Consider the following 142,822-nt stretch of genomic DNA (forward strand, 5'->3'; position numbering starts at 1 on the left):
GAAGGCAGACCTGTGTCCCCTCTCTTCCTGACCAGGAGCTGCGGGTCATCCCCTGTACTCACCGGTTTCACAGGAAGTGCGTGGACCCCTGGCTGCTGCAGCACCACACCTGCCCCCACTGTCGGCACAACATCATAGGTAACTGTCACCTGCCTCAGCCATTGCTGAAGAGTCAAGTTAGAGAATGCTGTCCCTACCAAGTGCCTAGCTAGAGTGTGACACACACTGCAGGCTTGGGAGCACGCAGAACCACCGCGGCACTGCCCTCTGGACTTGGAGGCCTGGCAGCCCTGGGTTTTGGAGGTTGTCTGCACGACCCTTAGGAGAGCTTGGCATTAAGAATCACCCTGAGTTCAAGTTTGGGCTTCACATTAAGCAGCTTCCTGACCTCGGGCAAGACATCTGGCCTCTCCCAGGCCTGAGGCCCCTAATCTCTTTAGTGGCAATGACAGTAATGGTGTTTGCCCACGCCTCGTACAATGGGGGTGTTCCTAGGACCACGAGAGACGATGAGTGTGCAGAGGCCAGCTTGGGCTGTTGCTCCTGCATCACTGTCATTAAACAGGGATGGCGGGACACTGGCATCTTTGAATCCGATTCTTTTCTGCAGACTCCTGTGGTGCCCTGTCAGGCAGAGCAGTGGGGAGTTGGGAGCGGGGCCCTTACAGGAGATGGGCCATTTCACACAGATAGGCAGGTCAGCCTCTGCCGCTGCAGCTGAGTTTGGGGGCAGGGTTGTGAGAATGGGCACCTTGGCAGGTGACCAAGTCTGCTGCTTCAGCCTTTGCCCGTTTTAAAAATCCCTTTAGCCTCTGACACCAGTATACTCAGCCCTGCCTACTCTGTTTCCTCCACTTGTCTCCAGAACAAAAGGGAAACCCAAGCGCGGTGTGTGTGGAGACCAGCAACCTCTCACGTGGTCGGCAGCAGAGGGTGACCCTGCCGGTGCATTACCCCGGCCGCGTGCACAGGACCAACGCCATCCCAGCCTACCCTACAAGGACAAGCATGGACTCCCACGGCAACCCCGTCACCTTGCTGACCGTGGACCGGCACGGGGAGCAGAGCCTCTATTCCCCGCAGACCCCCGCCTACATCCGCAGCTACCCACCCCTCCACCTGGACCACAGCCTGGCCGCTCACCGCTGCGGCCTGGAGCACCGGGCCTACTCCCCAGCCCACCCCTTCCGCAGGCCCAAGTTGAGCGGCCGCAGCTTCTCCAAGGCAGCTTGCTTCTCCCAGTATGAGACCATGTACCAGCACTACTACTTCCAGGGCCTCAGCTACCCGGAGCAGGAGGGGCAGTCCCCACCTAGCCTCGCGCCCCGGGGCCCGGCCCGTGCCTTTCCTCCGAGCGGCAGTGGCAGCCTGCTCTTCCCCACCGTGGTGCACGTGGCCCCGCCCTCCCACCTGGAGAGCGGCAGCACGTCCAGCTTCAGCTGCTATCACGGCCACCGCTCGGTGTGCAGTGGCTACCTGGCCGACTGCCCGGGCAGCGACAGCAGCAGCAGCAGCAGCTCCGGCCAGTGCCACTGTTCCTCCAGTGACTCTGTGGTAGACTGCACTGAGGTCAGCAACCAGGGCGTGTACGGGAGCTGCTCCACCTTCCGCAGCTCCCTCAGCAGCGACTATGACCCCTTCATCTACCGCAGCCGGAGCCCCTGTCGTGCCAGTGAGGCGGGGGGCTCGGGCCGGGGACCTGCCCTGTGCTTCGAAGGCTCCCCGCCTCCCGAGGAGCTCCCGGCGGTGCACAGTCATGGTGCTGGACGGAGCGAGCCTTGGCCGGGCCCTGCCTCTCCCTCGGGGGATCAGGTGTCCACCTGCAGCCTGGAGATGAACTACAGCAGCAACTCCTCCCTGGAGCACAGAGGGCCCAATAGCTCTACCTCAGAAGTGGGGCTCGAGGCTTCTCCTGGGGCCGCCCCTGACCTCAGGAGGACCTGGAAGGGGGGCCACGAGTTGCCGTCATGTGCCTGCTGCTGCGAGCCTCAGCCCTCCCCACCCGGGCCTAACGCTGGAGCAGCTGGCAGCAGCACCTTGTTCCTGGGGCCCCACCTCTACGAGGGCTCTGGCCCGGCAGGTGGGGAGCCCCAGTCAGGAAGCTCCCAGGGCCTGTACAGCCTTCACCTCGACCATTTGCCCAGGACAGATGGGGTGAAATACGAGGGCCTGCCCTGCTGCTTCTATGAAGAGAAGCAGGTGGCCCGCGGGGGCGGAGGGGGCAGCGGCTGCTACACTGAGGACTACTCGGTGAGTGTGCAGTACACGCTCACCGAGGAGCCCCCGCCCGGCTGCTACCCCGGGGCCCGGGACCTGAGCCAGCGCATCCCCATCATTCCAGAGGATGTGGACTGTGACCTGGGCCTGCCCTCGGACTGCCAAGGGACCCACAGCCTCGGCTCCTGGGGTGGGACGCGGGGCCCGGACACCCCACGGCCCCACAGGGGCCTGGGAGCAACCCGGGAAGAGGAGCGGGCTCTGTGCTGCCAGGCTAGGGCCCTGCTGCGGCCTGGCTTCCCTCCGGAGGAGGCGGGTACTGCCAGGGCCAGCTTCCCTAGTGCCCTCCAGGACACTCAGGAGTCCAATGCCACGGCCACTGAGGCTGCAGGTGAGAGCAGAAAATGGCAGTAGGTCAGAGCAGGAGTTTCCATCAGGGTCGTCTTGTCGTCTTCTGTCTTAGGCATTTTCTGAATGACTTCTTTTGTGCCCTTGGCTTTAAACACCATCTGAGGCTGAAGATTTCCAAGGGTTATTCCTCAGCCTGGCCCTCCCTTGTTCAGACCCATTGAGCCCTCTGCTTCCATGACCTCGGGATCTCTCCCCCAAGATGCCTGCAGCCTGTCATGTCCACAGCAGTGCTCTCATTTCCCCCTCTGCCCTGCTCCCCATCCACATGCTCACACCAAAAACCTAGCACCAGCTGGGGGTAGTGGCTCATGCCTGTAATCTTGGCTCACCCAACCACTTTGGGAGGCCGAGGCCGTGGATCACTTGAGGCCAGGAGTTGGAGACCAGCCTGGCCAACATGGCAAAACCATGGAGTCTGTTCATGACTCCGCATGGCTGGGATATTATGTAGGAGCCAATTCATAAACATTCTCGTTACTCAGTACAAAAATTAGCCAGGGGTGGTGGCGGGTGCCTGTAGTTCCAGCTACTCAGGATGCTGAGGCAGGAGAATCACTTGAACCTGGTTGGCAGAGGTTGCAGTGAGCCAAGATCAAGCTACTGCACTCCAGCCTGGGTGACAGAGCAAGACTCTGTCTTAAAAAAAAAAAAAAGGCGGGACCCAGTGGCTCATGCCTGTAATCCCTGCACTTTGGGAGGCCAAGGCGGGTGAATCACTTGAGTTCAGGAGTTCGAGACCAGCTTGGCCAATATGGTGAAACCCCATCTCTACTAAAATACAAAAAAATTAGCTGGGCGTAGCGGGCATCTGTAATCCCAGCTACTCGGGAGGCTGAGGCAGGAGAATCGCCTGAACCTGGGAGGTGGAGGTTGCAGTGAGCCGCGATTGCACCACTACACTCCAGCCTGAGCGACAGAGCGAGACTCCATCTCAAAAAAAAAAAAAAAAACAAAACAAAACCTAGGCCCCATCCTTGTGCTCACCCTGCCCCTTGCACTTCAGCCTCCTGGGCTTCTCAGCCTGTCTGTGAAGGACCCCAGTTGCTTGTTTTTGCCTCAATCCATGAAAATGAATTCCCAGAAAATGAAACTTAGCAAAAGACATGTGTAAGATACAAGTCCAGATATTTTATTATTAGATTCAACAGACATCAGATTGCTACAAGTTTTCCAAACATGCTGTCTCAGTAATAAACTGTGGAGTCTAGCAACTCTGAGTAGCACTGCAACAAGATCTACCGGCGAAGTACATCCCAAATGTATCTACTTCTCTGCACCCCCACTGCTATCCCCTCAGTCCAGTCTCATTTTCCTCTCTTCGGGACAGAGGCAATAACCTCTGACTGACCTGCGTCACTGGTCTTGCCTTCTATTCCACTTGGAACCAGAGTGGCCTTTTTTGAAACATAAGTTGATGTCTTTGTGCTAGAAAACCCTTCAATGACTTGCCATTACCTTTAAAATCTTAAAAATGTTGGCCGGGCGTAGTGACTCACGCCTGTAATCCAAGCATTTTGGGAGGCCGAGGCACGCAGATCACCAGGTAAAGAGATCGAGACCATCCTGGCCAACATGGCGAAACCCCGTCTCTAATAAAAATACGAAAATTAGCTGGGCATGGTGGGGCGTGCCTGTAGTTCCACCTACCCGGGAGGCTGAGGCAGGAGAATTGCTTGAACCCGGGATGCAGATGTTGCAGTGAGCTGAGATTGCCCCATTGTACTCCAGCCTGGCAACAGAGTGAGACTCCATCTCAAAAAAAAAAAAAAACATGTTAACTCCTGGCTGAGTGCTTTGGAAGGCCAAGGCAGGAGGAGCACTTGAGGCCAGGAGTTGGAGACCAGCCTGGGGAACATAGAATGAACCTATCTCTTAAAAAAAATTTTTTTTTAAATTTTTTTTTTAATTAGCTGGGCATGGTGACACATGCCATTAGTCCCAGATACTCAGGAGGCTGAGCCCAAGAGATTGGCTACTCACTTGAGCCCAAGAGATTGAGACTGTAGTCATGATCTCACCACTGCACTTCAGCCTAGGCAACACAGCAAGACGCTGTCTCAAAAATAATAATAATAAATGTTAGCATCTCACTCAGTTCTGTGTGATCCAGCTCCTGCCAACCCATCAGATGAGCTCCTGGTTCACTCCTTGCTTGCTACTTTCACCCCCTGTGGCCCCTGTCCCGTTCTTCCCATGTGCCAAGCTCATTCCAGCCCCCAGACCTCTCCGCTACTTTTCTCCTCCAGATCTTAGGTTAAGCGACTCTCCAGCCCCCTCTGAGATCACCTACACACCTTCTGTTCACTTCTGTCATCCTGTTGCTAAATTACTTTGTCTCAAGGTTTGTAAGCTCTGTGGGGGAGTCCTCTCTACTGCTTTTCCCAGGGCCTGACGCACACTGGGCACCCAGTTAACATCTCTAATATATTGGGTTTTCATGCTACCTGAGGGCTTCTAGAAAGCTCTGTACATCCAAATGAGAGGCTGGCTCTCCAGGAGGCACCTGTGCTTTCAGCACAAATGGAGCCCCTCTGGGAACAGGAACCTGCTTCAGCCCTTTAGCATACACAGGCCTGCCGCATGCTGGGGACAGGGCCGCCTGGTCCCATGTGTGGTGCCAGCTCCCTCCCCTGATGATTGTTCTCTCTCTTTCCCAGGACCGAGATCTCACTCAGCAGACAGCAGCAGCACAGGAGCCTGAGCTCAGGAGGAACTCTTACCTGGAAATTGGGAACTGTATGGAGACTCCAAACTGACTTCTTTCAAAAAACAAAAAAAAATTTTTTAGCTTTGACAAACACACAAAAGTGGTAATAAAGAGAGCCCTCCTTGTCAACCCAAAATGTGAGCCCACTGTGGCAAAACCACCCCCTAACCCATTAACAAATCAACAGACAAAATTCTCCGAGTCCTTTGCCTCTTTTGATAACATGTTGTTGTTCTGTTTTGTAAAGTGTGTGTGCTTGGGGTTCCGAGGTGTGGGATTGAGTTCTCTGCTTTGTTTTTTTTTAAGATATTGTATGTAAATGTAAAATGTTATTTAAATATATATTTTAAAGAACCCTAACCGCCAACTTTTGCTGAAAAAGAAAAAAAAAAAATCACTGCTGCATTAAATGAACCACATCATGTGTAGATACTGTTGTCTCCCTGAAGGGAGCTCAGGCCTTTGAAAAGCTCAGGGCTTCACCTGCCTTAGAAAATGAACCAGAAACTTGAAGTAAAGCTAGTTGATAGGGGTACAGGCTCTGAGGAGCAGTGCAAAGCTGCCTCTTTCTTTCTCGTGGCAAATCCCAATGTACACGATTTCAGGTCTCAGACGCCATGCCTCTCCAGCCCATGCCTTTAGGCAGGTGATGGCAGCAGCTAGGAATAGGGTGTACATGATCCGCAGCCCTGCGGAGCCAGGTCAAGCCGCTGCTATGAAAGCTCCAGGGTGACGGGGACGATTCTGCCCAGTGTCCTCAATCTGTCCCCTCAGGTCATGGTCCCAAGTGAAATGACAGAGTCCACAGCCCTGGTCTTGGCTGAGGTCCAGGTCATAGTAAGGGCATGTTCTTGGGGCCCTCGACCTGAACTCTGACCCTCGGGGCAGGGAAGAGGAGGTTGTCCCCTTTGGTTGTCCTGGCTTTGGAGTCCTTTGCAAAAATATTTTGGGCCCCCTGCCACTGGCTGCAGAAATGGCTCGACGGGGTGTGTGGGGACAGACACCCAGAAGGAATGTACTTTTGTGGCCTTGGTGTCCGATAGGGCTGGGGGAGAGTGCTCTCCACTGACCCAGCAGCACACCGATGTGCAGTGCGCATGCATCTGTGCATCTGTGTAGGGACAGCCACACCCCTTGGCTGCTGCTTCCTTGGGCTGCCTTTCTGGGGGCGTGTGCCTGGACCTACGAGGTCTGCACTGAGCTCCATTTGAATGATACCTTTCCTATCCCATTTCCCCACGGAAGCACCGCTTCAGGGTTATTCAGTCCTCTGCCTCATGGCTGAAATTGCTCATCTCGTCTGCAGATGTCTACTATCCTGTCTACCTAATGCACTATTATGTATTGATTCTCCATGAGACAGAGAGAGAGAGAGACTATCAGATAGTTTACACCCAAAGGGTAGGTTTTTGTATATTTTTCCAGCCTTTTTTATTAAGGGGAAGGGGAGAGTTTAAAAACCCAAACCGTTGTGGTTTTAAGGTGTTTCATTTTTAAAAGGGAGAGAGAATCTATTTAAAGCTATTTCAGATCAGGGATTGTCATCCTTTTTTGTCCAATGTATTCCTTGTTCTTTAAAAAAAATTTTTTTAGAGGAAACTAATATTAGTCCTTGTGTTCACTAACTCTTCTGGTCACTTGTATTTATTTATTCATTCATTCATCAGATATTTGTTAGCATCTGAAAGAACTGGCCCATTGGGTCTGAAAGCTCACTTGAGAATAGGAAACTTGAGACCTGGCCCCCTGTGGGTAGGAGAACAAGGACCACCTGGGTTGCCAGGTGATTCTCCAGTCTTGAACAAGTCTCCACCTGGGTTCTCCATTCTTGAACGCGAATCTCACTCTTATCAGAATGTTTTTCTTAACCTCAGCGTATGATGAGGAAATGTACTTATCTGTAGCTAGGATTTGACGAATTCCAACATCAAATGATCAAAACATTTGCCATTGAGGCTTCACTGGTGAGATCCATGCTCCATCCTCGGGTGCAGTCCCTTGGGGGCTGCTCCTCGGACTGCGCCCCGCACACCTGTTATCGAGGGTGTGAGAAGCGCCTAAGCTGTTGACATGTGATCTGGGACGCCTTCATTTCTCAGGCCAGGAGTAGCAGCTGCTAAGGACAGCAGCTTGCATTGCATGGTTTTAGGGAAGCGGGGTCTGGCTTTTAATATGAACTGCAAAAAGCAGCTTCTCACTGAGATTTTTTTGTTGTTTGTGGGGGGTTTTTTGTTTTGTTTTGTTTTTAATGCCTTTGAGTGCATATTTTCTTCCTCGTCTGAAACCGAACTCCCAAAGTGGCTTTCTTTAGCCCTGGCTGGAAAACCACCTCTCAATAGCCTTAAGCAATAAATAGATGAGTAGAGAATGTGGCTTCCACTGGGCTTATTAAAATAAGTGTGTCTAGTTTTCACTTGAACAAGTGATAGCCGCAGATGGCAAAAGAAACCCATTTAATTTTTGTAGCTTACAGGTGGCAGAAACAAAAATGCAATTTTAAAACCAAATCCCAACCATTGTCTTTTTTTTTTTTTTTTTTTTGAGATGGAGTTTCGCTCTTCACCCAGGCTGGAGTGCAATGGCGCGATCTCAGTTCACTGCAACCTCTGCCTCCTAGGTCCAAGTGATTATTCTGCCTCAGCCTCCCAAGTAGCTGGGATTACAGGCATGCGCCACCACACCCGGCTAATTTTGTATTTTTGGTAGAGATGGGGTTTCTCCACGTTGGTCAGGCTGGTCTTGAATTCCCGACCTCAGGTGATCTGCCCACCTCGGCCTCCCAAAGTGCTGGGATTACAGGCGTGAGCCACCGTGCCCGCCCAGCAATACCAACCATTGTCTTTTAAATTTGTGTTGGCTTCTCAGACAGGGAGATCACTGGAATAAAATAACCAATGGTCTTATTTTGTCACACGTAAATCAAAAGAAATGTCCTCTTTGAAGTTGTAAGACTCCACCAATGACAGACACCCTTTTCGGTGCACTCTGAGTGGTGTGTGGTGGTTTTATAGCCATGGAAACTAGGAGTATCTCACTTTCCACTGAGAACCCCTGCCCCCAATCCCTCTAAATTGGGGTGTGGCAGTTGGGCAGGGTCAAGTGACCCAGCCCTGGGTGTAGGACAGCCATATACAGTGAAGAGTTCTAGAACCAGCTAAAAATGGAAGTTTGGGTGTTTACCAACAAGGTACCTCTTTATGGATGCAGCCCCAGTAAGCTGGCTTTAACTCTCAGCTCCTTCCCCGTCTCCTCCTAATCCAAGCCCTTTTATAAAATAAAGCCCCATCTGTCCCACTGCTCACATACTTATGTGCTGCTAGTCTCTACTCGAAGTTCGTGCAGGACTAATGCTTTTAAAATGAGTTCTAAAAAATAATTACTAATCGAGAATATTATTCTTTAAACAGAACTGCCTTTTTCTACTCTTTGTGTAAACTCTTTCTATTGTGTTGGTCTAACGAGGCACTATTTTAAAATTTTTTAATTTTTCCCATAGCACTTAAAAGAGATTTTGTAAAGACTTTGCTGTAAAGATTTTGTAATAAAATGGTCTAAGGGCTCTTTTTCCAACATTACCATTTTTAAAAAATGTTTTAAAAGCTAGAAAACAACTTATGTATATTCTGTATATGTATAGCAGCACATTTCATTTATGGAAATATGTTCTCAGAATATTTATTTACTAATATATTTATCTTAAGCCATGTTTTATGTTGAGAGTGTGACATTGTTGGAATAATCATTGAAAATGACTAACACAAGACCCTGTAAATACATGATAATTGCACACAGATTTTACATATTTGCAGACCAAAAATGATTTAAAACAAGTTGTAGTCTTCTATGGTTTTGTAACAAATTGTACAAATGACTGTAAAAAAAATACAATTTTATCAAGTATGTGTTATATGTTGTCATTGGTCTGTTCAGTTAAAGTCTACAGATTCAACAAGGGGAGGTTTGCATGGGGCAGTACTTTTAACTTCTACTTGTCCATGGAAGCATTCATATAACTTTCTCTCCCGTTAATATAGAGTCCAGGTTATTGGGGGTTTAGGCAGTGTCACAGGAGAGCATCTGTTATAAGGTGTGTGGGTTTACATCCTTGTGAGAATGGTAGGCTTTCTGCTCAGCCCTATGTAGAAAGAGCTAGGGAAAGTGATAGTGATCGAGCCTAGGGGTCCACTTTTTATTTTTTATTTATTTATTTATTTATTTGTTTGTTTATTTATTTTTGAGACAGAGTCTCACTCTGTCGCCCAGGCTGGAGTGCAGCAGCGCAATCTTGGCTCACTGCAAACTCTGCCTCCCGGGTTCAAGCCATTCTCCTGCCTCAGCCTCCTGAGTAGCTGGGACTACAGGTGCCCCCCACCATGCCCGGCTAATTTTTTTTATTTTTTTATTTTTTTTATTTTTAGTAGAGACGGGGTTTCACCATGTTAGCCAGGATGGTCTCGATCTCCTGACCTCGTGATCCGCCCACTTTGGCCTCCCAAAGTGCTGGGATTACAGGCATGAGCCACCGTGCCCAGCCATCCACTGTATAAAAATAAGGAACAATATGGCCAGGCGTGGGAGCTCATACCTATAATCCCAACTATTCAGGAGGTTGAGGCAGGAGTTGGAGACCAGCCTCAGCAACATAGACCCCATCTCTCTACCGAGAAAAAAAAAGCTATACATGTTGGGGTCCACATGTAGTCTTAGCTACTCAGGAGGCTGAGGCAGGAGGATTGCTTCAGCCCAGGCAGTCGAGACTGCAGTGAGCTATGATCATGCCACTGCACTCCAGCCTGGGCGACAGAGCTGTCTCAAAAGAAAGAAAAGGAAGGGAAAGAAGGAAGGAAATAGGGAACCATAGCCTGAATATAAAACATCTGCTTTATCTGTCAGGACTTTTCCTACCTGGAAGACTAAGAGACCCTCAAGGCCTTGGAGGAAAAATACTCCAAGCATCTACCCTTCAAAATTACCTAATCATGAGTGGAGAGGGACCCTTGGTCTTGAGCAAATCTGGTACCTCTTTGTTTCCCCTGAGAGGGTGTCGCTAATTTGTAAAGCACTATGCGATGACATGGAATGTGCAAAGTTGTGTTTATTTTTCAGATCTCTAGCAGAGAATACTCTAATCCCAAGAGTTCCTGTTCCTATTTTTTGCTCTTTAACTTGGGCCATTTCTTGAGTACAGCCTCCTCGTGGACACCCAGCCGCTTCCTGCTGGGGAACCGGTCCCTCTGAGCACCTTCAGAGATGGCACCCTGACTGCACAGAGCCTCCCAGAGCTTCTGTTTAATGGCCTTGCCCAGCTCCAGGCTGTACCTCTTGGGGGTCCCTGAAGGATTCCACAGCATTGGCTCCACCACAGCGTGGTACAGAGCCTGGTAACCCTCTGTCGGGAGACCGTGGATGGTTAGTGTGTCCTCCGACAACTGCTGTCTCTTTTGGGTTTCAGGAAGCAACACTTGGCCCTTCCAGGCTGCTGTCCCACTGTCCTGGGGTAGCGCTTGGGTGGCAGCCACATGTTCAGCATATCTGTCCTCAAGATCTTGGCGGACTGTTAGTTTTTTCTCCTTTGAACTTTCTTTAGTCTAGCCAGGAAGAAAGCAGAGAAGTCAAAGCTAAAACTTGAGAGGGGAGCTCAGAATAATTATCTGGGATTCGTGTCCCAGAGTCTTGGTTACAGCAACAACCAACATTTGTCTAGCATGTTCTAGTTTACTGAATTCCTTTATGTACATACCACTGCATGTGTTCCCCATAACCCTGTGAGGTCAGCAGGAGACAGCTTTATAGGCAAAGAAATTGGAATTGGTTTGCCCAAGGCCACACAGCTAGAAGGTTAATAACAGCTGTCATCTATTGAATTCCACGCAAGATCCTAATTATTTACCCTCTGCCAGGCTCTGTTCAAAAGCCTTTTGCATGTATTATTTAACATTCATGAAGCCCTATGAGGGAAGGGCCGTTATCCCCCATTTAATATGATAATATCAAGGCACAAAGAAATTAAGCCCGAGGTCGTCCTCAATTATAGACAGAGTTGGGATTTGAACCCTGATGGCCTAGCTCCAGGTTACACTGAGCTCTGCTGGCCACCACGGGGTAACAGACCTGGATTCCAATCAGGCCTTCGTAGGCCAAGTTCTCCATGTGGACGCTCACAATCCAGATCCATAGCTGACCACTGGTGTGTGCGTGTGTGTGTGTGTGCACAAGCATGCACTACCCATATCCTAGCCTTCCTTCTCACCCTTATTTTTCCTTCATGTCAAGTCTGTGCTTATGAAAGCCACCTCATCTTTCTCTAGAACTAAGCATAGTGGAAATGATAAATAGCATGACCCCAAAATCTGGGGCATTCTTCCCCTCTGTCATGCTACACCTCCTCCCCACATTCTGTCTTCAACTTTAGGATTTCCTTCACTTGGTGTAGATCTTTTTTTCTTTTCTTTTCTTTTCTTTTTTTTTTCTCTTTTTTTTTTTTTTTTGAGACAGGGTCTTGCTCTGTTGCCCAATCAGGAATGCAGTAGTGCAGTCATGGCTCACTGCAGCCTCAACCTCCTGGGTTCAAGTAATCCTCCCTCCTTAGCCTCCCAAGTAGCTGGGATCACAGGCGTGTGCATCATGCCTGGCTTTTTTTTTTTTTTTTTTAGTAGAGATGAGGTCTCCCTATGTTGCCCAGGCTGGTGTTGAACTCTCTGAGCTCAAGTGATCCTCCCTGCTTGGCCTCCCAAAGTGCTGAGATTACAGGCGGTAGCCGCACGCCATATAATCTCAACCGTTAAGTGTTCTCTGGCTTTACCTTTTCCCTCCCCTCGCCCGTCACATTTTCCCCACCACTGGTCCTCGTCTACCTCTCTGATGCCTCCTGCAGGCCTCCTGTGCCCTGCTGGCCGCTTGCTCTTGGAACTGATGGAGTTTCTTTTCCTGGCCTGCTGGGTGGCTTTCATCACTGAATCGTCCTTGTGCTTTAATCTCTTCGAGAGTTTTCCTTCTCCAAACTTGCGTGGTGCTGGGCAGCACTTATTCTTCAGTTGCCGCCTGAGTACAAGCTTAACCAGAGAGAAGGAACTGGCAATTAATGGGTTCCTTACAACTTCCCAAGAGGAAGTGGTAGCTGGTGCTGGGGCGTTAATGTTCTGCTTTGCACACGTTCTGGCCATCCAGATGTTGGTGAGAGCCGGTGAGTCCACATAGCAGTCCTGAAGCCTGGTATTTAATAAGATGGACTGTCGGAGTCCATAGATAGGGATGCTGGGGTCTCGTCTCACATTGATTGGGTGCTAGAATTATAAGGAGGGAGAAATGAATTTTAAAAGGACCGTTTTCAGCGGAGAATAAAAGGTCTACTTTGAAGGCAAAATTTTAACATCTTTTTATAGGCCATTCCTTCCACCCAGTTCTTAGAAATTTACTATGTGTCCTCTCCTGTTCACCAAAGCCTTTTATACCAAGTAGGGAGGAGATAGTCACTCCACAAGGTTACAGTAATATTCAGGCTCTCAAAGAACATAGCATGCCGGGGCAGGAAGTCGGGGGTCAGGGAGGGTTCACAAGGAATTGAAGACAATTCCTGCCTGCTGGAAAGATATGGAAGGCAGGCTCACTCAAGACTTCCATATGAGCTGTAGACACTCAACCATGCTGCAACACAGACATGACAGCCGGTAAGTTCTGCCAAACCCTGAATACGCTTTACACTTTCTTTTTTTTGTGTGGGGGGGACGGATTTTAGCTCTTGTTGCCCAGGCTGGAGTGCAATGGCGTGATCTTGGCTCACCACAACCTCCGCCTCCCGGGTTCAAGGGGTTCTCCTGCCTCAGCCTCCGAAGTAGTTGAGATTACAGGCATGCACCACCGTGCCCAGCTGATTTTGTATTTTTAGTAGAGATGGGGTTTCTCCATGTTGGTCAGGCTGGTCTCGAACTCCCAACCTCAGATGATCCGCCCGCCTCAGCCTCCCAAAGTGCTGGGATTACAAGCGTGAACCACCATGTTCGGCTGAACACACTTTCTAACCAACTGCCATGCGCCAAGAAGAGCTCATTCACAGGGAAATCAATACACTCTGGGGACCATAAAAGCAACACGAAAATGTTAATGCTGCCGGCCTCCATTTCCTGGGACCAACTAAGAGCAGCAGAACAATTTGGATAGATTAGAATCACATATTTAAAGAGAGCTGGATTTCTAAGAAATGTCATCTATAGAAATAAAATCACCTTACCATATTTCAGTTGCCTTAAATTTTATTTTCGCTAGCTTAGTAGGGGGAAGAAATATGTATTTTCTCTTTCCTTTTTCTCTCTCTTTTTTTTTTGTTTTGTTTTGTTTTAATATTTCTAGTCACCTGTCTTTCTCTGCCTTAGTCACATATGGGCAAGTTGCTGTTTGTTTAGATTTGGGCTCAATGCAGGCAGCTTTGAGCCATTATCTCTAGTATTTGTGATGTCACTTTGGTTTGTGATGTGGGTGTGGGTGGGTGTTACATCATCAGATTTTATACTTAAATTATGTGGGAAGAAGTTCTATATGGTTTTGCTTCTAGCCTCAGAAACTTCTGAAGTCCTCATTTCCCCCAAAATGGCTTGGGTGAATTTTGAAGATCTTCATGTTCTTAAGAAGTATGTTTTGCAGGAAATGTAGTCAAATATGCAGACCAGATTTGGGGATACGGGTGGTGAGATGCATCCCTACATGTGCAAAAGTGCCCTCCTTCATGTTCATAAAGGAGGCACTGTTAAGTTCTCAGAATAGCTGCCAAGGTTAGGGACCAGGAATGAAAGAACACGTTCCTGCAGCCCTGGGCACCTTTCCCTGCGTGTCTCTCCCGGGAAGACAACATGGTTTCTGGAATGTGGTTTTATTTTACATCCCATGGCAAATGCAGTAATTAGAGCTGTTAGCAGTGTCAAGGGCTTGAAAGGAGAACAAAGCCGCCTCTTCCTGGGAACTCTTGGGCAATGCCTCACTCCTTATCAGGTGCTCCTCCTGTTGGTGGGTTTGATTCTTTTATTTGTAAAATGTCTCGGGAGCCTCCCTCCCGAGGGGGAGGCGAGTGAAATGATGGAAAAACAGAGTATGAATCTGGCAGGGGCTCCTGGAATCGCATGTGTTGCCTGCTTGAGTTTTTAAGTGTTGTCCCTGGAGTGAATCAAAGCCTGCAGGCGGACCGCACCACAGGCTGTGGTGGAACCACCTCCAGGCCTATGGCAGCTGGACCCACAGACACTTGGGAGGACAATTGCTCCCTTTCAGTGGTGAGCCCTGGCCTTACCTCCTAAGAGCTGGGTCGGTTTTAGAGCAGGGCTTTGGAAAGGGTTTTTCTTTGGGAAGAGTTTGCGAATGTCTGGAGACTGGGCAGGGAAGCGTCTTTTCAAAGCTGGTCAATCTTGGAAAAATGGCACCGGGCTCCTGGGCTACCTGGAAATTACCATCTGTCTTTACTCTGCAAAGCAGGGACAGGAGGGAAATGTCAAGCAAAAAAAAGGCATAATAGGAGTAGGTCATCTGTTTCTCTTTTCTCCTTCCCCATCTTGAGTTTGGCTTTCCTGCACCTCATCTTTCCACACACTCATCTGTTAGATTTACTTTGCTAGGTCTTTTACTCAGTGACTCTGCTTGGTCTTTTACTCACTCTGTCCCCCAGGCTGGAGTGCAGTGGCGCGATCTCGGCTCACTGCAACCTCCGCTTCCTGGGGTTCAAGCAATTCTCGTGCGTCAGCCACCCAAGATGCTGGGATTACAGGCGCGCACCACCAAGCCCAGCTAATTTTTGTATTTTTAGTAGAGATGAGTTTTCACCATGTTGGCCCAGCTCGTCTCAAACTCCTGGCCTCAAGTGATCCACCCACCTTGGCCTCCCAAAGTGCTGGGATTACAGGCGTGAGCCTGTGCTCAGCCTCAATCTCCTTCTTCCCGCACAGAGCTGTTCACATGGGCAGCACCTGATACATACTCTTCAAGTTCTATCAAATTCTGCCTTCTCTGCCTTCATTGTAACTCACTTCAATTGACTATGCCACAACCGGTAACCCTCAGCTTTCCTTAGAACTAACCCAGGGTACTTTGTTCTAAGCTATTTCTCCTATGTCAAGAAAACTAATATTTATTGAATGCTTCCTGAAGGCCAAGCACTGTTCTAGCCACTTTATTAGCATCATGTCATGAAATGCTACCAACCGTCCTATGAGTTTGAGTACTGTTCCCTGTTTTACAGATAAAGAAACTGAGGCACAAGTTGCTCAAGTATCATGCCTCAAGTAACCAACAAAGGCTGAACCCAACCAAAGTCTATACTGCCCTTGTTTTTGTTTTTGTTTTTGAGACGGAGTTTCACTCTTGTCACCCAGGCTGGAGTGCAGTGGCACGATCTCGGCTCACTGCAACCTCCACCTCCCGGGTTCAAGGGATTCTCCTGCCTCAGCCTCCCAAGTAGCTGGGATTATAGGCACGCACTACCATGCCGGGCTAATTTTTGTATTTTTAGTAGAGATGGGGTTTCACCATGTTGGCCAGGCTAGTCTCGAACTCTTGACCTCAGTCGATCCACCCGCCTCGGCCTCCTAAAGTGCTAGGAATACAGGTGTGAATCACCACACCCAGCCCTACTGCCCCTGTTCTTAAACACTCACAGTTATCACCGTGATGCCTGGCCTCTCTGTTGGTCAGCCCATCCATCTACCATACCCGGGCCCAGTTCTAGTCCTGTCCTGTCATGAGACTTTCTCTAGGCTCAGGAGGGAGTCTGCCTGCGTTGGCATCCCAGATCCATCTTTCATTAGGCAAATGAATTCATACCACTGAACCTGAATTTCCTCAGCTGTGAAATGGGCCTAGTCATAGTGCCTACCTAAGGATTATTGTGAGGATGAAGTGGGACAATGCATCTAAAATACTTGGCATGGCTCCTGGTGTATAGTAAGCACTCAATAAATATTTGCTTTTTTGTGTTTTTGTTTTTGTTTCAAGACAGGGTCTCAGTCTGTCACCCAGGCTGGAGTGCAGTGGTGTGATCATGGCTCATGGGAGCCTCGACCTCCTGGGCTCAAGCAATCCTCTCACTTTGGCCTCCCGAGTAGCTGGGATCACAGGCTTGTTTTTGCCCAGAGATTTTTTTTTTTTTTTTTTTTTTTTTTTGTAGAGATGAGGTCTCCCTATGTTGCTCAGCTTAGTCTGGAACTCCTGGTCTCGAGTGATGCTCCTTGGCTTCCCGAAGTGCTGGGACTACAGCTGTGAACCAACACACCTATCCCATGTGAAAGTTATTTTTTACTTATTTATTTTTTTGAGATGGAGTCTCAATCTGTCACCCAGGCTGGAGTGCAATGGCACATTCTCAGCTCACTGCAACCTCCGCCTCCTGAGTTCAAGCAATTCTCCTGCCTCAGCCTCCCAAGTAGCTGGGATTACAGGTGTCCACCACCACACCCAGCTAATTTTTGTATTTTTAGCAGAGATGGGGTTTCACCATGTTGGCCAGGCTGGTCTCGAACTCCTGACCTCGTGATCTACCAGCCTTCACCTCCCAAAGTGCTGGGATTTCAGGTGTGAGCCACTGCGCCTGACCATGTGAATGTTATTAATATTATGTTCCATTTACTCATCTGACCCTTTCTTGAGCTGCTGTTGCTCATGGTCTAAGTGATGTAATGCAACATTTGATATGATCTTTGTCTCAGGTCTTTCATGTACATCAGTCTGGCTTATGGCCGGTGCAGTGGCTTGCACCTATAATCCCAGCACTTTGGGAGGCTGAGGCAGAAGGATCACTTGAATCCAGGAGTTCAAGATGAGCCTGGGCAACAAAGCAAGACCCCATCTCTACAAAAAAGAAAAAGAACAAAGAAAAAAAATCTAGTGTATGAGGCCAAGCAATGAGCCTCTTGGAAGTAGGGAATGTTTCTGATCTGACTTGGGTATCAGACTTTCATGATCCATCTTCATTATATATTTGTCAGATCGATTGACCTCACAGAAGTGTTGAATGTAGAGGAGCTACATCCTCTGGTTATGGGAGTTGTTCAGAATATTCTATGCTTTGTTAAACGGAAAGGGAAGCAGGTAGCTGAAGATAAGATAAGGAAGTGGTTAGTCTTTAACAGAGATTGTCCCATCAAAGGTTGTTTAGAATTTTAAAGTCAGGATAGAATGACTATTTGGTCCAGGGTACTAAAACCATGGCAAGAGTTTCCATCATGGGTGCCAGCACTTGATCCAGGGAACTCGGGGTTGAAGCGGTAGGGCTTCCATGTTGCTGAAAGACCTCTTCCTTAGTTTGATTCTCCCATGAAGCTTTTTTATTCTGCTGAGCTCAGTCTCACTAACCTTTATTTTCCACCCATCATTTGGAGCTGTGCTTCCTGACATATCTAAACCACCGCTTCTATTTGCAAACACATCTGTCCTTCTCTGATGTTTAGCCAAACTTTCCTCACAGTATTTTTAGCTCCTATAATCTTCCTTCTTCCTTTTTTTTTTTTTTTTTTTTTTTTTGTCTTTCCTTTACTACTACCTTTCTTCTTTGTAGCTTCTCTTAGCTCTTATTCTCCTTCTGGTGGATCAGCTAATAAAGAAGAAATTGAGTCAATTTATGTTAATTCTTGTCTTCTGCCTTTATGGCCCCGCCCCATCCATGCAATTCTAGTGGAATTTAGTTGCTTTTAATTTCCTCAGATGTTTTTGTTTTAACACCCAAGCAGTTAACTTCCATACCCATGTGGGAACATATCTGAGGTTCATGATGCAGAAGAGAAACACTTTGGATGGGAAAGAATTGGAAAAGATTCCTGAACTGTGATGCAAACTCGGAGGACCAATGATTTGGACCACATGTGCTGAATATGCACCAATCGTGGGCCAAGTATGCGAAATAATGGCGTCCTGTGTGCCTTCCCACCAGTTCTCACCTGACTCCCGCAGATGTCCCACACTTCCTCCTTTCTTTCTTTCTTTTCTTTTTTTTTTTTTTTTTTGAGATGGAGTCTCGCTCTGCTGCCCAGGGTGGAGTGCAGTGGCACGATCTTGGCTCACTGCAACCTCCGCCTCCTGGGTTCAAGCAATTCTCCTGCCTCAGCCTACCGAGTAACTGGGATTACAGGCACTCACCACCATGCCTGGCTAATTTTTGTATTTTTAGTAGAGACAGGGTTTCACCATGACAGCCAGGCTGGTCTTGAACTCCTGACCTCAGGTGATCCACCTGCCTCGGCCTCCCAAAGTGCTGGGATTACAGGTGGGAGCCACCATGCCCAGTCAACGCCTCCTCAATGCTAACCCAAACCCTACTGTGAGTCTTCAGAGGTGCCCACATGGATGCCCCACAGACACCTCTAACTCATTATGTTCAAGACCAGAGTCTTTCTCTTCCTTCACCCCCATCAGAACAAGCAAATGACTGCCTCTGTTGAATTTCCCATCACTAGTTTTCTGAGCCAGAATCCTGGGAGACTCAGTAATGATACAGCGCAGCCTCAAGCCCGAGGCTGAAGCAAAATTGGGAATACAGATCCTATCTTCATTTAACGTTGGGACAGTCCATTCATAATGGATTTTTTTGCATTCATTTAGATGTTAAAAAATTATTTTAAAATATTGCATTAAATACTATTTATTACATATATTTATTAGATGTATAAAATATCTATTAAATAATATTTATCCTGATTACCAGATTTTTTATTGTGTTTTCTAAAAATCCTCTTAAACTCTGTGCCTGAGGCACATACTTCACTTGCCTCATTCCAATTCCAGCTCTGGACCACTCAGTATTTGGTGACAGAAACCTATTATTTTATTTTTTATTAATTATTATTATTAATTTTCTTTCTTCTTTTCTTTTTTTTTTTTTTTTTTGAGACAGACTCTTGCTTTCTCGCCCAGGCTAGAGTGCAGTGACACGATCTCGGCTCACTGCAACTTCCATCACCAGGGTTCAATTGATTCTCCTGCGTTAGCCTCCCAAGTAGCTGGGATTACAGGCATGAGCCACCACGCCCGGCTAATGTTTGTATTTTTAGCAGAAATGGGGTTTTGCCATATTGGCCAGGCTGGACTCGAACTTCTGACCTCAGGTGATCTGCCGGCATCGGACTCCCAAAGTACTGAGATTACAAGCATGAGCCACCGTGCCCAGCCTATTATTATTAATTTTAGAGACAGGGTCTGGCTTTCTTGTTGCCTAGGCTGGATTGCAGTGGCTCTGTCCTCGTTCACTGTAACCTCAAAATACTGAGTTCAAGAGATCCTCCCACCTCAGCTTCCCGAGGTGCTGGGATTACAAATGTGAGCCACCACACCTGGCCTAATGACAGAACAAGGAGGCATCAGGTACAGTAGCAAGCATCTGTAGCCCCAGCTACTGAGTCTGAGGTGAGAGGATTGCTGGAGCCCAGGAATTCGAGGCTGTAGTGTGCCATGATTGTGAATAGTCACTGTACTCCAATCTGGGCAACATATCATACCCTGTCTTTTTTTTTTTTTTTTTTGTGAGACAGAGTCTCACTCTTGCCTGGGTTGGAGGACAGTGGCACTATCTATGCTCACTACAACTTCTGCCTCCTGGGTTCAAGCAATTCTCCTGCCTCAGCCTCCCAAGTAGCTGACATTGTAGGCGCATGCCCCAACACCTGGCTAATTTTTGTTTTTTTTGTTTTTGTTTTTGTTTTACAGATGGGGGTTTCACCATGTTGGCCAGGCTGGTCTCAAACTCCTAACCTCAAGTGATCCACCCGCTTCAGCCTCCCAAAGTGCTGGGATTACAGGCATGAGCCACCCTGCCCGAGCTCAAGACCGTGTCTTTAAATTTCTTTTTTTTTTGAGACGGAGTCTCGCTCTGTTGCCCAAGCTAGAGTGCAGTAGCACGATCTTGGCTCACTGCAACCTCTGCCTCTTGGGTTCACACCGTTCTCCTGCCTCAGCCTCCTGAGTAGCTGGGACTACAGGCACCTGCCACCATGCCCGGCTAATGTTTTGTATTTTTAGTAGAGACGGGGTTTCACCGTGTTAGCCAGGATAGTCTCGATCTCCTGACCTTGTGATCTGCCCACCTTGGCCTCCCAAAGTGCTGGGATTACAGGCTTGAGCCACCGCGCCTGGCAAGACCCTGTCTTTAAAACAAAAATGACAAGGAGGTGGCTCAGCCTGGTACATTTTTTTTTTTTTGGAGACGGAGTCTCAGTCTGTCGCCCAGGCTGGAGTGCAGTGACGCGATCTCGGCTCACTGCAACCTCTGCCTCCTGGGTTCAAGCGATTCTCTTGCCTCAGTCTCCCAAGTACCTGAGACTACAGGCACCCGCCACTACGCCCAGCTAGTTTTTTTATTTTTGTAGACTTGGGGTTTCACTATGTTGGTCAGGCTGGTCTTGAACTCCTGACCTTGTGATCCACTTGCCTCGGCCCCAAAGTGCTGGGATTACAGGTGTGAGCCACTGCGCCTGGCCCAGCCTGGTACTTATGAGGGTAAGACTAGGGTTCCACTGCCTGGGTTCAAAGCCCAGCTCCAACACGATGTCACCTTTGGGCAAGTCATTTAACCTCTCTTTGTTCTGGGGTGGGTGTGGGGCTGGTAAGAATGCCTCCCTCATAAGGCTACTGGAAGGATTTTGTGAAATGCAACCGTGGACATCCTGCATAGCCTTAGTCAAGTCCGCAGTAAACGTTTTCTATTGCTGTCATTACAATCAGGCCCCCTCCTCCAGGGCTCTCTCCATAAAATGACTGCCCTTTGAGCGGAAATCATCCCAACTGGAGTTTCAAAGACAGTTGAATGACCCAAACTCCAACATTGTAGGTCTCCTGGCTTCTTGGCCAATCCTGCTGCCCTCAGAGGAAGAAGGGGGCCTTACTTGCACAGTGCAAACAGACAAATGGACACCAACATCTTTCTGGAGGCCCAGGAGCTGCATTCAGTGTCCTCACTCTTTCCATGAAATAAAGCTGCTAAACACCCCAGGCATGTAAAGCACTGAAATGAGTATCCCGGGTTGCTCTCTGCCAGAAGCCAGGACCACAAAAGACCTTGAGCTGTTAAGTGCCATGACCTAGACATGCTGGGCTGTATTTTTAGCCTCTTGTGCACTGTTTCCATCACCTGTGCTGGGCTTTCAGCTGGAAAAGAGAAGGTGGGGGTGGAGAAGGCTAGAAGGATGTTTTTCACTGCAGCCAGTGCCAGGAGGAGCTTGCACACAGTTTCCAAGTCCTGTTGTACAACAGGGCCACTTTCATGGGCGTGCAACCTGTATGTCAACATAGGCTCCCTTGCTTGGAAGGGCCCCACACATGCTTTATCTTTTTATCTTCTGCTGTCACTGTCACTGTCTTGAAATTCTTTTTTTTTTTTTGAGATGGAGTCTTGCTCTGTCGCTCAGGCTGGAGTGCAGTGGCACGATCTTGGCTCACTGCAACCTCTACCTCCCAGGTTCAAGCAATTCTCCTGTCTCAGCCTCCTGAGTAGCTGGGATTACAGGCGCCCACCGCCAAGCCCGGATAATTTTTTGTATTTTTAGTAGAGATGGGGTTTCACCATGTTGGCCAGGCTGGTCTCAAACTCCTGAACTCAGGTGATCCACTGGCCTTGGCCTCCCTAAATGCTGGGATTACAGGCGTGAGCCACGGCGCCTGGCCTGTCTTGAAATTCTTAATAAGTTTGGACAAAGGACATGCATTTTCATTTCTCACTGTGCCATGCCAATTATATGGCTGGTCCTAAGCAGTGCACATGACAGAGAGAGCCAATTGGAGGAGGGGCTGCTGCCAGCCCAGGAGGGATGCCTTCCTGCAGTGGGCAGGACAGACGAAAGCTACTATCACAAGGCATGGCTGCCCAGACTTGGCCAAATAAACTTTGTTTCCAACCTCCTGGGTGCCCTTCCTATTTTCTCCTCTGAAACCTGAATGAGATGCGGAAAAGAACCTTGTGAACTGGACAGAACTGTGTCCTGCTTTGCTAAAGTCTTTCTCTGGCACCCTGCTTAAAGTAGTCCAAAGGTTAGCCAGGTGTGGTGGCATGCCTCTGTAGTCCCAGGTATCCAGGAGGCTGAAGCGGGAGGATCACTGGAGCCCAGGAATTGGAGGCTGCAGTGAGCCATGATCTCACCACTGCACTCCAGTGTGGGCGACAGACGGAGGCCCTGTCTCCAGAAAAAGAAAAAGAAAAAAAAACTCCACAGAACATGTGGTCAACATAATTTTCTTGTCTTTGCAGTACTTTTTGTTCTCCGGAATTTGCGTGTTTTCAGGTTGACTAGAATGTAAGTTCCAAGAGGAAGGTTTGGTCTTGGTGGCTGTATCCTCAGCCCTTGGCATGTTCCTCGCTGAATATTTGCTGAACGAAGGAAAGTTCGACTTTATTGAGTGTTTGCTTTGGGCTGAGGGCTTCACCTGCATCTTCTCGTTTCATTCTCTTCAAAGGCGCTGCTGTCCGGGAGGGCACAGAAGTCCCGGAATAAGGGTTCTCAGGTCCGGTGGAGAAGGTGGGAAGGGCTCAAAATTGTGGAAAAGGGGAAAGCTGGACAAAAGTGGGGATCACCGGTGGCAGGAGGTAGGGGGGGTCCCCAGGACCGCGGCTGGCTGGGTGAGGGGATGGTGGGTGCCCCTAAGTTCCAATAAGAAGCCCAGAGGATCCTTGAACTCGGGAATGACACATGAAAACAATAACTGAACAAGATTCTTCTTGCTACAGCGCTGAGTCGTGTGGGTGGAGAGGGACAGAGATCGAGAGGCCTCGTGGGAGGTAGCTGCGCCCTTGGGGCCAGACCCTGCGAGCAGCCGTGGGTGGGGAAAGTAGTTTGGGGGGACGCGGGCTCTGGGAGTGGATGAGGGGGCGGCGCCCGGGGGTTGAGGGGGCCCAGGGGCGAGTGTACCCAAGGCGGGCAGGTCCCGCCCAGCCGCGCTCTGGATGCGGCGAGTCTGCACACTGGGGCAGATGTTCCCGCCGCCGCGCCGGGCGCAGGTCTGCACTTGCAAGCCCGGGACCAGGGACTTGAAAGCGCCCGGCGCGCCGCCTGGACCTGCCCGGCCGGGCGTCACCGCTGCGCTTTAGGCGGGAGCTGTAGGAAAATCCCCTCTGCCTGGGGGGAGGGCGGGGGAGGAGGACGGCCCACGACCGACCCCGGGTGCGGCAGGGGAAGACCTTGCCGGGGTCGGGGCGGGGGGAGGCGGGCAAAGGGCCTACCACGCGAGGGCCGAAAGTTTAAGCAAGCCGCGCGCTCTCTGTTCCCTAACATCCCAGGCTGTAGGATAAGCAGTACTGTCCCATCCATTTCTGGACGTTGCGTTGGGCGTTTTACTTGCTTCTATCTCATCGAATCCTCTGAAGGCCTTCTATTATTCCTATTCTGCAAACGGCTGAGCCTCAGACAGATCAGGAAAGTTGCCCTAGTTGAAACTGGCTATGTGATAAGATATGGAACCAGGGGTCAGTATGTGGCTGCAAACTTGGGGTGGAGAAAGAAATTCAACATTTGCTGAACTCCTACTGTGCGTGCGTAAAAGCTTCCATGCTTTCGGTTTTTGTTTTTTTTTTTTGTTTTTTTTTTTGAGACAGGGTCTTGCTCTGTCACCCAGGCTGGAGTGCAGTGGTGCGAACAAGGCTCACTGCAAGCCCGAACTCCCGGGCCCAAGCGATCCTCCTGCTTCAGTCTCCTGAGTAGCTGGGACCACTGATTTATTTATTTTTTTCTTGTAGAGGTGGGGTCTCGCTGTGTTGCCCAGGTTGGTCTCAAAATCCTGGGCTCAAGCGATTCTTCCGTCTCGGCCTCCCAAAGTGCTGGGATCACAGGAGTTGTTAGCCACCGCACCCGGCTGTAGGCATTCTTATTTAGTGCAACCGCTCTGAGGAGTAGTAGCTATTATCACCTCCATTTAACAGGTGAGGAAATTGAGGTAAGAGCTATTTTTTCTTTAAACCTGTCCAAGGTCTTACAGGTGACCAAGTGGGATGTGAACTCTCCAAAGCATTCTTTTGTTAACCATTAGGATGAGCTGAGCAAGGGAAGACAGTTTGCAAACTGCTGTTGTAATTATTACCGCTGTAGCTGAGCTCGCGCGTGGGTCACGACCTAAGTGAGGGTGGAGCAGGGGTCACTGGGAGCCCGGCCTGTTTCAGTCCCGCCAAACCGCTTGGTGACTTGGAGGCTGGGCCGAGGCCCCGCCCCTCACCTGCTGATCCTACCCTTGGATGGGACAAACAGAGGGCCCTGAGGGGCGGGCCCAGGTGAGGCGAGAGATGGGCGGGGCCTGATGCGTGAGTGGCAGGAGCGGCGCGCGGCCGGGGCGGGGCATGCGTGAGCAGTGGGCTCCGCCCCCCAGGCCTCTCCGCGGATCCGGGCGGGCCCCAGGCTGCAGGGGCGGTGGCGGCGCTGAGCTGGGCGGGCCGGGGCGGGGCGGCCGGGCGGCCGGGGCGGGGCTACACTCGGGCCCCGCGTCCTGCTCCCATGGCCGCCCCCGGCTCCCCGCGCTGCCCCCTTTCCCCCGGGCCGCGCCCCGGGGCCCCGCACTGACGGCCCATGGCGCCGCCCGCCGCCCGCCTCGCCCTGCTCTCCGCCGCAGCGCTCACGCTGGCGGCCCGGCCCGCGCCCAGCCCCGGCCTCGGCCCCGGACCCGGTGAGTGTGAGCGACCCCCCGCCGCCCGCCCTGAGCGGAGCCCACTCGAGGGGCGACAAGGGCCGGCCGGCCTGAGGGCCCCCTCCCTCCCGCTTCAGGACCTTCCGGGCCCCTTCCCCGGGCCCCTAGGCGACGCCCCTCAGGCCGGGATGGTCCCTCCCTGTGACCCGGGCAACCCCCAGGCCCGTCATCGACGCCCCCGGGCCCGGTACTGTCCCCCGGCTGCAGGACCCGGTGCTTCTCAGCGACGCCCCTCAGCCCAGGACGCCCCCTCCGCCTTGAATCTTCCAAGCCCCTCTGCGACGCCCCCCGGGCTGGGACATCTCCTCTGTCTCGGGATCTGGGACCCGCTGCCCGAGTCCCTCAGCGACCCCAACCAGGCCGGGACGCCCCCTCTCCCCGGTACCTCCTGGGATCCCGTCCCAAGTCCCCAGCGACTCCCCCCGGGCCGGGGCGTCCTCTGCTCCCCGGTACCTCCTAGGATCCCGTCCCAAAATCCCCAGCGACTCCCCACGGGCCAGGACGCCCCCTGCTCCCCGGTACCTCCTGGGATCCCATCCCCAAGTCCCCAGCGACCCCTCCCGGGCCGGGACGACCCCTGCTCCCCAGTACCTCCTGCGATCCCGCCCCTAGTCCTTCATCGACGCACCTTGCACCGGGACGACTCCCCCACTACAAGAGGATATACGCCCCTCTCCAAGACCCTCAGCGACATTCCTCCCCCGGGCCAAGGTCCCCTCCCTGAGCCTCACTACGACGCCCCCGCGTCCCCCAGTCCTCTCCTCCCGCCTACACCGGTGGAACCCGGCGCCTCCCCGCGCAGAGCAGAGCGGAGGCGGGAGGAGCCGGCACTCAGCCCCTTTTCCCGAGTCCTCGGCTGCACCCGCTTGGCGGACATTGTAACTTCTGCCTCGCGAGGAACGGGATGGACTTGTTCGCCCTGCTAGAGGCAGGTTAGGGTCCTGGGACGACCTTGTACCCAGACAGACGGGACGTGCCCTCTCTCTCCGCTGGGCCGCTTTGAACTTCCCTATGACTCAGGTGATGGCGCAGAACGGGGAGAGGAAAAAGGAAGCGGTGATGGGAAACTTCTCCCCTACTGAGTTTAGGGTGCTCTTCCTGAGGGTGCAACGCCGAGCTCCGTGTTTTGGGTCAGCCCACACCTTAGACAGGTCGCTCGCTCACTGCCAAGGCCAAGGCCAGGTCTTCCCGAGGTGAGGCCCTGGACCAGGATGAAGCTTGGACTTTGTTTAACTTCCACACGCAACCTTGTAGCCGAATCCTTTCTAAGTTGAAGAGAAGGCAAAAGAGGGCGTTGCATTTCTCTGCAGGCTGTTTGGGTGTTGAGCATAGGACATTTGTGAAAGGGATGGGAAGAGTTTATTACCAGTCTGCAGGAGTAGGAAAAGCCGCCTCTGGGTTCTCCACCCAAAGTCACAGACTGATGTTGGAAAGGATGGGATTTTGCTGGTGTAAGAACTCAGAGTTACTTTGTTTACTCATTGGCTTGGATTAGCGAAAAAGCTAGGACTTGGTGTTGTCACTTACTGCGTGACTTTGGGCCATGCCTTCAGCTCTCTGAGCCTCAGTTTCCTCATCTGTAAAGACAGGATAACTTCTTTGCAGAGTGTTGTGAAGATTAAATGATATACTGTAGGTAACATACCGGCATATAGGAGGGAGTCAATAAACATATTTTAATAATACTTTTATAGGTCCTCACAGTTCATCGAGTGCTAGACACCTCATTTACCCTGGGAATGCTAAGAGCTTTCGGTCTGATTGATTTCTGTAAAAGGCAAAGCTTGGCTTTAAATTAGTAGAACTGGGGTCTCCAAGTGTTGTAAACCTGAGGCTCAGTAAGTGGTTTCTGAGTGATCACCGTCTTTTATGGGACTTCTACAGTATGATCACTTCTACTGTTGTGAGGAGTGAGGGACATTCCGAGAGCCAGGATATGTCAACATAACTGTAACCTAGTAACCCCTTAGCTCCACTTTGCTATCTGTGTGGTCAGGGTTTAATGTCCCCTACAAAGAGAGAGGTATGGGTGGAAATAGACTGGTTCCCCTTCTGCAAAGGGCAGAGTAGCAGCTCTGAAAAGCATCAAGTGAGCCAACTCTCCTTAAGCTTGTTGGAAGCTATTCTCTTCCCAGATATCTTTGCTTTTTTAAGGTCAAAGGCAGCAGCCCTTATGAAGTTTGCACTCCAGATTTTGGTGTACTTTTATTTAGGAGTCTGGGTTAGGGGCAAATAATCATTGTGAAATAATTTGTGATAAGTGGCCCAAGTTCCCAACTCACTGAGCCTTGCCAGCTTGGTGCCTTACTGTCCTGATAACTCAGTGTTTTTGCTTTTTTGACTTTTCCTGTCTAGTTGCAGAAGCAGTTTTAGGGAGATACCACATGGTCTTCACCAACACATCCTGTCTAGATCCTACCCACTAGCTTTTAAAATCCTTTCCAATAAAACACACAAATACACACACACACACACATTGTACTCTGAGGATATGCCAAACTTGCCATTTTATATTTTTTGATACTGTAATTTTCTCTAAAATTTTGTGGATGGAAAAAATTATTTCAATATTTATATTCTGCACAATTTTGTAATATTTAAATTACTGGTGGTTTGCATTTTTGAATGCTGACTTTATAAAAACAGTTAGCTCATTCCCCATCAATCCTACTTCTAATTACAATGTGTAGGCAACCCCAAATGATCTCCCTTCTTTTCATTCTTCCTCTAAGATTCTCTTCCTTCCTTCACAACTCATAAGCAGGAAAGTAGAAGGTAATGGAATCTAGACTTTCCTTCAAGGAGGAGTGCAACTAGGGCCATGGGGTCGACAGGTTCTCTGTAGTAGGTCCCATCTGGAATTTATGGAATTTATGGTCTACTCACTTGAGTGTTTTACTACCTTTAGGGTCTATCAGGTGCACATCAACAGAGCTTCTCCACTCAGGTTATATTTGCTGTGAATACCTTTTATAAGTTTATAGACTGATGCTCATTCTTCTCTAACTCCTCATCTAGAATTTGTCCCACTAGCCAGTAGTGTGTTTGCCATAAAACCTATGAGTTCAGTTAACAGCTAGAGCTTCATACTGTCTACCAATTCTTGGCCCTCTTGGGGACTTCATTAATGCTAATAGAATTACCTGTAAACAACATGGGGGCTGAAGCAGTGAAGGAGTGAAGGGTACATATCAGTTACTTGTATACTCTGAGTATTTTAAGAAACACCACTTCGACGTGCTATCAGAGACCTCTGATGTTTTTGTGAAAATATATTTTAGCCCCTAGACAAAACATTTAAATCTTTGAGGCTGGGCGTGGTGGCTCACACCTGTAATCCTAGCATTTTGGGAGGTCAAGGCAGGCGGATCACCTGAGGTCAGGAGTTCGAGACCAGCCTGGCCAACATGGCGAAACCCCATCTCTACTAAAAATACAAAAAATTAGCCGGGCATGGTGACGCGTGCCTGTAATCCCAGGTACTTGGGAGGCTAAGGCAGGAGAATCGCTAGAACCCAGGAGGCAGAGGTTGCGGTGAGTTGAGATCGCGCCATTGCACTCCAGCCTGGGCAATAAGAGCAAAACTCTGTTTCAAAATAAATAAATAAATAAAAAATATTTGAGATAGGCAATGAGCCCCTTTATAAATCTTAAAGCAAGAAAGCATTCCTTTTAGGCTCACTACTCATAAACAGAAAGTTGATGCACTCAATACAGATATTATTGATAAACTCATGGTTTAGCATAGTTAGACCAAAAGCAATAAATGAGTAAGATAAAATATATTGCTTTAAATAGCTTCACAATATACAGATTAGGGATTTTTGGTGATGGGGAATATACCATCCTTAGTTTAGAATTTTTGAGTCTGGAAGTGTCAACTGATAATCTAGGTCAGGTATGGGTAAACATTTTTTGTAAAGGAAGACAGTAAATAATACGAGATTCATGGGCCTTGTACTATCTGTGTTGCAATTATTCAGTTCTGTAGGGCAAAAGCAGCATAGACAAAAGACAAATGAATGGGCGTGACTGTGTTTCAGTAAGGCTTTATGGACACTGAAATTTGAATTTCCTATTTTTTTTTTTTTTTTTTTTTAAAGAGACGGAGTCTCGCTCTGTCACCCAAGCTGAAGTGCAGTGGCGCGATCTCGGCTCACTGCAACCTCCGCCTCCCGGGTTCTAGTAGTTCTCCTGCCTCAGCCTCTCAAGTAGCTGGGATAACAGGCATGCATCACCATGCCTGGCTAGTATTTTATTTTTAGTAGAGACGGGGTTTCACCATGTTGCCCAGGCTGGGAATTTCCTATAATTTTTATGTTAACAAAATATTGTTCATTTGATTTTTCAAAACTAAAATATTTTTTAAATTATAGTTTTTTTAAGTCTTAGCTTGTGGGCCATACAGAAACAGGCAGTGAGCCAGATTTGGGCCACAGGCTGTGCTTTGCTGAGTTCTGTTCAAGGTCCATGTCTTTTGATTTTTTTCAGTGTTCACTGGTCTAGAAAAGGTGAGAAGGAGGCTTGATTTTGGTGAACGAATGAAACTTTTACCATTTACTGTTAATTAACTTTAAGATACATATGGGAGAAATGGTTAAAATGGTAAATTTTATGTTAATATTTTACCACAATTTTTTTTAAAAAGATACGTATAGGGAAAAGTTCATGCACATACATTTGGGTCTTTAATAGGACTTTTAGACCAGGTGCAGTGTCTCAAGCCTGTAATCCCAGCAGTTTGGAAGGCTCAGGTGAATGGATCCCTTGAGCCCAGGAGTTTGAGACCAGCCTAGGCAACATAGTGAGACTCCGTCTCTGTGAAACCCCATCTGTACAAAAAATAAACCAAAATTAGCCAGATGTCGTGTAGTCCTAGCTACTCAAGAGGCTGAGGTGGGAGGATCACTTGAGCTGGGAGGTCAGGGTTGCAGTGAGCTGAGATTGTGCCACTGCACTCCAGTCTGGGCAACAGAGCAAGACCCTGTCTCAAAAAAAAAAACAAAAACAAAAACAAAAAAAAACACCTTGAAAATGTCCTAAAGAGAAATTCAGCGTGGTTCAGTGTACACTACATAAATAGTGCCCGCCTTGGAACTGGGCTATGGTTTGTTCAACTATGCCTGCAGATGCTGCTTAGAACAAACCGTTGAGAGATCTATTTCTCAGAGGAAAGCCCAGGCAGCAGGTGGCACCAGCCCTGACACAGAAAAACAGCCAGGAAAAAAAAAAAAAAGAAGAAAACAAACTTCTATGACTTTCCTAAGCAGTCAATTTTTATGTCCATGGTTCTGTTGTCATATTTAAAGTCGTTTTAAAAAACAGCAGTGTGCTTGGCATGGCTGATTATTTTGTTTTAATTAAAACATTTCTGAAAAAACAAAATGAAACATTCAAACATACTAAGTTGATTGTGCTTGTACTGTGGAACAGTTAATGCAAAACACTTGAGAGAGGCCGGAAGTTTGGATCTGTAGCTTTTGCCTGAGTGTCTGCCGCCTGAATAAGGACAACATAGGAGGAAGTGAATGTGTCCCTTAGAAAACTACCTGTATAGGTTTGAAGTGAGATCCAGCACCCCCAACGCCACTTGGCAGGTTACCTTCTGGCCGGCTCACTGTGCAGCCTCGTCATTGGTGAGAATGATGACTGACATTCCTTCTATATTGTTTGACCTTGAGAATCCAGCTGGAACCCGTAAGTATTAGTCTAGGAGGAGCAGTCTGAGGTCACTCTATTTTTCCTCCCTCTCTTATCTTCATAGTCTTCCTGCCAAGATGGTGGTGCTTCCCTCAACCCTCACCTCACCTTCTGAGACTATGTCTGGATTCAGACTGATGAGGGAAAGGAAAGAGGCCATCGCAGAAAAGTGTCAGATTGGCGTCCATACACCTCACAAATAACTACTCCACAGAAACGTGACTTCTCTTCTAAGGGAATCCCTTCCCCCCCTTTTAAATTCTCTTTCTAGGTTAACACTTCCCTAGCCTGGACTTGTACCAGTTTAAAGAGGAATGAATGAATTGGGGTGCTAAGGGAGCACCTTGGCAGACAAAATGTTTTAGGCCACCTCACACGCAAAGTTGCCTCTCTCCCTGCATTTATACAACAGGGCCCTCTCAGAGCTACCCCTCTGCTGGGCCCAGCTTCTAGCTTCCCTTGCCACGGATTTAATCTCTGGCAAGTAGCCAAAGCATTAAACTTTTATTGTTCAATTTGCCACAAGGGCGGGGCCCTGCTTCTAGTGGACTGAGGAGGCTGCAGCCGCTTCCAAACCCAAGTGTCACACCACATTAGCAACTGCAGACTTTGAGGGCTGGATTTCTTTCAGTTTGGTTAGATTCTTGGTTAGAACCAGAACGGTATACTCACACACAAAATTTTAAAGCTAGGAAATAGTAAAAACAGTGTAGGCAACTTTTAAAGGTGATTCAGAGTGGCTGTAGCTATCAGCGTGTATGATTGACTCTGCATGGTTTCTTCATACCTTCCAAACAGACATATTAGATGGCTGTGCATGTGCCTTAGTGTCCTGAAGTTGGAGGAAAACATGGCAACCGAGTAGTTCTCTTCTAGACTAGTAGGGATTGCTAACCAATCCCATCACAGTATGTAAATTACTTGCTGTTGTTCAATCTATAAAAATTCATCTTCAAAGAAAATTATTGGGCTGGTAAAAATATTTTTAATAATGACCACAGAAGCCATATTTGTTTTTCTTTGATGTTCTTCCGAAGACCCTTCTGGTTCTAATCAGATTGTTCCCACATAAAATACAGTGGAAATCTACAATAATAAAATCCCTATTCGTATGTCTATGGGGAAATAAACAGGATGGGGACTGTCCTTTTAAGGGGCTTTCCCCTTCCCTTTCCCCAGACTCAAAGCCTCTATTACTGGTGGGTGTTTTGGCATCAGTTAAGGGCCTTCAATCCTTCCCTCCCTCCATGTTTTGCTCTTTCATTAAAGTGTTTCTGTTGTCTAATTATATCCTTTCAATCAAATTAGAGACTGTAGCATCTGGTGAGGGCTGTAACTGCTGCCATCTGCACCTCGTCTATACAGGCCTTTTCAGCTGAGAATCACTCAACTTCCAAATGGCAGGAAGAGATTTGGAAAAAGTTTAGTTGGAGGGGAGATTAACTTAAAAGGAGTGTCTTCAAAGGCTGGGTGCGATGCCCTGCTTGCTGTGATGTGTGCATGGCCACGCAGAGCTTCATTGGCCTGGCTCACCAAAGATTCTTCCCTAGCGCTTCTGGCAGATGAAGGGTTTCTGATTGTCTTAGCTGAAATAACTAGGCCTTCTTTGTTAGGGGCTTGGAGGGGGCCAGGGGCTGAGCTGAGAAAGTCTCCCTTGGGAACAATCTTTAGTTATATGACCACTGGTTAATGGGTGTGACACTTTCTGTTTATTTGACCATTTCTTCTAACTCAGTGATTTCAACTGGAGGAGATTTTGCCCCCAGGGGACATTTTGCAATACTTGGAAGCATTTTTGGCTGTCACAACTAAAGAGGTACTACTGGCATCTAGCAGGCAGAGGCCAGGGATGCTGCTGCTGCTAAACATCCTAGGATGCACAAGAGAGCCCCCACGCCAAAGAGTTATACAGCCCAAAATGTCAGTAGCGCTGAGGTTGAGAAACCCCGTCCTGATTGTATTATTCTTTTGTCCTTCTTTGTTTTTGTTTTTTTTTTTTAGTGTCAAGCTTTCCTGTTACCAGCAATGAATTTTTTTTTTAATACTTTAAGTTTTAGGGTACATGTGCACAACGTGCAGGTTAGTTACATATGTATACATGTGCCATGTTGGTGTGCTGCACCCATTAACTTGTCATTTAACATTAGGTATATCTCCTAATGCTATCCCTCCCCCCTCCCCCCGTCCTTCTTTTTACTGTTAGTTGCCTGCCTAGGAACAGTTGATTCTGATCAGCATCTTTTTTCACTCTTAAGCAGATTCTTCATTATCCACATCTAACCTCTTTAAGCATTTCTGTGGACAGTGTTTCAGAAACCTTAATGCAGTAAGAGGGTCTGTGATTCACTGTGTCTTTTTATTCTCTCTAGAGTACAATTGTCAGATACATTACAGGATGCCCAATTAAGTTTGAAATTCAGACAAACACCAAAGAATTTTTAATTAAAGTCTGTTTCATGCAATGTTTAGGAATACTTGTCTTAAAAAATTCTATGATGTTTATCTGAAATTCAAATTTAACTGAGAATTCTGTTTTTATTTGTCAAATCTGGCAACCCTAATCAAGCTTCATGGAACACTCCATGAAACTTTAAAGCTTTGACAATCAGAATTAATCTGTTGGCCACTATCTGCTCTTATTCTTATTGCTCCAAGTGACCAGAGATGATGGTTCCATCTACTTATAAATCAGTGTTACACTGAGCCTTTCCTTCTGCCCTAAACTGTCTCCCTGGCCAGAACTTATGAAACCCATCTCTTGAGTCATATTTTTATGTTGGGGCCAATTAACAAGTACTTATCAAATTCCTCCTGTGTGCCCAGCATCCCTGATTAGGTCTTATCCCTGTGCCAATTGACAGAAGGCTACAACTTTGTTGCTTCGAGTTTTACTTTGAAATGTGCTCTAGAGATATATGGTCTACCTGGTATCAGCTCCCCACTCAGGAGCTCTTATATTATTTGTCTATCCCATATCAGCCAAGGGAAGCTGAAAAGCCCAGAGTCTGTCTTCCATGGAGTATTGGCTGCCCTCCAGGACTCTATTATTGGGGAATTTTCTTGCCATCTGACATTAAAAATAGGTCACAGGCATTACTAACAAAACTTGTCTAGAAGCTGGATTATATCAGTTTATCTCCTTTTCATCTAACTGAGAACTTCAGACAACATGGAAAAAGGTTGCTCAAGTGATAGTGAGGCAAGGCGTAGATTTGAGCTGGGTGCCTCCTGCTTAAAGCAAACTAAGAATATAAAATTCGTATTTTTATTTTATTTTATTTTATTTTTTAGATGGAGTCTCGCTCTGTTGCCCAGGCTGGAGTGCAGTGGCACAATCTTGGCTCACTGTAGCCTCTGCCTACTGGGTTTAAGCAATTCTCACGCCTCAGCCTCCCAAGTAGCTGGGACTACAGGTGTGCGCCAACATACCCAGCTAATTTTTGTGTTTTCAGTAGAGACGGAGTTTCATTATGTTGGCCAGGCTGGTCTTGAACTCCTGGACTCAAGTGATCCACCCATCTTGGCCTCCCAAAGTACTGGGATTACAAGGGTGAGCCACTGCACCCAGCCACCATCCATTTCCTTTAAATAGCAGAGTCCCTGGTTTAAATAGCAAATATTTGATTTCCTTGATTTACATAAACTCGTACTTGATTTACATAAACTTTCCTAGAACTTCTCATAGGTATTGCTAGGTAAGTCTTGAGGCTGGCCTAGGAGGAATACATTGGTGAGGAAACTAATGCACCCTGAATGTATCTGTAATAGAGCTTTCCCCTAGCCACTCATTCACCAGCTTCCCTCTTTCAACAGACACTTAGCCAGGCACCTTCTATGTGGTCTGTAGTTGCTGAGGATACAAAGGTGAGTAAGATGCTCCAGGCTATTGGAAACAGGGCTATTTGCATCCTGAGCAATTACACTTCAAGGTAATCAAGTCCTTTAAGAGCTGTGGCAGCAGGCACTGTGTGACTTGTTTCAAAACCCCTGGTTTCAATAGAAGTTAGTGCTACCTATTCTAGACCCTGAGCCTTCAAATAGTTCGCCTTTTGTCTTTTTGTTTTCTTTAGAGCTGGCTTATAATGAGCTGAGGTATTGTCCATCAGCAAGCTGGACTTTCAGCTTTAAAATAGCTCACATTTCCTCTATCCTTATATGAAAACTTCTTTTTTTGAGACAAGGTCTCGCTCTGTCACCCAGGTGTGATTACAGCTCACTGCAGACTCAAGAGAGACCCTTGCCCCAGCCTCCCAAGTAGCTGGGAGGTACCCGCCGCCACGCCTGGCTAATTTTTAAAAAATATTTTTTGTGGAGACAGTGTTTCACTATGTTGCCAAGTGTATGAAAACTTTCTAGTATGAAATTTTATTTCAAGATTCAGGAAGATATTTATGAATAAATATCTAAGGTAGATTTATTTGTGCTCACATATTACATTGAGAGATAGATGCTTTACATCACCAAAGTATAATAGAATATATTCTATTGGTATTGGAAGTAAAACCCATCAAGGTGCTTTGGTTAATAAATGAAATATTTTTCTTAGAGTTCTGCTGAGTCAGTGACTTTTGACTATTTGAATGAGTCCGTTCTTTAACTGAAGTTTAATCTCTACATATTATAGACCTGAATGCTGATAGGTTAATGGACTTTTTTTTCTCAAAAAGTGTCTTTTGGACTTCAATTTGATGGTTGTGATACGAGAAGGGGGTCCTGATCTAGACCCCAAAAGGGGGTTCTTGGATCTTGCATAAGAAAGAATTCAGGGGTCTGGCACAGTGGCTCACGCCTATAATCCCAGCACTTTGGGAGGCTGAGGCCGTCGGATCACTTGAGGTCAGGAGTTTGAGACCAGCCTGGCGAACATGGTGAAACCCTGTCTCTACTAAAAATACAAAAATTAGCCAGGCATGGTGGTGGGTGCCTGTAATCCCAGCTACTAGGGAGGCTAAGGCAGGAGAACCGCTTGAATCCAGGAGGCGGATGTTGCAGTGAGCTGAGATTGCGTCACTGCACTCCAGCTTGGGCGACAGAGTGTGACTCATCTCAAAAAAAAAAGAAAGAATTCAGGACAAGTCCACAGAGTAAAGTGAAAAGGAGTTTATTAGAGAAGTAAATAAACAAAAGAATGGCTACTCCATAGGCAGAGCAGCCCCGAGGGCAGCTGGTTGCTATTTTTATGGTTATTTCTTGACCATATGCTAAACAAGGGGTAGATTACTCATGATATTTCCGGGAAGGGGGTGAGGAGTTCCCGGAACTGAGGGATCCTTTTTTTTTTAGGTCATATAGGGTAACTTCTGGATGTTGCAGTGGCATTTGTAAACTGTCATGGTGCTTGTAGGAGTGTCTTTTGGCATGCTAATATGTTATAATTTGTGTGTAATGAGCAGTGAGGATGACCAGAGGTCATTTTCATCACTATCTTGGATTTTGGCTGGCTTCTTTATCACATCCTGTTTTATCAGCGAAGTCTTCGTGACCTGTGTCTTGTGCTGACCTCCTATCTCATCCTGTGACTAAGAATGCCTAAACTGGGGATGTATCCCAGCAGGTCCCAGCCTCATTTTACCCATCTGCTGTTCAAGATGGAGAGGCTCTGACTCAAATGCCTCTATTATATGGGTTTATAATATGGTAAATGATAAATAAAAATTCCTCAACACTAATGCATATTCATGATGACTATTCCTGGCAGAAACACACATGCTTCACAGTGACAAGCATGGCATGTTTTCCAGGGGGCCCTGCCTGGGTAGGAGTGGAGCATATGCAAGATGAGAGCCAGATGGAAAAGAGTGGTACCCAAGCCACTGCATTCTGGACCTTCTCTGCCTTGATAATTATTTGTTTTTTGAATTTTTATTTAACAAATAAGGCCCCCTCTCCGAAGCGTTTTCATGGTTCTTCTGAATTCAAACATCTGGTCTTATGCTTACTCTCTAAGTTCAGTTTTTCTTGGAATGGTCTTTTAAGTAATTAAATATTTTATCTCTTAGTAGTGATAGATAAACTGGAGATTCAAATAGAAGACCTCACGTCCCCTTCCAAAAGTATAAATTCTTTAGTTAAAGTATCTTTGAGAGGCAAGGCCTTTCCTTCCGTACTGTTTTTGAGGGCACCGTCTCCTTAAATGGAAAAGAAGATCTAAAAGGTATTTTAATGAAAAAGCTACTAATACATAAAACATTACAGTGATTTTTGTTGTGGTAATTCCACTTTGGGCAAAAGGGCAGCTCGTTCTATGGTCATTTGGCACTGTTAACACATAATCCAAGAACGTGATATATGAGTATCAGTTTTGATTTTAGATGGCTAACTTTATGGCCGAATTTGTTTATAGTTCTTGAAAAAAGGCTAAGGTAGATTAATTTCAAAATAACATGTTGGTAACTATTTTCAAGATGTTCTTTGAAAAATTTTTTATTATGCGAAATTTAGGACACAAATAGAGAAGAGAGTGTAAGGAAGTCCCATGTATCTATCTCCCGACTCCCACAATTATTAACCATGGCTGATGTTATTTCATCTATACCCTCTTCATTCCCCTTACTACATTATTTTGTAACCAATTTCAGATATGTCACCTCATCTGTAAACATTTTAGTATGTATCTCTAAATGCTAAGGATTCCTTTCAAAAACATAGTAATAGTACCATTATTACACCTAGAAAAAAACCAATAATTCCTTAATGCCATCAAATATCCAGTCAATGTTCAAATTTTCCTGGTTGTCTTATTAGTATTTTTTACACTTCAGTCAGGATCTAAACAAGGTGTATTTAGGTAATGTGAGTCCTAAATCTCTATTAACCCTTAGATTTCCCCTTTTTTTCTTTTCTTGCAATTTACTTGTTGAAGATGTAGTTTCTTTTAAGCAAGAAGAATGCCTAAGTAGGCCGGGCACAATAGCTCTTTCCTGTAATCCTAGCACTTTGGGAGGCAGAGGCAGGTGGATAGCTTGAGCCCAGGAGTTTGAATTTGGCTTAGACAATGTAGACCCCATATCTACAAAAAATTAAAAAATTAGCCAGGTGTGGTGACACACGCCTATAGTCCCAGCTATGTGGGAGGCTGAGATGGGAGGATCACTTGAGCCCGGGAGGTAGAGGCCGCAGTGAGCCATGATTGCTCCACTGAACTCCAGCCTGTGTGACAGAGCAACACCCTGTCTCAAAAAAAAAAAAAGTGCCTAAGTGCCTCTCAGAGGGAAGGCCCACATGGGAGGTGAGGTTTTTTTTTTTGCTTTTTTTTTTTTAACCATACAATTCTTACTTCCATTAGAGAAACATAGAATTAGAGAATTTTAAGCCTGGAAGAGATTTTTAGCCATGAGTCCTTTCCAGTCATATCACCCCAGACTTTTGGACCTGAGTTTCATTTTGTTAGATCTTGAACTTGAAATTGCAGACATTTACAGTGAAGGGACGTTGAGATAATCTGGTTTGACTCTCCTAATTTCACAGATGAGGAAACCAAGGAAGAAACTGAGGCCCAATGATGTCTGGATGGTTTGTTCAAACCACAGTGTTAGCTGCTTCTCTGATATCATTTCCCCTTTATTGCGCTGATTCTCCATATGTACTATGTGTGTACAGGGTTGTTGTTTTTTCCCTAAACTGTCCTCTCTCTATTCTAGATCTGATGACATTCCTCTATGTAATTGTAGAAATCACTGCTCTTGGAGAGCCATTTTTGAAGATGGGAGTGTGTCCTATCACAGCCTCAGTGGTGTTGTGTTGGAAAAGGCAGGGAACCCCTGCCTTCCCAGGGCCACATGCCCCTTTACTACAGGGTTTCACATAACTGAAATCAGCTTTCCCATAGTGCTTTTGAGTGTCTGAGGGCAAAGGGTAGTCTGCCCAGGGGCTTTGAAGTGGTGCAAGTTCCCACCGGGCACCAGTCTGTATTTGAAACCCAATAGGACGATAGGTGTGCTATGTGAATATTTGACAGCACTGTCGCATTGCCCTCTCTCTATATATATCTTTTCTGAGATAGGGTCTCACTCCATCGCCCAGGCTGGAGTGCAGTGGCATGACCATGGCTCACTGCAGCTTTGACTTCCTGGGCTCCACCTCAGCCTCCCAAATAACTAGGATTACAAGCACACACCACCACACCCAGCAAATTTTAAATTTAAATTTTAATTTTGTAAAGGTGGGATCTCCCTATGTTGCCAGGCTGGTCTTGAACTCCTGGGCTCAAGTGATCCTCTTGCCTTAGCCTCCCAAAGTTCTGCGATTACAGGCATGAGCCATACCCTCTAAATATTAAAAAAAAGCATTTACACCTAAACCTTAGATTTCTATAATCTATCTACCTACCAAGTTTCATAGACTTTTTTAAAGAACAAGGGTTATTCTCATTGGAATATGTTCTCTGCTGTCTTGCTTTAAGATGCTGTAATTGAATTTAATGTGAATTGATTCATGTTGATTTCAAGCCAGGCTAAAACCAGACAGATTCTTCCAACATAAGATCAGTAGAATTGCTAAGCGGTCCCACAGAGAACAGAGACTTAACTTTGGTGGATTAAAAAAAAACAATGACTCTCATAAGCATCATATATAGAGATCTAACTAGTAATTCTACCAGAAAAGCACGAATATAGAGAAAAATGTTGTATTTCTCAATAGTGTGTTTTTGGACAAATTAAGAATTACCTAGTTATAGAGTTTTATAGAGAGCATATTCTTCAGCTTTATTAAATCTTACCAAAGATTAGGATGTCTTTTAGATTAACTACTGTTTTCCTACCACTATCTTATACATGTCAAGTTTTTTTTTGACGGAGTTTTGCTCTTGTTGCCCAGGCTGGAGTGCAATGGTGCGATCTTGGCTCACTGCAACCTCCGCCTCCCGGGTTTAAGTGATTCTCCTGCCTCAACCTCCCGAGTAGCTGGGATTACAGGCATGCACCAACATGCTCAGCTAATTTTGTATTTTTAGTAGAGATGGGGTTTCTCCATATTGATCAGGCTGGTCTCAAACTCCCGACCTCAGGTGATCTGCACACCTTGGCCTCCCAAAGTGCTGGGATTACAGGCATGAGCCACCACACCCAGCCAAGTTTTAATTATTTTAAAAGAATACCTTGTTATAGTTTAAACATGAACTTTAAAACTGCAGAGCAGTTATTATACAACCTGGCAGAATTTTTCCTGGGACTCTATTAACTTGTGTTTTCCTCACTTATGATTAGTATAAATATTGAACTATGTGATTTTAGTAGCATAAATAAATGAAGATGTGTTTCATCATATTTATAGCTGAAATTTTGATTAAGAGAAACCTATTTGCTCCTCTGTATCTTTTTCCCTTACCGCTTATCCATTGAACGCTAGGATTCAACACAGGATTCAAACCATACATATGTTCCATCTTGATGGTAGCCTGACTTTAAACAGAATTGTAGTAGGATGATGTGCCCACATACTTATGTTATCTTGCCTTTTATAGCTAATTATTTTATGGACCAGAATAACGTGCGCACGCGTGCACGCATGCATACACACACACACAGACACGCACATATTTTGAGATGGGGTTCCCACTCTGTCACCCAGGGTATAGTGCTTTGGTGCGATCTTGGCTCACTGCAACCTCTGCCTCCCAGGTTCAAGCGATCCTCCTACCTCAGTCTCCTGAGTAGCTGTGACCACAAGCACACACCCCCATGCTTGGCTAATTTTTTGTATTTTTGGTAGAGATGGGGTTTCGCCATGTTGCCCAGGCTGGTCTCGAACTCTTGATATCAAGTGATCTGCCCATCTCAGCCTCCCAAAGTGCTGGGATTACCGGCATGAGCCACCGCGCCTGGCCTCAGAATAACCTAAGTTATCATGATGCTTATAATATTTCTAAGCTTATATAAAGTTTGATTATTTTTATGCCTTTATGATTATACAATAATAATTTTTGGATACCTGCTATGTACCGAGTACTTTACTTGCACACCTTCCAATTCTTCCAACTGCCCTGAGCTGTAGATAATCAGATCTCTCATTTTGCAAGTCAAGAAACTGAGGCTCAAAGAGGTTAGGCAAGTGCTTGTAGCTTGTAAACTGAAAAGCTGAGGTCTGGCTCTAGAGCCCCTAACATAGCTTTCCATACTGTACCACATTGTTGCTAGAAGTTGTGTGATAAAGAAAAAAATATTACTGAAAAAGTTTTCCTAGCTTTTCTCCTACCCCACAGGCTGTACTTTCTCAGTCATCATTGCAAAGTGTGATATGTTGGAGGGCCCCAGGGCTCAGCCCCAGATGTTGGGGCTGATACACACAGTATCCTATTCTCTCTACATGTAAGTCCTGGGGACCATAATTCTAGCTTTAGCCTCAGCCTTTTTCCTCAACTCCAGACTCATGTAGCCATTTGCTTACTCTACATCTCTACTCAGTTTTCTGAAGATGTCAAGCTTAACCTATCCAAAACCAAACTCTTGATTCTACCCCAAAACACTCTGACCTTCCTGAGCCCTCCCTATTACAGTGAATGGTATCACTACTCAGCTGGTTGCTCAGGCCCCTTTGGTGTGCTGTGTGACCCCTCTGTCTCTCAGACCCTGTATCCAAACCCCCAGCAAATACTTTTGACACTACCTTCAAAATATATCTGGAATCGGTCCACTTCTCACCACCCCACAGCTGCCAGCCTAGTCCAGGCCATCCTTCTTTCTCACCCATCCTTCTACAGTAACTACTTACTTTTCTCCCTGCCTAGTTCCTGTCTGTCAGTGGTTTTTCCTCCACCCAACAGCTAGACAATTCTATTAAAAGATAAGTCACAAAAATGAATAAATAAAAATAAAGATAAGTCATATTATGTCATTCCCCTGCTCTAAACCCTCCAGTGGCTTCCCCTTACACTTAGAACAAAAGCCAAAATCTCATTTATCTAACCCTCAAGACCTTACATGTCCTGACCTTGCCTGCCCTTCCCTGCTCATTCTCCTGCTCCAGTCAGATTAGAGGAGCAGCTTTGTAGCTCCCCAAACCTGCCAAACATATTGCCATTTGCAGGGGCTTTGCATTTGCTGGACCCTCTGCCAGTTAAACACCTCCCGCCTCATTCACTGGGTTTGCTTCCTCCCTTCATCCACGTCTCTGCTCACTAGGCTTTCCCTGACCCACCCTAGGAGAGAACCCTCACCATTCCATCTTACTCCCTTTACTCTGCTTCATTCCTCCTAATAGCACTTATCACTATCTGATGTTCATTTTGATCAGTTTATTATAAACATGTAAGCTCCATAAATACAGGATATTTGTTCATCTCTGTAGCCCCAGTGCTGTGAGCAGTGCCAGGCACATAGTATTGAATAAATATTTGCTGAACTAATTAATGAATAATTTCCTAGACATTAGATCTCTTGCTTTCACTCATTCTCTTTTCACTGAATACATAAATAAACAGTTGGCTCTGTGTGTGTGTGTTTCTTATTGGTTTAAGCCACTCTTGCTTATTTAGCCAAAGCTTACATCAGTTTCATAGCAGTAGAAAATAAGGGAGGCTGGGAGCTACATGATAGAACTTATGAATACAAAGAAGGAAACAACAGACACTGGGGTCTACTTGAGGGTGGAGCGTGGGAGGAGGGAAATCAGCAGAAAGATAAGTGTTGGGTACCTGGGTGATGAAATAATCTGTACAACAAACCCCTGTGACATGAGTTTACCTGTGTAACAAACCTTCACATGTACCCCTGAGTGCAAAATAAAAAAAAAAATTAACATAATCACGATAGAAAACAGTGTGGAGGTTCCTCAAATGATTCAAAATAGAGTGACCATATTCCAGCAATCTCCGTTCTAGGTATATATTCAAAGGAAGTAAAATCACTGTTTTGAAGAAAAAAAATAAGGGAGGTAGGGTCCTATTTACCTAATATACACCCTAGTACTCTGATGAAATCAAGATGCACTAGATGACTTTAAATGCAGAGCATTCAAGTTTGTTTTCCGTGCTTTTCTCCGTAATTGATATGTACTGGGCAAGTCTGGTCAAAAAATAATCACAGAATCTGATACACTGCCTCAGTTTCACCAGTGTAACTGAGAACAAGATTGGGTCTGAGAGGAACAGACCCAAGCAAAGAAGCCTGCACTTTCCCATTTCCACTCTCAGATGCCATCTCATCTCCATGAGGACTGTCATGTGTGTGGATTTTATTTATTTATTTATTGAGACAGAGTTTCACTCTTGTTGCCCCAGCTGGAGTGCAATGGCGTGATCTCGGCTCACCACAACCTCTGCCTCCTGGGTTCAAGTGATTCTCCTGCCTCAGCCTCCCAAGTAGCTGGGGTTACAGGCATGCACTACCACCCCCAGCTAATTTTGTATTTTTAGTAGAGATGGCGTTTCTCCATGTTGGCCAGGCTGGTCTCGAACTCCCGACCTCAGGTGATCCGCTCGCCTCGGCCTCCCAAAGTGCTGGGATTACAGGCTTGAGCCACTGTGCCCGGCCATGGATTCTTTTTATTACACATTCTGCTACATTCTTTTGTATTACAAACCAAGTCATCCGAGTCTCAGGAACCCCACCTGTCCTGCAGGTTGCTATGTATAGCTAAGACCTTCCATTGATCTATTGAGCTGCATCTCTGATTTCTGGCCCCTGGATCACCCTTCACACTTTTTAAAAAAATTTATTTTTATCCTATATATTTAAGGGGTACAGTATGATGTTTCAATATACAAATTCTGATAGGAGAAAAACATGTATTAACACACAACAATTAAAATTCTAGCAATTGGCAAAGGTTGGCTGATGTTCTTAGAATCATCTAGTCTAGTGGTTCTCAAACCTCATTACTTAACAGAACCACCTGGGCTGCCTTTCAGAAATACAGGGTTCAGGTCCTGCTCCAGCTCTGGGATTGGGATAGAGCTCTGGTGTGTCTGGTGTGGTACATACCACACACATTGTCTCTCTCTCTCTCTTTCTCTCAGATCACATATATTTCTTGTGATAGTAAGTGTTGTGAAGCAAACAAAGGGCAGAAAAATAGGAGTAAAGATGATGAGAAGGGCTTTCTGAGAAGGTAGTATTCAGTCTGTGATGGAAGTATTAGGGGAAGAACATTTTGGGCAGGAAATAGCATAGTGTGTTCACAGAATTAAAAGCAGACCAGTGTGGCCGGAGCACAGCGAGTGAGTAAGGGAAGAGCTCTGCTTCATGGGAGGAAGGGGCTGAGGCTGCATCACAGAGGCCTTGCAGACACCGAGGAAGAGTCTGAGTTTTGTTTTGAGTGTCATCATTCTTTTAAGAACTATGGAGAATGGACTGTAAGAGAACAAAAGTGGAAGCTATGAGACCCAAACTGTTCTCTGATGATAAAGGGGACTATACTGGTGGCATCAAAGACAGAGAGAAGGCAGTTTCAGGGTGTATGTTTTACGGAAGTCAACAGGACTTGCTGACGAATCGGAAGTGGAGTGAGCGAGAGAATGGGAGAAGCAAGAATGATGCCGAAGAGGTTCCATTAGAGGCAGTATAGGGTGTGGTCGAGTGCCCAGCTCCCTTATCTGTAAAATGGGGTACTAAGGTACCTCTCTGGGTTGGTGGCAAGTTGACATTTGTAAAGCACTTAGACAGAGTTTGGCACATGGTGAAACACTGTGTAAGTATTAGAAGTGATTTGGATGATGTTTATTCATCCAAGGTCCCACAGCTGGTCAGCAGCAGGTCCAGGACAAGAAGCCAAGGCTTAGTCTCTTGGTTTAGTGCATTTTATGCGACACTGAACTGCCTCCTTCAATTTATGCCTCCTTTAAACTTATTTATGCAGACTCTTGGTAGAGGGGTTTGGTCCTTATGGTACACAAAGAGTTGCACTGATCATAACACATGAGTGTTGCACCAGACATGATAAATTGCTAGGGTTGGCGGGGTGTGGTGGCTCACACCTATAATCCCAGCACTCTGGGAGGCCCAGGTGGGTGGATCACTTGAGGTTGGGAGTTTGAGACCAGCCTGGCCAACATGGTGAAACCCTGTATCTACTAAAAATACAAAAATTAGCTGAGCATGGTGGCGGGTGCCTGTAATCCCAGTTACTAGGGAGGCCGAGGCAGGAGAATCGCTTGAACCTGGGAGGCGGAGGTTGTGATGAGCCAAGATTGCACCACTGCACTCCAGCCTGGGCAACAGAGCGAGACTCCATTCAAAAAATAAAAATAATAAAAAATAAATTCCTAGGGTTTCCTGCATAGGTTGACATTCAGATTATTTTGGCTATCCATAAAATGGTGCCATTCCAGACAAAACACAGGGCCTGGATGGTCGGAGGAAGGGGATGCTGGAAGAGAGATGTTCTGTGGATAGTTTGAAGTATTAAAAGAAATATCTTCCAGAGTGTGTTCATGTTGTTCACACGCTTAGACTGGAGTAGGCACATGGACGACAACAGGAGATGGCATTAAGAGTCCTTAATACTGGAAGTTATAGGTCAGTGCATGCCAGGAGAAGGAAAGAAATGCAGCTAAGAATGTAGTGTAACTCCCCCAGGTTGTCAATTTTCTAGTGATATATCTTAAAGAAGTGTTTGAAGTGCTTCTATCTGTCAGTTTCAACTAAGCTAATTTTAAAAAATTGTTCTTTGTACTGTGCCTGTCTCATGAACCTCTTCGAGTTTAATGCATGCAATATGTGGGTGAAAATCCTATCAGCCTCAGTCCCCATCCCCCAAAGTCTGAGAAGTAGATTTTAGAAACACATTGTTGCACCTGTGAGGATTTGTCATTTTATTAAATTGGACCTGAGACCATTTTCAATGTGCCTCATCAAAAGAATCTCAGAAAGAGGTGAGAGAAAATGCCAGCCCAGCCCTTCCTCCCTCATGTTGACTGTCTGTTTTGTTGCACCTCTATCTCAAACAGCATGGGGAGGACTGTTCTTCATTACCAGGGAATGTGAGTCATTCCCAGATTTGTGTGATTGGGATTCCAAAGCATTGCTGTATCCGATGGTCTTATTAAATCCAAGTGTCAGTGCAGCCTTTCAGACTGTAGGGGAGAGCTCAGTTACAGCTGGTGACCTGGTTCTAGTTACCACACAGAGCCACTGGCGAGAGCAGTGACCCCCTCCGAGTACCCAGAATTCCACATGGATGGCTGTTACCAACTGTTCCCAGATTTGGGGGTTTCCTGGTTCACTTCATGGGCTTCAGTACACTTCAGCTCCCTGTTTATATCCTAGTTGGGATCTGTATACTTCAGGGGAAAATGTTCTAGTGTCTGTAGACAAGCGAGTGCCAAGATTAGCCTAGCTTTTTGAGGGTACCTTGTTTCAGATTTATTCAGCCCCAGAAGTGTTAACTGCACTGTGTCCAGGATCTAGCAAGACACTATCCATTTCCAACTTGGTCCAAACAAAACAAAACATCAACCAAAGAGGGAGGAAACCATAAATGTTGCCAGAAAATTAGTTTGCTCTGTCTTTTCTTTCTTCTAGAATGTTTCACAGCCAATGGTGCGGATTATAGGGGAACCCAGAACTGGACAGCACTACAAGGCGGGAAGCCATGTCTGTTTTGGAACGAGACTTTCCAGCATCCATACAACACTCTGAAATACCCCAACGGGGAGGGGGGCCTGGGTGAGCACAACTATTGCAGGTAAGATGGGGCCACTCAGTACTTTAAAAAAATAGATATATATCTGGTCTCTTCTTCCAACCCCTTTCATCCCAGCTCACAACTAGGGAAAATCTTTTGACCAACTCAAGAGACTTATCTTGTCAGTTTTTAAAATATTTCTTCCACACCTTACACACACACACACACACACACACAAAATTTACCACTCTTTTCTTTTCTTTTTTTTTTTTTTTTTTGAGACGGGGTCTCACTCTGTCGCCCAGGCTGGAGTGCAGTGGCACGATCTCGGCTCACTGCAAGCTCCGCCTCCCAGGTTCACGCCATTCTCCTGCCTCAGCCTCCCGAGTAGCTGGGACTACAGGCGCCCGCCACCACGCCCGGCTAATTTTTCGTGTTTTTAGTAGAGACAGGGTTTCAACCGTGTTAGCCAGGATGGTCTCGATCTCCTGACCTTGTGATCCACCTGCCTCAGCCTCCCAAAGTGCTGGGATTACAGGCGTGAGCCACCGCGCCCGGCCAATTTACCGCTCTTTTCAACATGGGTTGCTTTAATGCTGGCTTTCAAAGCTCTGCTTTTCTGTCTGACCGCTTCCTTGTCTCTTTGGGAGGGTTTTGTTAGTTGGCCCTACCACCAGTGGACAATACACAGTTAGCAGAGCAGCCTACGCTACCGAGAATGTTGTGGTCAAACAGCACCATCTGTGACCCAAAACTCCCTCTGCTTCTGAGCAAAGGAAGCTGCCTACATTATTCTACCTCCGACCAGCCCAGGATAACCTTGCTCTGGGAACAGCTGTATCCATCAGATGTGTGCCATTTACTTCCTTTTAGTCGACTAAGGTGTTTCTCTGCTTTTCACCTCCTGTCTGACTGTAGCAGGGGATCTTAACCTGACATCCATGGTGCTTCAAATGTGATTCACAATTTCCTGGGGATGGTCCATAGCTTTGATCAGCTTCTCAAAGTTATCTGTGATTGAAAACAAGTTCAGGATCACTGGTATGTAGGGTCCAGAACAAAGATTGTAAGCACTTTTGGTTATACGTTTGTGCTGCTTATGCCCAAGATCCTGGTAATGAGATTTACGGTTCAGCAATGCATTGAATTTAACTATTATTAGGACAGGTGCAAAGGCAGCCTCTTGAGCTATTGGGACAGGGAAAAATGATTGTTGAACTATATACTGTGTCCCTGGTTCTACATACATTGGAATCTCAACCATGGCACTGTTGACGCAGCTGAGCCAACATATATTTTCCTGTATTGTGTGGGCCACACTGTTTACCTTCTGCCCTCTACATACCTTTGCTAACACTCTAGGGCCCTTGTAGTTGTCTCAAAGTCACCAGGCCTTTAGTCTATGTTTTCTTTATCCCTATACCTTTGCCTATCTTGTATCAACTGACCATTCCCTCCTAGTTGCTATTGACTTATTTTGTTTGTTATAAAAGTGTTAAAAGCTTATTCTTAAAAAAAAACTTCTCAAACACTACAAATATATGTGGTTTAAATAGTTAAAGTTCCCCATTTTACCTATTTTCCCTGAAACCCTCCCCACCATGTCCCAAGTCCCAGAGACAACCAATTTGGGTATTTGCCACTTCACATTTTGCTGTCTGTTGTATTTTATTGTTCAAGTCACACATGCTCATTCAATAGTTCTTTTATATTTTATTTTCCAAGTCATACATGTTAATTTATTTTTTGCATAAATTTAAAAATTTGTCCCACCCCATTTTTTATTACCTTCCCCTAGGTTTTCTATTCATAAGAATAGTTGGTTGGGTTGGAAAGAGTGTTTAGGAAGAGAGACAAGTATTTGGTTTTTGTTTTTCCACAGTTGCTTATCTTCTTGTTCCAAAGTATATCTTGGTAGTAGGCTGTTGGTTTATTCTATTGCTCTGTTGCTTCCTATCAAGCAAGTCTTCTCAGAAGAGCTCATGTTTTTAAGTCTGACTTTAAGGTAAATTTTAAGTTTCCAGTGAGGCCTAATTTATGTGAAAAATTTTTCTTTCTTGTGGATTAGCACCCACTTCTACTCACATGCTCCTAGAAATGTACCTGTAAACATCCATTAAGAGAGCAGTGAGAGCCAGGACGGACCATCTTTCTCCTTAGCCCTGGTCAGCCATCAAATCAAACCCTCTCGTTTGATTTGATGGAATGCAGGAGACCTGAACTATTTAATACCAGTTTATGCTTTGGAAAAGGGAGGCTGAAATTGTTGATTATCACATCAAAGAGTCCAGGCCTTTTGTTTTAGCACTGCAGCAAAGTCAAGGATGAATTTGCTTGTTCTTTATTAAGCTGTTCTGATGCTTTTCAATATGGTTTTGACATTGATAATAAACAGTTTTCTAAGGGCTTTACCAAATAAATACATCAAAGCTGAACACTGAATAGAGGGAGGAAAATGACAGTGAAATACTGTTTAAAGAAGGGCTTTGTACAAGTTCTCCTACTTTGGTTTCTCAGCTGACACCCGACACCATGTTTGTCTTGTGTGACTTTTTCAGACCCATCACATTAGAGATGTCTGAGAGTTGGCGAGTGATGGGAATGCACTTTTCTGGGCTCAAAGTAACTGGCTTAGAAGGGAAGGCAGAGACTGGGGAAGAGCAGAGTTGGTGCTGGCACCTGCCTTTGGGCACAAGAAACAAAAGGACGCTTTGTACTTTGGGAAAGCTTATCTTCTACACCACATGATAGGCTTAGCCCACTCTGGCCTGATAGGGGTTGCTCCCAGCTCCTGCTGCAGGATCTTTATGTCCATTTCCGGCCTAACCGGAGTGTCAGCTTTCCAGTGTTCTGAGTCTAAATAAAAGGGGCTTGGAAAGCGGTGAAGAGAGGCGAGCCTTTTCTGTGTGTCCAGTAGCCCCTGCCGTTTTATTTATCTGTTTCAGTAGTGTTGCTTGTCATTGTTATGCCATCTATGAGTTGAAAAGACCTTAAAGCATATTTATTCCAGGCCATTCTCGTTTAGAAATGTGAAATAGAGCTTTAAAAAATATTATCTGCATATCAGAAGTTAGTACCTCATGACAGGATCACAAGTTGTAGCTGAGACTCTGACGCAGTTTTCTTCAGTATTCTCTGAGGAGTCAGCATTTTGAGGAAGGAATAGCACCCATTTCTAGCAAATGTGAGCCTCATCCTGGTGAAAGCTTGTCAGTGGAGTCTTTATTTTATTTTCTTTAAATTTTTTTATTTTTGAGACAGAGTTTCACTCTTGTTGTGCCCAGCCCAGTGGAGTCTTTATTAAGTGAATTTTATTTTACTGTTTAAAAATTACACCATTGGAGTATTCACTATACAGGAAATAAAATAAAACCAGAAAAGAAAAAAAGCCGAAATCACCAATAGTTCCAGTGTCTAGAGATACTGTCTAGAATTTGGTGTACATTCTTTCCTAAATAAGTCTTTTCAAAACATGGAATTATGTCATCTATTGGATTTTATAACTGCCTCTTTAAAAAAAAAATCTAATAAGACTGGGCATGGTGGCTCACACCTGTAATCTCAGCACTTTGGGAGGCCGAGATGGGCAGATCACTTGAGGTCAGGAGTTGGAGACCAGACTGGCCAACATGGTGAAACCCCACCTCTACTAAAAACAAAAATTAGCAAGGCATGGCGGCGGGCACTTGTAGTCCCAGCTACTCGGGAGGCTTGAGGGAGGAGAATCGCTTGAGCCTGGGAGTCGGTAGTTGCAGTGAGCCGAGATCATGCCACTGCAGTCCAGTCCAGCCCAGCCCAGGTGACAGAGTGAGAGTCTGTCTCAAAAAAAAAAAAAAAAAAAAGCCTCATAAGGCATTGTGAATATATTTGCAAATTAATAAGACCGGTCTCTATACCACATATTCTCTTCTATGGATATACAATTTATTTAACCAAACCTTTATTGTTGGATATTTGCTGTTTCCACCTGTTTTTTATATTATAAAAATGTTTTGTTGAACATCTTTATAGGTAAGATTTCCTTACAGTAAATTCCTAAAGAGGAAATTGCCAAGTGGAGGGTTTGCATATTTCTAGGGCCTTTGGCTCTAATTCCCAAATTGCTGCTCTGACCATTTGTGTCAGTTCATGTATTCATCAGCGGCATTGAGAGCCCCTATGCTTACTCAGCCTTGGAATCTCCATGCTCACATTCAAGGTGCCAGTGCTATTTGGCACGATATGTGCAGTGGCCATTTGTCCTAGTTATACTATAGTGAATTTGCCTAAACATATATTACCTTTGCTCACTTCTCCCCAAACTCTGAAGTATATGTCAGAATAGATACGTTTGTTCTTGTAATATTACCATTTTTTCCCTTTTGATGAGAGATGGCACTGAGATACAGACCAACTATTAGAAATAATACAGAAGCTAAAGCATTTCCTTTTCTGTAAAACTGAACAGCAATGAACCAGTTGAATTAAAACATCAGAAGTCATCAATTTTGTCCTTTTCCCCAACAGAAACCCAGATGGAGACGTGAGCCCCTGGTGCTATGTGGCAGAGCACGAGGATGGTGTCTACTGGAAGTACTGTGAGATACCTGCTTGCCAGAGTAAGACTGTAATACCCAGTGTGATGGTTTCCAGGACTGGGAACACTAAGAGTGCGGAGAGGGAGGCCCCTGCCAGAGGTCAGGTAGTTAGGCTGGTGGATTTCATGGAGCATGTGAAAGGAGAAGCCATCCTGGGCTGAGGATTTTCACTTCTCTTGTTGAGGCTTTTCAGGAATAGGAATGCTGATTTCCTTAGCACCTCATTCTAAAGGTATTCCCTTGATGGGTAAGCCCCATGAGAATTCCTACTTTTGGTTAATTTCTGATTCTTTCAGGGATAGAGAGGGCAACCGCTCAAAAGCAGCCTAGGGGAAAAAAATCTTGTATTTTTTGGAATGAACATCTTTATATATAGTGAAACTCAGTTATGGCACTACTTATTACTTGGATTTGAATGGGTCCCCAGAAGTGATATTTGATAAATATCTTGTTAAATACCATACAAAGCGGATGTGGTAGTTCTTTTACTCACATTAGCCTAACATGTTCTACTGTTTATAATAATAACTCACAACCCAATTTCTTCAGCCTTTTACTAAAATGCCTGTTTTCTAACTGCTTCATTCATTTATTCCTGTATTCATTTTCTTTTCCTTTTTTTTTTTTTTTTTTGAGACATAGTCTCGCTCTATCACCAGGCTGGAGTGCAGTGGCGTGATCTCAGCTCACTGCAACCTCCACCTCCCGGGTTCAAGTGATTCTCCTGCCTCAGCTTCCTCAGTAGCTGGGACTACAGGCGTGCGCCACCACGCCCAGCTAATTTTTGTATTTTAGTAGAAATGGGGTTTCACCATGTTGGCCAGGATGGTCTCGATCTCTTGACCTCGTGATCCGCCCGCCTAGGCCTCCCAATGTGTTGGGATTACAAGCATGAGCCACCACACCCGGCACCTGTATTCACTGTTTATTATATGCAAACTACAAAGACAATAGCATACCCTGACCTTCAGGAGTGTATGGTATAGGATGAATCTTAAGATACAGTCATGCACCACACAAAACAGACCACATATACAATGGTGGTCCCATACGGAGTATCTCAACTGATTGTTCAGTCAGTTACAGATCACACTTCTTTTTCTACTCTTCTTTCTTCCTTCTTTCTTCCCTTCTCACTACTACACTTGATTAGTCTTTTTTTTTTTGGAGACAGAGTCTCACTCTGTCGCCCAGGCTGGAGTGCAGTGGTACCATCTCAACTCACTGCAATGGCGCCATCTCGGCTCACTCCAACCTCCGCCTCCTGGGTTCAAGTGATTCTCCTGCCTCAGCCTCCTGAGTAGCTGGGATTACAGGCATGCACCACCACGCCCGGCTAATTTTGTGTTTTTAGTAGAGACGGGGTTTCTCCATGTGGTCAGGCTGGTCTTGAACTCCTGACCTCAGGTGATCCGCCTGCCTTGGCCTCCCAAAGTGCTGGGATTACAGGCATGGACTAGTCTTTATATATGTATGTAAAGATTATAATGGAGCTGAAAAATTTCTGTTGCCTACTGATGTTGTAGCTGTCATGATGCCGTAGTGCAACACATTACTCATGTGTTTGTAGTGATGCTGGTATAAATAAACACACTGTACTTCCAGTCACACAGAAGTATAACATATACAGTTACGTACAATACATAATACTTGATAATGACAGTAAACAACTATGTTACTGGTTTATGTATTTACTATACTATACTTTTTACTGTTATTTTAGAGTATATTCCGTCTACTTATTAAAAGAGCAGTTAACAGTGAAACAGCCTCAGGCAGCTCCTTCACGAGGTATTCTAGAAGAAGGCATTGTTTTCACAGGAGATGACAGCTCCATGTGTGTTATTGTCCCCTTCCAGTGGGACAAAATGTGGAGGTGGAAGACAGTGATATTGATGATCCTGACCTTGTGTGGCCTAGGTTATTGTGTGTGTTTGTGTCTTAGTTTTTTAAAAAAAGTTAAAAAAGTAAATGAAAGTAAAACATTTAAAAAATATAATAGAAAAAAGCTTATAGAAGAAGGATGTAAAGGTTGGGCACGTTGGCTCACGCCTGTAATCCCAGCACTTTGGGAGGCTGAAGCGGGCAGATCACTTGAGGCCAGGAGTTCCAGACCAGCTTGGCCAACATGGCAAAACCCCATCTCTACTAAAAATACAAAAATTAGCCAGGTTTGGTGGCATGCACCTGTAATCCCAGGTACTTGGGAGGCTGAGCAACAAGAATCACTTGAACCTGGGAGGCAGAGATTGCACTGAGCCGAGATCATGCCACTGCACTCCAGTCTGGGAAACACAACAAGAGTCTGTCTCCAAAAAAAAAAAACAAAAAACAAAAAAAAAGAAGGATATAAAGGAAGAAAATATTTTTGTACAGCTATACAATGTGTTTGTGTTGTAAGCTAAGTGTTATTATGAAATAGTCAAAAAGCTAAAGTAATTAAAAAGTTTATAAAATAAAAAAGTTATAGTAAGCTAAGGTTAATTTATTATTCAAGAAAAATAATTTTGAATGAATTTAGTGTAGCCTAAATGTTCAGTGTTTATAAAGTCTACAGTAATGTACAGTAATGTCCTAGGCCTTCACATTCACTCACCACTCACTCACTGACTCACCCAGAGCAACTTGCAGTCCTGCAAGCTCCATTCCTGGCAAGTGCCATGATATAGGTAAACCAATTTTTATCTTGTATACAGTATTTTTACTGTACCTTTTCTATGTTTAGATATGTTTAGATACATAAGTACTTACCATTATGTTACAATTGCCTACAGTATTCAGTACAGTAACATGCTGCTCAGGTTTGTAGCCTAGGAGTGACAGGCTATCCCATTATAGACTAGGTGTGTAGTAGGCTATCACATCTCAGTTTGTGCAAGTGCACTCTATGATGGTCACACAACAACAAAATTATATGACAATGCAGTTCTCAGAGCGAATCCTTGCCTAAGAGATACATGACTATACTTTTAAACAAGGTAAAGAAAATACTGTGTGTAGAAAGGTCTTGCAGAAGGTTTGAACCACCGAAACTAAAGCAAGATCTGCTTCTATAAGGAGTCTATTAATGTAGTATATATAATGTATTTTAAAATATGCCAAAAGAGCTCAGTGCCTAGAGCTGAAGAAAAAGACAGTGAATTCATAACATTCTATCTGGGTTATTTTTTTCTTATTATTTAAACCTACTCTTTGCCTTGCCATCTTTCTCACCTCTCAGGTCAGGAGTCTTGTGTATGGGACCTGGCAACCCTTTCACTGATACCTGGAATAGCAACTGAATTCTGAGGCCTCCAGGGGGAAAGGCAGCCCCTGACCAGTGCTGCAGACCTAGTACTCACCTTTTGTAATTTAAACACCCAGATGTCAACACTGCCTGACAGTTCAGCCTTAGCTTCACTATCCTTCCAACCTGAGTGTGCCTTCATCCAGTCCCCAAACTGAGAAAACAGTAAAGACCAGAAGAATGGGCTTTTGCTCAGTCTGCTTAATCAAATTTTTAAAATGAAAAACATCTCATTTGCCTCTAGTTATGTAAAGAAGAAAGAAGCAGAGGGAGAGGACAGCAGATTTTCCTCGGTCCATTTGTTCAGCACAAAGATAGTCTTTTAGTACCAGCCTGTGTCTTTCTCTTGGGAGTGGTAAAGAGGGGGTTTCAATCTGGGCACTTTTATTTGGAAAGATATCTTCGACTTGCATTTCTAAAATACAATCTGGGCCAATAGGAGCTGATTCATGTGGTCATTGAAACCAGGTTCCAGAAGAAAGAATTATAACAAAATGCTATAAACTATTTAGTATGCCTCTAATTTGTAATATTTACCGGATATGCTTTCCTGTTCCAAAAAAGGAAAACTAAATATTATTTCAGTTTTTCTGTGGCCCCTTGATAACCCTCTAAAATCTCTGAAGCTAGCCTTGAGATGGTCTGGGCAGAGAGATTTGTAGAAGTTGGGAATGAGAGCTCTATAGTACCTGGTTTCTGCGGATAGAGGGTGGGTGGTGTCTGGCTTTGGTTCTTTGGAAAACCCTTCAGTTTACCCTGTGGGGACCAGGGCTCCCCATCAAGCCGGATCTCAGACATTGAGTCTGGCAGCATATTGTACTTCTAGTGTGTCTGATTAACATAGTTGAGCAAAACCTCTTTTACAGTTTGTAGCGAGAGATGTTTGTAATTGCCTGGTGGATTTAACAGAGATACAGCCATCCTATTTTAGGCCACTTTTGCCCTATTTCTGGATGTGGAGTCACAATTTTCATGAATAATACTAAACCTCTGCATGAAGCCTGCTATTCATGATTAGCATTGAACTTGTCATACAGAAAAAGGCCTGTGACATGATCAGATTCCTGGAAAGTTCATATCTGAATATAACAGACCCAGCAGGAGCCAGGGGGAATGAATGTTTAGGGACAAAGCAGAATCTGGCTGAATGGTGGGCCATTGTGTGGAAACCAGATCTCTGCCCCTTGGTGTGTTATGTGTAGAGCTACAACAAGCAGGAGGCAGACCTGAAGTATGACTCAAATGGGAGCAGAGAGAAATCTGAACTGCTCTTGACCTGCAGAGCATGGATCAGAAGTTACCGTTAAAAGAACAGCTCGGAGGTAATTGGATTTGCCCCTGAAACTGCTTCTGCCAGTATGTTTCTCAGAAACCCCAAGTTCTTATTGCAGCCAGGAGAAATGCAGACTTCAAAAGCAAATTCCAGCGTCATCGGGTTTAACATGTCTCTAGATCCCACACTTTAGACCTCTAAGGCCTGTTGGTTTGACTATTGAGAGCTATTTTGTGTTTGCTGAAAAATATTCCCCCAATTTCTACAAACCCAGCTATAAAAATTCATCTTTGAAATAGGGACATTTGAATACAGACTTAGTATTAGATTATATTAAGGAATTACTGTCAATTTTATTAGCTACAATAATGGCATGGTGGTTACGTCCTTTAAAAATTACAGATACTGAAATATTTGTGGTTGAAATGACATAATATTTGGGATTTGTTTTAAAATAATCCAGCCCCCCAAACAGTGACTAGGTAGGGGTGAGGGAAATAGATGAAACAAGAATGGTTTAAAAAAAAGTGGATTATTTGTTGATGCTGGGTGATGGGTTCATTTTTCTTTCCCACTTTTGTGTATGTTTGAAACTTTGCATAATAAAAAAAAAATTTTAATTATTTTTATAATATTTTAAATATAAAGAGTACATAAACACAGCATTCTGAGTACCTAGATTCAAATATGTAACACGACTATCCTAAATTGTAATTTTTTTTTTTTTTTTTTGAGACAGAATCTTGCCCTGTCACACATGTTGGAGTGCAGTGGCAAAATTTTGGCTCATTGCAGCCTCTACCTCTAGGCTCAAACAGACTTCCCACCTCAGCCTCCTGAGTAGCTGGGCCTACAGGCACATGCCATCACACCTGGATAATTTTTGTATTTTTTGTAGAGACAGGGTCCCCTAGCTGGTCTCATACTCTTGGGCTCAGCAATCCTCCTGCCTTGGCCTCCCAAATTGCTGGGATTGCAGGCATAAGCCACCACACCCAGCCAATTGTAATAATTTTACACATAGCCCACAGGTATCTGATGTCATTGTTAAAGTTAGTTATTAAAGTTTTAGTTATTAAACTTGCTAAAGCTATTAGTTATTTAAAGTTATTAAAACTACTAGTTATTGAGGTTAAAGTTAGTAAATAAAGTTTAAAATCACAAGAACTTGGCTGGGCGCAGTGGCTCACGCCTGTAATCCCAGCACTTTGGGAGGCCAAGGTGGGCGGATCACCTGAGGTCAGGAGTTCAAGACCAGCCTGGCCAACATCTCTACTAAAAATACAAAAATAAACTGGGCGTGGTGGTGCACATCTGTAGTCCCAGCTACTTGGGAGGCTGAGGCAGGAGAATCACTTGAACCTGGGAGGCAGCAGTTGCAGTGAGCTGAGATGGCGCCATTGCACTATAGCCTGGGCGACAGAGCAAGACTCCATCTCAAAAAAATAAATAAAATAAAATCACAAGAACTTTAGACATATTTAGAAGTTATTAGTTGTGTCAAATGACATTTCTTAAGCTCTGACCATCTGTCAGACCTTGTACAAAATGGGGGACACAAGGATAGTATGTTCTGCAGCCTGTGGGGAATCCTCAGTCTGGGACAGAAGACAGACACATGAACAGATAAGCATATGCGAAATACTCTATAATAAGTGAGGTGAGCAAAAGGTTCGGAGCACCTAGGAGGGCCATCTGTCTGGCATGGTAGGGAGGCAGGGGCTATTGTCTGTTGAAGAGGGCTTCTGGAAAGAGCGGGGTCTTGTTTAGGGCTTCTCTACTTTAAAGTACATCCAGTCACCTGGGATCTTATTAAAATACAGATTCTTATCAGTAGGTCTAGAACAGGCCTGTTACATTTTTAACAAGGTTCTGGGATGCCAGAGCTGCAGGACTACACTTTAAGTAGCAAGGTTCTAGATGTTAGGGCTGGGTGGGGTGGGGTTGTAAGGGCATTGGAGGCAAAGGGAACAGTTTGTGCCCCTGCATGTGCGTGAGCATGCGTGCGCGCGCACACACACACACACACACACACACACACACACACACACACTGATGAATTCCAAGCAAGTTGGTGTTGCTGAAACATAAATTTTTAGAAGAAAGGGGCAGGAGATGAGGTCTGAGAAGTAGACAGGGCTAGATGATGTCAGGTCTTATGGTCTGGGTATGAAGCCTGGACCTGATCCAGGAAGATGGTGATGAAGCTGAGGTGAGGGCTGAGTGTCTGAAGGAGACATTTCTGCATAGTTCGTTAAACCTCTGTATTAGGGATTTGGGTCAAGATTTCCCACTTTTAACCTATGAGAAGTTCTCTAGTGATTCTATCATTCACACACATCAGCCCTAAGAGGAAGCCAGCAGTTCCACCTCTGCAATACGCGTGGAACCTTAGGTCCATCTCAGCTGGTGACCTCACCAGCTCAGGTTTCTTTTAACTAAATAATACCTGGACTTGTTAAAAATATATTTAAAATAGATTTCAGATGTTAGTATTTGCCTTACAAAAGTCAGCCCAAAAAATAGGATGTGAAAGCTTCCCATTATCCCTGATAAGAGTTTTTAAAACTGTGTTTAGAGTATGTGTAAAAAGCCAAGGGTGCTGTGGCAGTGGTGGTCAAGGCAGTTTCTCAATTATAGAAAATGTTTTGTTTCTGTCAGCACTTTCTGTGTTTTCATGTCAGCACTGCTTTCTAGTATGTTTCAGCTATTGCTGAGTAGCTACTATGTACAAAAAGCACTTATATTCACATTATCTTTTTTTTTTTTTCTTTTTGAGACAGAGTCTCGCTCTGTCACCCAGGCTGGAGTGCAGTGGTGTGATCTTGGCTCACTGCAAGCTCCGCCTCCCGGGTTCACGCCATTCTCCTGCCTCAGCCTTCTGAGTAGCTGGGACTCCAGGCGCCCGCCATCAGGCCCTGCTAATTTTTTTTGTATTTTTAATAGAGACGGGGTTTCACCTTGTTAGCCAGGATGGTCTCAATCTCCTGACCTCGTGATCCGCCCGCCTCGGCCTCCCAACACATTATCTTATTTAACCTTTTCAACAATCCTATGAAGCAGGTGGCATGTCTATTCTCCCGTCTCCATTTCTCAGATAAGAAAATTGAGCCTAGATTGTTAAGTGATTTGATGAGGATTACAGTCTGAGTCAAACAGGATTTTTCACTAGGACTCCTGATAGCAAGACCAGTGCCTTTTCCTTCTAGCACTTGAGAACAGTCCCATTTCCTTTATTTCCTTGAAAACAGGGGCTCTGGGATGGATTCCGGCTACTGTTGAGGTCATTCTTCAGAATTTTCTTTGTGAATTATTTGGGAATTAAAGTTTGAAATTCTGATAGTATGGTGAATTATTAAGATTGCTTTTGTGACATTGTGGAAACCAAAGGATTAACTCAGTGGCGACAGAGGGTCTGCAGTTCATGCTGTTAGCTCTAAGTCATTTTCTTTTCTTCTTTGGCTTTGGGAAATCCTAAGCCCCAGGAGTAAAGCAGGCTGAGATGGGATCTGGGAAGCATTTGCTGCCCAACAGAGCCACTCTGCAGTATGCTGGGCTATCTCTGTGGGTGTTCCCAGACCAGCTGTTCTCAGCTAGGAAAGGGCTCCCCTGGGGTTGGACCCACTGCACAAAACAGTTCGTCAGCAGCTTTGTCTGGGCCTTAGCTTCTCCCCCAATACCATGTCTTCACTGCTGTGGGCTGAAATTCACCTTCTCTAAAATGACACATCCCTGTGTACCATTTATACTTTTTTTTTTTTTTTTTTTTTTTTTGAGACAGAGTTTTGCTCTTGTTGCCCAGGCTGGAGTGCAGTGGCATGATCTCAGCTCACTGCAACCTCTGCCTTCTGGTTTCAAGAGATTCTCCTGCCTCAGCCTCCCGAGTAGCTGGATTACAGGTGCCCACCACCATGCCCAGCTAATTTTTGTATTTTTAGTAGAGACGGGGTTCACCATGTTGGCCAGGCTGGTCTCAAACTCCTGACCTTGTGATTCACCCGCTTCGGCTTTACAAAGTGCTGGGATTACAGGCATGAGCCACCACACTTGGCTGTGTACCATTTATACTTTACAGCTAAAGTGAAAATTCCAACTTTTGTTGATAGCCAAAGCAATATTGAAATGAATATTAATAGGCCAGGTGAGGTGGCTCATGCTTATAATCCCAGCACTTTGGGAGACCAAGGTGGGAGGACTGCTAGAGCCAAGGAGTTCAAGACTAGCCTGGGCAACATAGGGAGACCCTGTCTTTACAGAAAACTTAAAAATTCACCAGGTATGGTAGCATGTGCCTATGGTCCCAGCTACTCAGGAGGATCGCTTGAGCTCAGGAGGTTGAGGCTGAGCTCACATCACAGGCACCCTTGTTTTACTTGATTGTACTTTTATTTGTGGAAGAGTGCTGATGGAATTTATGGAGGCTTTACCTCTTCAAGCCTCTTCTTGGTAGCCACCGAAAAGAGCCATATATTTCAACAGTCTTCCCCACACCTAGCACAGTGGAGAGTGTAAAAGTGCTTGCTAAGTATTCTTTCTTGGCTGGGCGTGGTGGCTCATGCCTGTAATCCCAACACTTTGGGAGGCCAAGATGGGCAGATCGCTTGAGCCCACGAGTTCGACACCAGCCTGGGCAATGTGGTGAAAAGCTGTCTCTACCAAAAATACAAAAATTAGCCAGGTGTGATGGGCATATGCCTGTAGTCCAGCTACTTGGGAGGCTAAGGCAGGAGAATCACTTGAGCCCAGGAGGCGGAGGTTGTGGGAAGCCTAGATTGCGCCGTTGCACTTTGGTCTGGGCGATGAGAGTGAAACCCTGTCTCAAAAGACAAAATTCTTTCTTCATGCCATGAGGTCTTATCTCTTCCTCTCTTCCCATAAGAGACAACACAAGCTGGTGGAAAGATGGAAAGAATGTGGACATCTGAGTCACACCCAGTTAGGTTTGAATCATTATCTGCTTAATAGCTTTAGGCACAATGACTCTCAGTTGTGCCTGGGTTTCCTCATTGGTTCCTTCCAGGGTTTTTTTGAAGATTAAATGAATAAAATGCACGCTGCCCTAAGTCCTAGCACATATCAGGTAGACATGAAAGTACCAGCAGGTATTGTGATGGTATGCTCTCCCCAGGGAATGGACTACCGTTAGTATGTCCCTGTCATCTAATTCCTAGAATATGTTATTCATAACCTGCGTTTTATTTCTGCCCATCTCTTTTTTATCTAACTGACCATGGGTCTTAGTACCAGGCATCAGCTGCTGCAGTGGCTGTTCCCTGTGGCCTGCTGCAGCACTGAACTCAGTGAACACAAGAGGCCCCACGTTTGTTTGTTTGTTGTTTGTTTGTGACAGGGTCTTGCTCTGTTGCCCAGGCTGGAGTGCAGTGGCATGGTCATGGATCACTGCAGCCTTGACCTCCCAGACTCAAGCGATCCTCCCACCTCAGTGTCCCAAGTAGCTGGGCCAACAGGCGCACACTACTGTGCCTGGCAAATATTTTTACTTTTTGTAGAGATGGAGTCTTGCTATGTTGCCCAGGGTGGTCTCAAACTCCTGCGCTCAAGCAATCCTCCCACCTTGGCCTCCCAAAGAACTAGGATTACAGGTGTGAGCCACTCTGCCTGGCTCCCACGTTTGTTCCTACAATGAGGTTTTATGTACTCAATTATTTTTTGTACTCAATTATTTTTTGGTTTTTGCCAGTGGGTATTATTTAATTTTCCGTTAAAAAAATACAGACTTTCTGAACCAAATGGATATCGGTTCAGTGACAGATACAAATGTTCTAAAGCACAGTTGTGTAAAGCATACTAGGGACTTAAAAAGGAAAACTCATTCAAATTGATAGGGATGACTTTACTGAAAATCTTTATACCAGCACTTGCCTATAAGGAAGAAATAGCCCCTCAATCTTATGATGTAATTGGGAATCTGAGTTATAAACCTAAGAGAAAATTGCAGACCAGCACACCAATTATATAAATAAGTGTTGAATTATGAGGTAGAGTGTTGTGAGTTTTTGAAGACAAGAGGACTCATTAAAGATTGTGGAAATTGGAAGAAAGGTGGCTGGTGGCTGAACGGGTCAGGGAACAGCAGGACAGAGGCTTGGAGGAAGCACAGAATCGATGTGTGTGTGGGTTGGGATCCAGGCTTCCTGAGTAGAGGAATGGACAAAAAGGAACCAGGTCAGACCTGGAAAGCAAGAGTTAATTAGATGGGACTGATATGCTGAAAGCCCTAGTTTAGGAAGAGAAGCAAGTCCAGTGTCATTTATAGGACGGATCAAAGGAAGAAAGTTTGGGGAAGAGAGGATGGGTGTAGATTTCCAAACTCAAGGGATAAGGGCCTGGGCTATCATGCCAGCAGTGAGACAAGACAGGAAGGATTAAGTCCAAGATGCACTTAGGAAGAAGACAGAACTTGTTGACAAGTGGAATATGTAAGGGATAAAACAGCAGGAAGAGGTTCCTTGCCTGGGATATTTGTGGTGTCCCTGAAAAAAAAGTCCAAGTCAACAAACGAGCTTTTCTTCCAGGGACACAGCAGTTATCATTCCTCTTGAACTTGGACTGACCTTTTACCAAGTAATGTGTACTGGTTGTTTATTGCTGTGTAATGAGCCATCCCCAGCCGCAGTGACTTAAGCACCAACAGTTTATCATTTCTCCCAGTTCTCTGGGTCGACTGAGTTTGAGCTGAGTGGTTCTTCTGCTGCTGTCACCTGGGTTTAGTGAGGTGCCTGCATTCAACTGGGAGCTCTGCTGGCATTCAAGGTGGCTTCAGACCTCTATCCAGTGACTTCTCTCAACAGCAGGGTATTCAGACTTCTTATACGGTGGCTGGCTTCCAAGAGAGAAGCAGCAGAAGCTGCCATTCCTCTTAAGGCATGAACTCAGAAGAAGTCCACCACATTCTATGGATCAAAGCAAGTTGCAAGGCCCGATTTAAGAAGTGGGGAAATCTATTAAAGTGGGAGCAACACACATGTACAGGGAGGGGAGAAATTACTAGAGCCTCTTTTGACTCTTTATCACATTAACTCACCAGAAACTAAGTTTCAGAGAAGGAACTCCCACCGGGAGGGAACTACTGCTGTGATAGATCCTGGCCTTATGGGATCAGGATCTTTAGGAACTCTTACTACCTCCCCCTAAGGGCAGAATTTCACAGAGGAAGAAAAAGCTGTGCTTATTTATTTATTTGGGGGTGTTGCTGTAAGACTCGGGGGCACAATTAAGACTGTTGGAAGAATCAGAGTGACTGAAAAGGAAGTTTATGTTTAGAAATAAAGTTACAGAGGTAGTGTGGGGCCATATCATGAGAAGGGGTTGGAATGGAAGTTGCAGATGAACAGCACAGGGTGCAGTGAGCTTACGGTCGTGGGTCTGAGGGTGTGGATGAATCCACACTTAACCTGTTGATGCTCTGAAAGAAGTAGGATACTAGCTGCAGCGTCTCAGATGCACATAGTTTTTCTTTCCATGGAGGGGAGAAATCAGCTACTGAGGCACCAGTGTGGGGTCCTTGAGGCAGAAGATGGTATTGACACAGGGTTAAATGACATTTAAAATCAGCAGAGAAGCACTTTGGGAGGCTGAGGCAGGAGTATCACTGGAGGCCACAAGTTTGAGATAAGCCTGGGCAACATAGTGAGACCCCATCTCTACAAGATACACAAATAATTAGCCAGCCATGGTAGTACACACTGGTAGTCCCAGCTACTCGGGAGGCTGAGATGGGAAGATCACTTGAGCTCAGGAGTTCAAGGCTGCAGTGAGTATGATTGTATCACTGCACTCCAGCCTAGGTAACAGAGTGAGACCCTGTCTCTATTAAAAAAAAAAAAAAATCAGCAAAGGAGTTACATCATTTCTGAAGAAGCAGATTTTACTTAGGAAAAAAAAAAGGGAGCTCTGCAGAGCCTTGGAAAGAGTTTTTTAAGACATAGGACAAGATCTTAGCATCTGGTTTCTTAAAGCAAATATCCCAGATCTGGTCAGAGCAGTGGAATAGAAAACATAATAATAGTTAAGGCTGCTTCTTCTTAGTGAATTACCAGCTGAAGATTTAGATTCAAACTGAGCCTTTGCTATGATGGCCGTGCCTTCTGTCTTCCATAATGATTTGGTTACCAGGACTAGAGCTCATTCAAGCTAACTTGAGCAAAAGAAATCTATTTGAAGACCATTGGGATGTATCACAGAACCCAGCCCCTGTGTCCTAAGAAACTAGAAGGCAGGGACTTTCACTATCTCTCTCTGTGGCCACTTCATCTCCCTTCTCTGCCGCTCTCTCAGCTTGTTATCCATCCTTCTTCCTCTTCGTGGACCAGCAGGATTGGCTCATTCATCCGCTTACATGGCTGAAACTTGAGTTTGGTTGCCTCAACTCCTACTTGACAAATCCTACAATTTCAGTGCCTGCATTCCCTGAGCGGATCCCAATTCCAGCTTCCTAAGAAAGAGAATCTGGTGGCCCCAGTGTGAGGCAGCTGTGGCCAGAGGATGGAGCCCTTTGTCTTGTCCCCAACCAGCAGTAGTTATGGGGGCAGATACTCTGAGAAGGTGCTGTGGGTAATAGGTGGTTCTCAAAGAACGGCTGTCAGCCATGGAGGCCCCCATGGAGGTGTGCGCAGTACCTTCACAATGAAGCCACAGTTATATTCAAATGTAACAATGTTTAGTGGGCCTGCCTGATTGCTTCCCAGTTGTTTCTTATGATAGTAAAGGAGCAATAGTTCCTGGGTTAATGTGAACGGAGGACCATCTCTCTTTAACTCCTCTAAAATTTTTATCTTCAACATCTGAATGTTTGTAATTAATTTTCACAAGTTTTGAAGCCTCAGCTAAGATAAACAAGGGGTCCATTTGTATGGTAAGATAATTTTTTAAAAATTGAAAGTGATGAAGCCTCTTTGGTAAGAGGAAAAATGCATGACCAAGCCACAAGGACTTCAAAGTAAGCTTGAAATGAAAAAGGAATTTGAAGACAAATATCCTTTTTCAAATTGGCTTTTCCTCCCTGCTTCTGGGAAGCGCTAAGGGTGGGACACGATCTAGAAATCCACTCAGTTGAGTAGTAATGCTTTTGAAGCAACATGACGTGTCTTCTCTGACTAGACTTCGAGCCACACTTTCCAGGACAAGTCAGAGGGCAGTGGCCCCCTCAGAGGCTGACTGGGACCGCAGAGGCTTCCCTCGTGGTGAACAGAGTTTTGAGGGACTAATATGTTTGAGAATTCAGTCTTGAATCTCAGGTCTCAGGGAGTCACTTTCATTTAGTTGCCCAGACTGGTCCTATAAGAAAAGGGGTCAGAGACATGAAAAACAAAAACAAAAACCCATGGAATGGGAGTCTGCAACCCTGGAGCTTACCCCGACTCTCCAGTTCTGCCTTGTGTGTCCCCATACAAGGCCTTTAACTTTGTTAGACTGGTTTCTTCTTTGTCCAATAGGAATAATATCATCTGTCCTGCCTCCCTGAAAGGGCTAGAGCTTCCTGTGAGCTGACTTATGTGAAAATGGGCTGTATGCTATACAGATGTAAGAGATTAATATTTTAATATCTGGAATCAAACCGTTTTCTGAGATGGCTGCCTTTGATTTTTGTCTTTTAAATCAGCCTATTTTATTTTTCTATTATTCAGCCAGTTCTTGTTTGTGTGGTGAATGATGAGAGCCTTATTGTATGTAATGATGATAAACACTATTTATTCAGCACATTCTATTCTGCTAGGCCTTGTGGTATTTACTTTATTTACATTATCTCATTTTATTTCTCACAAGAACCCTTTGAGGTCCATATTGATTCTCATTCCACTGTTGATGAAACTGAGCTGAGAAGGGCTGTGATGGAGAGGCCAGAATTTACCCTAGGGTTTGTCTCACTGTAAAAGGCCACCTGCTCCTGGACACATGGTGGTGGCACCAGTGCCCTTCAGAACATTATCAAGTCCTAGGAAGGGAGCAAGCAAAACCCACTCCTGAGCCACAATGTGGATGGCAGAAAATGAGGAGCATGATGGCCCTCCCTCTTTTAGAAGCTGCATGTTCTATTTTTCATATGGTTCTTATAAGCTCCACAGTTTTGTTCTAAGCCTAGGAAGCAGCAAATTAAGAAGGGGTTAAGCAAAGACTGCAGGCATTGACAGTAATAAGAAGTAGATGCCCACAAAGACCCCTTTCAGTTCTAATGTTCTGAGGTTGCAGCAGCCTTGACAGCAACTGTTTTAGACTGAATGTTTGTCCCACCCCCACCCCCACCATTCTTATGTTGAAGCCCTAACCCTGCAATGTGATGGTATTTGGAGATGAGGCCCTTGGGGAGGTAATTAGGTTTAGATGAGGTCATGAGAGTGGGACTCCCATGATGGGATTAGTGCCCCCATAAGGAGAGGAAGAGGGCCGGGTGCAGTGGTTCACGCCTGTAATCCCAGTACTCTGGGAGGCTGAGGCAGGTGGATCACCTGAGGTCAGGAGTTCAAGACCAGCCTGGCCAACATGGTGAAACCCCATCTCTACTAAAAATACAAAAAAATTAGCTGGGCGTGGTGGTGTGCGCCAGTAATCCCAGCTACTCGGGAGGCTGAGGGAGGAGAATCACTTGAACCCAGGGGGTGGAGGTTGCAGTGAGCCAAGTTCACGCCATTGTACTCCAGCCTGGGCAACAAGAGCGAAACTCCATGTCAAAAAAAAAAAAAAAAAAATGGAGAGGAAGAGAAACCAGAGCTCCATCTCCCTCTGCCATGTGAGGACACAGCAAGAAGGTTTTGGTCTGAAAGCCAGGAAGAGGGCCCTCATCATGAACTGAAACTGCCAGTACCTTGACCTTAGACTTCTCAGCCTCCAGAACCATGTCCATTGTTTAAGCCACCAGCCTGTGGTATTTTGTTATAGCAGCCTGCATGGACTGAGACAGCAACCAAAAGACAAATTAACTATTAAAGTCAGACACTAGAACATAAAAAAGCACACCAGTCTGGGGCCATTTTGAAGTATATTTGATGACCTCAAGTTACCAAGAAAAATTTAAAGTAGGCTAAACTTGTTAAATTTGTTTAAGAAAGATCTAATGCATGTTAGAAAGGTTTCATCCAAAATGATTAAGATAAAATGTTAAGTTTTAAAGTTAAGCTTTATGGAAAACTCAGTTATCCAGAATGATGTTCCTACATAGCCAAAGAAGACAGTGAGAAGAAAGGAGTCAAAACCAACTGTTCCTAGCTTTAAGTGGATGTCGTTATGCAGGTTGAGTCTGCTTTCCACTTTCACTCTACCTTATTCATTCACTCTGCCCAAGAAGTACCTTTATCCACTCTAATGGCATTCTCAGCAACCTGGATGGGATTGGTGACTATTATTCCAAACGTGAAGGAAATCAGGAATGGAAAACCAAACATTGTATGTTCTCACTCATAAGTGGGAGCTAAGCTATGAAGATGCAAAGGTGTAAGAATGACACAGTGGACTTTGAGGACTCAGGGGAAAAAGGTGGGAACGGGGTGAGGGATAAAAGACCACAAATTGAGTGCAGTGTATACTGCTCAGGTGATGGGTGCACCAAAATCTCACAAATCACAACTAAAGAACTTACTCATGTAACCAAACACCACCTGTTCCCCAATAACCTATGGAAATAATTAAAAAAAAAAAACAGAAGTACCGTTATCCACTCGTTCCGTGATTTCAGTGGGTGACACAGGAAGTGCTTGTTTATTCAGCATATAGTCCTAGAGCACCTGCTTTGTGACTGGGACCACTCCAGGCCCTGGGAATACAGGGGTGTGTGGAAGATACAGTCCTGCCCTTAAGTTGCTCATAGTTAATCAGGTAGAGAGACAAGTAAACAGGTGTTCAGAATCACACTCAGCATAGACTGCTGTAGGACTACACAGCAGGGACACATAACCCTCTTTCTTGTGGGGGATAGGGTGGGGAGGATGGGAGGGCCATGGGGCTGCCCAGGAGAAATGATGTTCAGGCTGAAATCTTGAGAAGGGAATAATATTCTAAGCACAGGGAATAGCATGTGCAAAAACCCAGAGGCCAGAGGGAAAAGTCCAGTTGGGAAACTTGCAAATACACTACAATTTGGCCTCTGTATAGAATGTGAGCTGAAGGGTAGACAGGTCACGGTGGTGGGAGAGGGGAATGGGGAGCAGCACAGAGGGGAAGGGGGAGCAGCACAGGAGCAGCAGCAGTGTACCATGTGAGAAAGTTTGGACTTTATCCTGGGGGGCAACCAGAGAGCTTTGAGGGTTTGGGGAAGGGCTCCGTTTACCTCACCAGCTGCTGCTGCTTTTCCCTTTTTCTGCTACCAGTCACACTCACTTCTTGTAGTTCCTGCCAAGGCCACAATCTTTCTTGCTTCAGGCCTTTGCACTTCTGTCTGGAATGTACTGCAAAGATTATTCTGGTTGCAGTTTGCTAACTAGATTAGAGTAGGGTAAGCCTAGAAATGGAGATAGAATAGGAGGAGTCTGATGCAGTGGTCTAAGTGAAAGGAGATGGTGACCCAAACTGGGGAAGTGGCAGCGTGAACAGAGAGGCAAGGGCAGATGTATGTGATATTGTAGAAGGTAGAATTGACAGTGTCACAACTGGCAAGTGATTGCCTTTGGGGGCAAGTTTGATACCTTAGGCCACTGACGTTCAAATGGGTTAGAAGGGCAGCAGGCTGTGGTCTGATTCCCAGTGATCTACCTCATGGTGTGTTTCAAGACCTCACTGTCCTATTGAAACATGAACCACCTGGATTTGCTCAACAAATTAATAAAGCTTAGAGGTTCCAGCTGTGTTAATGTAAGCCATGGCGATGTTTATGTCTAACCTTAACATTTATGATTATATGCCTTAGGCTCTCTGTAAACTAATACATAATAACATGCTTACTTGTAAGCATAATGGAATAAATGAGAGAAAAATCAGAGTAAATGACCAAGATGATCATCATCAAGTAGCTCTTATTAAGAACCATTAAATGCCTGGCTCAGGTTTCCACGCGCAAGGTCTCTTTAACAAACTCAGTTTATATCATATGCTCTTGACTAGAGAAGCTTGACTCACTGCAGTTGTTTAAACCCTAAAACGCAGACATTTCCAAGCCAGGCCCCTCCACCCCCAACACTGGACTCCTACTGCATAGAGCTTTTCTGTTTACATTTGCTACTATAGAGATTTAGTTTGTTTCCGAAGGATGCATTTTAACTTTTGTGTGGTGAGCCACATTTGTTATATTTGAACCATGTGTGACGCAAGGGAGAAAGGTAACCACTTGGCTTAGAGGGGGAAGGGTGAGTCTTTGGGTTAACAGAGGTACTTCCTGCCAATTTAAAATGAGCTGGTTAGATGGTGGAATACATTAAAATGTGTGTGTACATGTGCACATACACATGAATATATTTTTATATGCCCCAAAGACTAATGTGGATATAAAGCTTATTAAACTGGACCATACTGTTTTCCAGTCTGAAACATAAAGGAAAAAAATGCTATTGGACCGGGCGCAGTGGCTCACGCCTGTAATCCCAGCACTTTGGGAGGCCAAGGCGGGCGGATCACAAGGTCAGGAGATCGAGACCATCCTGGCTAACATGGTGAAACCCTGTCTGTACTAAAAATACAAAAAATTAGCCGGGTGTGGTGGCGGGCGCCTATAGTCCCAGCTACTCGGGAGGCTGAGGCAGAAGAATGGCGTGAACCCGGGAGGTGCAGCTTGCAGTGAGCCGAGATGGCGCCACTGCACTCCAGCCTGGGCGACAGAGCAAGACTCCGGCTCAAAAAAAAAAAAAAAAAGCTATCTAAGAGTCTATATGCCCGTCACTTTGGAATTGTATAATACATAACTCTCAGCTGACCTAGAAGTGCTTCTGAGACCAGGCCTCATTTGTGTTTTGTTAGATCTTCAGTTATATAAACCATGAGGAACAAATGGAGAAAGGGAAAGGACTTCAACTGATAGTGGAGTGATTCATAAATCAATAACATAGATGGAAAACTAAGTTCCACAGAGATTCATTGTCCATGACCCATGATGAATTAATTTCTTTATTCAATAAAGCTGTATTTAGTATTATAAGGTATATTATCTATTACTGCATAACAGATTACCTCAAAACTTGGTGGCTTAAAACAACAGACATTCATGATCTCATGCATTCTGTGGGTCAGGAAATCTGGGGTATGACAGCACTATCCTGCTTCAAGGTGTCTCACAAAGCTGCAATCCAGGTGTCTACCAGAGCTGGAGTCTCATCTGAAGGCTCAACTGAGGAAAGATCTACTTTCAGCCTCACGTAGTTGTTGGTAGGATTTAGTTAATTGTGGACCATTGGGTGAAATTCTTTTTCTTGTGGGATGTTGGCTGAAGTCCACCCTCAGTTCCTTACCACACAGCCTCTGACATGGCATGTTGCTTCATTATTGCTTCATAGAAATATACAAAGCGAGAAAACAATAGAGAGTCTGTAAGCAAGATGAAGTCATAATCTTTTGTAACCTAATCCCAGAAGTGACATCCCATCAACTTTGCCACATTCTACTTGTCAAAAGCATGTCAGCAGTCCAGCTCACACTCAGGGGGAGGAGATTATACAAGGGCATGAATACCAGGAAGGGGGGATCTGTCTTAGGCAGTTTGGGCTGCTGTAACAAAATACCATAGAGTGGGTGGCTTAAACAACAGACATTTATTTCTCATAGTTCAAGGGGCTAGGAAGTCCAGGGTCAAGGTACTGGCGACTCAGGGCCTGGTGAGGCCTCTCTTCCTAGTTTGCTGAGGGCTACCTTCTTGCTGCAAAGAGAGAGGGGTTCTGGTCTCTTTCTCATATAAGGGCAGTGATTCCATCATAACCTCAGCCATCATAACCTCATCTAAACCTAATTACCTCCCAAAGGCCTCACCTCCAAATACCTTCATATTGGGAATTCAGGCTTCAATATATTAATTTTAGGGAGTAATAGGGGGAAAAAAACTTTTCCCATACATTCATACACTTCTCTTCTAACACCAGATGTATGGATTTGTCTCAAACCAGCCAATTCTCCAAGTTTCCAGACACCACCTGGGGGTCCTACAATTAAGTTATGGCACTGCCTAACTCAGTCTCACAAGTCTGCCCCCCACTTCAGATGCCAATTACAAGGAGTGGGTCCCAACTTGGCTACAAATTGGGGGTTCCCACAACCCTCTCCTCTGGTTTGATAATTTGCTATAACAGCTCACAGAACTCAGGGAAACCCTTACACTTACCAGTTTATTATAAAGGATATAGGTGTGGCTAAGCATGGTGGCTCACACCTGTAATCCCAGCACTTTGGGAGGCTGAGGCAGGAGGATTGCTTGAGCCTAGGAGTTCAAGACCAGCCTGAACAACACAGTGAGACCCCATCTCAATTCAATAATTAAAAAAATAAAATTAAAAGGCTATAGGTGAACTGCAGATGAAGAGATATATAGGATGAGGTCAGGAAGGATCCTGTACACAGGAGCTTCTGTTCTTGTGGAGTTTGCCATACCTGGCACAGATATGTATTCACCAACCCAGAAGCTCTCCAAATGGCATCTTTTAGGAATTTTAACGATGGCTTCATTACATAGGCATGATTGATTATTAACTCAATTTCTAGACTCTCTCCCCTCCCTGGAGGATGTGGGGGTGTGGGACTGAAAGTTCCAAGCTTTTAATCATGGCTTGGTCTTTCTTGTGACCAACCCCCATCCTGAAGCTATCCAGGAGCCTACCAAGAGTTGCCTCATTAGAACAAATGATGCTCAGGTCACCCAGAAAATTCCCAGAGAGTTGCTCTGTGCCAGGGCAGAGACCAAGTGTCACAGGGGTATGCAAACATCGAGCGCATAGCAGAATCACTGAGGTCCATCTTCGAAAGCTGTCTATCAGAGTTGGTACATATATTTAGCTTTCTTTGTTCTCAGCTACAGCTTTTTCTACTAGACCAAACCATCTGATGTGTGGCTGTGAAACACTAATATGCTCAGTGTGGTGGGCTGAAGAATGGCCCTCCAAAGATGTTCATGATATAATCCCTAGAATCTGTGAATACGTTACCTTAGACGGCATAGGAGATTTTGCAGATACGATGAAAGATTTTGTGATAGATTATCTAGGTGGGACCAATGTAATCACAGGGTCCTTAGAGAGGCAGGAGGATCTGAGTCAGAGAAGACAATGTGACAATGGAAACAGAGGGAGGAGGGAGAGGTGATGAAGGAAACAGAGGGAGGAAGGAGAGGTGATGAAGGAAACAGAGGGAGGAAGGAGAGGTGCTGATGGAAACAGGGAGGAAGGAGAGGTGATGAAGGAAACAGGGAGGAAGGAGAGGTGATGAAGGAAACAGAGGGAGGAGGGAGAGGTGATGAAGAAAACAGGGAGGAGGGAGAGGTGATAAAGGAAACAGGGAGGAGGGAGAGGTGATGAAGGAAACCGGGAGGAAGGAGAGGTGATGATGGAAACCGGGAGGAGGGACAGGTGATGACAGAAACAGAGGGAGGAGGGAGAGTTGATGATGGAAACAGGGAGGAAGGAGAGGTGATGAAGGAAATAGAGGGAGGAGGGAGAGGTGATGATGGAAGCAGGGAGGTGGGAGAGGTGATGAAGCAAATGGAGGAGGGAGAGGTGATGATGGAAACAGAGGGAGGAAGGAGAGATGATGATGGAAACGGAGGAAGGAGAGGTGATGATGGAAACAGGGAGGAAGTAGAGGTGATGATGGAAACAGGGAGGAAGTAGAGGTGATGAAGGAAATAGAGGGAGGAGGGAGAAGTGATGATGGAAGCAGGGAGGAGGGAGAGGTGATGAAGCAAATGGAGGAGGGAGAGGTGATGATGGGAACAGAGGGAGGAAGGAGAGATGATGATGGAAACGGAGGAAGGAGAGGTGATGATGGAAACAGGGAGAAAGAGGTGATGAAGGAAAGGGAGGAGGGAGAGGTGATGATGGAAACAAGGAGAAAGGAGAGGTGATGAAGGAAACAGGGAGGAAAGAGAGGTGATGAAGGAAACGGAGGAAGGAGAGGTGATGAAGGAAACAGGGAGGAAGGAGAGGTGATGAAGGAAACAGAGGGAGGAGGGAGAGGTGCTGACGGAAACAGAGGGTGGAATGGTGCGGCTGCAAGCCAAGGCATATGGGTGGCTGCTAGGAGGTTGAAAAGGCAAGGAATGGATTCTCCCCTTGAGCCTCTAGGAGGAACTTGGCTCCACTAACACCTTGAGTTAGTGGAGCCCCACTTAGTACTCCTGACCTCCAGAACTGAAAGATAATAAATTTATGTTATTTAAAGCCACTAGGTTTGTGGTAATTTGTCCCAGCAGCAATAAGAAACTAATATATTCACCAAAAGTCCTTGAGGAAACCCACTTGTGGAATCTTTGAAGAAATTAGGAGCTTACATAGAAGGTATAGGATAATGGGCTTCTGAGAGGGCTTTTCTTGCCCTCTGGTAACTCTGAAACATAATTTACATTATTGGAGTCTTTCTGTTTTTAGGAAATTGTTCCTAGTTTTCTTCAATACTAAATCCTATCAATATTAAAGTTTTTTTTTTTAAAAAAAAGTATTTGGTTAGTTAAAGGTAGACCTAGTCTCACATACTCTTCAAAATAAAACAAAAACATGGTTTTTAGCAGAGGACACTAAAGCTTCCATTTTCAAAGCTGGTTGCTTGTTGTTTATTTGTACCTCAGGAGTGGAAATACTGGCTGAGATGAAAGTACCTGGCACAAATTGCTTTTCCTTCTTGGTGTTTCACAGCCAGATGTTGCAAAATTCTGTTGTTTTTCTTTTTTCTTTAGTGCCTGGAAACCTTGGCTGCTACAAGGATCATGGAAACCCACCTCCTCTAACTGGCACCAGTAAAACGTCCAACAAACTCACCATACAAACTTGCATCAGTTTTTGTCGGAGTCAGAGGTTCAAGGTGATGACTCTGTGGCTATGTAACTATAGAAAAATATAAAGATGTAAATGCATTTTGTTCAGATAACTTAAAAATAAGTGCTAAGTAAAATAAGCCAGACACAAAAGGCCACATATTGTATGATTCCATTTACATGAATTGTCTAGAATAGGCAAATCCATAGGGATAGAAAGTAGGTTAGTGGTTGCCAGAGGGTGGGAGGCGGGAGGAATTGGTACTAACTGCTACTCAACACAGAGTTTCTTTTCTGGGTTATGAATGTTCTGGAATTAGATGGCGGTGACTGCACAACACAGTCACTATACCAATAACTACTGAAATATACACTGAAACAGTGAATGTTACATGATGTGAATTACATTTCAGTTTTTAAAAAACCTAAAATCACTAAACTTCTAGAAAAATAAACAGAAAATCCTAAAATATTGGGTTAGACAAAGATTTCTAAACTGGACACAAAAACAAATCATTTTTAAAAGTTGGTAAATTGAACTTATCAATATTAAAATATTATCTTCAAAAAATAGAGTTAAGAATATGAAAGGCAGACCACAGACTAGGAGAAAGTAGTTGTTAAATATATATCTGATAAAGGACTTGTACACAGAATATATAAAGAACACTTACAGCTCAACAATATGACAACTTGACTTTAAAAATGAGCAAAAAATTTGAAGAGACATTTTATCCCCCAAAAATACATAGATGGCCAATAAACACACGAAAAGATGCTCAGCATCACCAGTTGTCAGGGAAATACAAATTAAAACCACAATGAGATACCACTGCACACCACTTCAGGATGTCTGAAGTTAATACTGAAAATAGTAAGAATTGATAAGGATGTGGAGCAACTGAACTCTCACAGACTGCTAGTAGGAATGTAAAATGCTACAGCTTCTTTGAAGAAAGATCTTAAAGTTTCTTTCAAAGTTAAATATGCACATACCTTAAAAGTCAGCAATATCACGCCTGGATAGTTACCCAAGATAAATGAAAACCTGTGTTCACACCAAGACTTATACATGAATGTTCATAGCAGCATTATTCATAATAGCTCCAAACTGTAAATAATCTAAACGTCCATTAACTGATGAATGGAGAAACAAAGTACAGTATATCCACACTGTGGAATACCACTCAGCAATATTAAGACCTACTGGCTGGGCATGGTGGCTCATGCCTGTAATCCCAGCACTTTGGGAGGCCAAGGTGGGTGGATCACGAGGTCAGGAGTTGGAGACCAGCCTGACCAACATGGTGAAACCCCGTCTCTACTAAAAATACAAAAATTAGCCGGGCATGGTGGTGCTTGCCTGTAATCCCAGCTACTTAGGAGGCTGAGGCGGGAGAATTGCTTGAACACAGGAGGCGGAAGTTGCTGTAGTGAGCTGAGATCGCGCTACTGCACTCCAGCCTAGGCAACAGAGCAAGACTCTGTCTCAAAAAAAAAAACATACTGTTATACACAATATGGATGAATCTCCAAAACAGTAGGCTACTTGAAAGAACTTAAACACAAGACTACATACTGAACTCAAAATGTATCCCAAATCTAACTGTAAAATGTAAAATTATAAAACTTCTAGAAGAAGATATAAGAGAAAATCTTCATGACTTGAGTTTAGGCAAAAAGTTCTTACATGAGACACCAAAAGCATGACCCATGATGAGAAAAAATTGGTACATTTTAATTTGGACTTCATAAAAATGTAAAGATCTTGCTCTGTGAAAGATATTTTTAACAGGATGAAAAGACAAGCTATAGCCTGGGAGAAAATATTTGCAAATCACATATGTGACAAAGGACTTGTATCCATAATGTGTAAAATTAAAAAAAAAAAAAGCCAAACAAGTCAATAGTCAAACAAGTCAACAGTTAAAAAAACTGAACAAAGCAATTTAAAAATGGGCAAAAGACCTGAACAGAAGATATACAGATGGCAAATAGGCGCATGAAAAGAAGCCAAAGAAGATATACAGATGACAAATAAGCACATAAAAGATAGTCATCTGGGCGTGGTGGCTGAAGCCTGTAATCCCAGCCCTCTGGGAGGCCAAGGCAGGAGGATCATTTAAGGTCAGGAGTTCGAGACCAGCCTGGCCAACATGGCAAAACCCTGTCTCTACTAAAAATACAAAAATTAGCTGGGCGTGGTAGCACACCTGTAGTCCCAGTTACTTGGGAAGCTGAGACAGGACAATTGCTTGCACCTGGAAGGTGGAGGTTGCAGTGAGCCAACATCATACCACTGTACTCCAACCTGGATGACAGAGTGAGACTCTATCTGAAAAACAAAAGAAAACAAAGAAAGAAAAAGAAGAAGATATAGTCGATATCATTAGCCATTAAGGTAATGCCAATTAAAACTATAATGAGGTACCACTACATACCTATTAAAATGGCTAAAATAAAATATACTGAAAATAACAACTGCTGACAAGGATACAGAACAACTGGGACTTTCATATATTGTTGGTGCAGATCTAAAATGGTACAGTCATTCTGGAAAAAGTTTGGCACTTTTTTATAAAGTTAAATATACATCTACCATATGACCTAGTAATTCCATTCCTAGTTATTACCCTAGAGACATGAAAACTTATATTCACATAAAAATCAGTACACAAATGCTTACAGCAATTCTATTCATAATTATGAATAACTAGAAACAGCCCAACAGATAAACAAGCTGTGATACATCCATACAATGAACTCTGCTCAGCAATAAGAAGGAGTAAACTATTGATACAAACACCAATTTGGATGAATCTCAAAGACATTATGCTGACTGAAAGAAGCCAGTCTCAAAAAGATTACATACTGTATGATTCTATTTATGTGACATTTTCAAAAAGACAAAACTACAGTAATGGAAAATGGGTCAGTGGTTGCCAGGGATTCTGGGGGAGGGGGCCTATAAAGCAATAGTGCAAAGAAAATTATTGGGGTAATGGAGCTGTTCTGAATCCTGATTGTACTGGTGGTTGCACAAATCTTTTTTCTTTTTTTTTTTTTTTCTTTGAGACAGAGTCTCACTGTGTTGCCCAGGCTGCAGTGCAGTGATGCAGTCTTGGCTCACTGCAACATCCACCTCCCGGGTTCAAGCAAATCTCCTGCCTCAGCCTCCCAAGCAGTTGGGATTACAGGTGCCCACCACCACACCTGGCTAATATTTGTATTTTTAGTAGAGACGGGGTTTCACTTTGTTGGCCAGACTGGTCTCTAACTCCTGACCTCAAGTGATCCACCTGCCTCGGCCTCCCAAAGTGCTGGGATTACAGACGTAAGCCACCATGCCCGGCTGTGGTTACACAAATCTATACAAGTGTTAAAATTTACAGAACTATATGCCAAAATGCTATATAGTAATGTAAAAACAAAATTGTAAAATGGGGCCTATAATGTGTTTGCTTTGAGGGTTAGCTATAAAGCACTCACTACCTGGCACATAGTAAACAGTCAATAAAATATTTAGCTGTTACTCACATTTGAAGTTTATGAGATTTTCTCCCCCTTAAAACTTACTTAAGTGCAGTAGAAACACAAACATTAAAAAGTGATGCTCGCCAACAGGGAAACACATTGGTGGTAGCGTACTTATTGGTCAGCTTGAAATTAAGTGTTGCAAGAGTGGAAGAAGGGGGAGGTCCCAGGGGAAGGGACCCTGGGAAGTTGAGGCTGATTGCTTGCTGGAAGCCCACCCTGCCAGCCTCCTTCAGGCCATCTGACATCCCTGATGATGCTTACCGTGTGCTGCTTCTCTGTTGTGGCAGTTTGCTGGGATGGAGTCAGGCTATGCTTGCTTCTGTGGAAACAATCCTGATTACTGGAAGTACGGGGAGGCAGCCAGTACCGAATGCAACAGTGTCTGCTTCGGGGATCACACCCAACCCTGTGGTGGCGATGGCAGGATCATCCTCTTTGATAGTGAGTATGCCCTGTGCCCATCACTGCCCAAGGCACAGGAACCCTTGGACCAGAGCAACAAGCCTGCCCACCCTCCCTCCCTTCTATGTATTCATTCATTCACTTGGCAATAGATAATACTTGTGACTAGACCCTGGGAATACAGCACAGTGCATGAAGACTCAGCCCCTGCCTTCTGGAAGAGAGAACAGACACTTAAAAAGGGATTAGCTACAGTCATGCCAAACAGTTTGAAGCAACATGGCCTATTGTGTGATGCTTAGACAACCCAGAAATGATAACCTTTCCAATTTTACATAGACACTAATATAACAATCCAGTATCAGCTTTATTATCCTCTTGCTTTAATATAATTTCCAAACCCTTTTGACTTTTTTTTTTTTTTTTTAGGCATTTGGGATTTATATATTATTGTGATACACCTGAGGAGACAGCATAGCTCTAAGTTGTTTTTTCAGGGCTGGCATTGGGTTTGCCCCGACCCACCTCCTCTCTAAACTGCTGCATTTGTGAGATACTGGCAAAGTGTGTTCAGGGGCAGAGTGTGTTCAGAATGGGAGTGGATCCAGGGCCTTGACCTCACCAACATCATGTTCTAACCACTGAGCCAACTGATTCCTCATCATAATCCACCAGCATCCTCTCAGTGGCAGTGAGACTTTATGATAATTACAGCACCGTGCAGCACCAGACTTAAAGATAGTGGAGGCAGACAAAAAAAAAAGGCTCGAGATTACCAAGAAATATTGTAGTGTCTGTGGTGTCTTTGGCCTTTAGGCTAGAGGAGGTGCGCTACTGGCATCTCAACCAAGCAGCATGGCTAGTTTTGAGCAAAAATGACATATGGTTTATTAGTTTCCTAGGACTGCCATAACAGATTATCACCAACTGGGTGGCTTAAAACAACAAACATTCATTCTCTGACAGTTCTGGAGGCTAGAAATCCAAAATCGAGGTGTCAGCAGGGCTGTGCTCTCTCCAAAGTCTCCAGGGAAGCCCTCCTCACTTCTGGTGGTTGTGGGCAATCCTTGGCATTTGTTGGCTGCACCACTCCAGTCTCTGCCTTCTCTTTCACATGGCCATCTCCCCTCTGCATGTGTCTGTGTGTCCATGTCTCTGTGTGTCTCCTTAAAATGAACCAATCATTGGATTTAGGGCCCACCTTAATTTAGTATAGCCTCATCTTAACTCGGTTACATAACATTCACAGGTACCAGGTGTTAGGACTTGAACATACCTTTCTAGGGGACACAATTCAGCCACTATATATATGGTGACTATAAAACCCAGCCAAGGTTTATAACTGAGCCTTTTACATGTTATAGCTTAGATACTGTCTAAAGTGTGTTTGTATTTGGGGTGGGAAGACAGGATTAGTGAACAGAAATTGAAGTCAATTGGTTTTTTTAGCTAAGTGTGCCCATTGGAGACTGCCAGTTGATTCCTATACATCCTGTTATGTCCAGACCAATGCTTAGTTTGATACCTTTGTTTTGGCTAAAGACTGAACTTTGGCTAATGATTAAGGAATCTTGCTAATGCTTAGTTGGCAAATAACTATGCACTGCACATCTATTTAACCTTTTATTCTAGAGTTCATTATTATAAGATTCTCTGCCTTAACACTGTAACTCAGGAGAGTAAGTTTTCTGAACTTGCAAAATGCCTGGTATACTCTTAAGTGAAAAAACAAAGGAAATAAATGTTTCTTGAGTACCTAGTATGCATGAAGGCCTTATCTAAATTATCACATTAGGTTCTCTTGGCACTCTTCTGAAGTAGGGGTTATTGTGATTACTCTCATTTCACAGAACAGAGCCACATGACATGGACAGGATAAATAACTTGCTGGGATTCATACTGCCAAGAAGCCACTAGAGAGGTGCTAGAGAGGAAAGAGGAGTAGTGTGAGGGTTTACTACCTGTTTTTTGACTTTAAATAGAATGCAGTGTCAATTAAAAAATGGAAAATGAGTGTTTGCAGATATATGGAGAAATTGGAACCCTCATACATTGCTGGTGGGAATGTAAAATGGTGCAGCTGCTTTGGAAAACAGTCTGGCCAGCCTGGCCAACATGGTGAAACCCCATCTCTACTAAAAATACAAAAATTAGCTGGTTGTGGTGGCACACATGCCTGTAATCCCAGCTACTCGGTAGGCCAAGGCACGAGAATCGCTTGAACCCAGGAGGTGGAGGTTGCAGTGAGCTGAGATCGCGCTCTGCCTGGCGATAGAGCGAGACTCTATCTCAAAAAAAAAAAAGTAAACAGTCTGGGATTTCCTCAAAACGTGAACAGAGAGTAACTGTATGACCCAGCAATTCCATTTTTAGGTATATACCTGAGAGAACTGAAAACATGTTTCCACAAAAAACATACATACCAATGTTCCTAGCAACATTATTCATAATAGCCAAAAAGAGGCAGCAAACCAAATGTCCATCAGCTGATGAATGGATAAACAAAGTGAATATCCATATGATGGAATATTATTCAACCATAAAAATAAATAAAGTACTGAGGCATACTACAACATGGATGAACCTCGAAACTATTATTCTAAATGAAAGAACCAGATGCAAAGAGCTACATATTTTATGATCCCATTTATAAGAAATGTCCAGAATAGGCAAATCCACACAAATGGAAGCCAGATTCCGGGTTGCCAAGGGCTAGGGGAAGGGGAAGAATATGGAGTGACTGCTTAATAGGTACGGATTTTCTTTTTAGGGTGATAAAAATGTTCTGGAATTAGATAGGGATGATGATTGTATAACATTGTGGATATACTAAATAGCACTGATTCATATATAGATAGTCCCCAACTTAGGAGAGTCAACTGATGATTTTTCTACTTTACAGTAGGTTTATCAGGGTATTAAATGCATTTTTGACTTTGATATTTTCAATTTACAATGGGTTTATCAGGACGCAGCCCCATTATAAGTCAAGGAACATCTGTACTTTAAAATGGCTAAAATGGTGGATTTTAGATCAAGAAGAAATAGAATGTAGTTTTGTAGTTTTTTTTTTTTTTTGAGATGGAGTCTCGCTCTGTCGCCCAGGCTGGAGTTGCAGTGGTGTGATCTCGGCTCACTGCAAGCTCCGCCTCCCAGGTTTGCGCCTTTCTCCTGCCTCAGCCTCCAGAGTAGCTGGGACTACAGGCGCCCGCCACCATGCCCGGCTAATTTTTTTGTATTTTTAGTAGAGACGGGGTTTCACCATGTTAGCCAGGATGGTCTTGATCTCCTGACCTCGTGATCCGCCCACCTCGGCCTCCCTAAGTGCTGGGATTACAGGCGTGAGCCACCGCGCCCGGCCTAGAAGGTGGTTTTTATAAGACAATCTTTGAATTAGCACATTTTTATTGGGCATCTGCTGTGGTAAATAAAAGTATGTTTTCTTTAGTATAGTGCCTTTACTGGAGGTGTCAAGTAGAAATAATCTGGATTAAATTTTAAATGCAGCACTGTGGAAATAGTCTCTAAAGTGCACACCAAGTAGCATCTTTGGTACTACTAGGAAAGAGTACTGGCCCTCACATAAAGGTGCACTGAAGTGAATTAATTATAAAACAATTATTGCTATTTACTGAGTGCTTGTCATGTGCTAGACTTGATGCCAAGTGCTTTTGTGTATTTTATGTTATTTAATCCTTATAGCAATCCTGTTGATAAGAAAACTGTGGATCAAAAGATGAAGTAATTTGTCTATGCTAATAAGTGTCAGAGCCAGGATTCAAACCTTGGTTTGCCACATTTGAAATTTTTCTATTATCAGCAGCTAGAATCCCTTTTATTAACAATAGTAAAATATATCATAATAACGGATCCAGTTTTATGCTTTAAAGTTACATGAACAAAGTATGCCCAGTTCTGATTATTACCACATTGGCCCCTTGTGCAGCTCTCCAGAAGCTGCCCTTTCTGGCTTGCATTTGCTCAAGGACTAAGAAGGCTGGCATTCTGAGAGGCTACTCACGCCATCCTCCAGAGGCCCAGATGCCTGTGGTCTACAGGACCCCTGACAGCAGCCAGTTCTGTAACTCACACCCCATTGCTCTGCTGAGAAAGGTACAAAATGCAGCACTGTATAAATAATCTCTAAAAGTACATCTAGAGGCCGGCACAGGGGCGCACGCCTGTAATTCTAGGCTGGAGGCTGAGGCAGGAGAATCACTTCAACCCGGGAGGTGGAGGTTGCAGTGAGCCGAGATCACACCACTGTACTCCAGCCTGGGCGACAGAGTGAGACTCCATCTAAAAAAAAAAGGTCCATCTAGTAGAGAGTAAAATAGTTTGAACAGCTCAAGTACCGCCTCATGGAAATCCTTATGACTCATTGAACAAGGCTGAGCACTTTGGAAATGGTGACCACAGACTGTCCCATGATTTGGGAGGGTGAAGATGTCTCCCTAAAGATATTGGAGAAGTTAGATGGAGAAACGACCAGGTTACAGTCTGTCTCCCAGAACATGAGGCCCTGCTACCAGTGTGGCTCGCATGTGGGTCTCAGTCAGAGTGTCAGCGACGTCTTCCTGTCCTCTGCTGATTAGAGGAGCACCCAGGCTCCTCTGCAGTAGAAGCACTCAGGCTGTGTTTGCTCTTTGGAAGAGAGACGACGGGGTAGTGGGGGTGGAGGGTGAGGGGCAGCTGGCAGAAACTGTCTGCTCAGTCATCACTGCCATATCAAGTAGTTTGTCACAGACTCTCTGGCTGATTTTTCAGCAAGCTGTCGTGGACTTGGAGAGGTCACAGAGGTGAGCTGTGTACTGTGTGCAAACACAACACTGACGAGGGCTTCATAGCCTCTGCTACCCCTAGGGATTATAATTTATTGAATTAACAGAACCAAACAGAAGAACATGTAGGCCAGAGTCAACAGTGGGTTACAGGAACTACCCAGGCTAGCCTGTTGGGACTCCCTTGGCTTCTAGGCCCTGAAGGGAGGGGTCAGTCATCTGGATTGGACCTTATTTTGTAGCATTAGTTGAACATTTATCATTGACAGGACCCTGTGCTATTCACTTTACATGCGTTGTCTCCCTTAATTCTCACAGTACTGTGAAGCAGGTACTGTTATGCTTATTTTACAGATGAGAAAACCAAGGCTCATAAAAGTTCAATAATTTGCCCAAGGTCCCACAGATAAAGATTCTGCCTTCATGGAACCTTTATTTTAGTGGGAAGGGAAGAGATTAATTGTGAAAGTGATTGGTCTAAGGATGGGTAGGATCTGGCTCCTGGGACTGTGTTAGCAATTGCATTTCATAGACTCTAAGATGCCTCAATTCTGAGGTGCAACATTATTTTATACACCATTAAGGGAAAAAAATATTTTCAGTTTAACAATGACATGCATTGACTAAAAGATATATCCCAGTTTAAAAGATTAAAGTGTATCCCTTAGAGTTGATGAAATATGGTACCAGCCTTCTTTCTTGGGTGCCAAGAAAGAGTAGAACCTTTCCATCCTGAGTGGAATCTGATTCATGGCTGGGACCCATTTGGCTGAGTTTTGTTTCCTGAGACACGCCCATTATCATTCCTGTCTGGAAGTGGAGCACTCATCTGGGGTTCAGGGAAGCTGCCTGTCCTGACTAGTGCCTGAGGCTTCTTCCCAAAGTAATGGACTCAGCTAGTATCGAGGAGGAGCAGGAAGGTTGAAGAGAATCACAGAAGGCAGGACACCGGCCCCCTGCCATGGAGGGCTTGCCCAGGTCTATCCTGGGCCCTCCACTCACCCAGATTGTATATGTTGGGCTAATCTCTCCTTCAAAAAAATAAGGTCTTGACTACTATATTTCAAGTTTCCTGTTGGATTATCACTGAATTTTAATAATCCATCATAAAGATCATCTGTTTGTTCTCAAAATTGCTGAATTAAATATGCTGTCAGCATGGAATCCAAAGTTTTAGGTTTAAGGTCTGCCCTTGCTATTGAAAAATACCAGTTTCAGTTGGATACTTTATTCTTTTCAAATAATGGTAAAAATAGAATACCCAACACTTACTGAGTTTATACTGTGTGTCACATCTTACACCGAACACTTCATAAGCATTACTCCTGCTAATTCTCATGACCCCATGAGAGAGAAACTATTATCATTTTCATTTTATAGATTAATAAACTGAGATATACAGAGGTTTAGTAACCTGCTCAAATTCATAGTTAGTACACGGTGAAGTCAGGATTAGAACCCAGAAGTCTTTCTTCAAAGCTTGATTTTTTCTTAAATTAGGTTTTAATTTTAGGTATAATGTACATAAAGTAAAAATCACCCTTTCAGTTGTATACTTCAGTAGGATTTGACAAATATATAAGCAATCGAGATTAGGACTTTTTTTTTTTTTTTTAATCACCTCACAAGTTCCCTTCTGCTCCTTTGTGGTCAGTTCCCTTCCCCAACCCAACTCCTCAGCAACAACTGATCTGTATATAGTTTTGTGTTTTGCAGACTATTATATAAATGGAATCACAGTATTTAACCATTTGTGTCTGGCTTCTTTCACTCAGAATAATGCTTTTTTTTTGTTTTTGTTTTTGTTTTTGAGACGGAGTTTCGCTCTTGTTGCCCAGTCTAGAGTGCAATGGCACTATCTTGGCTCACAGCAACCTCCGCCTCCCTGGTTTAAGCCATTCTCCTGCCTCAGCCTCCGGAGTAGCTGGGATTACAGGCATGCACCACCACACCCAGCTAATTTTGTATTTCTAGTAGAGACGGGGTTTCTCCATGTTGGTCAGGCTGGTCTTGAACTCCGGACCTCAAATGATCCACCCGCCTTGTCCTCCCAAAGTGCTGGGATTACAAGAGTGAGCCACCATGCCCGGCCAGAATAATGCTTTATGATTCACCTATGTTGTTGCCTGTATCAGTAGTTTTTTTCCTTTTTATTGCTAAGAAGCGTTCCTTTGTACAGATGTATCGTAATCTGTTCATCTATTCACCAGTTGACAAACATTGGTCTGTCTATGATAAAGCTGTTGTAAACATCCAAGTACAGGTGCTTATGTGGACATATGTTGTCATTTCTCTTGGGTACCTACCTAGGAGTGGGATTGCAGGGTCATGTGCTAAGTGCATATTTAGCATTATAAGTCACTGCCAACTATTTTCCAAAGTGGATGTGCCATTTTGTATTCTGATCAACAATATGTAAGATTTTCATTTGCTCCCCTTTCTCTCCAGCTACAGATAACTTTTGTATGATGTTTTTAAAATGTGATCCATTCTAGTAGGTATGTAGTAGTATCTCATTGTGGTTTTAATTTGCATTTCTCTAATTACCAATGATATTGAACATCTTTTCATATTCTTATTTGCCATCTGGTATGTTCCTTTCCCCTAAAGAAATTCCTTTAGCATTTTCTCTAGTACAGGTTGACTGTCAATGGCTTCTTTCAGCTTTTGTTTGAAAAAGCTTTATTTCACCTTCATTTTTTAGAGTAATTTTTTCTGGGTATTGATTTCTGTGCTGATAGCTTTTTTCTTTCAGTACTTCAAAGATGTTGCTCCATATTCTTGTGACTTGTATGGTTTTTAGAGATATCTGCTCTATCTTTATTCCCCTGTATGTAATCTTTTCCTCTTCCTTCCCTGCCTTCAAGATTTTATCTTTGATTTTGGTTTTCAACTTTTTTTTTTTTTTTTTTGGAGACAGGGTCTTACTCTGTCACCCGGGCTAGAGTGCAGTAGTGCAGTCATGGCCCACTGCAGCCTCGACCCCCTGGGCTCAAGCAATCCTCCTGCCTTAGCCTCCTGAGTAGCTGGGACTATGGGCATGCGCCACCGTACCTAGCTAAGTTTTTAATTTTGTGTAGAGACAGGGTCTCACTATGTTACCCAGACTGATCTTGAACTCCTGGGCTCAAGCAATCCTCCTGCCTTGACCTCCCAAAGTGCTGGGATTACAGGCATGAGCCACCACGCCCAGACTGGTTTTCAACATTTAACTATGATGTGTCTAGGTGTGTCTTGTGTGGTTTTTTTTGCTTTTGTTTTTGTTTTTAATTTTTTTGTTTGTTTGCTTGGGTTTGCTGAGATTCTTGGATCTGTAGTTTGTCACCTTTTATTGATTTTGGAACATTTTTCACCATTATCTCTTCAAACATTTCTTCTGCTCCATTCTTTTTTTCTTCTTTTGGCACTCCAATTACACGTATGTTAGACTGAGCATATGCTATTGTCCTGCAGCTGTTGGGTACTCTGTTCTCTTTGTTTCACTTTGTTTTCCCCTTTGTTTCATTTGGGGGTAATTTCTATTGACCTGTCTTCAAGTTTATTGATTCTTTCCTCAGCTGTGTCTAGTATCCTGATAAGCCCATCAAAGGAATTCTTCAGTGCTTGCTTCAGCAGCACATTTACTAAAATTGGAACAAAACAGAGTAGATTAGCATAGCCTCTGTGCAAGGATGACGTGCAAATTCATGAAGCATTCTATAATTAAAAAAAATTCATCTCCGATATTGTTTGATTTCCAGTAGATTTTTTTTTTTAAGAGACAAGGTCTCACTCTGCCACCTAGGCTGGAGTGCAGTGGTGCAATCATAGCTCTCTGCAGCCTTGACCTCCTGGGCTCAAGTGATCCTCCTGCTTCAGAATTCCGAGTAGCTGGGACTACAGGCACACACCACCATGCCTGGCTAATTTTAAAATTTTTGTAGAGATGGAGTCTCACTGTGTTCCTCAGGCTGGTTTTGAACTCCTAGCCTCGAGAGATCCTCCTCCCGTGGCCTCTCAAGTATTGGGACTACAGGCATGAGCCACCATGCCTCGCCTCCAGTAGATTATTTACTGTATTCATCGTGTAGTCTCTGTCTGATAGTTCTAGCATCTGGGTCATCATTGAGTCTAGTTCTGTAGATTGTTTTACCTCTTAACAATGTCTTTCCCCCCTCCCACCCTTGCTTTTATATGTGTGTTGTAATTTTTTATTGAATGCCGTACACTATGTATAGAAGAACACTAGGGGCTGAGATAGTGTTTACACCTGGGCAGATCTGCATAGTGTAGGGACTGAGCCAGTCTATCAGAAGTTGAGCTGGGTTGTTTCTATCACTACCCTCAATGCATATCAGGCTTTAAATTCCTCCAGTGACGGGCTGCTATCAGCTTGTGCTTAGTGTGGAGCCTAGGGTACCCATGAGTTTTCCTCAGTAGTCCTGTTCCATCCTCAGCTTTGAGGAGTTCCCACATGCCTGTGCCACAGAGGGGCTCTTTCTCCACCCTCTTTCCCTCCCTCAGTGGTAGGCTATGGCTGCTTGTTACCTGGCTCTACTCACGGTGAGGTCATGGGGGTAGTTCTTGGTTCTCCTGCCCTGTCCTCAGTCTTAGACAGGATGTGAAAAGGCCACCAGCCTGAGGTCTTTTCAGCATTCCCACACCTTCTTCTCTCCCTGGCAGCCAAACACTGCCTTGCGTCTGTGGTGGATCTTGGGGAAAAGAATTTCTTGCCCTCCCTCCAGGAGTAGTAGAGCTCTGCTTTGCATTGGCTGCAGGATCCTGGGCTCAAGAGGGCTTGAGGCAATCAGGGACCAATGGCTTTTGCTTCTGCTCTTCCCCCAGAAGCAGTGAATCTTCACCTGGTTACTTTGACAGGAAGGAGAATTTCAAGGAGGCTGAAATTTGGGTTTGTGAAATGGTGTTTGGTGTAGACTTTTCTAGTCAAATCAGGTCTACTCCCTCCCCTAGAGGCAAACAGATTTTACTTCTGTCCGTTTTCAGTGGCCCTGGGAGTAACAGGATTTGCTTCCCCTCTCCCAGCTGCCGAAGGCTTTTACTTTCTTAGAGAGGAGAGTCCCCTCCTGCAAGTGCAAAGAGAAGGAAGTGGGCAGTATTCCATGCCTGTCCCCCAGTGGCAGCCTGTCACCTCCTGCACACTCGTGCCATTCAGGGGGACTGTGGTCTGCTGGCCAACCCGAGTCACTTGTGAAAGCACTGAGTGGAGGTCTGTGCAGAAAAGCTCGCAAGTGAGTGCAAAATGCCCATTGTGTCTGGGACTCCCAGTTGCCCTAAGCTGAGACACTAGCCCACTCTCAGCCTTTAAGAGTTTGTTAAAATTTTAGTGCTTTCTTGTTACTTCTCGGGTGGTCACTTCTTCCTCCTGTGTTCTCTCAAAGATGAAACTGTTTGTGTGGCCTGACTCTCCTTGATGGGGCTTTGATTTTGTAGAATTAAGTTCCCCTGGTTGTCACGAGACCTCAGCTGAGTTTTAAGCTTTTTCTCATTGTTAGGATAGAAGCAGCATTCACTTGTTGTTGTTGTGAGACAGTCTCACTCTGTTGCCCAGGCTGGAGTGCAGTAGCGTGATCTCGGCTCACTGCAACCTCCGCCTCCTGGGTTCAAGCAATTCTCCTGTCTCAGCCTCCCTAGTAACTGGGACTATAGTCACACACCACCACGCCCAGCTAATTTTTGTATTTTTAGTAGAGACGGGGTTTCACCATATTGGTCAGGCTGGTCTTTATCTCCTGACCTCAGGTGATCCACCTGCCTCAGCCTCCCAAAGTGCTGGGATTACAGGCGTGAGCCACCGCGCCCGGACTGCTTGTTGTTTTCTACATCCTAAAGGGAACCAGAACTCCCCAAAAGCCTGCTTTTTAAATCCTAGCCCTGGCCAGGCGCGGTGGCGCATGCCTATAATCCCAGCACTTTGGGAGGCCGAGACGGGCGGATCACGAGGTCAGGAGATCGAGACCATCCTGGCTAACACGGTGAAACCCCGTCTCTACTAAAAATACAAAACAAAGTTAGCCAGCCTGGTGGTGGGCACCTGTAGTCCCAGCTACTCGGATGGCTGAGGCAGGAGAATGGCGTGAACCCAGGAGAAGGAGGGTGCAGTGAGCCGAGATCACGCCACTGCACTCCAGCCTGGGGAACAGAGGGAGACTCCGTCTCAAAAAAAAAAAAAAAAAAAAAAAAAAAAATCCTAGCCCTACATTCCCTCCCAAGGAGTTTCAGTTCTAAGATCTTGTTTACATTTCACCATGTAAGACAGGAAATCACTGCATCCCCTTTCTAGAACATGCCTATCAAAAACAGGAGTCCAGAGAAATCAAATGTGCTCAGTACAGGGTGCTCAGAATCTAGCATGTTTCCTCACTGCAGAAAGTCATTTCTTGTGCTGCAGTTTCCCTGCTTGAAAACATGGTCCCTCATGGGAGCGTTGCAAGGGTACTGGGGACACACGAGCAGCTGTAAAGCCCTTCTCTTTTGACGACTTTACCTCATCGGGTGGCTTCCCTGCAGAGCGGCCTGAGTGGTTCATGTGCTTTGTCTCATGTGCCGTCACACATTCCCGTGATACAGGAGCAGGTGGTGCTCTCTCCAGCCTTGAAACTGAGAGAAGCAAGAGGCCCGCGAGTAAAGTGCAGCCCCTGCCATCACTTGGCCCTGCCAGTCCCAAGTCCAGACTCTCTGACTCCAGCCCGGCCCCAACCTAGGCCACACCACTGTGCTGTGTGCTAATTCTAAGCTCTCTGGGGGGACAACATCTCCACAGTCATTTGTCGAGAGTCTCAGCGATTCATTTTGTGACTTGATCCTGAAACATAAGACTGTCAGGTTTTACAGACAGAAACAATGTCCTAAATGGGATCCTGCTCGTTAGGAAGGCTTTAGTGCCTTGGTGTTGGAAGCGCACCTGTGGCAGAGGCCCAGACTGAGGGCGTGGTGTCTTTTTCTCTCCTACAGCTCTCGTCGGCGCCTGCGGTGGGAACTACTCAGCCATGTCTTCTGTGGTCTATTCCCCTGACTTCCCTGACACCTATGCCACGGGGAGGGTCTGCTACTGGACCATCCGGGTTCCGGGGGCCTCCCACATCCACTTCAGCTTCCCCCTATTTGACATCAGGGACTCGGCGGACATGGTGGAGCTTCTGGATGGCTACACCCACCGTGTCCTAGCCCGCTTCCACGGGAGGAGCCGCCCACCTCTGTCCTTCAATGTCTCTCTGGACTTCGTCATCTTGTATTTCTTCTCTGATCGCATCAATCAGGCCCAGGGATTTGCTGTTTTATACCAAGGTAAGACATCTTTGCCTCCTTGGGGGTTCTTCAGGGCCCACGCGCCTTGGGCTTCTCTTCTTCACCCTTGTGACTTGGGCAGTTCTTGCGGGGCAGATTGGGCCTCAGGAACTACTGACTCAACTTGCAGTTCACCCCGAGCCTGTGGCTCCTTCCCTACCCCCATTTCATAACTCATTTGTGTTTCATGAGACAGAAAAGAGGTGAAAACCTGTCAATTTGGCTATTTTAGTAGGTCTAATGACAGTTTTCATGGGAGGGTTAAAAGAATTTAAAAAAACAGAATAACTAGAAGGAACAGCTGAGATTGGGACAATTGGAAGGTTCTCAAAAGGTCATCTGGTCTGTCCTCCTTCCTCTAAACATCCTAGCTAATTCCAAAAGACTGGCATGCCATCTTCAAACCCTGCTAAGATGGAGCCACACTCTCTGCCTCTGTAATGTGAGCATATGTGTGCTGAGCGCATCTCTTTGCCAGGACACAAGAAACACAGGTGTTTGAGACTTTGTGTTTGTCCTGGATAGCAAACCTCAAGAAGAGTTAAGGTAGTGTGTGCTCCAGGAGACCCATGGGAAGAGGTCCCCTCTGCAGGTGGGACAGTCTTGAGGAACAGGTAGCATTTGGATCAATAGGAAAAAAGAGAACCTTCCAGGGATAGGGAGCCATAGCTGCCAAGTGCAGGGGCAGAGAAGCTGTAAACCATGCCCAGGTGTCTGAGATGAGACTAGCCACATTCTGTGAAGTTGACAGGTTCATCCTTCTGCCTCCTAAAGGGTGACAGCCTGACAGGTTCTGTTTTGGGGCTGGTGGGACCCACCTATGGAAGGAATTGCACCCAGAATTGAATCAGAGAAGAAGGCCTTTTTTTCATAACTCGTGCTGTCCTCCCGCACAGCTCTTTGTTGTCTCCATAGCCCTGTACCCAGTTAATTGCTTTTTCTCTTCCAGCCGTCAAGGAAGAACTGCCACAGGAGAGGCCTGCTGTCAACCAGACGGTGGTCGAGGTGATCACAGAGCAGGCCAACCTCAGTGTCAGCGCTGCCCGGTCCTCCAAAGTCCTCTATGTCATCACCACCAGCCCCAGCCACCCACCTCAGACTGTCCCAGGTAGCAATTCCTGGGTGCCACCCATGGGGGCTGGAAGCCACAGAGTTGAAGGTAGCGCTCTTGACAGTTATAAAAACAAAAGCACTTGGGTGTTTCTTATTCAGAGGCAGGTTGGGATACTGGCTCTGTGACCTATAGTCTGAGCTGGCTTTTGAGGGAAATTTTCTTATTAGCTTGGTTCCTTAGTCCTGAGGGAAAAGTGCGCACCTCCAAAAATTAGGCAAGTGTGCCTTTTGTACATTGTGACTAATCAGCTAATCCCATATTTTCCCACATTGAGATTATCTTTCTAGAGCCCCACATTGAAACTCCCTAAATCCATTGGCATTTGCAAGAACTCCATTCATTCACTCACTGACTCATTCATTCAAAAGATATATAAGTGCTTCAGTGGTGCCAGGCACTGTTCTAGGTACTGGATTATAGAGTGAACCAAACACAACCCCTGCCCTTCTGTGGTGTATAAATGAGAGGAGAAAGATAGAAAGCAAAATAAAAATCAGATAATGATAAGCGCTATGAAGAAAAGTCATGCAGGGCCAGGTGCAGTGGCTCATGCCTGTAACCCCAGGACTTTGGGAGGCCGAGGCAGGAAGATTGCTTGAGGCCAGGAGTTCGAGACTAGCCTGAGCAACATAGGGAGACCCTTTCTCTACAAAAAATAAAAAAATTATCTGGGTGTGGTGGTGCACACGTGTGGTCCCAGCTACTTAGGAGGCTGAGGTGGGAGGATTGCTTGAGCCCAGGAGTTCAAGAATGCAGTGAGCTATGATTGCACCATTACACTCCAACCTGGCTGACAGAATAAGACCTTGTCTCAAAAAGAAAAGAAAAGAATAGAAAAATTAGCTGGGCATAGTGACACCTGCCTATAGTCTCAGCTACTTGGGAGGCTGAGGCAGGAGGATTGCTTCAGCCCAGGAGCTTGAGGATGCAGTGAGCCAAGGAAGTGATGCCCTTATGAGCTGGTAGAACTAGAAAGTATCCTCAGTGGTGACCTAGCCTGGAGGCTTTCAAATTGCCCTGGGCCCCTGCAGGACCCACCATAGAAGGTCAGGGAGAAGGGCCTGTCCAGCACTTCCTGTGCATCATTAGGCTGTGGTTCTCATAGGTAGCATCTCATAGGTCACACATCTCATTCCTCGGATGACGAAACTGAGGCCCAAAGAGTTTACATAACTCCATCTGTGGTTACACAGTGGTCCCAGTGGCAGAGACAAAATGCATGTCATCCCTTTAGATTCTGAGTCCAATAGACTTTGGATCATCCTGCCTGCCTCACCCTGAGAGTGACTTGTAGAACAAAGGGAAATATTCAGAACACCTTGGGCCCCATGCTTAGCCTGGGTCAGCTGCTCCCGAGGCTGGGTTTGCTGGCTGCCCTCCCACACCGGCCTGCAGGGAGCCCCTCAGCCAGACTTACTCACTTGGGTATTCCAGCCGATCTCCTTTCAAAAACCAACCATAAACAAGTCTGGTAAGCTCTGTCTTTTGCACTTGCAGGATGGACAGTCTACGGTCTGGCAACTCTCCTCATCCTCACAGTCACAGCCATTGTAGCAAAGATACTTCTGCACATCACATTCAAGTGAGTACAAGAGGGAGCTGCCCGATTCCAGGAAAGGGAAGGCTCAGAGTTCATTTTCTATGATGCTTCATTTGTCTGGTTACAACTGTAGAAAGCACGATTCCAAAGCCCTCAGTCCTAGGGAACAGAAGGCAGCAGACATTCCCCCTTCTTTGTAGAGTGAAATGTACAACTGGACAAGTCTCATTAAGGTTTCAGGGATTTTGTTTGCTCTGTGTCCAAGGCATACAATTTCAAGGAGGATTGCAACATTCCTGGCTTAAAAAGCAAATGTGCTAGTCCCTTACGGAGATCTTTATGCAAGACTGAAGACAGCTAGGACGATGCCATGCATACTTCCTGATGCCTTCTAGAAATTGAGAAACATCCTTAGGAAGAGAATTCTCACATTTTATTAACTATTGCTTAGTAGTTATTTTAAAACAGTTATTGAAGACACTTATGGAAGCTTTATCATTCAATTCTGACCAATTTGGGTTAAAATATATTTCCTTCCCTTATTTTGCTACTCAAGTCTAACAGTTCCACCTTCCAGGAAAGGGGCGATTGTTCATGCTACTAATGTTTGTGTAGTTAGAGGGGAGCTCGTTCTAATTTTTCCTAGACCCCTACTCTGTCTTTCCGGTGGTTTCTACTACAGGCTCTTCTCATTTCACAGCCTCCTTGAAAATTTATGTATGTCCACTAAAAGCTGTCTTTTTCCTGACCATCTCACTGCCCTCTGCTACAGACTTCTTATACATTAAATGCGAGCTCTTCCATTGCCTCGTGAAGGCTGCCTTTGGCCACATTGGAACCCCTTTACATAGACACCTCCACCCTACACTTGAAATTTTTAGTGGAAATAATGTCCTCGTGTGTGTGTGTGTGTGTGTGTGTCTGTGTGTCTGTGTCTGCATGTGTGTATGTGTGTGTGTGTGTGTGTATGTGTCTGTGTCTGTGTGTGTGTGTATGTGTGTTTTAAAGTCACAATTCACATGTTCTGGGGAAGCCTCTCAGGCTCAGTCCTGACCACATCCCCTGTGGCAGCAAGAGAGCCCGATGCTTCCTATAGAGTCCAGCATCTGACAGCATGGCTGAGGCCCTAAAGTGCATGCCTAACTCTCCTCTGACATCAGCTGCAGCTTCCCTGCCAGGCAGCCGTGGGGGCTGAACAGAGTCCAGGCCAGCACCGGAGGCTAGACGGGTCTCTGCTTGAAGCAGAGAAGTTTTGTGTTTATCTTGTTTTAGCTAGGTGGGCTTCCAGGTAAATGGCATTTGAAGACAGTTCTTTTATTTAAAATAAAAGAATTTGAAAATCCATAATCTCTCAGGCTGGGCTTTTCCCGATTTGAAGAATTCTGCTAGTTAGAAAGTTCTTTGTTATTCTGATGCAGATGCTGCCCTGCTGCACTTGGCCTCAGCCCCTGACGCCCACAGGCCACATTTCAGCTGCACGCTAGTCCTTCAGATCTTTAGAGGTGGCTGTGAGGTCCTTCCCAAGACCTTGCCCCACCCCATTTCATAGATACAGTATCTCGTGAGATGGTAGGCTGTTTGGAGTGCGTTGTTCTAATCTATTGGAAAAAATATTTATCTGCTTGACAGATCCCATCGTGTTCCTGCTTCAGGGGACCTTAGGGATTGTCATCAACCAGGGACTTCCGGGGAAATCTGGAGCATTTTTTACAAGCCTTCCACTTCAATTTCCATCTTTAAGAAGAAACTCAAGGGTCAGAGTCAACAAGATGACCGCAATCCCCTTGTGAGTGACTAAAAACCCCACTGTGCCTAGGACTCGAGGTCCCTCTTTGCGCTCAAGGCTGCCGTGGTCAGCCTCTCCTGTGGTTCTTCTCAGACTCTTCCCCTCCTCTCCCTCTGCCTCGGCCTCTTCGGGGACACCCTCCTCCTACAGACTAGGAAGACGCGCCCTGCTGCCAGGGCAGGCAGAGCCTGGATTCCTCCTGCTTCATCAGTTGCACTTAGGAGAGAGACTCAAAGCCCTGGGGCCCGGGTCTCTCTGCATCTCTCTCTGATCTAGCTAGCAGTGGGGGTGTCAGGACAGTGAGGCTGAGATGACAGAGGTGGTCATGGCTGGCACAGGGCTCAGGTACATTCTAGATGGCTGTCAGGTGGTGGGTAGGTTTAGTTACATTGAATTTTTTTTGCTTCTTCTCTATTTTTGTTCACACACAAATCAGTTTCTCCTGGTCTTTATGGCTTGGAACAGGGCCAGACAGGGAGAACTCTTAGGTACTCTTGGGAGTTGGTCTGGTCCCATACAAGTGCGGACTCCTGGACATTAGCGAAGTGTAAAGACGGCGGTGTCTGTGCTGCCCCGGCAGCTTTGCTCTCCAGATGCTGGACTAGGGTGGGCCTCCTTCAGCCTGGAAGGGTCTGAGAATAAGATCTAGTGACCCCCATTTATATCAAACCTGATATCTTACACATGGGCTTCTTTCTAGATTCTTCTTTCCATAGCTCATGGAGCTACAGGGAAAGCTTTAAGAGCTTTGGTCATATAAAACATCCATTCAGCCAGGCGTGATGGCTTATGCCTGTAATCCCAGCACTTTGGGAGGCTGAGGTGGGCAGATCACCTGAGGTCAGGAGTTCGAGACCAGCCTGGCCAACATGGTGAAACCCCGTCTCTACTAAAAGTATAAAAATTAGTCAGGTGTGGTGGCAGGCGCCTGTAATCCCAGCTACTCAGAAGGCTGAGACAGAAGAACAGCTTGAACCCAGGAGGCTGAGGTTGCAGTGAGCCGAGATTGCACCACTGCACTCCAGCCTGGGTGACAAGAGTGAGACTCTGTCTCAAAAAAACAAAACACAAATAAACAAAAAAAAATCCATTCATTTACTCATGCAATAAATTCTCCTGCAAGCTTTTATGGGCACTCAGTAAGTACTCAGGATTGGATTTATCAGCCTTGCCACTGAGCAGCTCATGGTCCTATGGAACCTGAGCCAGGCCTCAGTCTGTCCATGATTGGCTCAGCTAACTCTCAGTTCAGAGTGGAGAGTATCAATCTTGTGTTTTTGCCCTTAGGCAGCAGTATATGAGACATGGGGCCTGTGGTCCTTCCTTCTGGTATCCCCCGTGTTAAAAGATAAAAAACACCCCAAGGGCTGGGCGCGGTGGCTCACGCCTGTAATCCCAGCACTTTGGGAGGCTGAGGCAGGCGGATCACGAGGTCAGGTGATCGAAACCATCCTGGCTAAGACGGTGAAACCCCGTCTCTACTAAAAATACAAAAAATTAGCCGGGCATGGTGGCGGGCGCCTGTAGTCCCAGCTACTCAGGAGGCTGAGGCAGGAGAATGGCGTGAACCCGGGAGGCGGAGCTTGCAGTGAGCAGAGATCACGCCACTGCACTCCAGCCTGGGTGACAGTGCGAGACTCCGTCTCAAAAAAAAAAAAAAAAACACCCCAAGGGCCATCCGTGCTCTCTGCCCCTCCTGTGGGGACCAAGTGGGGTTAGGAATGGCTCAGTGGGGAAGGAGAGCACTCTTGTCCCCAGTCCCATGCCACCCTGTCCCTTAGATAGGGAGGTGGGCTGCAGAGATTGGTGCCAGGAGAGGGTGGGTTTGGGAATTGGAGCTCCTCCAAGGAGCTCCTCCTAAGATTGAGTGCTGCAGCTGTAGTGGCTGCTGGTTGGGAGAGTAAGTGCCATCACTAATTTAAAAGTCCTTGCCATCTGGAAGCAGGCTTTGTCAACAGCAGCTGAGAAAAGCAGCCTGTGCCTCTGCTGGCCATGCCTAGGCCCTCGTCAGAGCGTGCCTCTCCACAAGGCACTCGGGCCTGGGTGATTGTTGCGCCTCTGGCTTTGGTGCTTCCTCTTTGCAGCACTTTGCCTACCTCCCCCAAGCCCTGAGCCACTGCCTGCTGGGGCTCCTACTGAGGTTCTGGAAACACTCTGCACCTGCCGCCCCTGGGAGGAAAGAGGGCCACACAGGAAGTGTCTGCAGGGAGAGGTGACACTCGGCAGCCTGAGTTCAGGAGAGGTGCTTGGAGCTTCAGGCAGAGGGGCCTTCAGAGGAGGGAAATGGAGCAATGTGTCACAGGCAGGCAGGGGCAGGACTGCCACCCCAGGCCCCGTGGGAGGCCTGCTGAGGGCACAGAGCTGCTCGGAGCAGCCTTCATGCTTTGATCTGGAAAGAGCAGCTGTCCGCAGGCCTCTGTCTCCAAGAGGCCTGTCACACAGGAGGACCGCTGGAAACATACCAACACGTGCAGTCTCCCCTCCAAGCTATTCATGCTGTTTGTGGAATCTCTCTCAAACACAAGTGTCAGGTGTGTGTCGTCCCAACGGGTCCTGTGCTGTGAATAGATCCATGTGCAGCACAAAGGGAATGTGGCACGTGGCCCCAGGAAGAGTTCACCCGGCCAGGGGGCAGTTGTTCAGTTGCCTGGGGCTGACACTGACCACTGGCCTCTGGGGTGTCCTGCAGCCCAAATGCCCACCTTGCCCTCCTCACATCTCAGTCAGGGGAGGCCATGCCCAAGCCAATGTGCTGTCGGAGCCTGCAGTGGGGGCAGCGCTTCCTCGGAGGGCCTGGGAGGTGCTGGGGATGCCCCAGAGCTTCCCTTCCTGCCTGGCCCTGGCATGGCCCAGCGCCTCTAGGATCAACTTACGATCCGTGGAGCAGCCCCGGGAAACCCAAACCTGGCTCAGGACAGCGTATGGGCAGGAGGGCTGTAAATCATCCCAGGCTAAGCCTCCATGGGCACTGGCTCCTGCCGCAGCCTGGCTATGGGCTCAGTTAGAACCAGGTAGAAAGTCAGCGACACCCCACAGAAGGCCACTGCGGCTAAGTAAACACCTGAGAAAGAAACTGCTCCAGAAGAGATGACGTGGGCTTCCAGGAGCATGGAGGAGGTGGCACTTGAACTTTTAGGAAACTCCTTAGATGAGATAAAGTGGGGGTTGGAGGTGGCGAGAAGAGGGTAACCCTGGGAAAGTCAGCGTCAGAACCCATGGCAGAAGACTGTGGGAGAGGCAGGGGAGGGGTTTTGGGGACCACTGTGGACGAAGCTCTGAAAGCACCCTGGCCAAAGCCTCTCCTGAGGTGACAGAGCGTGGGAGGAGGCTGCACTGGGCCTGCGTGCCATCCTTACCCCTGTTCCCCGCTGGCGCCAGGCCCTGCCTTCTTGGTACATGTGCCAACAGGAGAGCCCTCACCAGCCGATCTTGTCACTCTCCGTGGTGACAGCGCCTTGGCCAGCTGTGGCCCCTAGTTTCTAGCAGCGTTTCTCAGTGTCCTTGGCACTTCTGAGAAGGCAGGCGGGAGGCACACGGTGCCCTGTTCCTCCCCGTTTGTCCAGTTGCTTGCAAAGCAGAGAATGAGTAGGAATGAACCCGAGTGCCTTCACCCGCCCTGTCCCCCATGTCAGGACAGGCTTGAGGCCCCTCTGGGCGTGAGCGAGGAAACCAGGCTGCTCTAACTTCTGAAGAGTGGGCTCTGGCTCAAGACTCCAATCAGCCAGAAGCCCACGGAGATCAAAGCACTAGCAAGTTCAGCTGTCCTGGCCCTCGGGCAGAACCCACGGGCGTGCCTGGGTGCGGCTCCACCCACATGCCCCACTGTCAGCCCAGGCAGGAGCCTTCCTGGCCGGGCTCAGGATCTGCCTGCAGCCCAGCCAGGCCATCACCCAGCCCCGATGCATCCTGGCACTGCACGCTTACTCTTCACAAGCACTTATACGCAGATGGCCTCCGAGACCCTGCCTCCCTGGTCTGCTGAGGCCAGGCCAGGTCTCCCACGGAGCCGGGCAGCTCCCCACCCCACCACCTGGCACCGTTAGGTTTCAGATCTCCTGCGTGGTGTTTGATGTCGGCTTTTGTTCCTACCTTGGGAGTTTGGATTGTTTCCTCTGGTGTCTTTGTTTACCTTCCTCACTGTTCTACCTCCTGGCCAGGTCTCAGCTTAGCTTCCCTGGTGTGGGGTGTTTTTCAAGCCTTCCAGCCACAGCTGTCTCCCCTCAGGCTGGATGGCTCAGGGGTGACAGGGCTTCACCCTCTGCCTGCAGACCCCTGGTGGGCACATCTCACAGTCTTCCGTCTTGCTGAGTTGGGTATGGAGGCAGAAGGGGGGTGTGGAGGAAAGTCAGAGGGAAATCTGCTTCAGAAAGAAAGGGTCTTTAGACACGAAGACTGGAGGCCCTTCCCCACCCGCACCGGAGCTGCCATTGTGGGGCTCATGCACGTCAAGACCTTCCCACATCCAAACTCAGCTTCCAGCAGGGATTTTGATTTTGGATGACAAGGCTTTATTTGTAAATATGCTCTTAATATGCAACTTTGAGAATAAAATAGAAACATCATGTATTTTAAAATATAAGATGAAGTGTGACGCACTGTATACAATTTAATATATATTTTTAGGACTTTGTTATTTAAGAAAATGGAATGTAATGGTACTTTTACAAAGAGAAAAAATGTTATTTTTACTTTGTGGAAAAAATAAATATTCTCATTGTTGTAGAAAGAGTGATGGGCCCTACGCTGTCATTTCGATGGGAGTTCCCCAGAGACCGTGGGATGAGCAGAGGGTGTCTGTGGTGGGATTCTTACCTTCCCTCGGGCGCCAGTCCTCGCCTTTTGCTTGCTTTTTCCTAGTAGCGCCTCCAAATTTCTTCCAGTCTTGTCATGGCTTTGACCCACAGCTGACCTTCAGCTGGTAAGATCTGAAAGATTAGGTACTCCAAAACCATTGCATTGCAGCCCACATCCAAGGAGGGTGAGGGCAGAGCACAGGGCTCTGCATCAGAGAGATCTGGGCTCGAGCCGGCCTAGATCCAGGCCCTCGACTCCTCAGCCTCAGCTTCCCCATCTGAAAAGGGTAATGGAATCTATTCCTCAGGAGGCTGTGGAGGCTCTGTTTTGACAAAATGCATCTAAAGTGCTTATGTAATTATTATCCCAGGTGGAACTGACCTTGCCTCTCAGAGCAACCAGTTCTTCCTCTCCACCCCCTTCTTGCCCCACCCTTTCCTTCTTAGGAAGGAAAGAAGCTAACAGAAGCTCCATGTATGAGCTGCCCACTCTGCGCCAGGCACACTGTGCACATCCTACAACTCTTCGCCATGGGTACCACTTTCCCTCTTTGGCAGATGAGACAGCTGAGGCATGGAGAGGCTGTGGGGGACAGTAGCTGGGAGCACAGCCCTGGAGTCAGCCCTCCAGGATTCAGTTTCCTCCATTCATTCTCTGTGAGGCCAGTGAGGGTAAAACAGGGAGCCTTTGAAGGGTTTCGGCGGAGGAGTGACATCAGATTCCCAGTTTAGAAAGCTTTCCTCCTTGCATCTGGGAAAACAGATCCGAGCGGGGTAAGACCGAGGGCAAGGAAACCAGTCGGGAGACTCTACAGGCCCAGCCAGGAGATGCTGAGGGCATGCCTGGGCCCCCAAGCCAGTGCTGTGGAGAGAGATGCTGACTGCACTCCCAGGGCAGGGGCACGTGCATGGGGCTGGGTAGCTCAGGCTCACATCCCAGTTCCACCGTTCACCATGTGACCTGGGGTGAGTAACACGGCCCTGTGTGCCTGTTTTCTCACCTGTCAAATGGAGACAGTTATAGTACCTGCCTTTGTGAGGCATTGGGCTGTATGAATTATTATTACCTGCAGTATGTTTTCCATCAAAGGTAGATGTTCCTTTCATTCTAGAATAGAGGTGGGGGTTAAGAATGAGGAGGTGTCTGGGATGGTGCTCCGGTACCTGACATGGGTGCCTGAGTGGAGAGAGGGGCCATTCTTCAACATAAGGAATGTAAAAGGCGCCAGGTGTGAGAGGAAACCTGATGAGTTCCTTTTGGGCTAAGTTCACTGCAGTCCCTGTGGGACACTGAGGCAGAGCTGTCCGGCAGGCATTGGACAGACAGCCTGAGCACCCCACAAGGAGCACAGGGCTCTGCACAGCACAGCTGGCATCCTCAGGGTGAGTGTTGGGGCCACCCCTCAGAAGGCTATGGGAGACAGTGTCCTGGGATCCACTGAGACAGTGAGGGAGTGCCTGGCAGGACCAGGGTGGGCAGGGGTAGGACAGGAGACAAGGACTCCCTTGGAAGCCAAAGAACCTATTGGCAAAGCTTTTTTTTTTTTGGAGACGGAGTTTTGCTCGTCGCCCAGGATGGAGTACGGCAGTGCAATCTCTGCTCACTGCAACCTCCACCTCCTGGGTTCAAGTGATTCTCCTGCCTCAGCCTCCCAGAGTAGCTGGAATTACAGGTGCCCGCCACCATGCCCAGCTAATTTTTGTATTTTTAGTAGAGATGGGGTTTCACCATGTTGGCCAGGCTGGTCTCAAACTCCTGACCTCAGGTGATCCGCCCACCTCGGCCTCCCAAAGTGCTGGGATTACAGGTGTGAGCCAACGCGCCTGGCAAGCAAAGCTTCTAACCTGACCAGCACACACAGACTGCTCATGCTTTGAGTCCCAGTTCCAGATTCTCAGGAGACAGCTTGGCCAGGTGAAGTCTCCCTCATCCAGCCAGTTTTTGCTAGGATAGTGTTCTCTGAGAAAAGAGGGCACAGGCCAGTCCAGCTAAAGAATATTACCACCGGAGATGTGGCTCTCGGTGGGATGCATTTGACCACTTGCCTGGGAATCCCTATGTGCTCTGTTAAATTGCAGGTTCCCGGGCCCCACCCCAGACCTACCACATCAGAATCCCTGGAAGCATTGCCTCGACATGGAGTCCACGCCCTTCACTTCACCACTGTCCCCTCCCTGGCTAACTTCTGCCTCCACCCTGCAGCCAGCCCCCATGCTGCCGCGGCTGGTGCAACATAATGGCATCTTTTTTTTTTTTTTTTTTTTTTTTTGAGACGGAGTCTCGCTCTGTCTTCAGGCTGGAGTACAGTGGTGCTGTCTTGGCTCACTGCAACCTCCGCCTCCTGGGTTCAAACGATTCTCCTGCCTCAGCCTTCCGAGTAGCTGGGACTACAGGTGCTTGCCACCACGCCCAGCTAATTTTTGTATTTTTAGTAGAGACGGGGTTTCACCATGTTGGCCAGGATGGTCTCGATCTCTTGACCTGGTGATCCGCCCACCTCACCCTCCCAAAGTGCTGGGATTACAGGCGTGAGCCACCACTCCCGGCCCGTGATGGCCCCTTTAAAGATCAGCTTCACTTGACTGTTTATCTTCACTGGGCTTTCCTTCTCTCTCCTAGAAGCTCTTTCCTTCCATGAAGGAAAATATTTTTAATGGCAGGAAATGGCTGGTGGAAAACAAACGAGGTGGCCTTGCTGGTGAATTTCTTAGGGACAAATTACACTGCAACAGAAAAATAAAATAAATGCAGCCAGAATGTGCAACTGTCCCACCTGAAGAACCCCTTTGGGATTATGGGACAATGAGGCCAGGATGAGACCCTCAAACCCATTTGAGTAGATTCTTGGGACCACTGACCTTGCCCTGTGTTCTCCTGAACCTGAGAGATGCAGATATTGGAGAATCCACCACCCGGGAGCCAGCACCAGGGCAGCACCAGCCCCATCCTTTGTCAGGCAGTCAAAGGCTCTTCTTCCTGTGAAGGGGAACGGAGCTGGACAAGGGTGACCTTGTCTCCAGGCTTGGAAGTCACATGACCATCTTCTTTCCCCTCTGGGCCATGTGTGCCTGAAACTGCAGACAGTCTCTGGGACTCAGAGAACTGGGAAGCTTTTGTTCCTCTGTGGTGAGGTCGGGTCCTGATGGGGGATTGTTTTTGCTCAGCTGAAAGGGACACTTTAGGGATAGAATATTTCAACCTTAAGAAGCAGCAACATTTGCTTGTAGCTGGAAGTCTTCATTTCTGGTCTCCAGCTGTTGTCTGGAGCCACCAGGCCTCCGCTGAATGGGCCTATGCCCAGCAACTGGGGGCGGGCAGTGCCTGCCGGACTGAACATGAACCAGTCTGTGCAGGACTCCCATCTCCAGGACAGCCTGGCTGCAAGGATACCCTGTCCACTCCTGGTGGTGGTTGCTGGGCTTTGGAATAAACCCGTTAGCTCTGGGTGACTGAGCTGGGAAAAGGGGCTCCACAAGAAGCGTTTTAGGGGGAAAGTAGACCCAAGCTTGAGCTCCAGAGTAACCCCTCTGGGAGAAACACCAAACACTCGGAAACAGCCAGGGCTTTTGCAATAGCAAAGCTGCAGATCCCATCTATTTCCGTCTTAATAGCATTGTCTCTGTTCAAATGAGGTCAATGAACTTTTAAAAACTTCGCTGAGGGTCGTGCTTCTTTGCACATTGATCATGTGAATGTTTAGTGGACTTGCCTTAGTTGCTGGTACCAAAGATAAAGATTAAGGGTCCTCAAGGGGTATTCAGACCTCAAATTCAGCCAAACACAGGGGCAGCTTTTCCTGGGTCTGAGTGAGCTGAGGAAAGCACTTTTGAATGTGCAAGGACAATAAGATTAATAACCACTACCATCTCTGCAGTACCTACTGTGTACCAGACGCTGTGCCAAGTGACCAACAGACATTACCGAATTCATCTTTGCCGCAACCCAACAAGGAAACTGAGGGTCAGAGAAGGGGTCCAGCCAGGGGCCGCCAAGGTTCGGACTCAGCCTGGGACCACTGGCTCCAAAGCTAGGGGTCCTCACTCCTGTTGAGCTGCAGGTCCCTCCAACACAGGCAGTGGGTGGGCCCCCAAATAGCTCATCTTCAAGGATATGGCCTCCAGAAAGGCCAGGGAAAGTGTTGATCGATTTTCCTGGGTCAAGGAAGGATCAAACCTACACTTCTTTACCAATTTGATGACATAAACCCCTTTGAGAACCAGGGGTTGGATGGAGCCTCTCCCTGCAAAAAAGACCCCATCTGCCAAACTGCAGGGGTCCAGAGACCCCCTGCCCCCTGAAACCCTTCCATGGACCTCAGGTTTAGAATCTCTCCATTAAGCCATGAGCATGATTATTTGAAAGTTAAAATGAGGCCAGAAGGGATAATAGTAACAGTCATAATAATACGAATAACAGGATACATTTTACTGACCACCTGTTGTCAGGCATTTATGCCAGGTGTCGGCAAACATTTTCTGTAAAAGGCTAAATACTAAACATTTTAGACTTTGCAAGCCATACAGTCTCAGATCCATTGACCAGAACCACAGGCCAGCCACTGGGACCCTCGATGACTCCAACAAGCCCTGGAGCCATCCAGGCAACTCTATGAGGAGAGGGGGGATGAGGGGCCACCAAGCTCCCCTTGTTATTAGCCACAGACAATATGTAAACAAATGGTTCACGCTTGTGTTCCCATAAAACTTCACGGACACCAAAACCTGAAGTTTATATAATGTTCATGTGTCAGGAAATGCTACAAAATGCTATTCTTTTGATTTTTTCCCCCCAAAATTAAAAAGTGTAAAAACCAGCCAGGCATGATGTCTCATGCCTGTAATCCCAGCACTTTGGGAGGCTGAGGTGGGTGGATCACTTGAGGTCAGGAGTTTGAGACTAGCCTGGCCAACATGGTGAAACCCTGTCTCTACTAAAAATATAAAAATTACCCAGGTATGGTAGCACGTGCCTGTAATCCCAGCTACTCGGGAGTCTGAGGCAGGAGAATCGCTTGAACCGGGGAGGTGGAGGTTGCCGTGAGCCGAGATTGTGCCATTGCACTCCAGCCTGGGAGACAGAGCAAGACTCTGTCTTACAAAAAAAAAAAAAAAAAAAAAAAAAAAAAAAAGCACAGGAGTCAGGATTTGAGCCCACTCCCAAGCCTGTTTGCTTTCCTAAGAGACAAGATGGGTGCATTTAAATCGTGGAGGAAGAAAAGGTGACAGTGAAGCAGGAAGGAAGACCCAGGAGCAAGGGCAGTCCCCTGGGCCCTGGGAATATCAGGCAGAGAGGCTCCATCCTCCTGCAGTCTTTGCTGAATGGTCTGCACTGCAGGGGAGGGCGGCTGGTTTCCTGAGCCATCCCTCCAACCCCCTGCAAGTGGCTCCAAGGACAGAGGCTCCAGATCCAGGACAGCTGGTGGCCTTCACATTGTTTTGCATCTCCCAGGTTCTCTTAATTATAACCAATTTGCCATCCTCAGCAATTCCTTGTTCCCCTCTGCTAATACCCATGAGTTGGAACCATCAGCCGAACTCCCAGCCAAACGGGCTAAAATCACTTCCCTTTCCCATGTAGGGAGTCCTCCAGTCTCTTAGAAACTCGCCTTTCTTCTCAGTCCTGTGAGACAGGCGAGCCCTGCCCTTCTGTGAGCTGACTTACTGGGCTGGGATCTGCCCTAGCGGGAGACAGAATCTGCTCAACTTTCTCCAGCTCCTCCCCGCCCCTTGCACCCCCCTCTCTCCCCCCAACCCCTCCTGCTGACTCTTGGGGCTCTGGCACACTGCCTGCCAAGCACAACCTTTCCTTTTTTTCTCTCTCTAAAGACAGGGTCTCACTCTGTCGCCCAGGCTGGAGAGCAGTGGCACTGTCACAGGGTAAACTCCAAAACTGGGATTCAGCCTGGGAGGCCTCATGGGTTCCTGGCTTGAAGCAGGAAGGAACTCAAGAGTGAGCTGACAGTGAAGTGAAAGCAAGTCTATTAAGAAAGTAAAGGAATAAAGGAAGGCTACTCCATAGGCAGAGCAGTGGCATGGGCTGCTTGACTGAGTAGACTTACAGTTATTTCTTGATTATATACTAAACAAGAGATGGATTATTCATGAGTTTTGTGGGAAAGGAGTGGGGAGTTCCTGGAACTGAGGGTTCCTTCCCTTTTTAGACCATATAGGGTAAACTCCACATATTGCTATGGCATTCATAAACTGTCATGGCCCTGGTGGGAGTGCCTTTTCACATGCTAATGAATTATAATTAGCATATAATGACCAGTGACGACAACCAGAGGTCACTTTCATTGCCATGTTGGTTTTGGCGGGTTTTGTCCGGCTTCTTCACTGCATCTCATTTTATCAGTGGGGTCTTTGTGACCCGTATCTTGTGAAACCAGTCCTGCTGACCTCCTGTCTCATCCTGTGACTAAGAATGCCCGACCTCCTTAGAATGCAGCCCAGCTGGTCTCAGCCTCATTTTATCCAGCCCCTATTCAAGATGGAGTCGCTCTGGTTCCATTGCCTCTGACAGCACAATCATAGCTCATTGCAGCCTCACTCTCCTGGGTTTGAATAATCCTTCCATCTCAGCTTCCTGAGTAGCTGGGACCACAGGCGTGGGCTGCTACGTCCAGCTGATTTTTTTTTTTTTTAATTATTGTAGAGACAGGGTCTCACTATGTTGCCCAGGTTAGTCTTGAACTCCTGGGCTCAAGTGATCCTCTTGTCTTGGCCTCCCAAAGTGCTGAGATTACAGGCACCAGCCACCATGCCTGGCTCCTTTATAACCTCCATTTATTCATCTAGAAAATAGGTACAGGCTGGGCGCGGTGGCTCACGCCTATAATCCTAGCACTTTCGGAGGCCAAGGCGGGCGGATCACCTGAGGTCAGGAATTTGAGACCAGCCTGGACAACATGTTGAAACCCCCTCTCTACTAAAGATACAAAAAATTAGCCTGGCGTGGTGACGGGCACCTGTAATCCCAGCTACTCCAGGAGGCTGAGGCAGGAGAATCGCTTGAACCTGGGAGGCGGAGGTTGCAGTGGGCTGAGATCGCGCCATTGCACTCCAGCCTGGGTAACAGGGTGAGACTTCATCTCAAAAAAAAAAAAAAAAAAAAAAAAGAAAGAAAGAAAGAAAAGAGATACAGCAGTAGTTTCTCATAGGGTTGTTGTGAAGATTAAATGAAATAAGAAAGGTACAATATTTAGCTCAGTGACTGGCCTGTGAGTCCTCAACAAATTTTAACGATTTTTATCAGTAAACTAAGAGGACCACCAGGAGCAGGGGGGACCTCAGATGTGCCCTGCCTTTCAGTTCAGATTGAGAACCGTATTTATCAAACTCCAAGTTTACAATGCACAAAGTAGGGGCAGTTCCCTCCTTAGAGAATAATTCCTGACTTGGATCCTTCAAGTAGCTGGTTTTCCCCAAGACCTTCAGTATGTGACCTCATTTAATAAAAGTATCTACTGACCTTCACTTTCTTAGGGACCTAGCTGTTGGGTGAAAATACCGTTTTCTGCCGACTCCCTGCCTGCAGTGGATTTCCTTATCTGTTGCTTCAGGTAAGGGAACAAATGCAGAATTTGAATGTCCTCATAGTTCCCCCAATGCTGCAGGTGGACAAATAGGCTAAGGCCCCTGGGCCCAGATGGCAAAGGTAAGAAGCTGCCCGCCCGCCCAGCTCCCGCTGCGGCAGAACCCCCAGCCGCCGCCTCCTGCCGACCTCGCCTTTCCTGCAGGAGCCGTCCCGGCGCAGGCTTGCTCACCAGCGCCGCCCCGTGGTAAGACCGCAGATCTGCGGAAGAAGGCCAGCCCTGAGCAGCAACTGCACTCAAGCCCTCCCATTACAGTTACACGGATTTTTTGCCCAGCGCAGTGATGCGTGCCTGTAATCCCAGCTACTCTGGAGGCTGAGGGGAAGGATGCCTTGAGCCCAGCAGTTCAGAATCAGCTTGGGCAAAATTGCGAGAGAAAAGGAAAAAGAAAAAAATAATGTCACAGGTTTCCTGACTCTAAACCTGGACATTAGCCCAGGTCTCACTCTCACCAAGCCCTCTAAAGAACTCATTCCGTCAGATAAGTGATCAGATGAATTATTCTACCTCCATACTATGAAATCGTATGTCACCATTGAAATTAATGTGGTGTAAATCTCCAAAGGCAATGAAAAAAAAAAAGAACAAATTAATGTAGTGCCTCTACATACACTGTATCAGAATATCTTACATGAAAAAAGTCAAAGAACAAAGCATAAGTGTAATTTTTTTTTTTGGCCAAATTTTAAAAAGAGGGAGGGAAATATATGTATGTGTATACAAAGGCACCAGCAAAACCCTGCAAGGTCTGTGCCTAACTCTTATCGTGGTCACCTTTGGAAAAGGAAGGGAGGAAGACGGGGAGGCCAGGGGCAGTTGCTCATGCCTGTAATCCCAGCACTTTGGGAGGCCAAGGTAAGTGGATCTCTTGAGCCCAGAAGTTCGAGACCAGCCTGGGCAACATGGCAAAACCCAGTGTCTACAAAAAATATAAAAATTAGCCAAGCATGGTGGTGTGTGCCTGTAGTCCTAGGTACTCAGGAGGCTGAAGTGGGAGAATCACTTGAGCCTGGGAGGTCTAGGCTGCAGTGAGCCATGATCACACCATTGCACTCCAGCCTGGGCAACAGAGTGAAACCCTGTCTCCAAAAAAAAAGGAAAAGAGAAGATGAGGACACTTAGATTTTCACATTTTATTTGATATATTTATACGTGGCTTGAATCTCTTACATTCATGCATTACATGTGCAAGTTTGAAAATAAAGTGCAGGTGGATTATTTTAAAATTTGGAGGCTGGGCACAGTGGCTCACACCTGTAATCCCAGCACTTTGAGAGGCCAAGGCAGGCGGATCACCTGAGGTCAGGGGTTTGAGATCAGCCTGGTCAACATGGTGAAACCCTGTCTCTACTAAAAATATAAAAATTAGCTGGGTGTGGTGGCGAGTGCCTGTAATCCCAGCTACTCAAGAGGCTGAGGCAGGAGAATCACTTGAACCCGGGAAGCGGAGGTTGCAGTGAGCTGAGAGGTTGCCACTGCATTCCAGCCTGGGCAACAAGAGCGAAACTCCATCTCAAAAAAAAAAAAATTTGGAAAGCACATAAAAAGAACAACATAAGTCTCTCTCACTGTCACACTGCTCAGTAGAAGCACTGTTAAACGGCTGGTGCGTGTGTTTCCAGCACACACTAGGAGCACTGAGGAACACTGCTTCCCCTGCTTGCCCCCAAGAGGGGGCCTGGCCAATGCCCTGGACTAGACATCTATTCTGCTGCCCAGCATCACCCACGCCACTGCCCTGCCCCACCCTGAGCCACTCCTGGAGACACCTCCCAGTGCAGGGAGTCTCCCAGAAGCTTTGGGCCCGCAGAATGCTCAGCTCCCAAGCCAAAATGTCCTTCTCTTTGTTAACTACAAAATAAACATCTCCAGGCCCCCTGGGCCACTTGCAGTACAAATGTTTATGCCTTTGGAAAGAGACAAAAAGAGAAAGACTCTTGCAATTTCTCCCTGAGCCAATGGGTGCCAAGATGGTAATTAACCCTCAGCAACCAGGGCATCTGATCTTCCGCCAGCCGGTCTGCAGCAGGTTGTGGGAGTGATTGATTGGGCCTGTGCTAGAACTTGGTGATTGGTGGGCCTTCCAGGCCTTGGAATGCTCTCCGCACAGGACACTGGCTGCCTCTTCAAAACTCTAAATGAGGTACTAGGAACCCACCCCTAAGAAGGCCCCCACACTGCTGCACCCCATTCCAGATGAAGGGCTGTGAGCAGCCCTAGCATTCATCAAACCACTCAGGGGAGCCCCAGGGCCTGCACGCAGAGCTGGGAGGAGCGAGGCTGCTGAGGGGAGGGCGCTCGGTCATCTTGACATTGACATTTGCTAAACACCCTCGGACCAGGCTCCCCGCTCAACTCTACATATGGTGCCTTATTTCCTTTGACTCTCCCAGCAACCCCATGAGGTAGGTACAGTTCTATTCCCATTTTTATAGATGAGGACATTGAGTCTTGGAGAAATAAAGTCTGTGCTGCCATCACTTAATCCTGGGTGGATAAAATCTCTTCTTCAGACAGGTGTTCCTAGCCCAAGGTCATCCTGCTTGTAAGTGGGGGCAAAGATGGACTGAACCCTTTTTACAGCTTTGAAGCCACACCTGCCCATCTCCACATATTCATATTGGAAAACTCTTTCCAGAGGGTTATCATCTTCAGGCTTCTACAAACTATGCCAAGCTCAGAGGAGCCGACCTGTGGGGGCTCCACACAAAGATTACAGTCAGATCTTCCCTTGGATATAGCCAGAGAGAGCGAGGGGACAGCTCTCAGCTGCCCCGGGACCAGAATTCCATCATGACAGGCTGGGGGATTGCCTTCTTTCCAAGGCCCCACCATGACTTTGTTTTTTCATTGTTGTTTGAGACGGAGTCTTGCTCTTGTCACCCAGGCTGGAGTGCAGCGGCGTGATCTCAGCTCACTGCAACCTCCACCTCCTGGGTTCAAGTGATTCTCCTGCCTCAGCCTCCCGAGTAGCTGGGATTACAGGCATGCACCACCACGCCCAGCTAATTTTTGTATTTTTAGTAGAGACGGTGTTTCACCATGTTGACCAGGCTGGTCTCGAACTCCTGGCCTCAAGTGATCCATCTGCCTTGGCCTCCCAAAGTGCTAGGATTACAGGTGTGTGCCACCGCATCCAGCCCCCACCATGACTTTGCCTCTGTGGGCAATGTCATGTCCATGGCTGCATGGAGCTTCCTGAAAACATGGAGGCTGGTGGCAAGGACCCGCCTTGGAAAATGGGGAGAAAGCCAATCCCCCTAGATACGTTCATTGAGCCCTTGGGCTGGGAGAAGGGCATTGTGTAGCCTCTAAGGGAGACTACAAAGTAAGAAGGGATTGCTTCCATCTTGTCATTCCACCATCTGTGTCACAAACAGGCAGGTCGGGGGAGCAAACATGGCAGAGGGACATGGCCTAGGAGTCCTGTACTTCATTTCCCCTCACATTTCATTGTCTGTTACAGGTCACATGGTCTCACCTGGATGCAAGGGCCACTGGGAAATGTAGTCTTCCAGTGGGCCAGGAGTTGTGTACAATGAAATTAGCGAATATATAGCCCGTCTCTGCCACACTATTCAAAGGCTCGTAGTCATGTCAGGGCCCAGAATGCCTTGAGATTGTTGCTCAGCACATGAGAGCATGAGGCTGGTGAAGTGGGCTGGCCCAGTGTGAGAAACACGGGTAAAACACGGGGTACTAATTTGCAATCTAGCCCCATGTGGTCCAGGTTCCTCACAGGCAGCCAGCCATGGCAGTAGAGGGACAAAATGATGCCGGAGCAAGAGGCAGAGTCCCCCAGATGAATGTCAAGGGAAACCCAATAGCCCTGAAGACATCAAGGGGAGGCCATGCCAGCCAAGATTCCTGGCTCACTTTGCAGAAAAGAGGATGTGAGAGGGCACTGGGGAAGGAAAAGGGAAAACAGAGGAGAGGCGCCGACATGGGGCACGGGGAATTCTAGGGAAACTGGGCCTGGAGGGCTGAAAAGGTCTCTGCCACCAGCAGGGCAGCTTCACGTATGTGCAGCCTCCACAGTCACACAGGGCCCATCCTCACAAAGGCCCCACATTTGGCCCTAGCTGTCACTGTCTTCAAATTCTTAATCATTTTCCAAGAAGGGGCCCCATATTTTTATTTTGCACTGGGCCTCACAAATTACAAAGTCAGTCCTGAGTTCCAGATGGCCCCACCTCCAGGGCATGGCTGTGGCTGATGGTTATTTGCCAGCCTGGTGAGAGACCAAGACTACAGGAAATGGGTCTGGAGGATGATTGGCAGTAGTGGTCGGATCAAGAGTGTTGATTTTTTGTTTTGTTTTTGTTTTTTGAGACGGAGTCTCACTCTGTTGCCCAGGCTGGCTCACTGCTCAGCTCACTGCAACCTCCGCCTCCTGGGTTCAAGCGATTCTCCTGCCTCAGCCTCCCAAGTAGCTGGGATTACATGTAGCTGCCACCAAGCTGGGCTAATTTTTGTATTTTTAGTAGAGACAGGGTTTCTCCATGTTGGCCAGAGCTGGTCTTGAACTCCTGACCTCAAGTGATCCACCTGCCTTGGCCTCCTAAAGTGCTGAGATTACAGGCATGAGCCACGGTGCCCAGGCAAGTGTTTTTTTTTTTTTAGAGACAGGATCTCACTTCGTTGCCCAGGCTGGTCTCGAACTCCTGGGCTCAAGTGATCCTTCCTCCTTGGCCTCCCAAAGTGCTGGGATTTCAGGCATGAGCCACTGCACCCAGCCAGCCCAGGAGTGTTTTGCTCCTTAATGTTCTCAGGTGTAAACATTCGGGAAGCAAAAACAAAACAAAACCAAAGGCCAGGAGTGGTGGCTGATGCCTGTAATCCCAGCTCTTTGGGAGGTTGAGGCGGGTGGATCATGAGGTCAGGAGTTCGAGACCAGCCTGACCAACATGGTGAAACCCTATCTCTACTAAAAATACAAAAATTAGCCAGGCGTGTTGGCGCACGCCTGTAATCCCAGCTACTCAGGAGGCTGAGGCAGGAGAATTGCATGAACCCAGGAGATGGAGGTTGCAGTGAGCCAAGATCGCGTCACTTCACTCCAGCCTGGGCAACAGAGTGAGACTCTGTCTAAAAAAACAAAAACAAAAACAAAAACAAAAATAAATAAATAAATAAACAAACATTCAGGAAGCACAGGTTTCAGACTCTCCTTGCTAAGGAGCAAGACTGGTCAGAAACAGGTGCTTACTGGTGAGAGATTTTTCACAAACAGAGAATGATGAACTCTGCACATGACGTGATGTTGAGGATGGCATATGGGTGGATGAAGTCCAGGTGCCCATGTAGGAAGATGGGGACATCAGATTAAAGCAAGAGGGAGGCTAACCTCAGAGGACTCTACTTATATATATGTAGAAACACTTAAGGAGACCTGGACATTTTTTTAAAGATAAGGTTTCTTAGCCCCATAATAGTGGAGGACTTCAACACCCCACTAACAGCATTAGACAGATCATCAAGGCAGAAAACTACCAAAGAATTTCTGGACTTAAATTCAGCACTTGGCCAATGGACCTATTAGACATCTACGGAAAACTCCACCCATCAGCCACAGAATATACATTCTTCTCATCTGCACATGGAACATATTCCAAGATCAACCACATGCTCGGCCATAGAGCAAGTCTCAATACATTCAAAAAAATCAAAATCATACCAGCCATACTCTTGGACCACAGGAGAATAAAGACAGAAAATACTAAGAAGATTTCGGCTGGGTGTGGTGGCTCACGCCTGTAATCCTAGCACTTCAGGAGGCCAAGGCAGGTGGATCACTTGAGGTCAGGAGTTCGAGACCAGCCTGCCCAACATGGTGAAACCCTGTCTCAACTAAAAATACAAAAAAAAAAAAAAAAAAAATTAGCTAAGCATGGTGGCAGGTGCCTGTAATCCCAGCTACTTGGGAGGCTGAGGCAGGAGAATCACTTGAACCTGGGAGGTGGAGGTTGCAGTGAGCCGAGATCACGCCACTGCACTCCAGCCTGGGTGACAGAGCGAGACTCCGTCTCAAAAAAAAAAAAAAAATACTTAAGATCTCTCAAAACCACACAATTATATGAAAATTAAATGACTTGCTCCTGAATGATTTTGGGGGTAAACAACAAAATAAAGGCACAAAATCAAAAAAATTCTTTGAAAGAAATGAAAACAGAGATACAAAATACCAAAATCTCTGGGATGCAGCAAAAGCAGTGTTAAAAGGAAAGCTGATAGTGCTAAACACCTACCTCAAAAAGTTAGACCTCAAATTAACCATCTAATATCGCACATAGAGGAACTAGAAAAACAAGAACAAACTAACCCAGAAGATAGCAGAAGAAAAGAAATAACTAAAATCAGAGTAGAACTTAATGAAATTGAGACACAAAAATTCATACAAAGAATCAGCAAAACCAAAAGTTGATTATTTGAAAGGATAAACAGGATCAGTAAACCACTAGCTAGGTTAACAAAGAAAAAAAGAGAGATCAAATAAGCAAAATCAGAAATAACAAAGGTGTCACTTGTAATAAGTGACCCCACAATACAAAAGAAATACAAAAGATCCTCAGAGACTATTATGAACACCTCTGCACACATAAACTAGAAAATCTAGAGGCAATAGACAAATTCCTGGAAACACACCATCTCCCAAGAGTGAATCAGGAAGAAACTGAAAGACTGAACAAATCAATATCATCTTCAGAAATTGAATCAGCATTGGCTGGGTGTGGTGGCTTATGCCTGTAATCCTAGCACTTTGGGGGGCCAAGGCGGGCGGATCATGAGGTCAGGAGATCAAGACCATCCTGGCTAACACGATGAAACCCCATCTCTACTAAAAATACAAAAAATTAGCCAGGCGTGGTGGCGGGCGCCTGTAGTCCCAGCTACTTGAGAGGCTGAGGCAGGAGAATGGCGTGAACCCGGGAGGCAGAGCTTGCAGTGAGCCGAGATTGCGCCACTGCACTCCAGCCTGGGTGACAGATCGAGACTACATCTCAAAAAAAAAAAAAAGAAATTGAATTGGTACTAAAAAACTTACCAGCCAAAAAAAGCTTTGGACCAGTTAGATTTACAGCCACATTCCACCAGATGTACAAGGAAGAGCTGCTACCAATTCTACTGAAACTATTCCAAAAAATCAGGTAGGAGGAACTCTTCTCTAACTCATTCTATGAAGCCAGCATCACCCTGACCTCAAAACCTGGCAAAGACACAGTGAAAAAAGAAAGCTTCAGGCCAATATCCCTGATGAACGTAGACACAACAATCCTCAACAAAATACTAGCAAACTGAATTCAAACAGCACATCAAAAAGTTGGCCGGGTGGTGGCTCATGCTGTAATCCCAGCACTTTGGGAGGCTGAGGTGGATAGATCACTGGCCATAAGTTCGAGACCAGCCTGACCAACGTGGCGAAACCCCGTCTCTACTAAAAATACAAAAAATTAGCCAGGTATGGTGGTGCATGTCTGTAATCCCAGCTCCTCGGGAGGCTGAGGCAGGAGAATCACTTGAACCTGGAGGTGGAGGTTGCAGTGAGCCAAGATTGTGCCACTGCACTCCAGCCTGAACAACAGGGCAAGACTCTATCTCAAAAAAACAAAAAAAGAAAAGAAAAAAGATTAATTCACTATGATCAAGTAGGTTTCATTCCTGTGATGCAAGATTGGTTCAACATGCATGAATCAATAAACGTGATTCATCACATAAAAAGAATTACAAACAAAAACCATCATCCCAATAGATGCAGAAAATGCTTTCAATAAAATCCAACATCCTTTCGTGACAAAAATCCTCAAGAAACTAGGCATCGAAGGAACGTACCTCAAAATAATAAGAGCCATCTATGACAAACCCACAGCCAACATCAGAACTGAACCAGCAAACACTGAAGCATTCCCCTTGGAACAAGAAAAGCAATGCCGGCCGGGCGCAGTGGCTCACACCTGTAATCCCAGCATTCTGGGAGGCTGAGGCAGGTGGATGAACTGAGGTCAGGAGTTCAAGACCAGCCTGGCCAACATGGTGAAACCCCGTTTCCACTAAAAATACAGAAAATTAGCTGGGCGTGGTGGCAGATGCCTGTAATCTCAGCTACTCGGGAGGCATGAGAATTGCTTGAACCCTGGAGGTGGAGGTTGCAGTGAACTGAGATTGTGCCACTGCATTCCAGCCTGGGCAACAAGAGCAAAACTCTGCCACCAAAAAAAAAAAAAACAAGAAAGAAAAAAAAGCAATTCCATTATTGGGTATATATCCAAAAGAAAACAAAGTATTATACCAGAATGACATAGGCACTTGTGTGTTCATTGCAGCACTATTCACAATAGCAAAGACAAGGAATCAACGTAGGTGCCCACCAGTGGTGGATTAGATAAAGAAATCGTAGTACATATACATTGTGGAATACCACATAATCATAAAAAAGAATGAAATCACGTACTTTGCAGCAACACAGATCCAGCTGGAGGCCATTCACAAGTACATAAAACCATAAACATTGGGTACTGATATGGTTTGGCTCCGTGTCCTCACACAAATCTCATCTCGAATCATAATCCCTGCTTGCTGAGGAAGGGACCTGTAATCCCCACGGTGAGGGAGGGAAGTGATTGGATTAAGGGGGCAATTCCCCCCGCCACCCTCCACCCTCCCCCCTCCCTCCCCCCTCCTCCTTCCCCCCCTGCCCCCCTCCGTTCTCGTGATAGTGAGTGAGTCTCGCGATATCTGATGGTTTTAAAAGTGGAATTTTTGTTTGCTCTCGACCTCACGCTCTCCTGCCATTTTGTGAAGGAGGTGTGTGCTTCTCCTTTTGCCTTCCGCCATGCTTGTGAGTTCCCTGAGGCCTCCCCAGCAAACAATGCGGAACTGTGAGTCAATTAAGCCTCTTTCCTTTATAAATTACCCAGTTTCAGGTATTTCTTTCTTTTTTTTTTTTTTTTTTTTTTTTGAGATGGAGTTTCCCTCTCATCGCCCAGGCTGGAGTGCAGTGGCGCGATCTCGGCTCACTGCAACATCCGCCTCCCGAGTTCAAGCGATTCTCTTGCCTCAGCCTCCCGAATAGCTGGGATTACAGGGGCCACCACCACGTCCAGCTAATTTTTGTATTTTTAATAGAGACAGGGTTTCACCATGTTGGCCAGGTTGGTCTGGAACTCCAGACCTCAAGTGATCCACCCGCCTCAGCCTCCCAAAATGCTGGGATTACAGGCATGAGCCACCACGCCCGGCCTCAGGTATTTTTTTATAACAGTGTGAGAACACACTAATACAGGTACTCAGGGACATAAAGATGGCAACAGTAGACACTGGGGACTACTAAGGGGGGAAGGGAGAGAAGGGGGCAGGGGTTGAAAAACTAAGTCTTGGGAACTATGCTCACCACCTGGCTGATGGGATCATTCATATCCCAAACCTCAGCATCACGCAATACACCCATGTAACAAACCTACGTATGTACGCCCTACATCTAAAGTAAAAGTTGAAAAAAAAGACGAGGTCTTGCTATGTTGCCCAGGCTGGAGTGCAGGGCCCATTCACAGGCTGAATCATAGCGCACTGCAGCCTCAAACCGCTGGGCTCAAGGGATCTTCCCACCTCAGCCTCCCGAGTAGCTGGGATTACAGGCACTCATTGCTGCGCCCAGCTGAGGACCTTACATTTTAAAAAGAACTTTCCAGATGTAAGAGATTTACAAAAGCAGGATATCAATTAACTAGTCCAAAATGGAAACGGCTGTTGACTATGGTGTGGGGGCCTTCTTGAAGTCAAAGAGGAATCTGGACACACGTGGCAAACTGATGGGACCAGTCCTTTGTTGTATTGGCTGGAACGGTGGAAGGAGAGAAGGAACCTGGCACGATGATCTCAATCTGGTTACAAAGCATGATTCCAGTGACGAAGGTTGATTAGTAACAGTGCCTTGCTATCATTTATTGAGCACTTACTGTGCTCCAGGCATTGGACTACACACATGCATTTGTAATCCTTTGCCATGTAACTATCCAAAAACTTACCAGCTTAAAACAAGGAACTGGAGGCCGAGGCAGGCAGATCATGAGGTCAGGAGTTCGAGACCAGCCTGGCCAACACAGTGAAACCCCGTCTCTACTAAAAATACAAAAATTAGCTGGGCGTGGTGGTGGGTGCCTGTAATCCCAGCTATTTGGGAGGCTGAGGCAGGAGAATCACTTGAACCCGGGAGGCAGAGGTTGCAGTGAGCCGAGATCACGCCACTGCACTCCAGCCTGGGCTACAAGAGTGAAACTCCATCTCAAAAAAAAAAAAAAAAAAAACAAGGAACTGTGATTATCCTGAGTTTCTGTGGGTCAGGGATTCAAGAGCAGTTTAGGCCAGGCATGGTGGCTCACACCTGTAATCCCAGCACTTTGGGATCAAGAGGCCAGGAGTTCGGCCAGGCACGGTGGCTCACACCTGTAATCCCAGCACTTTGGGAGGCCCAGGCAGGCGGATCACAAAGTCAGGAGTTCTAGGCCAGCCTGGCCAATATGGTGAAACCCCATCCCTACTAAAAATATGAAAATTAGCCGGGCATGGTGGTGCGTGCCTGTGGTCCCAGCTGCTCGGGAGGCTGAGGCAGAGGAGTTGCTTGAACCTGGGAGGCGGAGGTTGCAGTGAGCCGAGATTGTGCCATTGCACTCCAGCCTGGGCAACGGAGGGAGACTCCATCTCAAAAAATAAAATAAAGGCCAGGAGTTCAAGACTGGCCAGGGCAACAGAGCAAGGCCCTATCTCTACAAAGAATTCAAAAAATAGCCAGATGTGGTAGTGTGTACTTGTCCTCCGGAGGCTGAGACGGGAGATTCCTTGAGCCCAGGAGTTCAAAAGTACAGTGAGCCACGATTGTGCCACTGCACTCCAGCCTGGGTGACAGAGCAAGAGCCTGTCACACACAAAAAAAAGTAGTTCAGAAATCATACTCTGTCATTTTCACAACATCCAGTTGGTACAGAGGCCAGCCCTTTTCAGTATGGGAGGTGACCGTACCAGGGCATGAAGCCAGGAGGTGGGGCTCATTGGCCACACTCTCATCTTGGAGGCTGCCGCCCACCACATGTTACTTCATGATCCTGTTCAGTAATCACAACAGGCTAGTAATAATTTTCCCCCTACTCAAAAGAGGGCATTTTGCTCAAGACCAAACAACTAAGAAGTGGCAGGCCTTGGATTTGAACCCCACTGTCCTTGGCTATGTTGGAGCTCTATGGTATGCAGAGGTGATAGCAGCAAGGACTGATAGAAGTGTCCCCCGAACCCCATTCGACGCTGGACTCCAGGTAGCAAGATACTGTGTTTCTCTCCTCCGGCCAGGTCCCCAGGGGGACTGGCATCTTCTCTCAGACTCCCACACAGGTCAAGGGGAGCTTAGGCCCTGGGAGGGCGCCAGTTAGCAGGGGGGAGAGGAAAGAGCTGCCTCTCTCCTGTCACTCCCCATTTTGCCCCAAGATGAGGGGCTGCCATTCAGAATGGGTCAGGTTCCAGGACAGTGACTGGGTCAAATTTGCTGGAAGGCAGGGTCATTATCAGAAGACCTATCCCCTCACCACGCACACACCATGTGTGTGCACACATGCACACACAGGTGCAAGCACACAAGTACCCATGCACACATCACCCACATGCACACCCGCCATACATGCACACACATGCACACACATGCACACTCTCCTCCTAGTCATCTGCTTCTGAGTGACCAGATGGCTCTTTTTTTTTTTTTCCCGCAAATACTTATTGAGCACCTGCTAGGTGACTGGTATTCTGCTGGATGCAAAGGACACAGGGCATGGAACAGAGACAAGGTGTCTGCTCGTGTGGAGCCTGTGGTCATGCACCCTGCTGGACAGCTGCCTTTCCGGGGGTCACTTCTGCTCCTCACATCTGCTGGGGCTCATTGACTTCTTCCATACGGTATTTGGGCACAGGCATGGGGAGGTCCCCCTAGACCTCGAGCCTAAGCCTCAAACTCTGGCCCACTTTACAAAAGCCCAAATTAAGGAACTGATCATCCACTTAGTAATAGTTTAGAACCTTTAAAGTATGTTACAACCTGCAGAAGTTACAGAAACCCAGCCTCTCTCAACTCTTTTAGTCACAATGAGGTGGAGCTTTCAGAAAATCAAGAGACCAAGATCAGGCCAGGCGCGGTGGCTCACACCTGTAATCCCAGCACTTTGGGAAGCCAATGTGGAAGGATCACTTGAGCCCAGGAGTTTGAGACCAGCCTGGGCAATATGGTGACACCCCATCTTTCAAAAAAAATTAGCCTAGTGTGGTGGCACATGCCTGTAGTCCCAGCTACTCAGGAAGCTGAGGCAGGAATATCGCTGGAGTCCAAGAGTTTGAGGCTGCAGTGAGCCATGATCAGACCACTGCACTCCAGCCTGGGTGACAGAGTGAGGCCCTGTCTCAAAAACAAAACAAAAGAGACCAAAATCAGTCAAATGCTTCTTACTGTTCTCTTCCTCCGTGCCTAGGGCTGTACTTTCAGATACCACTCATTGTCCTTCCTGCCTTCCCAGGCAATTCAGGACTCTGCAGTGACATCACTCATCTGGTCTCAGGGGCAGCCCAGAAGTATCTGACCGTAGACACAACTAGGCTCCGTGAGCATAACTGGGTGGCAACTTCAGAGGGCAGAGGAGACACCTTCATTGCCTCTCCTTGCACAGAAACAAACAGTGGGCTCTCTCTGGCCCAGCGTGGTGGTTCATGCCTGTAATACCAGCGCTTTGGGAGGCTGAGATGGGAGGATTGCTTGAGCCCAGGAGGTCGAGGCTGCAGTGAGCTATGATCACACCACCACACTCCAGCCTGGGCAGCAGAGTGGGACCTCGTCTCTAAGAAGAGAAAGAAAGAAAGAGAAACGGTGTCTCCGCACAGCCGGTCAGAACTGTGTGACTCACTTGAGGCAGGACCGAGAGTGACATCCAGTTGCACTTTTCTCACCTCCTTTGGGACCCTCGGGGGTGAGTTCCCCTTTGTCCTCTCGTGGAAACAGCACACAGCAAGCAACTACAAAACCAGAGCGGAAGGGGGGACTTCCCACTGGCATCCGGCCCTGGTGCCATGTTTTATCATCTGGAACGGTTATGAAGCTTTGTGTGACTTGCTCAGGATCAGCAGTCACCATGGTCTAATCCCAAGAGGGACTCGTCACCCAGAGACCTCAAAAGGCCCCAGGCCCACTGTGGTTTTTTCTGGAGACTCCCAGAACCAAGTGGCACGTTGGGTTCCTGTGCGTCTGTGTCTTTGTGCCTGTATCTCGCTGGGGGACTTCACAGGAAGCAGGATTTGGGCATTCCTGAAGCTCCCAGCTGGACACCACTCCTGAGCGCCACATCCCATGATCAGTTCAACCACAGGCCTTTGACATCACCACGTGGCAAGGCACCCAGCAGAAGATGAGGATGACGGGTGATGCCAGATGGATGCGTACCTGGTGGATGGCCCACACACGAAGACTCGAGACCCTCAGGACTGGCCATATAATCTGCAAGGTCCAGTATGAAATGAGAATAAGCAGCCCACACAACTGGGCGCAGTGGTTCATGCCTGTAATCCCAGCACTTTGGGAGGCTGAGGAGGGCGGATCACTTGAGGCCAGGAATTCGAGACCAGCCTGGCCAACATGGCGAAAACCCATCTCTACTAAAAATACAAAAATTAGTTGGGCATGGTGGCACACACCTGTAATCCCAGCTACTCGGAGGCTGAGGCACAAGAATTGCTTGAACCCGGGAGGCGGAGGTTGTTGCAGTGAGCTAACGCCACTGCACTCCAGCGTAGGCAACAGAGTGAGACCCTGTCTCAGAAAAAAAAAAGAGAGGCTGGGCACGGTGGCTTACGCCTGTAATCCCAACACTTTGGGAGGCTGAGGCGGGTGGATCACCTGAGGTCAGGAGTTTGAGACCAGCGTGGTCAACATGGTGAAACTCTGTCTCTAATAAAAATATAAAAATTAGCCAGGCATGGTGACAGACACCTGTAATCCCAGCTACTCAGGAGGCTGAGGCAGGAGAATCGCTTGAAACTGGGAAGTGGAGGTTGCAGTGAGTCAAGATCATGCCATTGCACTCCAGCCTGGGCAACAAGAGTGAAACTCTATCTCAAAAAAAAAAAAAAAAAAAGAGAGAGAATGAGAATGAGCAGTCCCCATTGGAAAACTATGAAGAATTTCAAGACAGCAACAGCAGAGCATTAAATGGAGCACAGGGCCCGTCTGCCCACCAGGCCCTGGGCAACAGCCCACAGGTCGCACGTCCGTGTTGCCGGCCCTATGGGTCCCTCCGAAACCATGCCCCAAGGAGTTAAAAGACGTCAGGGACTAAGAAATTCTTGAGTTTGCAGGATAGCAGGTAAGAAAAGAAACAACTTCCTAAAAAGCTGACACTCCCTTCACTTGTGAGATTTTAGAAACTGGCTGAAATTGGCTGGAGCCAAGATGGCCAGCGGGAATCTGTGCAAAACAGGCTTTCAGACATCAAAGCCTAAATTTCCACCGCGTGTTTCATACTAATGTCTCCTGATTTGCACACATGACCCATGAGGAGGCATGAAGGATAAATGTGCCTGCCCAAGGACCTCCCTTTCCTTCCACCCCATAAACCTTTTCCAATAAAATTACTGCCTTAAAGCCAGTACAGGGAGGCAGCTTTGAGCTGGACTCCTATCCCCTTGTAAATCAACTTGCAATAAAAGCTTTTCTTCTCTCAAAAACCCAGTGTCGGCGGGGCGCGGTGGCTCATGCTTGTAATCCCAGCACTTTGGGAGGCCAAGGCAGGTGGATCACGAGGTCAGGAGTTCGAAACCAGCCTGGCCAACATGGAGAAACCCTGTCTTTACTAAAAATACAAAAATTAGCTGGGCATGGTAGCGGGCGCCTATAATCCCAGCTACTCAGGAGGCTGAGGCAGGAGAATCGCTTGAACCCAGGAGGTGGAGGTTGCAGTGAGCTAAGATGGAGCCACTGCACTCCAGCCTGGACAACAGAGCAAGACTGCATCTCAAAAAAAAAAAAAAAAAAACAAAAACAAAAAACTCAGTGTTATAGCATTGGCTTTTAGCACATGGAGCAGTGAGCCCCTTTTGCTCAGTAATGCCTTCGCCCTGCCACAGTTGAGTAGCCATCCATTCAGTTCTGGACAGTGAAACCCATTTGCAGGTCTGCCTGTGACTGGTTCGCATGTCCTGTCTAGGCAACCACAGTGTCCTGGCTGAGCCAGGTGAGGACTATTGCTGGCTTGGCTCTCTGAGGGCTCCAGGAAGGCAGGGCTGGATCTGAACATAATCTCTGGATTCCCACACCTGGTCCAGTGCTGGGAACACATCAGGGGCCCCATGGCATGGGTTGAGGGTGTTAATTAGTCTGATACTGAGACCTCATAGAGGCCACAGGTAGGCCTGCTCTGGGGCCTTACACAGGGTGTAGCAAGGAACACCAGTGGTGAGTGCTGGCCCTGCTGAGACCCGAGCACCCCCAACCTGGACTCCCTGAGCCTCAGGGAAGACGCAAGGGGAGCAGCAGGGTGGACAGGCTGAGCTGGGGAGGAGAAGGGGTGGCTGGGGAGTGTGGAGGGGTCCAGGCCAGAAAGGGAGGCCCCTTGCAGAGGAAAGGTGATGAGGGGTGGAAGGAGAGAGTGTGGTCTGCAGAAACCTCAGAGGTCCTGGCATGGGAGATTTAGAAATGTACATGAGGCCAGGCACAGTGGCTCACACCTATAATTCCAACACTTTGGGAGGCCAAGGCAGGCGGATCGCTTGAGCCCAGGAGTTTGAGACCAGCCTGGGTAACACAGCAAAACCTCGTCTCTACAAAAAATAAAAAAATCATGCAATGAGCTGTGATTGTACCACTGTACTCTAGCCTGGGCGACACAGAATGAGACCCCATCTCAAAATAATAATAATAATAAATAATTAATTCCCTAGGCATGGTGGTTAATTCGCTGAGCACAGCTGTAGTCTTAGCTACCCAGGAGGCTGAGGCAGGAGGATTGCTCGAGCCCAGTTCCAGGCTGCAGTGAGCTATGATTGTGCCACTGTACATCAGCCTGGGTAACAGAGCAAGACCCTGTCTCTAAAACAAAGAAGAAATGTACATCCAATGTGAGGAGGAAAGCCTTTGGTCATCTGAGGAGAACCAGGTTTGAGTGGGAGTGTTTTGCTAAGCCCAGAAGGGAGGGCATGGGGCCAGTTGCAAAGCCCACCATTATCATACATGACACTTGTTAAGGATGGTCAGGCTGACTTTATGCAGTGGGGAGCCACTGAGATTGATGGGGTTTTGCAGTGCGGAAGAGATATTGGGATTGATCGCCAAGGAGCAGGTGGGGGTCACTGGATGGAAAGTGACTAAAATGAAACATCCGAGCGAAGAGGGGTTCCAGCCACACCCACCTAACAGAATTCCTGCTGAAGACAGGCCAGGGTGCTCAGACAGCACCTAGGGGTGGTGGAGGAAGAGGAACCCAGTCAGACGTGGAAGGTGGTCAGATACGGGGGTCTCTGGATAAACTGACTTAGCAGGATTCCTGCTAAAATTGGGCAATACAGAGGTGACCACGGAAGTCAAAAGGTCAGGCCTGGTTGAAAAAGAGTCCAGGGGCCAGGCGCGGTGGCTCATGCCTGTAATCCCACCACTTTGGGAGGTTGAGGCAGGTGAATCACTTGAGGACAGGAGTTTGAGACCAGCCTGGCCAACATGGCGAAACCCCGTCTCTACTAAAAATACAAAAATATGCCGTGCGTGGTGGTGCATGCCTGTAATCCCATCTACTGGGGAGGCTGAGGCAGGAGAATCACTTGAACCTGGGAGGCAGAGGTTGCAGTGAGCCGAGATTTCACCACTGCACTCCAGCCTGTCACCTTAAGATGGTGAGAAAGCATCTCAAGGGTAATAAAAGAGTCCAGGGTGGCAGAGTAGAGTTTGGTCAAGGCGAGAATGAGAGAATCCCGGTCACTCGTGGCTGTCTTCCTGCCCCTCCTGAGTGGCTCTGTGGCCTCCTATGGTGCAGTGGCTGTGGGCAGAGTCCCTGATTCTGACCCCTCCACAGCGTCACCCCTGGGCCTCTGGAGCAGGGGTAGATGGGGCTCCTTTCCCCTTTGGGGTTCACCTTCCAGTTGAAGTCCTTGAGGGTTTTGGGGGTACCTCTCCGTGGATGACCTCCCTCCCCACGGACCTGGAATGCTTATCTATTTGTTCACAACCTTTCCATGCGCCCTCCCCAAGTCCAACCTGGGCCAAGCCTGGAGGGAAATTAGGGGCCCAGTAGGGACAAGCCCAGGAGACCTGAGTGACTACAGAGGCCCTCAACCCACCCCAGAAATTCAGGGGATGCCCAGGAATGACCCCTGGGCAGGGGATGGGGAGAGGGAGCCGAGGCACAGAACGCGCTCAGGTTCACAGGCCAGAGGCGCTGGCTGGTTTGAGGAGCCAAGCAGTGCTCGTCTGCCTGGAGCTTGGGGTGCGAGTGGGGATATGGCAAGAGATGGGGCTGGAGGGCTCAGCAGCAGCAGGTACGCTGGACGTTTGCCATGAGGGCAATGGGGAGCCATGAGGAGGTGAGGCAGGAGGCAGCCCTGCCAGATTGCCATCGCATTTATTCCCAGAGGTTGTGGCTGGGAAGCGGGCTGGGAGGGACAGAGCTGAAGGCTTGAGACCAGCAAGGGAGCTTTGCAGTCACGGAGATGGGAGGTGTCAGTGGCTTGGACCAGGAGTGGAGTTGGGTAGAGAAGGAGTAAGTTCGAGAGGTGTTTTGGAAGGAATGCTGGTGGAATTTCCTATGGTTTGAGTGGGGAGGTGGGTGGTCTGTGAAGGAGAACAAGGGCTTGGGCACCAGGAAAGGGTGGGGCAGACGTGGGTGGTGGTGCAGGTTTAGGGGGAAGGTCACAGGTTTGGTCGTGAACATACTGAGTTCACAGACCTGTGACACAGAGGGACCCGGGCAGGATTCGCACTCAGCCCTGCTGCAAACCAGCTCTTTGGGCTGCCGCCCACACGGCTATAGAAGAGGAGAGGCACTCAGCTGGCCATGCCCTGTGCTGCCCTCAAGCTGCGACCTGGCCTGGGTTCCCTGGGCATCAAGCAGGGGAGGCTGTTCAGGAAAATCCCCCAGGCCCACTCACTTTGATAGCCCAGAGCAGCCGTTTCTGGGACCTCTCTATGCTCAGAGGATTACCAAAGACTTCAAGGAGCTTCTGTGTATGGGGCTCATGACTCCTGATTCTTACTGTATGTAAAAGGCTGAATAATGGCCCTCAAAGGAGATCCACATCCTGATCCCTGAAATCTGTGAATCTGTCCCCTTATATGGCAAAGGGATTTCCAGATGTGATTAAGAACTTTGAGATGGGGAGATTATCCTGGATTATCTGATTGGCCCCCCATTAGCACAAGGGTCCTTATAAAAGGGACACAGGAAGGTCAAGGGCAGAAGGTGGCAATGTGATGATGGATGCAGAAGAGAAGGGCATGTGGCATGGGGCTACGAGCCAAGACATGGGGTGGCCTCGGGAATCTGGAAAAAGCAAAGAATGGTTTCTCCCCTGGAGCCTCCAGAAACAGCCCTGCAGATGCCTTGCCTTGATTTTGCCCCACTGAGATCCATTTCAAACTTTTGGCTTTTAGAACAGTAAGAGAATACATCTTGTTTTTTTGTTTGTTTGTTTTGTTTTGGTTTTGTTGTTGTTTATTTGGTTTTTTTGAGACAGAGTCTTCGCTCTGTCGCCCAGGCCGGAGTGCAGTGGCGCAATATCGGCTCACTGCAAGCTCTGCCTTCTGGGTTCACGCTATTCTGCCTCAGCTTCCCGAGTAGCTGGGACTACAGGCGCCCGCCACCATGCCTGTCTAATTTTTGTATTTTTTAATAGAGACTGGGTTTCACCATATTAGCCAGGATGGTCTCAATCTCCTGACCTCATGATCTGCCTGCCTTGGGCCTCCCAAAGTGCTGGGATTACAGGCGTGAGCCACCACGCCCAGCCGTACGTACATCTTGTTTTAAGCAATGAAATCTGTGGTAATTTGTTACAGCAGCAATGAGAAACTAACACATCATCAGAAATTTAAATTGAGAACTTAAAATCTGATTTGTTTTAAAAGAAACGGTGCATTTCTTGTTAGCATAAATATTTTTATTAAAAATAAATATGTATTTTAAAATATTACTAAGAAGAATAGCTTCTGTGTATTTGTTGTTGGTGGTGGTTTTTTTGCAAATCTTTTCAGTGTCTGGCTGTAGAGAAGACAACTGTATTATCATACCTGTTTCTGCATTCAGTCTGTTGTGATATGTTCTTTTGGTTGCAGTATATGAAGAAACTTCCATCCCACACAGATATGGGAGTGGAAAAAAGAGGAGCTATTTTATTTATTTTATTCTATTATTTTTGGTAGAAACAGGGTTTCACCATGTTGCCCAGGCTGGTCTTGAACTCCTGCACTCAAGTGATCCACCTGCCTTGGCCTCCCAAAGAGCTGGGATTACAGGCGTGAGCTATCGCACCCAGCTATGGAGGAGCTTTTTAGATAAGCATGGATATTCTTCTTTGATATAAACCAAAATGCAAAAAGTGGTAGTTTTTCAAAGGTTAGTTGCAGTGTAAAATCTGAAACCAGGTCAATGGATTTTTTGTACTTTGTGACAGTGAAATCCACTGACCTTACACTGTGAATGGATCTTTTACTGGTGTATGATTCTGGATTGGCTGACCCCAAACATTGAAGGAATAAATGGTAGCAATTTTTTAAAGACAGGGTCTCTCTATATTGCCCAGATTGGACTCAAACTCCTGGGCTCATATGATCCCCATGCCTTAGCCTCCCAAGTAGCCAAGACTACCAATTTTACACAAACTTCCAGCAAATTGAACTGGGAGAAACATTTCCTAATTCATTCATTCTATGAGGCCAGCATTTTATTGATACCAAAACCAGACCACAGTATTATAAAAAACAGAAAAAGGTTTTAGGGTCAGGTGAATTTAGGAAGCAACAAAATTATATGTAAAAATTTTTTAAAAAGAACAGAAAACCTAAAATCCAATGTTACTCATGAACATAGAAAAATTCTCAACAAAACTTTGGCAAATTAAATTCAATAGTATATAATAAATTTTCTCAGTATTTGCACATCTGGAAACATCTTTATTTCACCTTCAGTTTTATTGTTTGTTTGTTTGTTATTTTGAGATGGAGCCTCTCTGTGTCTCCCAGGCTGGAGTGCAGTCGCGCCATCTCGGCTTACTGCAAGCTCCGCCTCCCGGGTTCACGCCATTCTCCTGCCTCAGCCTCCCAAGTAGCTGGGACTACAGGCGCCCACCACTATGCCCGCCTGATTTTTTGTATTTTTAGTAGAGACAGGGTTTCACCGCGTTAGCCAGGATGGTCTCGATCTCCTGACCTCATGATCTGCTCGCCTCGGCCTCCCAAAGTGCTGGAATTACAGGCGTGAGCCACCGTGCCCAGCCTCACCTTCAGTTTTAAAAGACAGCTTTGCTGGATATACAATTCTTGGTTGATACTTACTTTTCCTGTCAGCACTTTGGCTTCTATCCTTCACTGTTTCTGATGACAAGTCAGCTGTTAGTCTGAGGTGCTGTTCTCTTTGATGAGTCTTTTTTCACTTAATGCTTTGCTTTTTATTGGTTTGTTTGTTTAGAGATGATGTCTTACTGTGTTGCCCGGGCTAAACTGAAACTCCTGGGCTCAAGTTATCCTCCCACCTCAGCCTCCTGAGTAGCTGGGATTATAGTTCTTTGTTTTTGATCATTTGATCATTTGACTACAATATGTCTGGATATATTTGCATATTTGCAAATTCCGACCTGGAGTCCATTAAACTTCTTGGATGTGTGTAGATTGTTTTCCTCAAATTTGGGAAGTTTTTGAGCATTATTTCTTCAAATATTTTGTCTGCTCCTTTCTCTTTCCTCTCCTTCTGATACTCCAATTACATGTATGTTGGTGTGCTTAATGGTTTTCCACATTTCTCCAAGGCTCTGTTCATTTTTCTGCGTTTTTTCTGTCTCTCTGCTCTTTCAATTGTGTAATCTCTATTAATCTCTCCTTACAATTGCTGATTCATTCTTTTGCCCATTGGATCTCTCTAATGAAGTTTTCATTTTAGTTATTGTATTCCAACTCCAGAATTTTCATTTGGTGCTATTTTATAATTTCTATCTCTTTATTGATAGTCTCTATTTTGATAAGAAATTATTTTACCTTCCTTTATTTTCTTAAGCATTCTTTTTTTTAATTCTCTGAAAATATTTATAACAGTTGCTTTGGCGTCTTGGCTAAGCCTGATATCTGGATCCTCTGAGGTGAAGTTTCTTTCTTTTTTTATATATTTTTCTTTTTTACTGAATTTGTATACTCTGAAGATTAAAGGCAGTGTCTGTTGCCTGCTTTTCTTTTTCCTATATCTGGTCACACTTTCCTGCTTTTTTTTTTTTTTCATGTCTCATAAATGGTTGTTAACCACTGGACATTTTAGAGAATATACTGTAGCACTCTAAATACTGAACTCTCACATTCTGGGGCTCGTTTTTGTTTGCTTATTTGTTTAGTGACTTAGCTGGACTATTTTAGTGAAGTCTATTTCTCCTAAGTATGCAGCTTCTGATTTCACTCCTCAGAGAAAGCAGCCTTGGGCATGACCAGGGTCACCCTAGGTGACAGTGGTTTTAGCAGGGGTCTCTTTGTCTCTTTTTATGATTTCTCTGTCAAGCTGTCTGCCTGTGTTGGAATCATACCCAGCTATTAGCCTCCATTGATGACTAATTGCTCTATTGTTTTCAACAGTGTCCTGGGGTAGAAATTGCTGCACATGTGATTCAGTTAAATTCAGGCCCTTTTGCAAAGGTACTCTTTGAGGCCAGTCTTTGAGGTTTGTTACAACTCCAGGAGCGTTCTTCTCAGTGGCTACTCTATAGTTTAGCTTGTTAATCTGACAAGCTACTAGCCTCCTCGTAATTGCTTGCCACCAAAATTGCTTACCATCAAAATCTCTATTGCTTTTCCGCTTAATCTGGAACTCCTCCACACTCACTTCCAAAGGAAGTCAGTTCCCTTGGGAAGAGCTTAGGATCTCTCTGTTCTTACAGCCTGCCACTCTCTGGGCAAAACCTCTGCACAACTGTTCTGGAGGTATGGAGAATGGGCCCCTTTCTCAGAGAATGACACACCTGCTTTATGAACAGGCTGCTGGATGGAGCAGTAGCTTCTGATCTTCTTGGCTTGCCACTTATGCTATGGAACCTCTACCCTATGAATGAGCTGGGGCAAATGCAACCAGGCATTTTTTTGGCCTGCTGCACCTAAGGCAGAGCTTCTACCCTACGGAGTGGGGCTGGGTAGAGGAGGAGAACCTCAGACCTCTCAGCCACTCTTGCCTAGAATGGAGTATCTACAACACAGGACTTGGTGGATGAGAAATGCTGATATCCTGCCCTTCCTAGGGAGATACTCTAGCCCCCCAGCTGAGACTAAGGAGAGGGAGACCTGTGTTCTTGGCTGCATCCACCTGGAGTAGAACTTCCATCTCGCTGAGCTGCGGGGACGGGGAAGGGAGAGAATGGGCCATGGCTCAAATGCCACAGGCTCTCACTGTTCTACGGTTCTGAGATTTAATAGATTTTCCTTTTTCTTTTTCTTTCTTTTTTTTTTTTTTGAGACAGAGTCTTGCTCTGTTGCCCAGGCTGGAGTGCAGTGGGGTAATCTCGGCTCACTGCAACCTCCGCCTCCTGGGTTCAAGCGATTCTTCTGCCTCAGCCTCCTGAGTAGTTGGAACTGCAGGCGTGTGCCACTATGCCCGGCTAATTTTTTTTGTATTTTTAGTAGAAACCGGGTTTCACCACATTAGCCAGGCTGGTCTCAAACTCCTGACCTCATGACCCACCTGCCTCAGCCTCCCACGCCCGGCCGATTTTCTTTTTTTTCTTTCTTTTTTTTTTTTTTTTTGAGATGGAGTCTCACTCTGTTGCCCAGGCTGGAGTGCAGTGGCACGATCTCTGCTCACTGCAAGCTCCACCTCCCAGGTTCACACCATTCTCCTGCCTCAGCCTCCCGAGTAGCTGTGACTACAGGTGCCCGCCACCACGCCCGGTTAATTTTTTTGTATTTTTAGTAGAGACTGGGTTTCACCATGTTCGCCAGGATGGTCTCGATCTCCTGACCTCGTGATCTGCCCGCCTGGGACTCCCAAAGTGCTGGGATTACAGGCGTGAGCCACCGCGCCCGGCCCCAGCGATTTTCTTGAATAAATTTTTCTTCATTTGCTGTGTGACCTCAGGACAATTTCCAGAGACTTTAAATGGTTTTTTCATATAATATTTACCAGTTATAGTTATTTCTCTGGGCAGAGGGTAGGTGGAGCTCCTCACATCACTATACCAGAAGTTGTCTCTGAATATATAATAGTCATTTGGTGCATAATGACATTCCCGTCAATGATGGACCACATATACAATAGTGATCCCATAAGATTATAATTCTGGGACAGGTGCAGTGGCTTATGCCTGTAATCCCAGCACTTTGGGAGGCCAGGGCAGGTGGGTAGCTTGAGCCCAGGAGTTCAAGACCAGCCTGGGCAACATGGCAAAACCCCATCTCTACAAAAAAATTTAAAATAAAAAAATTAGCCAGGCGTGGTGGCTTGTGTTTGTGGTCTCAGCTACATGGGAGGCTGAGGTGAGAGGATGGCTTGAGCCCAGGAGGCGGAGGTTGCAGTGAGCTGAGATCGCGCCACTGCACTCCAGCCTGGGCAACAGAGTGAGACCCTGTCTCAAAAAAAAAAAAAGATTCTAATACTGTATTTTTACTGTATCTTTTCTATGTTTAGATACACAAATACCACTGTGATACAGTTACCTATGATATTCAGTACAGTAACATGCTGTACTGGTTTGTGGCCTAGGAGAAACAGGCTACACCACATAGCCTAGGTGTGTAGTAGGCTATCTCAGCTAGGTTCGCGTGAGTGCACTCTGTCATGTTCACACAATGATGAAATCAAATCACTTAATGACACATTTCTCAGAACATATCCCCATCGTTAAGTGACTCATGAATGTATATTAAAAAAATACAGTAGTCCCCCTTTATCTGGAGTTTCACTTTTTGCAGTTTTGGCTACCCATATTATAGTAAAAGAAAACATTTAGAGAGAGACCACATTCATATAACTTTTATTACAGTATATTGTTATAATTGTTCTATTGTATTATTAGTTATTGTTAATATCTTACTGTGCCTAATTTATAAATTAGGCTTTATCATAGGTATGTCTGTACAGGAAAAAACATAGTGTATATAGGGTTTGGTACTATCTGAGGTTTCAGGCATCCACTAGGGGTCTTGGAACACATCCCCCATGGATAAAGGAAGACAACTGTACATCACAACCAAGTGGGATTTCTCCCAGGACTGCAAAGTGGCTTTAACACTGGAAAATCAATCAGTGTAATTCACCATATTAACAGACTAAACAATTAAAATGATCAGATCATTTCAATAAAGGCAGAAAAACCATTTGACAAAATCCAACATTCGTTCCTGATTGTTAAAAAAAAATTAAGCTTGGCCAGGCACGGTGGCTCACGCTTGTAATCCCAGCACTTTGGGAGGCTGAGGCGGGCGGATCACAAGGTCAGGAGATCGAGACCATCCTGGCTAACACGGTGAAACCCCATCTCTACTAAAAATACAAAAAAAAATTAGCTGGGCGTGGTGGCGGGCCCTGTAGTCCCAGCTACTCAGGAAGCTGAGGCAGGAGAATGGCGTGAACCCGGGAGGCAGAGCTTGCAGTGAGCCGAGATCGCGCCACTGCACTCCAGCCTGGGCTACAGAGCAAGACTCCGTCTCAAAAAAAAACAAAAAAACAAAAAAACCAAGCCAGGAATAGAAGGGAATCTTCTTACCTAATAAAAGGCATCTACCAAACAAAACCCTATAATGAACATTAGGGTTCATTAATGTTTTTCCACTAAGATCATGAACAAGATGGGTCTATCTACTCTCACCACTTCTATTCAACATTGTATTGGAGATTCTATAATCAAGCAAGGAAAGGAAATAAAAGACATTCAGATTTGATATAAAGAAGAAAAGTTGCCTTTATTTGCAAAAAAAAATGTTCATCTAAGTTAAAAATCTGATGGAATTTGCAAAAAAGCTGTTGGGACTAATAAATGAGTATAATAAGGTTGAAAGATACAGGATTAACATAAAAAATATATTACTAGCAAAAAACATCTGGACGTTGAAATTTTAAAAAATACTATTTACAGTAGCATAAAAATATGAAATAGAGTAAATAGAACAAAAAAGTATATTAGGCCTATACAATTAAAGCTACAAAACGTTGCTGAGAAAAAGCTCTAAAGGTCTAAATAAATGGAGAGGTATACCATGTTCATGGGTTGAGAGACTCAATACTGTCAATATGTCAATTCTTCCCAAATTAATCTACAAACAACATAATTTCAGTCAAAGTCTCAGCAGGCTTTTTTGGTAGAAATTTACAAACTGATTACAAAATGTATTGGAAATGCAAAGGCTTAGAACAGCCAAAACAACTTTGAAAAAGAGGAACAAAATTAAAGGACTTAAATGACCTAACTTTAAAACTTATTATAAAGGCACAGCAACGAAGACAGTGTGGCGTTGGTGTACAAATAGACAAGTAGTTTAATAAAGCAGAACAAAGAGTCCAGAAACAGATTCACAGATATGTGGTCAATTTTTAACAAAGATGCAAACTGGACATCATCAAAATTAACCTCTCTCTGCTCTTTGAAAGACACTCTTGGCTGGGCACAGTGGCTCACTACTGTAATCCCAGCACTTTGGGAGACTGAGATGGGTAGATTGCTTGTGCCCAGCAGCTTGAGACCAGCCTGGGCAACATGGCATAACCCCATCTCTACAAAAAATTAGCTAGGCGTGGTGGCACACGCCTGTGGTCCTGGGAGGCTGAGGTGGGAGGATAGCCTGAACCCGGAAGGTTGAGGCTGCAGTGAGCCGTGATCATGTCACTGCACTCCAGCCTGGTGATGAGCGAGACCCTGTCTCAAAAAGAAAAAGAAAGACACTGTTAAGAGAATAAAAAGACAAGTCACAGATTGAAAGAAAATATTCATTAAATCACATATCTGATTTTAAAAAGACTCGTATCCAGAATATATAAAGAACTCTCAATGCTCAATAATACAAAAACAAAGGATTTTTAAAAGAGTGCCCATGGGGAACAAACAATTGAAGCAGACACTTGATCAAAAAAACACGTATGGATGACAAATAAGCAGGTGAAAAGATGCTCCATAGCATCAGTCATTAGGGAAATGCCAATTAAAATCACAGTGAGACTACTACACACCTATTAGAATGGCTTAAATTTGAATAACTGGCAATACCAAGGGTTGGTGAGGATGTGGAGCAACTGGAGCTTTTAGGTACTGTTGTACAATTACTTTGAAAAACAGCTTGGGCTGGGCGCGGTGGCTCACACCTGTAATCCCAGCACTTTGGGAGGCAGGGGTGGGTGGACTGCTGAGCCCAGGAGTTCGAGACCAGCCTGGGCAACATGGGGAAACCCCGTCTCTACTAAAAATACAAAAAACGACAACAACAACAAAAAAAAACTAGCCAGGCGCGGTGGCACATGCCTGTGTCCAAAGGATCACTTGAGCCTGGGAGGTCAAGACTGCAGTGAGCCATGATTGCTCCACTGCACTTCAGCCTGGGTGACAGAGTGGGACGGGGAGGGGAGGGAAGGGGAGCCTTCTCTCCTGCCTTGAGAGGGGAGTCAGGATGCAAAGCCAGGTCATCTGACCCAGAGCCTGTGTCCTTACCTGGCTGTCTCCTGCCTCCCAGTCTGCACCCAGGATGATCCTTTTGGGGCCCTAAATGGTGCTCAGATTCCCCTGGGAATATGTACAGGGCCTGGTGTATATGATCCTACATGAGGCTTTTTGTTTGTTTTTGAGACAGGGTCTCACTCTGTTGCCCAGGCTGGGTGCAGTGGTGCAATTATAGCTCACTGCAGCCTCAAACTCCTGGGCTTAGGCAATCCTCCCACCTCACCCTCCTTAGTAGTTGTGACTATAAGTGCATACTAACACATCATGCTAATTAAGAAAAAAAAATTGCAGAGATAGAATCTCGCTATGTTGCCCAGGCCAGTCTCAAACTCCTGGTCTCAAGCGATCCTCCCACCTTGGTTTCCCAAAGTGCTGGGATTACAGGCACACACCACCACACCTGGCCCCATGTGAAGTATTTGTAAGACTTCACCTTCATGTGACTATGGTAGTGATAGTGACAATGATGATGATGATTTTTTCTTTTCTTGTTCCATGAGCTTCAATCACCGTCAGCTCCCTGAGAACAGCTCCTAGCTCCTATAATGGCGTATTCCTACCTCAGGGCCTTGTAGAGGTTGTTTCTTCACCCAGGGACACTGGGATCATTATACTTCATCAATTAATTGGTCTCATCCTTCGGCTTACAAGATTTTCTTTTCTTATGCTTGTAATCTCAGGGTTTTGAAAGGCCAAGACAGGAAGTTTGCTTGAGGCTGGGAGTTTGAGACCAGCCTGGGGCAACATGGCAAGCTCTTGTCTCTATTAAAAAAAAAAAAAAAAATTAGCTGGGCATGGTGGTACACTCCTGTAATCCCAGTTACTCAGGAGGCTGAGGCAGGGGGATCACTTAAACCCAGGAGTTCCAAGCTGCAGTGAGCTGTGATAATGCCACTGCACTGCAGCCTGGACAACAGAGTGAGAACTTGTCTCAAAATAATAATAATAATAAAAAGGCCAGGCGTGGTGGCTCACGCCTGTTATCCCAGCACTTTGGGAGGCCGAGGCGGGCCGATCATGAGGTCAAGAGATCGAGACCATCCTGGCTAACACGGTGAAACCCCGTCTCTACTAAAAACACAAAAAATTAACCAGGCATGTTGGCAGGCGCCTGTAGTCCCAGCTACTTGGGAGGCTGAGGCAGGAGAATGGCATGAACCCGGGAGGCGGAGCTTGCAGTGAGCCGAGATCAGGCCACTGCACTCCAGCCTGGGGGACAGAGCGAGACTCCGTCTCAAAAAATAAATAAATAAATAAATAAATGAAAACATTTTATAAGATCTGTGGCCCTATCTGCCAGGCACTATCATCTAAATTAGGGCCCTATTGTCCTGTCTCTCTTTTTTTTTTTTTTAAGACAGGGTCTTGTTCTGTCACCCAGGCTGGAGTGCAAGGATGCAATCACGGCTCACTGCAGCCTCAACCTCCCTGGCTCAAGCAATCCTCCTGCCTCAGCCTTCTAAGGAGCTGGGACCACAGGCATGCACCACCATACCTGGGTAATATTTTAATTTTTGCAGAGACAGGATCTCACTATGTTGCCCAGGCTAGACTTGAACTTCTGGCCTCAAGTGATCTTCCTGCCTTAGCCTCCCAAAGTGCTGGGATTACAAGTGTGAGTCACTGTGCCCAGCCTGTTATGTCCTTTCAGACACCCTGCCTCATTCCTTTTTACGACGTGCAGTCACGCAGTTATCTGACCGTGGGTTTGTGTGAGTCTGTCTTTGAGGTTGGTCGTGCTGGCTCCTGCATTTCCAACACAGAACCTGAGCTTTGGCTCAGAGTAGGCGCTCTGTAAACATATGTGGGACGAGTGAGGACGTTCCCTGGACGATGCCTGGGGTGCCCAGGCCACAGAGCTGCCATTGAATCTCCTGGGAGTTAAGGTCCACCACGTTCCACTCAGCAGGAAAAATTCAGAGCTGACATTAATTCAGACCCCACATACGTGATTCTTACTGAGTTAGACACCAAGACAATCTCGCCTTTTGTTGGGACTGTGGGAGTCTTATGTACGCCTAGAGAGAAGCCAGTCTAAAATCAGTCGCTTTTTGAAACCATCAGCTCGAGAAATTAAGGATTCTGTCAGCGTGCCCTGAATTTCTGGGCCCAGCAATTAATTCCTTCTAGATTAAAGGATTGTTGTGTTTCTGATACATTATTATGCGGAGTGGGCTTGCTGTGAATTTTAAAACTTTAACCAGAATCCTCATTAACTGGGACCTTTTATCTGTGTGCAACTTCTAGAAGAGGCCAGTGGCTAGAAAGTGAGCTGATGCATCCAAAAAACACATTCCGGGTGTCCTGTTGCATATTCAGTCCAGGCAGCTGTTCTCCTTTCTGATGGAAACAGGGCCATTTACTTACAATGTGCCTGGTGCCGGCTGTATGTTGTACATTGCGCCATTGAATCATCACCTGCTCGATCAGGCAGCCACCGTCATTATTAGCTCCAGCGTACAGGTGAGGAGACTGGGGTTGAGAGAGGTGGGGTCCCTGCTCAAGCCAATGGGTGGCCCAAGTCTATCCGACTTGCAGGCCCCATGCTTGGCTCTCAGCTTCTGTTGCTTTCCCTTCTCCCTGGATGGTGAAGACCACTGTGCAGAAGGATGATCACAAGGCCCTTTGGGCCACCATCCAGCCAAGAGCTATTTCATCTGTGCTGGGCATGAGGCTCCGCTGAGCCCGAGGGAGTAGGGAGGCCCAAGGGAGCAGACCCAGTCGTGTGTGAGGCTGACTCAGGGGCCAAGAGCTCCATCCTCTGGAAACACCCATGGGGTTCAGGGCCCAGGGAGGCCAGCCCCCGCTGTCTATCATGAGCAGGCTCTGTCCCCTCCGTAGCATCAGTCCTCCTCCTGCCATATGTCTGGGAACCTCAGCTTCTCTCAGGCAGAGTCCAGCCTAGCTGGAGTCTCACTTTGTTGCCCAGGCTGGAGTGCAGTGGTGCCATCTCAGCTCACTGCAACCTTCGTCTCCCAGGTTCAAGCAATTCTTCTGCCTCAGCCTCCCGAGTAGCTGGGACTACAGGTATGTGCCATCACGCCTGGCTAATTTTTGTATTTTTAGTTTTGCCATGTTGGCCAGGCTGGTCTCGAACTCCTGACCTCAAGTGATCCACCTGCCTCGGCCTCCCAAAGTGTTGGGATTACAGGCGTGAGCTATCGCGCCTGGCCAGCCTGGCTGTCTTGATGGCAGAACCGGAGCCCAGATGCAGCCCTTTGAGGGAGAGAGTTCCAGGCCCTATGTCAGATGCTTACTGAACATCTCCAAATGAGCCTGGGTCTCCCGGCATAGCAGCAACTTCCCACTTTGGTTTACACAGGTTTATATACACACAGTGTTTATGCACAAAGCTACTTCTTCACCCCTGCGTGCCAGGAACCAGCACTCTCCAGCCCAGTGTGCACCCCAGGCCAAGAGCCAGACCATCACTCCCACAGTGGGCTTCCCCTAGGGCCCTGGGATCTTCTAGAAACCTTAGAAACTCAAAAGGAGTCAGGATTCCAGGAGTTCTGGCATCCCTAAGTAAAGTACCCCTTTTGAGCTCCCCAGAGAAAGACTGGGGGAGCCAGGCAGCCCCGGAGAACAGTCCACTAACTGTTGGCAAGCGTGTGGAGAAATTAGAACGCTTGCATGCTGCTGGTGAGAATGCAAAGTGGCACAGCTGCTGCGGAAAACAGATGGTGGTGCCTCAAAAAATTAAACAGAATTATCCATGTGACCCAGCAATTCCACTTCCAGGTATATACCCAAAAGAATTAAATATACCAATTCCACTTCCAGGTATATACCCAAAAGAATTAAAAGGAGGGTCTCAAAGAGATCCCATGTTCATAGCAGTATTATTCATAATTGCTAAAATGTGGAGAAACTCACATATCCATCAATGGAAGAATGGATAAGCAAAATGAGGTCTGTCAATTCAATGGAATATTATTCAGCCCTGAAAAGGAAGGCAATTCTGACACAAGCTACAATGAGAATGAAGCTTGAGGACATTATGCTGAGTAAATGAAGCCAGTCACAACAATAAATACTGTATGATTTCACTTATATGGCGTACCTAGAGTAGTCAAAATCATAGAGACAGAAAGTAGAATGGTGATGGCTGGGAAAAAGGGGTAATGGGGATTATTGTTTAATGAATACAGAGTTTCAGTTTTACAAGATGAAAAGGGTTCAGGAGATGGATGTTGGTGATGGTTACACAACACTACAAAGTTCAGTTAATTCCACTGAACTGTACCCTCAACAATGGCCAATTTTGCCGGGTGCGGTGGTGCAATTATGCCTGTAATCCCAGCGCTTTAGGAGGCTGAGGAGGGGGGTGGGGGAATGGCTTGAGCCCAGAAGTTTGAGACCATCCTGGCCAACAAAGCGAAACCCTGTCTCTACCAAAAAATACAAAGATTCACTGTTTATGGTGGCGCATGCCCATAGTCCCAGCTACCTGGGAGGCTGAGGTGGGAGGATCGCTTGAACCCAGGAGGTCGAGGTGGCAGTGAGACATGATCACACACCTGCACTCCAGCAGGGGTGACAGAGTGAGACCCCGTCTCCAAAAAAAAAAAAGGTAAATTTTGTTATATTTTGTAATGAGTAGAATGGTAAAATTCCACTTAAATGGGGTACTTAGAGTCGTCAACATTGTAGAGACAAGTAGAATGAGGGATGGGGGAATGAGGAGTCAGTGTTGAACCAATACAGTTTCATTTGAGGGAGATGAAAAAGTTCTGGATGGGAGTGATAGTTGCACAACAATGCGAGTGTACTGAACTGTATGCTTTAAAATGGTTAAAATAAGTAAAATGGTCAGTTTTTCAGCCTGGACAACATGGTGAAACTCCATCTCAACAAAAAAATAGAAAAATTAGCCAAGCATGGTAGCACATGCCTATAGCCCCAGCTACCCTGGAGGCTGAGGTAGGAGAATCACCTGAGCCCGGGGAGGTTGAGGCTGCAGTGAGCTATGATCACCACACTGCACTCCACCCTGGGTGACACAGTGAGACCCTGTCTCAAAAAAAAAAAAAAAGTCAATTTTACATTATTTATGTTACCAGAATTTGTAAAAAAAAAAAAAAAAAAAGAAAAATCTGAAGTTCCCCTTCATTAAGCAGCCTGCTATTCTCATGATCCTAGTAAATCCTGGTGGCGACATTTCAAGGTGCATTCTGGGATTGTCCTCAGTTTTCAGGTGAGAAAGCCAAGAGAGAGAGGTGACATGAGCAGCCTGAGGTCACCTAGCAAGTGGCAGGGCCAAGATTCCACCCAGGACCGCTGACTTCACCCAGCCACAGAGGGAATGCCCCCCTTCCCTGACAGCTCCCCCAAAATCCCACTCAGATTCTCCTGGCAGGGGCCAGCAAACAGGATCCAGATGGCGGTTCACCCAGTTAGGACAGGGCCTAACTTGAAACCCCTCTGCCAGGATTTCCAAATGCATCCCAGATTTCTGTCCTGGAAGCATCTGGTGCCCTCCTGCTGGGGCAGTGGGGGGCCGAGGAGCAGCCAGGCCTGGCCGTGGGCCTGGGCAGTGACTGGGGGCTGGCGGGGCTTGGCACTGGCCTCGAGTCCATCTCCTCGGAGCCCCTGGGGGATCCTGCCGGCCCTAGGAGGCCCAGTTTGCTCTGACAGTGGATTTGTCTTATTCCCACCTCAGCAATAAAGCCCCACAACCTGCCTGGCTTAAACAACAGACACTTATTGTCTCACTATTTTGGTGCTGGAAGTCTGAAATCAAAGTGTGGGCAGGGCTGGTTCCTTCTGAGGCTGAGGGAGAGTCTGTTCCAGGCCCCTCTCCTGGCTCTGGGTAGCCTCCGGCGCTCTTTGGCTTGTTGGTGGCCATCTTCTCTCTGTGTCTTAACATCATCTGCCTCTGTGAGTGTCTGTCTCTGAGTCCCATTTCCCCTTTATATAAAGACACAGCCACATTGGATTAGGGCCCACCGTCGTGACCTCATCTCAACATATCATCTGCAAACACCCCATTTCCAAAGAAGGTCCCATTCATGGATCCTAGGGGTTAGGACTTCAACACCTTTTGGGGTGGTGGGGGGGACATAATTCAAACCATAACACCATCCCACAATGCTGTTACTCTTCTCAGCTGCCCAGGAGGCCAGTGGGGAACATTCTGGGGATTGGAGATGTTTGCAAACTGAAATGGCATTTCACATAGTCTCTATGGTTTTATGAATTGTTAACGGTTGCCACCACATACTGAGTGCTTGCTTGCTGTGTGCTGGGCACTCAACAGAACTTCCCAGTCCTCAGCTGCAGGGTGGCTGCTATCATCCCATTATACAGGTGAGCCATTGAGGCTCACCTGGGAGGAGTCACTCGCTCAGAGACTCAAGGCTGATTATTCCCATCTGTGGGATTCATCCCACCACCTGTCTGAGCAGAGGCCCTGAGGTTTCTGTAACTCCTCCTATTCCTGAACACATTCCCCCTTCCCATCCTGTGTTCCCTCCTTTGACCCCAAACAACTTGAAGTTGGAGGAATTAAGTGCAAATGATTGCAGTTGGGAGTAAAAGACAGTGCCTGGGAATTCAGGCAGAAAAGGTGTGTGATGGGGAGGTTTTCCTCCCTCCCTCCTTTCTTTTTTCTTTTCTTTTTTTCACATTCAAACAGAACTTCAGATTTTAGAGGTGAGAAAGGGCCAGGTGAGGTGGCTCATGCCTGTAATCCCAATACTTTGAGAGGCCAAGGTGGGAGGATCCCTTGAGGCCAGGAGTTCGAGACCAGCCTGGGCAACATACCAAGACTTCATCTCTACAAAAACGAGATTTTAAAAAATTAGTCAGGCATGGTGGCACATGCCTGTGGTCCTAGCTACCCAGGAGGCTGAGGCAGGAGGATTGCTTGAGCCCAGCAGACAGGACTGTGGTGAGCTATGGTCATGCTGCTGCACTCCAGCCTGGGTGACAGAGCAAGACTTTGTCTCTTAAAAAAAAAAATTATTTTTAAAGGTGAGAAAAGTGTTCCCCAAGACTATGAGGAAAGAAGATGGGAAGAGGTGGAAAGTGAAGAGTAAGGTTCAGGCTCATCTGACCCTTATGCCCTCCTCCCACCCTCAGAAACGCTGCCATTCTAGTCGGGCATGTTCCCGTGTGCCTGTAGTCCCAGCTACTCAGGAGGCTGAGGCAGGAGAATCGCCAGAACCCAGGAGGCAGAGGTTGCAGTGAGTCGAGATCGCACCACTGCACTCTAGCCTGGGCAACAGAGCAAGACTCCGTCTCAAAAAAAAAAAAAAGAAAGAACACTGCCATTCTACAGGGAGCAAGATAGACACGAGCTATGTAGCCCTGCCCAGGCTGAGCTCCCAGTCTAGAGAGTGCATCCAGGTGAACCCCACCGCTATAAGCTGCTGCCATAGCCCCCAAGGGGCCCCTAACATCTCAGTTTGTGAAGAGAGGTTTGGGGTTGGGGCAGGGCACCTAAACTGAGACTTGCGGGTAAGCAAAAGGCACCCAGGTGAAGCCTGGAGGAGGAGTGCCAGGTGGAAGGAACAGGAAATCAACATGGAGGAGCTCTGAAGCCAAGAGAAATCTTGGAGCCCTTTAGGAACCGGGAAAAGGTCTGTGTGGTGGGAACAGGGTGCCTGAGATGCCAGCAGGGCTGGGCAGTGGAGCTTTGCAGGTCAAGTGTGAGCTGCTTCCAGATGCCCTGGGAGCCACTGTGAGACTCCAAGTAGCAGGGAACATGGGTCTGGCCTCCTCTGGCTGCAAGGGCTGGAGACCAAGGATGCCTGGAGACCAGAGCAGGGTGGCCCAGCTTGAACAATGGCGGTTGGGGTAGGGAGGTGCAGTGGGTTGAATGGTGGCCCCCACCAAAATATAGGTCCATGTCCAGGAACCTGTGAAGGTGACCTTATTTGGAAAAGGGTCTTTGTAGCTGTAATTGAGAATTTTGAGTGCCCAGGTGCAGTGGCTCATACCTGTTATCCCAGCATTTTGCGAGACCAAAGCAGAAAGATCACATGAGGCTGGGAGTTCAAGACCAGCCTGGGCAACAAAGAGAGGCCCCATCTCTACAAAAAATTGAGAAACTAGCTGGATGTGGTGGCAGGTGCCTGTAGTCTCAGTTACTTGGGAGGCTGAGGCAGGAGGATCACTTGAACCTAGGAGTTCCAGGCCGCAGTGAGCCATGATTGCACCACTGCACTCCAGCCTGGGCAACAGAACGAGACTCCGTCTCAAAAAAAAAAAAAATTAGCTGGGCGCGGTGGCGGGCACGTATAATCCCAGCTACTCGGGAGGCTGAGGCAGGAGAATCGCTAGAACCCGGGAGGTGGAGGTTACAGTGAGCCAAGATCATGCCATCGCACTCCAGTCTGGGCAACAAGAGCGAAATGCCGTCTAAAAAAAAAAAGAAACCATATACCCATTTGTAGTGATTCCCCATTTTCCTGCAGCCCCCACCACCCCACCACCAGCTCCTGGCAACCACTTTCTGTCTCTGTAGATTTTCCTCTTCTGGATATTTCACGTAAATGGAATCATACACCATGTGGCCTTTTGCGGCTGGCTTCTTTCACTGAGCATAATGCTGTCAAGCATGTTGCAGCATGTGTCAGTGCTTCATTCCTTCCGAACAATATTCCATTGCGTGGATGGACCACATGTTGTCTGTTCAATTCGTCTGTTGACGCACATTTGGGTTGTTGCTGCTTTTTGGTTCTTACGGATAATGCTGCTGTGAACATTCAGGTGCAAGTTTTTGTGTGACCCTATTTCCATTTCTCTTGGTTAAATATCTAAGAGTGGTGAATGTGGTTTTATTAAATTCTTTTATTAAAAACTTTTTTTTTGACAGGGCCTCACTCTGTCGCCCAGTCTGGAGTGCAGTGGTGTGATCTCGGCTCACTGCAACCTCTGCCTCCCGAGTTCGAGTGATTCTCCTGCCTCAGCCTCCCAAGTAACTGGGATTACAGGCATGGGCCACCATGCCTGGCTAATTGTTGTATTTTAGTAGAGACGGGATTTCACCATGTTGGCCAGGCTGGTCTCAAACTCCTGACCTCAGGTGATCTGTCCACCTTGGCCTCGCAAAATGCTGGGATTACAGGTGTGAGCCACCGCACCCAGCCAGTGAATGTGTTTTTTAAATTAAAAATAACATATGTTCTTTTTTTATGTATAATTTCTTTTTATGTTTAAATATTTTTCAGTTTGTTAAAGGGCCATGCTAATCTCTGCTCTGTGTTGTTCCAATTTTTTGTATAGGTGCTGCCAAAGCCAGCATGTGTGTACTTAATTACAAAAGTGATTCATTAGAGATCACCAAAGTAACAAATTGGAAACCAGAAAACGTTTCTCACCTTTAAAATCTGTTCTGTTTGAATGTGTATGTGCGGCTTTATTGACACATAATTCAAATACCATACAAGGCCAGGCATGGTGGCTCATGCCTGTAATCCCAGCACTTTGGGTGGCTAAGGTGGGAGGATCGCTTGAGCCCAGGAGTTCAAGACCAGTCTGGGCAGCATAGGCGGACCTCGTCTCTGCAAAAAAAAAAATTTTTTTTGTTAGCCAGGCATGGTGGTGCACACCTGTTGTCCTAGTTGAGGATGAGGCAGGAGGATCACTTGAGCTTCGGAAGTCAAGGCTGCAGTGAGCCAAGATTGTGCCACTGCACTCCAGCCTGGATAAAAAAAGCAAGACCCTGTCTCAAAAAAATAAAAATTTTAAAAATGTTTAAAAAGAAGCTATTGAGGCTGGGCATGGTGGCTTAAGCCTGTAATCCCAGCACTTTGGGAGGCCGAGGTGGGCAGATCACCTGAGGTCAGGAGTTCGAGACCAGCCTGGCCAACATGGCGAAACCCCATCTCTACTAAAAAATACAAAAATTAGCCAG

At 46.5% G+C, this 142,822-nt stretch overlaps 3 protein-coding genes and 1 non-coding gene across 12 annotated transcripts in view; 3 read left to right on the forward strand and 1 right to left on the reverse strand.

Moving 5' to 3' along the window:
* Nucleotides 1–9,235, forward strand: part of ZNRF3 (zinc and ring finger 3) — a 263,907-nt gene extending 254,672 nt beyond the window's left edge. For all 6 annotated transcript variants that reach the window (XM_054468974.2, XM_054468972.2, XM_063663051.1 and 3 more), the window contains 3 exons: nucleotides 36–138; nucleotides 866–2,608; nucleotides 5,286–9,235. In XM_054468974.2, the coding sequence (XP_054324949.1) occupies nucleotides 36–138; nucleotides 866–2,608; nucleotides 5,286–5,329 (1,890 nt within the window). In that variant the 3' untranslated portion in view covers nucleotides 5,330–9,235. The remainder of the gene's footprint in view (nucleotides 1–35; nucleotides 139–865; nucleotides 2,609–5,285) is intronic.
* A 1,177-nt stretch (nucleotides 9,236–10,412) lies between these two features.
* Nucleotides 10,413–13,800, reverse strand: C23H22orf31 (chromosome 23 C22orf31 homolog). Of its 2 annotated transcripts, none has more exons than XM_054470200.1 (3): nucleotides 13,563–13,800; nucleotides 12,190–12,618; nucleotides 10,413–10,923 (listed from the first exon to the last, which is right to left on the reverse strand). In XM_054470200.1, the coding sequence occupies exons 1-3, from the start codon at nucleotides 13,563–13,565 to the stop codon at nucleotides 10,483–10,485; spliced, it is 873 nt and encodes a 290-aa protein (XP_054326175.1). In that variant the 5' UTR covers nucleotides 13,566–13,800; the 3' UTR covers nucleotides 10,413–10,482. The 2 variants fall into 2 exon arrangements, with proteins under 2 accessions (XP_054326175.1, XP_054326176.1); XM_054470201.1 differs by lacking the exon at nucleotides 13,563–13,800 and adding an exon at nucleotides 13,116–13,199 and having other exon boundaries at nucleotides 10,418–10,923.
* Nucleotides 13,801–24,719: 10,919 nt separating this feature from the next.
* KREMEN1 (kringle containing transmembrane protein 1) lies at nucleotides 24,720–106,375 on the forward strand. Of its 3 annotated transcripts, none has more exons than XM_054470222.2 (11): nucleotides 24,720–24,937; nucleotides 46,117–46,279; nucleotides 50,726–50,817; nucleotides 73,165–73,289; nucleotides 77,067–77,220; nucleotides 88,914–89,246; nucleotides 90,196–90,405; nucleotides 91,858–91,942; nucleotides 93,530–93,686; nucleotides 105,965–106,041; nucleotides 106,219–106,375. In XM_054470222.2, exons 1-11 carry the CDS (start codon nucleotides 24,841–24,843, stop codon nucleotides 106,262–106,264), a joined length of 1,539 nt encoding a protein of 512 aa, XP_054326197.1. In that variant the 5' UTR covers nucleotides 24,720–24,840; the 3' UTR covers nucleotides 106,265–106,375. The 3 variants fall into 3 exon arrangements, with proteins under 3 accessions (XP_054326197.1, XP_063519130.1, XP_054326198.1); XM_063663060.1 differs by having other exon boundaries at nucleotides 24,721–24,937; nucleotides 90,196–90,354; nucleotides 106,219–106,372; XM_054470223.2 differs by lacking the exons at nucleotides 105,965–106,041; nucleotides 106,219–106,375 and having other exon boundaries at nucleotides 24,722–24,937; nucleotides 90,196–90,354; nucleotides 93,530–98,412.
* LOC129023741 (U6 spliceosomal RNA) lies at nucleotides 85,562–85,668 on the forward strand. The gene has a single exon (XR_008496890.2). It is a non-coding gene; the product is annotated as a U6 spliceosomal RNA (small nuclear RNA).
* Nucleotides 106,376–142,822: the final 36,447 nt, after the last annotated feature.

This window comes from Pongo pygmaeus, chromosome 23, assembly GCF_028885625.2.
Source record: "Pongo pygmaeus isolate AG05252 chromosome 23, NHGRI_mPonPyg2-v2.0_pri, whole genome shotgun sequence".
NCBI lineage: Eukaryota > Metazoa > Chordata > Mammalia > Primates > Hominidae > Pongo > Pongo pygmaeus.

Bases quoted from the DNA above. Each gene is read 5' to 3' on its own strand.
- C23H22orf31 (XM_054470200.1), bottom strand. The intron at 10,924-12,189 runs GTAGACGAGGAC...CTTCCTGGCTAG, and splicing joins CTGCAGGAGGCATCAGAGAG to ACTAAAGAAAGTTCAAAGGA.
- KREMEN1 (XM_054470222.2), top strand. From the start codon at position 24,841: ATGGCGCCGCCCGCCGCCCGCCTCGCCCTGCTCTCCGCCGCAGCGCTC. The intron at 46,280-50,725 runs GTAAGATGGGGC...TTTCCCCAACAG, and splicing joins GGTGAGCACAACTATTGCAG to AAACCCAGATGGAGACGTGA. The intron at 73,290-77,066 runs GTGATGACTCTG...CTGTTGTGGCAG, and splicing joins GTCGGAGTCAGAGGTTCAAG to TTTGCTGGGATGGAGTCAGG.